The 144,179-nt window shown below is 48.2% G+C and overlaps 1 protein-coding gene across 1 annotated transcript; it reads left to right on the top strand.

Moving 5' to 3' along the window:
• Positions 1-34,222: 34,222 nt before the first annotated feature.
• DNPH1 (2'-deoxynucleoside 5'-phosphate N-hydrolase 1) lies at positions 34,223-98,573 on the top strand. Its single transcript, XM_063919838.1, has 3 exons — positions 34,223-34,427; positions 36,065-36,247; positions 98,407-98,573. The coding sequence occupies exons 1-3, from the start codon at positions 34,283-34,285 to the stop codon at positions 98,526-98,528; spliced, it is 450 nt and encodes a 149-aa protein (XP_063775908.1). The 5' UTR covers positions 34,223-34,282; the 3' UTR covers positions 98,529-98,573.
• Positions 98,574-144,179: the final 45,606 nt, after the last annotated feature.

The raw sequence follows: 144,179 nt of genomic DNA, 5'->3' as shown, positions 1-144,179 counted from the left end.
TCACCATCCTTCCAGGGGCGATCGGAATCCCGGACATGGGTTGCAGACACTACTTCTGGAGGGATTATAGTCTGCATGGGCTCCTCATAGTCCAGATATGTGGCAATAAAGGGCGGACCACCACCGGTTTTGCGAGCCGACTTCGCCTCCTTGGCCATTTTGGACTTGACATGTCGCTTTATGTCATAGTACCGTTTGCGGCACGTGTCCTCCGTCCGCTTCACCACCCCCTCACTATTTACAGCAGCAACTACTTTCGCCCACAACACCGTCTTCTTCCGTGTTGGCACCTTGGCGGACTCAGGCCCAAATAGCTGCCGCTGATACTTCATCAACTTCCGCACCAATGCCACATTTTCTGCATAACTAAACTTGACATTCCGCCCAGTCTTAGTAGTAGTGCGTGGCTGCGGAGCTGTCTGACTGTCACTATCACTGTCACTTGAGGCTGCTGCAGCAACCTCACCAACCTCCTCCACCTCACTAACCTCACTAACACTCACCTCCTCCACCTGACCGACCTCCTCCCCCTCACTAACACCCTCCACCTCACTCACCTCAGCCACCTCTGAGTCACACATAATTGTGAGACTAAACAATTAACACAGAAAAAAAATAGAAAACAAAACACTCCTCCGCTACCACTACACTAATCACACACACACACACACACACACACACACACACACACACACACACTGACAAGGGACTATAAATAAAAAAAACTTGGACAAAAATTGAGACAAGACCAAAAAATACAAGACAACAAGAATGACAAAACTACTTTCAAACACAATACAACACTCAGAACTCGCAAAAAATACTCCTCCAAACAAACACTACTCACCAAACTCCACTGCACAACCTCTCTCCTCACCACTAACTAAACCCACGAGGTGCGGACGGTTTGGGGTGTATTTATATGGTTGCGCACAGACACTCCTACCATCTGAAACACAACCAATCACGAACGGGGATGAAAACCGAAACTAAAAGTGAAAATGCGGCCGCGGGAAGAAAAAAAACCCTGCCGCGTTTAACTTAGAAAACCCCCCAGCAAAAACAACACAAACACGTACGCAAACGACAATGACGGCCGTAAATGTGCCAAAAAAAAAACCGACTGGCATCGACATCGGAAAACACGAAAACAATAAACTCGAATGCTTAGTAACTTTGCGTATACAGTTTCATAAAGTTGCATGAAAATGCACCCGATACAAGACGAGTTTAAACACTACACAAGCCGACACAAACACGAATATTAGTAAATTTTGGCCCATCTCGGCTGACCGCCCGTACACACACAGTGATGCACTAATATATTGGTATATATATCGGTCATCGTATGTACTGCAGGGCCGGTGTGATATGTCTGTGAATGACGGCGTTCACAGACATATCGTTCGTACACACTGGCCAACGGACCCGCGATATCTCCGTCGTTCAATAGAACGGCCGATAAATTGAGCTGTGAGTGCCCAGTATAAGCTTGTGAATAGAGAATTAATCTTATCAGTTTTGTCGTAAAAATGTTAGCAAAGTTAGAACAGCGCGGCGGAACACGATAGTATTTAGTTGACCTTTTCAAACATTCTATTTGAGAGCAGGGAGATACCTTGTGTTGGGCAGTCAGAGCGGAAATTTGCTATTCAAGAGACAGAATATCTTGTGTGTACTCTTATCTCTTCAAACATCCTCACTTTAAGTACTCATCAGCTCCTTCAGCCTCCAATACCACCTCTACACATGTATATCTACCCAGGCCTCTCTCTCTCTCTTTGTCCTCTCTCGTTGTCTCTGTCTTTCTGCAATCTCTTGCAGGATGTCCTAGCCCCTTCTGAAATTTAGTATGTCAAAAAATAAACTAATTGTAATCCCTCTCCTATTTCTAAATAGCACCATTCTCACCTCTGTCCTCAAGTCTTCTGCCTGGGCATCATCCTCAACTCCACCCATTTTGGCACTCCCCTCTACCAACAACATCACTGTCTCAAACTCACAAACAGTGAATCACCCCACTCAGTATTACACCTGCAACCTCATTTCTTTTCACACTCTCTCCCACCCTCTGCTTTCCTCCAGCAACCACCACCTAACCTCAGTTCTGATCACCTTCTATCACTGAAATCCAAGATTTCTCCCATGCTGCCCACTGCTCTGAAACGTACTGCTTCGCTCTATCAGACCCTCTTCCAGCAGGGCCATCACTAGCCTTGGTGACACTCAGTGCAGGTGAAAGACTCCATGCGTGCGATGTAGGCATGTGCTGCTAAAAGGCGTGTGGTTCACAGGAACAAGAAGTGGCATGGCCTCACAGCACAACCCACGTTTTCATCACTACGGGAGTCCCGGAGATGCTGGTCTGACCGCGGAGATTGTTTGTCTACAGTGCCGGCTCCTACACTGTGATGGGAGCCAGATCCAGTCAGTGAAGAGAAGCCAGCATTTTGGTGTCACCCCTCAGCGGGTGACACCCAGAAGCGGCCCGCACACCCCACATCCCCGTAGTGCCACCACTGTCTTCTAATAGCCATCTCTTCATAAAAGCCCTCCTCATAACTCATTTACTCTATCCCCCTGACCTCACACCTTCTTTGTTTCCCAGCTCACCCTCCTAGTTCCTTCCCGTTTAGACTGTATGTCCTCATGGACAAAGCTTTCTTCCCTTATCCTCCCAGCACCATCTCTGACACCAGTGTACTTCTGTTCCTCAGTGTTATATCCACCATCACCAGCCACTCTGTTCTTGTGTGTCTGCCCACTTTTTGGGCTTGCGCCATGTGGTGCCATATGGGGAAGACAACAGATATTTGTATTTAATTGAACTTAACTTTGTCTTTCTAAATGTATTTTATATGCTACATAACATATAGAATTAATTAATAACACTATCTAGACACAGACAGAGGCCCAAATGTAATAGCCTGCTGGTTGTAGGCACCGGCCGCAATTGAGTAGGATTGAGAAGGTGAACGATGAGGTACAAGAAACTATAAGCATGGGTGCTGGAAAATGGCAAACGATGCAATTGAGGATGTTATATACACTGCAGACAACAAATTCATAGAGCACAAGTGGTCATAGGAACAGTGGCTTAGGCGTTTCTAACATGGGTGCAATGTGTGCGATGCACATGGGCCCCTGGGTCCAGGGGGGTCCACACTGCACACATTGCACCCATATTTTAGTACTCACCTCTCCAGAGTCCAACGTCGGATGCTGCCGCCGTCGCGCAAAAAATCACTTCCAGTACAAATTTGGTCTCTGGGACATGTTTCTGGAGACCTGCGCATGCGCAGTAGGCTTCGGCACAATGCCGGAGCCTATGGCGCCATGGAGAGGAGGGGGCCTACCTGGAGTTTGCACGCTTGGGCCCCTCCTCTCTTAAGACGCCCCTGAACAGTGAGGTTGTTTTTAGAGGTATTTAGTGAGTATGCGGTTATGTTTATGGGCCAAAGAAGGGAGGAGATAAAGAAATGGAGCGTCAGAGAAACAGAAGGGCAGCCAGGTTTATGTACACAATATTTCAGCTGGTATCTACGGTTATGGATGGCTAAATAAACTTTTAGTACCTTTGGCTAAAATTAGGTATTGAAATTAATTTAATGTATTTGACTCTGGAACACGGAGTGGACTTCTCAGTCAGGCGCCATCTTTTTGTCGGGATGGATTGCACCTGAATGAGGAGGGCGCAGCAGTGCTGGGGGGAAGGATGGTTAGAAGGTTGGTGGAGATTTTAAACTAGGTGCCTGGGGGGAGGGTTTACCAAGAAACTATGGGTCAAGCAGTGAGAATAGTAAAGGCCCATACACACTTGCCGATAAAATGAGTGACGTCGCTCATTTTCCCCCTCCCTGAGTGACGCAGCTCATTTTATCGGCAAGTGTGTATGCCGCCAGCGATGACCGATGCGCGGCCCCGTGGGTCGCCAACGATCATCGCTGTCGGTAGGGCATGCATGCAGGATCTAGACTGTTGTCCACAACCTGTATGCAGGGCTGGTGGAGGCGTGACGTCACTGAGCGGTCATATCGCTCAGTGTGTACAGTCAGCTGCCGACCGGCCGGCCCGGGAGGGGGAAACATTAGACGACGTTGCTCACAGAGCGATATCGTCTAACATGTACGGACCCTAAGGATGGAGGTAGTGAGCTGAATGGGGGTGGAGAAGCGAGGAGGGAAAAAGCGGCTGCAAGGGTATTACCAAGGGTACTGCCAAAACACGAATTACAGATGAACATGGATCGCCGATAATGCACATAGAAAATAAAGTTCCTAGCATTAGAGTGAATACTTATCTTAATTGTATGTATGTAAACGCTAGAAGCCTTACAGGGAAAAAGGGGGAACTAGAAGTGCTTGCAGCAAACAGTATGATATTATAGGTATTACCAGTGGCGTCACAAGGCGGGTGCGGGGGGTGCGGCCCGCACCCGGGTGTGACGCCTGGAGGAGGGTGACACCAAATGTCAGCTCCTCCGCACTGACAGGAACCAGGTGCTGCAGTGAGAAAGTCTCCTACAGCACCCGGCTCCTGTCACAGAAGAGGAGCCGACAGTGGACGGAGACTGGCTCTGGGGGAAGCCCAGCATCTCCGGAGATGCTGGGCACGCCTCCACAGTGACGATTCTGGGATCCCGTGAAGCCACGCCCCCTAAGTGCAAGGCCACGCCCCCTTTTTTGTCGCAATCGCGGCAGGAGATCAGGGGCGCGCGCTGGGTGTCACCACACCCGGTGACGCCTCTGGGTATTACTGAAACTTGGTGGGATGAATCTCATGATTGGACAGCTAAACTGGAGGGTTACACACTGTTCAGGAGAGACAGACTAAATAAATTGGGTGAAGGGGTGTGTCTCTATGTAAAACCTTTTTTAAAGCCTGATATAAAAGAAGACATTTGCGATGGGACGTAAATACTATTGACACTTTATGAGTAGAAATTGCATGCGGGGGAAAGGAACTGAAAAAGATACTTATAGGGATATGCTACAAACCGCCTGATATTAATGTGTCTGATGAGGAAGTGTTACTGAAGCAAATCTAAAAAGCCGCAGGATTAGGAGACGTAATAGTGATGGGAGATTTTAACTATCCAGAGATTAATTGGACAAATAGTGCATGTGATACTGCTAGGGTTAATAGGTTTGTAAACACACTCAATGATCACTACTTACATCAACTAACTGAGGAACCATCTAGGTACAATGCAATCTTACACCTGGTACTAACAAACAATGGGGATTTGATATCAAATATTATAGTAGGGGAGCCCATGGGAAACAATGACCACAATATGGTTACATTCAACATCAGTTTTCAAAAGCAGCCCTATACAGGCCCAACTAAAACCCTAAACTTTAGCAAAGCAAACTTTGACATGATGAGAGAAGCTTTAAGTGACATTGAATGGGAAATTTATGTCAAGAATACTACAGAGAAATGGGATGTATTAAAAACGTTGCCCGATAGATATACTCGTAAATTCATTCCCATGGGCAGCAAACTTCAAACCAATGTGGCTTAACAAAAAGATTAAGGAACTAATGGCCAAAGAGAGGCGAGCATTCAAAACTCATAAATCAGACGGGAAGGCGGAGTCATTCCAGTACTATAAGGATTGTAACAAAGTATGCAAAAATTAAATCAGAGCGTTTAAAATAGAAATGGAAATGCTAATAGCAAAGGAAAGTAAATCAAACCCCCAAACGTTTTTTAAATACATCAACAGCAAAAGAGTAAAGAAAGAGAGTATAGGTCCTTTAAAAGGCAATATGGGCGTCCTGATCAAAGATAACAATGACATAGCGGAAAACTTAAACAAGTTTTTCTCATCGGTATTCACAAGAGAGGGTCCGATGGCAGGTTTAACGCATAACCTCAGAATGTTAATGACCCACAGCTTAATTCTTATTTAAGTGAGGAAGTAGTCAGAGGCCGATTAAAAAAAGTAAGATTAATAAATCATCTGGTACACTCTAAATTAGCAAGACCCCTATACTCGATTTTCATTGACTTCATTGACTTACATCAGGCATGGTCCCCAAAGACTGGCGTATAGCGGAAGTAGTGGCGATATTTAAAAAGGGAAGTAAATCTAAACTGGGTAATTATAGACCAGTAAGTACATCTATAGTGGGGAAAGTACTGGAAGGTATTTTAAGGGATAGAATACTGTTATGCACACCAGTGCCTGCAGGAATGTACTGGTGTCAGAACTGTTATGCACTCCAGTGCCTGCAGGAATGTACTGGTGTTTGAACTGTTATGCACACCAGTGCCTGCAGGAATGTACTGGTGTCTGAACGGATAGGTATGCAAAACAAATGAACTCACAGACAGACTGGGGAATATGACATTACGTACACAGAAGGTGATAGGGTAACAAAATACACACAAAGTGAACAGAGAAGCCCAGAGGCTAAGGAACTGGGTGTCTCCCTAGTATTAGTAATGCTCAGATGGGAAAAGCAAGATGTTGTGTTTTAATACGTAGAGAACCCGAAATGCTGTTGCTAAGGGCAACAGCAAAACCCTAAAGGGTTACCAACGGGTGTGGCAGTAAACTCCTTGGTCAGAGATGGAATGATAGACACAAGGAGAGTCTCCACAATCCTAATTCTCACTTGCAGTGCACAGGTTCAGCTTACTGCCACTAAACTGACACCTGACACCTTGCACAGTGAGACAGGATTTAGGCAGGCAAGTCTTAGAATACAGCCGCAAACTTGCTAAGTTCACAGAGTAGTAAAAGAACCCCAGCAAGTTAAACGACTGACTCCAGTCTTACTGCTAGGTCTGGATTGGCAGAGTGTAGTACCAAATCCCCAGGCCTATTTGCAGTAAGCAACAACAAATACAAAGCTACACAGTACTGGCTAACTTTCAGGAACTGACTAACCAACAAAGATTCAGCAGCATCTGCTTAACCTGAGAAGAGGCCTTATAAAGCAGGTGCTGTCCACGCCCCACTCAGACCTCACAGACTGTGAGCACAAAAACCAGCACCGGATCCCCTGCCGTGCACAGAGCCTGTAACCACTGCACAACAAAAGACCCGAACCGGAGTATCAGCTGCGCTCAGGTTACTCCGCTAGCACTTGTCTCCCGGTTGCCATGACTACGTGGCAGCACAGGGCAGGAGACCCTAACAAATACAGGAGTATAGGCTTTTATGAAATGGTTAGTGCGAACCTAGATCAGGGTAAAGAGGTGGCTGTAATCTTTTTAGGCTTTGCCAAAGCTTTCGATACAGTACCTCACATGAGACTCATATACAAATTAAGAGAACTTGGGCTAGGGAGCCCATTATGCACTTGGGTTAGAAATTGGTTGGATAAAAGGGAGCAGCGAGTGGTGGTAAATGGAATGTTTTTTTCGAATTGGACTGAAGTACTAAGTGGTGTGCCACAAGGGTCTGTACTTGGACCACTATTGTTTAACATTTTCATAAATGATCTAGATGTGGGTCTAGAGAGTACAGTGTAAATTTTTGCAGACGATACCAAACTGTGTAAGGTTATAAATTCCGAGTGGGATGCTAAGTCTCTAGAGAACGACTTATTTAGATTAGTAACATGGGCAGCAAAAATAGGATTTTAATTACTTACCGGTAAATCCTTCTCTCATAGTCCGTAGAGGATGCTGGGGTCCACATTAGTACCATGGGTATAAATGGGTCCCTTGGGAGCCATGGGTACTTTAAGAGTTTAATAGTGTGGGCTGGATCCTCCCTCTATGCCCCTCCTACCAGACTCAGTCTAGAAACTGTGCCCGAGGAGACGGACATACTTCAAGAGAAGGAAATACACAGATAGTGGTGAGATTCACTCCAGCTCACACATAACAACAGAAAGCCGAGCTAAGCAGCTTGAAACAATTCAGCAACGGCTGAACAACAGTACTTAACCAAATAACAATGCAGTACTCAACCAAGTAACAATGCAGTACTCAACTAAGTAACAAATGCAGGAAAACGAACCGCTGGGCGGGCGCCCAGCATCCTCTACGGACTACGAGAAAAGGATTTACCGGTAGGTAATTAAAATCCTATTTTCTCTTACGTCCTAGAGGATGCTGGGGTCCACATTAGTACCATGGGGATGTACCAAAGATCCCAGTACGGGAGGGAGAGCGCGGAGGCTCCTGCAGAACTGATTGACCAAACCTTGATGCGGCGGCCAAATTGCAATGTGGAGGTACGCATCCTTGATTTCCAGGGATGCCAGGAATTCTCCCTCTTCCAGACCTGATATCACCGCTCTTAGAGACTCCATTTTGAACTTGACCTCTTTCAGAAAGGGATTTAGCTATTTTAGGTTCAGAATGGGCCTGACCGAACCATCCGGTTTCGGTACCACGGAAAGGTTTGAATAATAACCTTTGTTTTGCATATGAGGAGGGACCGGTACAATAACCTGTGCCTCCACCAACTTTTGGACGGCTGCCTGTAGGACAGTCCTGTCTGCCAGCAAAGCTGGCAAACCTGATTTGAAGAATCGGTGAGGAGGGAGATCTTGAAATTCCAGCCTGTACCCCTGGGATACAATATCCTGCACCCAGGGATCAAGGCCGGACGACACCCAGACGTGACAGAAATGCCTGAGTCTCGCTCCCACCGGCCACACCTCCTGGGCGTGCAGTCCACCATCATGTGGAGGACTTTGGTGTACCAGAAGCAGGTTTCTGTTCCTGGGAATCGTAGCAGCAGGTTTCTTGGATTTGGGCCGACCTCCCCTAAAGAAGGTGTTAGACGGTCTGGCCTTTCTTGGCTTGGCAGCCCGAAAGGGCTGTGATGCAGTTGAAGAAAAGGGTTTCTTCGTAGCAGGTACAGCTGAGGGAAGAAAAGTTGACTTACCCGCTGTAGCCGTGGAGATCCATGCATCCAACGCTTCCCCAAAGAGAGCCTGACCTGTGTAGGGTACGGTCTCCATGCTTCTCCTTGATTCCGCGTCAGCAGACCACTGTCGCAGCCACAGTCCTCGACGAGCTGAGACAGACATGGAAGAAATTCCCGCAGCCATGGAACCCAGGTCTTTCATGGATTCCACCAGAAAACCTGCTGAATCCTGAATGTGACGCAAAAACAATTCAACATCAGATTTATCCATAGTATCCAAATCCTCAAGTAACGTGCCTGACCACTTTACTATAGCTTTGGCAATCCAAGCACTGGCAATAGTGGGACCAAGTATAGCCCCTGAAGCCATGTACATGGATTTGAGCGTATTATCAATGATCAGCCGGCTCTTTCAAGGCGGTGGATCCTGGAACAGGTAAAACCACCTTTTTTGAGAGTCTGGATACAGACGCGTCAACTATGGGTGGGTTTTCCCATTTTTTTCTATCCTCCACAGGGAAAGGAAACGCCCTCTTATAGGGATCTGGAATATTTTCTCAGGGTTTTCCCAAGCTTTTTCAAAAATAGCATTTAATTCTATTGACGCAGGGAATGTTAGCAAGGCTTTCTTATTTTCAGTGAAGTAACCTGCTCAGGTGTTGTATCAGCAATATTCAACACATCTCTAATGGCCTCTATCATCAACTGCACCCCTTTTGCAAGAGATGCTGCCCCCCTCAACACATCCCCATCACCATCCGCAGTGTCAGAATCGGTATCCGTGTCGTCTTGCATAAACTGTGCAAGAGCACATTTTTGGGAATATACAGCGGGGGGCCCTGAGGCAACAGAACTAAGCCAGACTGCCATAGAGTTCTGTAAAGCCTGAGTTGCAGATTCATTCTGTGCAACCCTAGTAGAATTCTGAGAAATCATAGATTTGATAGAGGATAACCACTCAGGCTCCCTTGCTGGTATCTGCGCTAAGACAGTGCAATCCTGATTACATGGAATGGGATCATCCTGAGAGGACATATCCTCTGCAGCATATGACACAGAGTCCCTGGACATAGCTTAATGGAGACCACAGACACCACACACACATAGGGGAGGGCAGAGTTTCATCCCCAAGAATGGCAAGAGAGACACAGAGATTGGAGCCAACCCACACACTGCGTTTTTTAGGTAAAGGGAGACCCCCAACCAGCACTGACTGTGCACCTTAATAGGTTACACAGTCTCTACACTGCCTCCACCCCCCCACCCCCCCCTTCTACAACCCCCTTGTGCCGTGAGAGATAGCTGGAATTGTTCTGGAGGGAATTGCTCGTCACTGACAGCGTTGTGCAGGCAGGAAAATGGCGCTGAACGCTGCTGGGTCCACTCTGAAGAGAAGCTCCACCCCCACAATGGCGCTGTCTTCCTGCTCTTCAGAAGATTAGACTGGCCTGAGGAAGTATGCTGGCAGCGATCCAGGGACCCTGACAGGCTGAAAGGTCAGTATAGGGGGTAGGCGCTGGCTCGGGGCGCCCCTCACAGCGCCGCTGAGCCCCGGAGCGCAATTAGTACTGCGCTCCATACCATGCTGCCGCCATCTTCACACCGGCCCCCCGCTTTTGATTACCAAAAGCAATGCAGCATTTATTGAAAGCAGGACATTCGTGGCGCTCATGTGAATGGCGACATCCCCAATACATACAGCATGTATGTTGCTGCAAGTGTAGCCAGAGGTGTTACACATCAGACTAAGCTTCTGTCTTTTTTCCTTCTCATGTAATTAATGTACGAGTTTCACACATAATCCTGTCCCTGATGAGCTCACTAACTAATGCACCATAAGCATATTGCTTTGCTAGTAGTTTCAAGTTGGCAGCATATGACTGGAAGCTCTCAGGGGGGCGCTGCATAGCAGTGTTTAAGGCATATCCATAACAACGCTTTCACTGTTAAGCATACCTCATCATACTTTTTTATTCATGTTTCTGGATCCTCCTGATCTTCAGCCTGGTCCTAAAGCATCACCGGTTCTTGCTCGTTCCTAAAGCATCACCAGTTCTAGCCCAGACCTGAAGCCTGACCGGTTCCAGGCCATTCAGAAGCCTCACCGGTTCTAGCCCAGCCCTGGAGCATCACAGGTTCTAGCCCAGCTCTGAAGCATCACCGGTTCTAGCCCAGCCCTGAAGCATCACCGGTTCTAGTCCAGCCCTGAAACATCACCGGTTCCAATTTGGTCACCAGTCACTTCTGCCCTGCTACAGTCCCAGAGTTCTCTCCTATAGCAGCATCATTAGTGTAACCAGTCAATGGGGGTCATTCCGAGTTGATCGTAGCTGTGCTAAATTTAGCACAGCTACGGTCAGGCACTCAGACATGCGGGGGGACATACAGGGCTAGTCTATCCCGCATGTCAGTGAAAATTCCCCCCTCCGGAGAACCCCGCCTGAGCACTAAACTGATGCGCGGTGTCCCCCTGCTCGGTTGGCTCTAGTGCGCATGTGTGAGATCTTGCTATTATCGCAAGATCTTACATACAGCCCGAAGCCGGCCGCCGCCGCAGCCAGGGACAACACTGTACCTGGATGTGGTGTATGGGCAGCGCCCAGGAGTGTAGCGAGGGTGGCTCCAGTGGAGCTCGAGCTCCGGGCGCCAGAAAACTTAGAGGGCGCGCTGCTGCCTGTTCCCCCACCTCCACCCGCTATTCTGCAGCCCGCTGTACAGGCAGCTGCAGAGCAGGAGGAGAAGCAAAGGGTTGCACACTGACTTGGACTCAGAGACTAGGGGGTATATTTACTAAGGTCCCGATTTTGACCGAGATGGTGTTTTTTCTTCAAAGTGTCATCTCGGGAATTTACTAAACTCAAATCACGGCAGTGATGAGGGCATTCGTATTTTTTTGGAACTCAAAGAAAAAAATTACGAATGAATACACCATCGGTCAAATACGCCTGAAATTTGGTAGAACTCGGTCATTTACTAAAAAGTGTAATTCACAAACACTGCCGTGAAAAGATACAAATCGTAAAACAGTGCTAAAATAAAACAGACCTGCTTTTTTTTACCGTGTTCTGATAGGCATGCACGGATCCATGAGATCCGTGCATGTTTATCAGTGGGAAGGGGTGGGAAAGTGTTAAATTTTTTGAAAAAAAATGCGTAGGGTCCCCCCTCCTAAGCAAAACCAGCCTCGGGCTCATTGAGCCGGTCCTGGTTGAAAAAATATGGGGGAAAAAGTGACAGGGGTTCCCCCATATTTAATCAACCAGCACCGGGCTCTGCGCCTGGTCCAGGTTCCAAAAATACGGGGGACAAAAAGCGTAGGTGAGGTTACTTTCGGTCAACCGCTGACCACAAAGTTCCCACCATTGGTTACAATGGAGTGCATAGGCGCTACATTGTATCACTGCCGTGTGCTGCCTGACAGACACTACAGGAGCACACAGCCAATCAGGAGGGTGCCACGACGTGGTGCTCCCTGATTGGCTGAAGGAACCCTCTTAGACAGAAGTCAGGGGGGGTTCCTGGCAGTCGGGGAAAGGGGTCCCATGTGAAAACATGGGGCCCCTTTCAGTGCGTGGTCGGGTGTCCGTTTTTTTATTTTGCAAAGTACGTGGATTACAAATAGAACAGAAGAGGACCAATCTACACTGGATAATGTGAGTATAATTTTTCCAACAGGTACCCCATGGATTCTACATGGAGAAGAGGACCGACCCTCGTGTGAACATAGGTAAGTATGTATGTTTGGTGGTGTGGATGTATGTAATAAACTTTTACTTTCAAGGTGTGTGCCTCCTGTTTTTATTGGGGTATTTTTTTAGTAGTAGTACTACAGGTACCAGTGGGCCCGGTTTTCCTCCGCATGCTGGTACTTGGGGTTCTCCAAGTACCAGCTTGCGGGGGAGGCTTGCTGGGACTTGTAGTACTGCTACTAAAAACAATATTCACATTTTGTCAAAAAGGCTATCAGCCCCCCATCCGCCGCCCTTGGATGGGGGGGACAGCCTCGGGCTTCACCCCTGGCCCTTGGGTGGCTGGAGGGGGGGACCCCTTGATTTAAGGGGTTCCCACTCCTCCAGGGTACCCCGGCCAGGGGTGACTAGTTGGGTATGTAATGCCAGGGCCGCAGGGACCAATATAAAAGTGTCCCCCGGCTGTGGCATTATGTATCTGGTAAGTGGAGCCCGGTGCTGGTTTCAGAAATACGGGGACCCCTACGCTTTTTGTCCCCCGTATTTTTGGAACCAGGCGCAGAGCCCGGTGCTGGTTGATTAAATATGGGGGAACCCCTGTCACTTTTTCCCCCATATTTTTTCAACCAGGACCGGCTCAATGAGCCCGAGGCTGGTTTTGCTTAGGAGGGGGGACCCCACGCATTTTTTATTTTTATTTTTAACAATGTTTAATTTTTTACGAAAGGTGCACAATGAAGCCCAGCACAGATCTCACAGATCCGGCCGAGATTCATTGTGTTAAAGTCGGCAGTGTTTTACAATTTACTCCCGTAAAACACTGCCAAAAAATATGAATGACATCGACATCGGTAAATACGAAAATGCAGAATACGACAGCTTAGTAAATTAGTCGTAATAAATTCAAAAAGTTGCAAATTTACACTTTAGATGTCATTCGTGTTTGAACTTTAACCACATTCGGAAAAATACGAATTTTAGTAAATATACCCCTAGGTAGGGAACAGGGCAGGCCAGAGGTAACAGCAGGAGACACTGACAGCCGGCACATACCAGAGTTCTGCCGCCCTTTTATATGTCTCACTGTCTGCTTGTAGCTGTGCAGCAGGGTTACGTCTGTCCTGCTACACCACTCTTTGTCCCGGCTGCTGCAGCACCTCTTTCAGCTTTATTGGCCAGGTATACTTGCGTATACCGAAAACAAATTTCTAGTATACGCAAGTATACCTGGCCAATAAAGCTGATTCTGATTCTGCTGCAGCACGTCTATCTGCCCCAGCTGCTGCATCACCTCTTTCTGCCTTGGCTGCTGCAGCACCTCTCTCTGCCCCGGCTGCTGCAGCACCTCTCTCTACATTGATGCTGGATCACCCCTCTCTGCCCCAGCTATGGCTGCAGCACCTCTTACTGCATTAGAAGCTGTAGAGTAACATGTATAAGCGGCTTTACTGTGGCATAACCTGCATAAGTGGCACCACTGTGGTGTAATGTGTATAAGCGGCTCTACTGTGGTGTAATGTGTATAAGCGGCTCTACTGTGGTGTAAAGTGTATAAATAGCTCTACTGTGGTGTAATGTGTATAAGCGGCTCTACTGTATTGTGTAACGTGTACAAGCAGTTCTACTATGTTGTGATACGTGTTGGTTCTACTGTGGTGTTATGTGAATAACGGACGCTACTGTGCAGTGTCATCTGAATTGGTATTATTCTGTGGCCGTGCCCTTTCCCCATGAAGCCACACCACTATATATATTTTTTTTTAAATCATATGAATTTTTATTTTGATAGAGAATCAAACAAGTCAGCTGAAAAGAGCGCAGTAAATATATCAACAATAAGCAGGTGGCCGGAAGGCCAGTATGAATACAGATACAAAAAGTTTCTCTAGTAAAAAGGAAAAAGCGATGGGTGTGGTAATCGTTGTGTAAAGAAACAGGAGACATATGTAGTAAGACGTTTTCGGGGGGGTAGAAAGATGTAGGAACAGAAAGAGTAGTGGGGTCGTGTGGTTCCGAGCTGTGGTGGAGGTAGTAAGTAGCGAAGTGGGCAGGAAAAGTATGTGGGAAGTGAGGATCAGAAAAGAGAGATCAAGTGATATAGAAGAAGGAAGAAAATAAAGGGGAAGGAGAAATTCTCAGAAGAGTCGGGGGTCTGAGGAGGAGAAGAGAGAGAGAAAAGAAAAAAAAAAAAGAAAAAAAGAGAGGGGTATAGGGGAAGGGGTAACAATCGTAGAACGGAGTCCATAATTAGTTTAAACCAGGGAGGGGGTGGTCATGATATCTGTACCAGGGGAGCCTGATGGAGTGGAATTTTTGTACTGTGTTTTGGCGGAGACTGGTAATATACTCCATATTTGCGACAAACCAGATTCTATCCGTAAGTGCTTGGCGGTTGGGAGCTTCGGGGTTCTTCCAATTTCGCACTATTTGATATTTGGCTGCGCAGGAGATAAAGAGGGTCAGGCTTTTCGAGTCTTTGGAAATGTAATCGGGTGGTGCGCAAAGGAGGAGGTTTGCGGGTTAAAGAGGAGCTGGCAAATCAATTAATCGGGAGAGTAGCCTGCGAACCATCGCCCAAAACTGAACAATTACCGGGCAGGTCCACCAAACATGATAAAACGTGCCTACTTGACCGCAGTTCCGCCAGCAAAGGTCGGAGGTGTCAGGATAGATCCTATGCAACCGATCTGGTACCAGATACCATCTTGTGTATATTTTGTATGAATTTTCGCGGATGGCCACGCTGATGGAGCAGTGTGAGATCGTAGTGCGGATTGTGTCCCAACCTTCCTCCCCGAGGTGACGCCCTAAATCCGCTTCCCATGCTAGCTCGTGTAGTTCGAGAGGGGGAGGTTCAGGATTGAGGGTGGCTTTGTAGAGAAGAGAGATAGTGCCCCTATCAGTAGAGTTATAAATGCAGAGTCTCTCAAAAGGTGAGGGGACCGATAGGGGGAATGGTAAATGTAGAGAAGAAAGGAAGTGGCGGATTTGTAGATATTGATAAAATAGAGAGTGGGGTAGATCGTATGCAGTTTGTAAGTCGGAGAATGATTTAATGGAGTGCGTCCCTGTGAAATGGTGGATTCTAGTAACACCTGCCAAGATCCAAGGGCGGGCCATTCCTCGAGAAAGCCCCGGGGGAAATGCTGGGTTGCTCCAGATGGTAGTCAAAGGGGAGGGGTGGGTAGACAATTTTAACTTTTTGTTCAGGATTCGCCAGTGTGTAAGTGTCAATTCTATTGTGGGTGAGATGCAGTGGTGTGGGGAGCGTTGTTTTCCAGGGAGCCAAGGCAGGTATGAGATCGATGGGACTCCTGAAAGATCACTCTCCAGGTCAACCCATCTTTTAGTATGCTTTGGGGCATGCCAGGCAACCATTTGGCTCAACCTGGTCACATCATAATAACGTTGAAGGATGGGAAGGCCCAGACCGCCGTTCCGAGAGTGTTTAGCTAAGATATCACGCCGGATTCTAGGCTTTTTATGGCTCCAAATGAATTTGCACAAGGAAGATTGGAGAGTATTAAGAGTCTGGGAGGGGATCGGAATTGGAAGCGTCTGGAACAAGTACAGAAGTTTGGGGAGGGCATTCATTTTTATAGCGTTAATGTGCCCTACCCAAGAGAGAAAGTAAGATTCCCATTGGTGGATGTCATTAAGGATTGATGTGATGAGTGGGGGATAATTAGCCCTGTAAAGAGAACTGTAGGATTTAGTGATGGAGCCCCCTAGATACCTGAGGGAGTGTCTGCGCCAGGAAAAGTTAAAATTCTTTTGTAATTGAGACTTAATTAGTTTTGGAATGTGTAAGGAGAGGGCTTCAGATTTTGTCTGGTTAATTTTGTATCCCGAGAGGTTGCCATATATGGATAGTTCTCGGAAGAGGTTCGGGAGGGAAATAGTCGGGTTCGTCAGAGTCAGAAGGATATCATCGGCGAAGAGGGAGATGGTGTATTGAATTTGGTTGACACAGACTCCAGAGATGTCAGGATTGGCCCGAATGTGGTTTGCAAGGGGTTCAATGACAAGTGCGAAGATGAGGGGGGGATAATGGGCACCCCTGGCGGGTTCCGTTCGAAATTTTGAAAGGGTCCGATAGTAGGCCGTTGGTGTGGACCGATGCTGATGGATTCTGGTATAAGGCCTTTATGGCCTGAAGAAATTTACCCTGAAGGCCAAAACGTTTTAAAGACTGCTGCATGAAGGGCCATGAGACCCTGTCGAAGGCCTTCTCTGAGTCCAGGGCAAGAGTCAGGGACGGGATCTTGAGAAGATTAATGTGGTGAATGATATCCACAGCACGCCTAGTATTGTCAAGTGCCTGTCTGGAGGGGACGAAGCCCACCTGATCGGGATGTATGAGCGAAGAAAGAATAGGATTAAGTCTATTAGCCAGTATTTTGGCAAAGATTTTCAGATCAGAGTTCAGAAGTGATATGGGCTGGTAGTTAGAAAGAAGCTGGGGATCTTTATTGGGTTTTGGAAGCACCGTAATGACAGCCGTAGTAGTGTGGGGGTGGAAGGGAGACCCATCTAGAATAAGATTAAATACTGTCGTGAGGTGAGGTAGTAGTGCGGGTTGAAAAGTCTTATAATAAGACATCGGATAGCCATCCGGACCTGGGGCCTTAGATGGTTTCTGGCTCTTGATAGCGAGGCTTATTTCTTCGGGGGTAATAGGTCCATCTAGGTCCGAAGAGGTATTTGGGTCGATACGGGGCAGATTGGAGTACGTTAATTAGTCAGAAATCGTGGGGTGAGTCGGGTCCAAAGAGGGTAAGGTGTCGGGCAAGTTATAGAGTCACTTGTAATAAGTCTGAAAAAGAGAGTTAATAGTCTTTGGGTTATATTGAAGAGAGCCATTCTCGTCTTTAATAGCCGGGATAGCAGTGCGCGCCTTCCGGGCTCTCAATCTGCTGGCCAGTAGCGAACCGGCTTTGTTGCTTTTCTCATAGAATTTTTGTTTCAGCCAGCGGAGTGAGTGCTCAGTTTTTTTGGCTAGTAAAGCGTTTAATGTAGCCCTGGTAGATGTGAGTTGTGAATATAGAGACCGTGAGGGTCGTTGTTTATGTAGCGTTTCTAAGGTGTGGACCTCAACTGTGAGGGACGATATTTTTTGCTTGCAATCACTGTTCCTGTGTGACGCATAGCTAATAATGTGCCCTCTGATGACGGCTTTATGAGCTTCCCAGATTAATGGGGTGCAAGAAGAATCAGTGATATTTAAGGAGAAATAGTCAGCGATGGCTAAATTGATTTTTTCCTGGAATTTAGGGATTTTCAGAAGTGTCTCGTTTAATCGCCAATTGGGGCAAGTTGTCGGGGTGTCAAGAATGTCAAAGGTGGCAGTGATGATGGAATGGTCTGACCAAGGGTTGGTAATAATAGAGGAGTCCGTTACGTGCTTTGAGGCCTGTGTGCCACAAAAAAAAAGATCGATTCGAGAGTAGGATTGGTGCGGGATCGAGAAGAAGGTATAGTCTCTAGCAGTTGGGTTGAGGGCCCGCCATACATCGAAGAGGCCAGATTCATGGATATGTTTGTTTAAGGAACGTGAGGACGAGTCGTGCTGGGGGCGGGACTGACCAGAAGATTTATCCAGGTCGATGTCTGGAACAGTGTTGAAGTCCCCCCCTAATATTAAATAACCTTTTCTGACTTTAGTCAGATCTGCGAAGAAAGAATTGAAAAAAGAGGGTTGCCCGGAATTGGGGGTGTAAACAGTGGCAATCGTGCATTCTAATTGTCCGAGTGTGCCCGTCAGAATGATATATCGGCCATCAGTCTCTGTATGAGACGAGTGTAGTGTGAATGGGATTTTGGAATTAATCAAAACGGCCACTCCATTGTGTTTCGATTGGCTTGAGGAGTAAAAAGCCATTGGATAGCGCTTAGTAGCCAGGGTTGGATGTGACCGGGATTTAAAGTGAGTTTCTTGAATGAATGAACACTATTCCCGCTTTAAGAGCTTGAAGAGAGCGGAACGTTTCTGGGGGGTATTGAGACCCTTGGCGTTCAGGGACGCCAAGACCAGGGGCATCTTAAAATAGGATTTTGGTACTCACCGTTAAATCCTTTTCTCCTAGTCCGTAGAGGATGCTGGGGACTCCAAAAGGACCATGGGGTATAGACGGGATCCGCAGGAGCTTGGGCACACTAAAAAGACTTAAGACTGGGTGTGAACTGGCTCCTCCCTCTATGCCCCTCCTCCAGACCTCAGTTATAGGAACTGTGCCCAGGAGAGACGGACATCACAAGGAAAGATTTTTAACTATTAACTAAGGGCTACCAACTTACCAGCCCACACCATAAACATACCGCACAACCGGAATAACGCCAAACCAGATAACAGTATGCATAAAACTCCAGCAACCAGCTGTAACAAACCAATACACAAGTCGTGTATAACTAACTTAACCAGTAAGAAAATATATATATAATGCAAGTAATAGTCCGCACTGGGACGGGCGCCCAGCATCCTCTACGGACTAGGAGAAAAGGATTTAACGGTGAGTACCAAAATCCTATTTTCTCTTACGTCCTAGAGGATGCTGGGGATTCCAAAAGGACCATGGGGATTATACCAAAGCTCCAGAACGAGCGGAATAGTGCGGACGACTCTGCAGCACCGACTGAGCAAACGCCAGGTCCTCTTCGGCCAGGGTATCGAACTTATAGAATTTAGCAAAAGTGTTCGAACCCGACAAAGTAGCCGCTCGGCAAAGCTGTAGTGCCGAAACACCTCGGGCAGCTGCCCAAGATGAGCCCACCTTTCTGGTAGAATGGGCTTTAACCGACTTCGCAACCGGTAACCCCACCGAAGAATGAGCCTGTTGGATCGTACTTCAAATCCAGCGTGCAATAGTCTGTTTTGACGCGGGATGACCAACCTTGTTGGCCGCATACAAAACAAACAACGCTTCAGTTTTCCTAGTAACAGCTGTCCTAGAAACGTAAACTTTTAACGCTCTTACAACATCCAGAGATTTTGGAATCACCACTTCTTCCGAAGCTACCGGAACCACAATAGGTTGGTTAATGTGAAATGACGAAACCACCTTTGGTAGAAATTGTTGACGAGTCCTCAATTCCGGCCTATCCGCATGAAAAATCAAGTACGGACTCGAATGAGATAAAGCTGCCAATTCCGATACTCGCCTGGCAGATGCCAGTGCCAAAAGCATAACCACCTTCCAAGTGAGAAATTTTAATTCAACCTTCCGCAAAGGCTCAAACCAGGAAGACATGAGGAACCGCAAGACGACATCAAGGTCCCATGGCGCTACAGGTGGTACAAACGGTGGATTGATATGCATTACACCCTTCACAAAAGTCTGAACCTCTGGGAGGGCAGCTAACTCTTTTTGAAAGAAAATAGACAAAGCTGAAATTTGCACTTTGATGGAACCCAATTTCAGGCCTGCATCTACACCCGCCTGTAAAAAGTGGAGAAAACGACCCAAGTGAAAATCCTCTGCAGGAGCCTTTTTAACCTCACACCAGGAAACATATTTCCTCCAGATACGGTGATAGTGTTTCGCCGTAACCTCTTTCCTAGCCTTAATGAGAGTTGGAATGAGCTCCCTGGGAATACCCTTACGAGCTAAGATCTGGCGCTCAACCTCCATGCCGTCAAACGCAGCCGCGGTAAGTCCGGAAACACGCATGGACCCTGTAACAACAGATCCTCCCTTAGAGGAAGCGGCCAAGGATCTTCCACCAGCAAGTCCTGAAGATCCGGGTACCAGGCCCTTCTTGGCCAGTCTGGAACGATGAGAATCGCCTGAACCCTTGCTCGACGAATGATCCCCAGCACCTTTGGAATGAGAGGAAGAGGAGGGAACACATACACCGACTGGAAGATCCACGGAGACACCAGGGCGTCCACCGCCGTGGCTTGTGGGTCCCTTGTCCTGGAACAATACCTCGGGAGCTTCTTGTTGAGCCGAGACGCCATCATGTCTATCGACGGAATTCCCCAGCGTCTTGTCACTTCTGCAAAAACCTCTTGGTGCAGAGCCCACTCTCCCGGATGAAGGTCGTGTCTGCTGAGGAAATCCGCTTCCCAGTTGTCCACCCCTGGTAGGAAAACATTGCCGCTCTGCTCCTTGTTCTGCCTTGCCGGTTTATATGGGCCACTGCTGTGATGTTGTCTGACTGTACCAGGACCGGTCGACCCTGAAGAAGACTTCTTGCTTGGAGCAGGCCGTTGTAAATGGCTCTTAACTCTAGAATATTTATGTGGAGACAGGCTTCCTGGACCGACCATTTTCCCTGGAAATTTCTTCATTGGGTGACTGCGCCCCAGCGCCGGAGACTTGCATCTGTTGTCAGAAGTACCCACTCCTGGATACCGAATCGTGGTCCCCCCAGGAGGTGATTCACTTGTAGCCACTACAGGAGAGAAATTCTGGCTCTGGGAGATAAACTTATGTTCCGGTGAATGTGTAGATGAGACTCGGACCATTTGCTCAGCAAGTCCCACTGAAACACGTGGGCGTGAAATCTGCCGTATGGAATGGCTTTGTACGCCGCAACCATCTTCCCCAGAATCCGAGTACAATTATGTATTGACACACTCGACGGCTTCAGAAGTTCTCTGACCATCGTCTGCCATTCCAGAGCCTTTTCTTCTGGAAGGAATACCTTCTGTACCTCCGTGTCCAGAATCATGCCCAGAAACGTAAGCCGAGTGGTCGGAATCAACTGGGATTTCGGCAAATTGAGGACCCATCCGTGTTGTCGCAGGACCGATAGAGACAACTCCACACTTTTCAGTAATCGTTCCTTGGACCTCGCCTTTATCAGGAGATCGTCCAAGTACGGGATAATTGAAACCCCTTGTCTGCGAAGAAGAACCATCATTTCCGCCATGACCTTGGTGAAAATCCTCGGAGCCGTGGAAAGCCCAAGCGGCAACGTCTGAAATTGGTAATGAGAATCCTGTATCGCAAACCTGAGGAAAGCCTGATGCGGAGGATAAATCGGGACATGTAAGTAGACATCCTTTATGTCGACTGACGCCATAAATCCCCCCCTTCTAGGCTGGAGATCACAGCTCGAAGGGATTCCATCTTGAACTTGAAAACTTTCAAGTATGGATTGAGGGATTTTAAATTTAGAATTGGTCTGACCGAACCGTCCGGTTTCGGCACAACAAAGAGGCTCGAGTAGAACCCCTCCCCCCGCTGAGACGAGGGAACGGGAATAATGACCCTCTGTAGACACAGTTTTTGAATCGCTGCTAGCACCACCTCCCTGTCCGGAAGAACTACTGGTAATGCCGAAATGAAGAACCGGTGAGGGGGCATCTCCTGAAACTCCAGTTTGTATCCCTGAGACACGATCTCTAGTACCCAAGGATCCAGGCCTGATTGAATCCAGACCTGACTGAAACTTCGTAGACGGCCCCCCACCGGTTCGGACTCGCCCAGGGAAGCCCCAGCGTCATGCGGTGGACTTGGTAGCAGCAGGTGAGGACTTTTGGTCCTGGGCGCCCGAACCTGCAGAAGGTTTCCTTCCCCTTCCTCTACCTTTTGAAGCGAGGAAGGACGAGCCTTTTCCACGCCTGTATTTATTGTGACGAAAGGACTGCATCTGCTGATGTGGTGCCTTTTTCTGTTGTGTGGGAACATAAGGAAGAAAAGAGGACTTACCCGCAGTCGCGGTCGGGACCAGGTCAGCCAAGCCGTCCCCAAACAAGACAGTACCTTTGAAGGGTAGCGCTTCCATAGCCCTCTTGGAGTCGGCATCAGCGTTCCATTGATGGATCCACAGGGCCCTCCTGGCTGACATCGACATGGCATTGGTTCTTGAACCCAAGAGACAGACGTCCCTCGTTGCATCTTTTATGTAATCTGCAGCGTCCTTAATATAACCAAGAGTTAGAAGGACATTATCTTTATCCAGAGTATCCATATCATTAGCTAAATTCTCAGCCCATTTAGCAATAGCACTACTCACCCATACCGACGCCACAGCGGGTCTGAGCAATGCACCCGAATTAGCGAAAATGGACTTCACAGACGTCTCCAGCTTGCGATCCGCCGGATCTTTGAGAGCTGCCGTGTCAGGAGACGGAAGTGCCACTTTCTTAGACAAACGAGATAAAGCTTTGTCAACAGTTGGAGATGCCTCCCATTTTTCCCTGTCATCAGAGGGGAAAGGATACGCCATGTAAATTCTCTTGGGAATCTGCCATTTCTTATCCGGCGACTCCCAAGCCTTTTCACAAAGAGTATTCATTTCATGAGAGGGGGAAATTTCACCTCAGGTTTTTTTCCCTTGAACAAGCAAATCCTAGTTTCCTGTACCGCAGGTTCATCAGAAATGTGTAAAACATCTTTTATAGCCACAATCATGTACTGAATACTCTTAACTAAACGTGGATGTAACGCTGCCTCAGTGAAATCGACGTCGGAATCAGAGTCCGTGTCGGTATCAGTATCTACCACCTGAGTAAATGGCCGCTTTTGCGACCCAGATGGGGTCTGAACCTGAGACAAAGCCTCTTCCATGGACTTTTTCCACACCTGGGTCTGTGCCTCAGACTTATCTAATCTCTTTGATAAGGAAGCTACATTCGAGTTTATCGTACTGTGCAATGCTAGCAAATCAGGTGTCGGCTGCGTCGACAGTCCCAACTCTAGCCCCGCATCCGCTCCCCCAATAACCTCCTCCGGTGAATAAGCTTCAGCCTCAGACATGCCGACACGTAGTACCGACACACCACAACACACAGAACGTCCCTGCTAGGTGACAGGCCTACAAAAAAGCCCAGATAGAGGACACAGAGGGAGTATGCCAGCTCACACCCCAGCGCCCATATATCGCAAAGAACGATATATGTACCCAGCGCTGCCTTATCCCACTATTAAGCACCACACTGCGGCCCCCTCTTAAAAAGCCCCCCCCCCCCGTTACTTGGAGAAGCGTGGAGGTCCCCGCAGCGTCTCTATCCCTCAGCCACGTGTTGCAGGGAAAATGGCGCCCGTGAGCTGCGGGACGAAGCTCCGCCCCCTTCCCGGCGCGCTTCGGCCCGCCAAATTCAAAATTGTTTAAAAATGCCGGCGGGGGTCTGTACACTGTGCCGAGGCACCCACAATCATTGTGCCGCCCTAAGAAGCTCCAGTAACATGCTGCCCCAGTTCACACCCAGTCTTAAGTCTTTTTAGTGTGCCCAAGCTCCTGCGGATCCCGTCTATACCCCATGGTCCTTTTGGAGTCCCCAGCATCCTCTAGGACGTAAGAGAAATATTGTTTAAAAGAGGCAAAGAAGAGGGAACTAGGAGAGAAAGAGATAATAATAATGAAAAAAAAAAGTGGTGGGGGGGGGCGAGAGTGAGGGCGGGACCCCGACTCAACGGAGGAAAAAGAGGGAGGGAGAAGGAGGAGATAGGTACAGAAGGGAGGTGTCAGAAAGGAAAAAAAAAAAAGAGAGAAGAAAAAAAAAAAAAGGGGGGGGGGGGGGGGGAGTCTGTGCAGGGGTTCCTTACGACCAGCGAGAAGGAACAGGCACAGGAAGTAGGATTAAAGGATCCGAAGTGGAGTAGCGTCGGGTAGCGATCGTGCTCCCTCCACGGAGGGGAAAGGGTGGAGAGGCGGGTTGAGGCGCTAGAAAGCAATAGTGTGAGCTTGTGTGGTAAGTAAAGGTAGTGGGGGAACACGTCCCTCCAGTGGTGGTCTATGTGAAATTTACAGTAGAGGCTGTGAGGCGTATGAACCAGTGTGTGAAGAACATTTAACAGGGGAGTGGTATACAGAACCAAACATTGATTGCAGTAATAGCAATACCGTGGTAATAGAAATAAAATTACTAGAAATTTTAAACTAAACATCCTGGCGCCCATACGCAATTATAAAGTATGCATTAGCAGCCGATATGTGGTAGCAAGTGCCACGTGGGCAGACCTAATAAAATAGATATAGCCGCGGGGCTTTGAGTGGTGGGGTTAGCAAGGTAGGCTGAGAAAAGTGAGGGCAAGTAATATACAGTAGGCATACGGAGCAACCAGGACGATAATAAGAATTTACTTACCGATAATTCTATTTCTCGTAGTCCGTAGTGGATGCTGGGGACTCCGTAAGGACCATGGGGAATAGCGGCTCCGCAGGAGACTGGGCACAAAAGTAAAGCTTTAGAACTACCTGGTGTGCACTGGCTCCTCCCCCTATGACCCTCCTCCAAGCCTCAGTTAGGATACTGTGCCCGGACGAGCGTACACAATAAGGAAGGATTTTGAATCCCGGGTCAGACTCATACCAGCCACACCAATCACACCGTACAACTCGTGATCTAAACCCAGTTAACAGCATGATAACAGAGGAGCCTCTAGAAAAGATGGCTCACTACAGCAATAACCCGATTTTTTGGTAACAATAACTATGTACCAGTATTGCAGACAATCCGCACTTGGGATGGGCGCCCAGCATCCACTACGGACTACGAGAAATAGAATTATCGGTTAGTAAATTCTTATTTTCTCTAACGTCCTAAGTGGATGCTGGGGACTCCGTAAGGACCATGGGGATTATACCAAAGCTCCCAAACGGGCGGGAGAGTGCGGATGACTCTGCAGCACCAAATGAGAGAACTCCAGGTCCTCCTCAGCCAGGGTATCAATTTTGTAGAATTTTACAAACGTATTTGCTCCTGACCAAGTAGCTGCTCGGCAAAGTTGTAAAGCCGAGACCCCTCGGGCAGCCGCCCAAGATGAGCCCATCTTCCTTGTGGAGTGGGCATTTACAGATTTTTGGCTGTGGCAGGCCTGCCACAGAATGTGCAAGCTGAATTGTACTACAAATCCAACGAGCAATAGTCTGCTTAGAAGCAGGAGCACCCAGCTTGTTGGGTGCATACAGGATAAAGGCGAGTCAGATCTTCTGACTCCAGCCGTCCTGGAAATATATATTTTCAGGGCCCTGACAACGTCTAGCAACTTGGAGTCCTCCAAGTCCCTAGTAGCCGCAGGCACCACAATAGGTTGGTTCAGGTGAAACGCTGAAACCACCTTAGGGAGAAACTGAGGACGAGTCCTCAATTCCGCCCTGTCCGAATGGAAAATCAGATAAGGGCTTTTACAGGATAAAGCCGCCAATTCTGACACGCGCCTGGCCCAGGCCAGGGCCAACAGCATGACCACTTTCCATGTGAGATATTTTAACTCCACAGATTTAAGTGGTTCAAACCAATGTGACTTTTTGGAACCCAAAACCTACATTGAGATCCCAAGGTGCCACTGGAGGCACAAAAGGAGGCTGTATATGCAGTACCCCTTTTACAACGTCTGAACTTCAGGGACTGAAGCTAGTTCTTTTTGGAAGAAAATTGACAGGGCCGAAATTTGAACCTTAATGGACCCCAATTTCAGGCCCATAGATACTCCTGTTTGCAGGAAATGTAGGAATCGACCCAGTTGAATTTCCTCCGTCGGGCCTTACTGGCCTCGCACCACGCAACATATTTTCGCCAAATGCGGTGATAATGTTTTGCGGTTACATCTTTCCTGGCTTTGATCAGGATAGGGATGACTTCATCCGGAATGCCTTTTTTCCTTCAGGATCCGGCGTTCAACCGCCATGCCGTCAAACGCAGTCGCGGTAAGTCTTGGAACAGACAGGGTCCTTGCTGGAGCAGGTCCCTTCTTAGAGGTAGAGGCCACGGATCCTCCGTGAGCATCTCTTGAAGTTCCGGTTACCAAGTCCTTCTTGGCCAATCCGGAGCCACGAATATAGTGCTTACTCCTCTCCATCTTATCAATCTCAGTACCTTGGGTATGAGAGGCAGATGAGGGAACACATACACTGACTGGTACACCCACGGTGTTACCAGAGCGTCTACAGCTATTGCCTGAGGGTCCCTTGACCTGGCGCAATACCTGTCGAGTTTTTCCCAACGGTTTATAATCATGTGGAAGACTTCTGGGTGAAGTCCCCACTCTCCCGGGTGGAGGTCGTGTCTGCTGAGGAAGTCTGCTTCCCAGTTGTCCACTCCCGGAATTGCTGACAGTGCTATCACATGATTTTCCGCCCAGCGAAGAATCCTTGCAGCTTCTGCCATTGCCCTCCTGCTTCTTGTGCCACCCTGTCTGTTTACGTGGGTGACTGCCGTGATGTTGTCCGACTGGATCAACACCGGCTGACCTTGAAGCAGAGGTCTTGCTAAGCTTAGAGCATTGTAAATGGCCCTTAGCTTCAGGATATTTATGTGAAGTGATGTCTCCAGGCTTGACCATAAGCCCTGGAAATTCCTTCCCTGTGTGACTGCTCCCCAGCCTCGCAGGCTGGCATCCGTGGTCACCAGGACCCAGTCCTGAATGCCGAATCTTCGGCCCTCTAGAAGATGAGCACTCTGCAACCACCACAGGAGGGACACCCTTGTTCTTGGTGACAGGGTTATCCGCTGATGCATCTGAAGATGCGACCCGGACCATTTGTCCAGCAGGTCCCACTGGAAAGTTCTTGCGTGGAATCTGCCGAATGGGATTGCTTCGTAGGAAGCCACCATTTTACCCAGAACCCTTGTGCATTGATGCACTGAGACTTGGCTCAGTTTTAGGAGGTTCCTGACTAGCTCGGATAACTCCCTGGCTTTCTCCTCCGGGAGAAACACCTTTTTCTGGACTGTGTCCAGGATCATCCCTAGGAACAGAAGACGAGTCGTCGGAACCAGCTGCGATTTTGGAATAGTGAGAATCCAATCGTGCTGCCGCAACACTACCTGAGATAGTGCTACACCGACCTCCAACTGTTCCCTGGATCTTACCCTTATCAGGGAATCGTCCAAGTAAGGGATAACTAAAATTCCCTTCCTTCGAAGGAATATCATCATTTCGGCCATTACCTTGGTAAAGACCCGGGGTGCCGTGGACCATCCATACGGCAGCGTCTGAACTGATAGTGACAGTTCTGTACCATAAACCTGAGGTACCCTTGGTGAGAAGGGTAAATTTGGACATGAAGGTAAGCATCCTTGATGTCCCGAGACATCATGTAGTCCCCTTCTTCCAGGTTCGCAATCACTGCTCTGAGTGACTCAATCTTGAATTTGAACCTCTGTATGTAAGTGTTCAAAGATTTTAGATTTAGAATCGGTCTCACCGAGCCGTCCGGTTTCGGTACCACAACCGTGTGGAATAATACCCCGTTCCCTGTTGCAGGAGGGGTACCTTGATTATCACCTGCTGGGAATACAGCTTGTGAATGGCTTCCAAAACTGTCTCCCTGTCAGAAGGAGACATCGGTAAAGCCGACTTTAGGAAACGGCGAGGGGGAGACGTCTCGAATTCCAATTTGTACCCCTGAGATATTACCTGAAGGATCCAGGGGTCTACTTGCGAGTGAGCCCACTGCGCGCTGAAATTCATTGAGACGGGCCCCCCACCGTGCCTGATTCTGCTTGTAAAGCCCCAGCGTCATACTGAGGGCTTGGCAGAGGCGGGAGAGGGTTTCTGTTCCTGGGAACTGGCTGATTTCTGCAGCCTTTTTTCCTCTCCCTCTGTCACGGGGCAGAAATGAGGAACCTTTTGCCCGCTTGTCCACGAAAAGACTGCGCCTGATAATACGGCGTCTTCTCATGTTGAGAGGCGACCTGGGGTACAAACGTGGATTTCCCAGCTGTTGCCGTGGCCACCAGGTCTGAAAGACCGACCCCAAATAACTCCTCCCCTTAATAAGGCAATACTTCCAAATGCCGTTTGAAATCCACATCACCTGACCACTGTCGTGTCCATAACCCTCTACTGGTAGAAATGGACAACGCACTTAGACTTGATGCCAGTCGGCAAATATTCCGCTGTGCATCACGCATATATAGAAATGCATCTTTTAAATGCTCTATAGGCAAAAATATACTGTCCCTATGTAGGGTATCAATATTTTCAGTCAGGGAATCCGACCACGCCAACCCAGCACTGCACATCCAGGCTGAGGCGATTGCTGGTCGCAGTATAACACCAGTATGTGTGTAAATACATTTTAGGATACCCTCCTGCTTTCTATCAGCAGGATCCTTAAGGGCGGCCATCTCAGGAGAGGGTAGAGCCCTTACAAGCGTGTGAGCGCTTTATCCACCCTAGGGGGTGTTTCCCAACACACCCTAACCTCTGGCGGGAAAGGATATAATGCCAATAACATTTTAGAAATTATCAGTTGTTATCGGGGGAAACCCACGCATCATCACACACCTCATTTAATTTCTCAGATTCAGGAAAACTACAGGTAGTTTTTCCTCACCGAACATAATACCCCTTTTTGGTGGTACTCGTATTATCAGAAATGTGTAAAACATTTTTCATTGCCTCAATCATGTAACGTGTGGCCCTACTGGAAGTCACATTTGTCTCTTCACCGTCGACACTGGAGTCAGTATCCGTGTCGGCGTCTATATCTGCCATCTGAGGTAACGGGCGCTTTATAGCCCCTGACGGCCTATGAGACGTCTGGACAGGCACAAGCTGAGTAGCCGGCTGTCTCATGTCAACCACTGTCTTTTATACAGAGCTGACACTGTCACGTAATTCCTTCCAACAGTTCATCCACTCAGGTGTCGACCCCCTAGGGGGTGACATCACTATTACAGGCAATCTGCTCCGTCTCCACATCATTTTTCTCCTCATACATGTCGACACAAACGTACCGACATACAGCACACACACAGGGAATGCTCTGATAGAGGACAGGACCCCACTAGCCCTTTGGGGAGACAGAGGGAGAGTTTGCCAGCACACACCAGAGCGCTATATATATACAGGGATAACCTTATATAAGTGTTTTTCCCCTTATAGCTGCTGTTTTATTTAATACTGCGCGTAATTAGTGCCCCCCCTCTCTTTTTTAACCCTTTCTGTAGTGTAGTGACTGCAGGGGAGAGCCAGGGAGCTTCCCTCCAACGGAGCTGTGAGGGAAAATGGCGCCAGTGTGCTGAGGAGATAGGCTCCGCCCCCTTATCGGCGGCCTTATCTCCCGTTTTTCTATGTATTCTGGTAGGGGTTAAATGCATCCATATAGCCCAGGAGCTATATGTGATGCATTTTTTGCCATCCAAGGTGTTTTTATTGCGTCTCAGGGCGCCCCCCCCCAGCGCCCTGCACCCTCAGTGACCGGAGTGTGAAGTGTGCTGAGAGCAATGGCGCACAGCTGCAGTGCTGTGCGCTACCTTGTTGAAGACAGGACGTCTTCTGCCGCCGATTTTCCGGACCTCTTCTGTCTTCTGGCTCTGTAAGGGGGCCGGCGGCGCGGCTCTGGGACCCATCCATGGCTGGGCCTGTGATCGTCCCTCTGGAGCTAATGTCCAGTAGCCTAAGAAGCCCAATCCACTCTGCACGCAGGTGAGTTCGCTTCTTCTCCCCTTAGTCCCTCGATGCAGTGAGCCTGTTGCCAGCAGGTCTCACTGAAAATAAAAAACCTAAAACTAAACTTTTCACTAAGCAGCTCAGGAGAGCCACCTAGTGTGCACCCTTCTCGTTCGGGCACAAAATCTTAACTGAGGCTTGGAGGAGGGTCATAGGGGGAGGAGCCAGTGCACACCAGGTAGTTCTAAAGCTTTACTTTTGTGCCCAGTCTCCTGCGGAGCCGCTATTCCCCATGGTCCTTACGGAGTCCCCAGCATCCACTTAGGACGTCAGAGAAAAACTGAGATAGGTAAAATAGTCAACATGGGTACTAGGGCAGTTTAACGAGAAGAGTGTTCACGTAACCGCTGGTGTAAAAGTGGTCAGGGCGGACGGGAGTCAGAATTCTGCCCGATTGGCGGGTCTGAGTCCTCCAGGTGTGACAGGAAGTCTCCTCCTTCTCTCGGGTCTTTGATGACGATCGTTTTACTGTTGTAGTCGACCAGAATTTTAAAGGGGAATCCCCAGCGGTAGCGGATCCCGCGTATGCGGAGTGCAGAGGTTAAGTCCCTGAGTTCTCTTCTTTTAAGTATGGTAGAGGGGGCCAAATCTTGAAAGAACTGCAGCTTAGAGTCTTCAAACATTATTTGTGGCTTGCCCCTGGGTCGGGAGGAGAACCAACTCTTTGTCTTTGAAGCTGAGAAAGCGCGTGATAACGTCCCTAGGGGGATCGCCATCACGAGGTCTAGGTCGGAGGGCCCTGTGAGCTCTTTCCAAGGGCAGATCCTGCGGGTTCGTACTTGGCACTAGGGAGGAGACCAGCCTCTGTAGGTATGCTTCGAGAGCTGCTGGAAGAATGGACTGGGATGTTGTGGATTCGAAGATTGTTTCTCCTCTCGCGATTTTCCAGATCCTCGTTTTTGGCACGCAGCTCCGATATATCCTGGATAAGGTGATCTATATCCCTGACAGTTTCTATGTGATCCTTTTGTAGAGCATCTTGTCTGGATTCCAATTTAGAGGTTCTGGAAGACAGGGATGAGATGTCCGATCTAATTGAGGTGACCGCTCTGTCCAATTTGGATTCCAGCGATTCTTTGAAGTCTATTATGAGCGATTGCAAGGCCCTGATATCCTGTTTGGTCGATAGAACGGATGAGGAGGACGAGTCGTCTCTATCGGATGAGGATAGGCTAGGAGAGGGAGGGCCTGAGGGTAGGGAGGGCTTGTCGCTCTTGTCGGTTTTAGTGAAATGTTGGGTAATATCTGTACCCGCACGTCTTCTGGTATTCGGGTTGGGTTTCGACATGGTTGTACCTCGGCAGATGAGTTTGAATGAGGGAGGATTAAACAAAGCACTGGAGTAGGTTAATGAAGTAAAGCTACCAAACAGCCGGAGAAAGAACCACTGGAGGGCTGAGTTATGGTCTGATCAGTTGGACATGAGGACTGGTAGCCGTCTCAAACAGTTGCGGGGTTCTTGAGCATTGCTGTGTGTGGGGATGCTCTCCGCCAGGTAGCTGGTGTGGAGCTGTAAAGCGCGCACGGCTCTAGCGGGTGTTGGAGGTCCAGATGTACGTGAGGTAGGGGTCAGGGAGCGTCAGCTGTCCGTCGCACTCACGGGAGCCTCCGATTAGCTGGAGAGGAAGCAATGGCCTCTAGGGGGCGGGTGTGCCTTGATCTGCTAGAGCTCTATTGGTATTCCCCGTGCACCACCTGGGATCAGCTATAGGGGTTGGGGAGGCAGTAGTACATGTGGGAGACTGGGGTGGAAATCAAGGCCGTGGTGCAGACGTGGATCTGGGGCCAGAGTGCAATGCCACTCCTAATCCAGAGCAGTATGTGGCAAAGGCAGGGGGATTCTGGTGTCCTTGGTCTGCCTGGGTGGTCTGATGCAGCACCACTCAGTGGTGTCTGCTGGCTGGGGTGAGCAAAGTAGATCGGGGAGCAGCAACTGGGGAGCGCTGAGGGCACCAGCTTGTTGCTGTGAAGCTTACCTCCCCTGAGCAGTCACCCTCGGTCCAGGCTGCAGGTTTCGCCAGGTCCCGTTGCGGATCGCTGTGGGCGGGAGTCGGGGCTCACTCTCAGGGTCTCCCCAGAGACAGGGCCGTTCGTCCCCGGCAGCACCACCCGAGGTGCGGCGCCGGGAGATGAGGTAGCGGAGGAGGCCTCCGGAAACAAGACGGCAGGCGCCCGTCCCGTCCCGGGAGCGGGGAGAGCCGCGGCTACCGCGAGAGACCAAAGTGGGCAGAAGCGAGCCGCTCCACTGGCGGTGAGTGCAGCGGTAGTTGGTCCGGATGTTGCTGGGTCCCGGAGGGGGTCAGGCGGGCCGGAGGGATCCAACAGAGCTTCCAGCAGGTGGGCCTGAAAATTTAGGTCCCGGGCTGTATGGGGGAGGCAGGCCGCAACCTGCAGAGAGGCCTAGTGCCTCTCCCGGCTCCGCAGTCACTGCACTCCTGGAGGTAGGGAGGGGGGGGATGGATTGTGAGGGATCGGAGCGCGGCTGGGGGATATATAAATAGTTTTATACAGGGATATAGCAGGAGCCCCTGGACAGCATGTCTTTCCACACAGGCTGCTAAACTACGGCCCCCACCACTATATTTTTTTGTTACACTGTCCCTATTGTATGCATGTGGGGTGCCCAATGGAAATTGAGCTCTAGAACCAGACCTGTCACCAATTTATTTCTATTATTTCTTTTCAAATTTAACATACACTCAATTCAGTACAGGGGAGGGGGCACCAAAAGATACCCTTGCTCCGGGCACCATGGCACCTAGCTACACCTCTGGCAGCGCCACCTGCAGTTATTGAAATCGATAGCTGCAGGTGTCGGAACGGTCATCTGACCATTGTTACGATGCCCTGCACATCGGCATGCTATAGCAGCAAGCACACAACACCACTTTCATACATGGGGAAGAAGCGGTATCAGCGCAAATAGCGTGGTGTGGCTCCCCTATTTGAATTTTGACTGTGCTGCAGCCCCACCTCTGCAACTGCCACTGGCAAGGAAGTCCAGGAACAGAGCATTCTGGGGAGAAGTGATATCAGAGCACGTTGTGTGCACTGATACCGCTTCTCCACAGTGCGGCACTGTGAACAAGGTGACATGGACACTATGCGCCCCTGTCATTATCGGTGCTGCTATCATAAGATAGCAAGCCGATGGTACAGGGCAATGGGGGTCATTCCGAGTTTAGCACAGCTACGATCAGTCACACTGACATGCGGGGGGGGACCCAGCACAGGGCTAGTCCGCCACGCATGTCAGTGCCGTCCCCCCCCCCCCCCCCCCCCCGCAGAAGTTCAAAGCAGCGGCGATGCTGCGAAGCTTTAGCGTGCTGGCCAGGAGCTACTCGTCGCTCCCCGGCCCACAGCAGCTGCGTGTGACGTCACGCAGCCGCTGCGGCACGCCCCCCCCCCAACTGTCCGGCCACTCCTGCGTTGGCCCGACCGCGCCCCCTAAACGGCGGCTTAATGCCGCCATCCAGCCCCCTCCCACCCAGCGACCGCCTCTGCCTCATAGGCGATCGCTAGGTAACGACGGCTGGCATGCACCGGCGCACTGCAGCGCGCATGCGCAGTTCCGACCCGATCACAGCGAGAAACTTCAGCGAGCGATCGGGTCGGAATGACCCCCAATGTGAGACCGTTCCGACACCTGAGTCACTCAGTGGGCCTAATTCATACATGCAATTTGGTGTCTAGCGATTTGGTGCCTACAGTTCAGCGTGTACGGCAAACTGGACAACAAACGATGTCGGACCAATTTGACGTTCCCTAGAAAGTAGTGGAACGAAGTTTGTTCTAGTATGTACAGGAGAAACAAGAAATGGATAACAACCAAACAATGTGATATATTGTTCGGTTGTTAGCAAGATTGCAGTGTGGGTATGCTCCATCTTACTTGTTCTGGGCTCGAGGGAAAGCGTCACTAAAGTTGGAACAATTGCTGTTCGGAAGAGCTTTAGGGGTCCATTCATGAAGCAGTGAAAAGTGTAGAGAAGTGAGCCAGTGGAGAAGTTGCCCATGACGACCATTCAGCTGCTACGTATAAGTTTATAGAATGCACTTTGTAAATGTTACCTCAACTCTGATTGGTTGCCATGGGCAACTTCTCCAATGGCTCACTTCTCCACTCTTTTCACTGATTCATGAATAGACCCCTCTTAGTCAGTGGGTCTAGCAGTGTGTCTGCCAGTGCCTAGTACCTAACTTTAGTCCAGGGTGCGACCCCTTTATCGTCAGAGGAGGAGGTAAAACTACCAAACGCTCAAGGATGAAATTTAAATAGGTAGCGGCAGCTACCCCGGGGCACATACCCCGCCCTCTTATTGCTCGTCACCTATAGGTTCTTTCTAATCACGTGATCACATTCAGTAGTGGCGGGCCCGGGAGACGAGACAGATCAAGATAAGATGGCGAAGCCATCGATTTATTTCTGCGGCAGCATCCGTGGCGGTCGGGAGGACAGAGCGCTGTACCAGCGGATTATTCAGGAGCTGAAGCGCTACGGACCTGTATTAACCGAGCACATAGGGCTTCCGGAGATCACCGATGCCGGTACGGATGACGTCTGCGCAGCCGTCCGCGCGGGCTCAAAGGAAATGGCCGCGACCATAACTGGAGACATATAGGTGGTTTCTTCCTGTGGTCCATGCACTTCTGAGACACTGGCTTCTAATACTGATCTTCTTAATATGTTACCTAGCTTCCCTCCAAGCACACACACCTGCATATAGTAGGGACATATATAATTTGTGGGGGATACAATAGTGACCCACCTTATTGGCACATGGGTCTGCAGCACCTTACAAAGCACATAAATCTAAACAGTGCAAGCACAACAATAAAAGTGCAGAAGTGTCACAGGATGAACTATTGCATTAACATCATGGAATACTATATATGACCATTGCTGCATATGCAGCCATAACACCCACTAAAGCAGCGCTAGCTGGGCCCAAAAGTTCATTGTCATGTTGGCCAAGGGGGAGAAATGGTATAAATGAGGGATGAGGGCCCTGCTTGTGAGGCTGTATTATATTTTCTTTTGTCTTTCAGTAATCCATTGGATACTACAAAGACCAAAATGTAAAAAATAATAATAATCCTGACTTGTCCTCCTGGTTACTTTTACATATTAAGACCAATCACAGAAGATTACGTGGAATATGTTCATTATGTTCTCACGGGATGCAGGCAGAATTCTGACGGTCAGTGCTTGGGTTAGATTTAAAATTAGGCACTAGGTGGAGGTTTAGGCTGCTGGATGGGTTGTTTAAGGTTAGGAATTGGGAGGGGTGAGTTAGGGGTCCGTTGGCATTCTAACCGTAAGTATTCTGACCATCTGTATTTCAATACCAACCCATTCTCACTAGTACAGGGAATACTATACAGTATGAGTTTTTCTTCAACGGATATATGTAGTAGCTGTGATCACAGTATTATGAGAAATATCTCTGCAGGCGACCTGTAACACCCTGCTACATTGTGGAAGCATCACTGCATTGGTTGAACCGTATCGGTTGTGTGCAGTCAGTCCTATATCTAACACCATTTAAATTCCAGAGAATTATTTCCATAAAATGACTGCAACAGAGGGATAACAAATAAATGTAGAGACAGAATTTGCCCACAACGGTAACGCATAAGCCGGTGCTGATGTTTGGGGTAGGAGTTGCCATAATTTGGAGTACATCTCAGTTTGTGGTCTGAAGGTGTGAAAACTACTTTTCTGGGACTGATGCGGAATTGGATGAACACCTGTTTGTGAATAGTATCTTGCGTGTTTATTGCGCTGCACATGCTTGGTAACTGGTCATACAAGTACAGTGATGCAGTTCTATACTTCTTACCGGAGAGAGGTGTAAAATAAATGGGCTATAACGGCATCCTTGTATTGCAAAACTCTGTGCGGGTGTGCGCCCCCATCTGTGGGATATGCAGTTGGCTACCATCTTATGTATGTCTGTTTCCAGGAGCCTATATGACACCTTGTACACGGCAGGTGCAATTGTACACTTAACATGACCTTGTATTAAATAAAGTGCAAATATGGGGGGGGGGGGGAAGCAATGTGCATGCAATGCAGGAACAGCGCCGCAAAACTTCCATCCAACTCTTCATCCAGTCCTTTTATCCGCAGGAGACGTAGGAATATGTATGAATTGTTGGTAATAAAGTCACTTTGTTTTTAGGGGAGGATGCCACAGAGGGGGGAGACAAATTCATCCACGACAGAGATGTTGAGTGGCTTCAGCGGGCAGATGTGGTAGTAGCAGAAGTGACACAACCATCCCTTGGTGTGGGATATGAAATCGGCAGGGCTGTGGCAATGAACAAGAAGATCCTCTGCCTGTTCAGACCATCCTGCGGACGAGGTGAGCAATATGGCCTCAAATACATCTTTTATGTGGTTAAAACTTGATGTAACGTCTTTTTTTTTCCATGAAGCAGCAGCCATTGAAGTGTTTTCAGTGTATGACTGCCATCTGCTGGTATTGTGCACTTACTACAGCATGGGGGGGCGGGGAAGCAATTACTGTGTACAGCAGCATTTCTCTGACGTCCTAGTGGATGCTGGGGACTCCGTAAGGACCATGGGGAATAGACGGGCTCCGCAGGAGACTGGGCACTCTAAGAAAGATTTAGTACTACTGGTGTGCACTGGCTCCTCCCTCTATGCCCCTCCTCCAGACCTCAGTTAGAATCTGTGCCCGGCCAGAGCTGGGTGCTTTTAGTGGGCTCTCCTGAGCTTGCTAATAAGAAAGTATTTTAGTTAGGTTTTTTATTTTCAGAGAGCTTCTGCTGGCAACAGACTCTCTGCTACGAGGGACTGAGGGGAGAGAAGCAAACCTACTAACTGCGGCTAGGCTGCGCTTCTTAGGCTACTGGACACCATTAGCTCCAGAGGGTTCGAACACAGGATCTTAACCTTGGTCGTCCGTTCCCGGAGCCGCGCCGCCGTCCCCCTCGCAGAGCCAGAAGACAGAAGCCGGCAGAAGCAAGAAGACATCGAAATCGGCGGCAGAAGACTCCTGTCTTCATATGAGGTAGCGCACAGCACTGCAGCTGTGCGCCATTGCTCCCACACTAACCCACACACTCCGGTCACTGTAGGGCGCAGGGGGGAGGCGCCCTGGGCAGCAATTAAGTACCTCCTGCCAAAAGCAGCATATATACAGTTGGACACTGTTATATGCATGAGCCCCCGCCATTAATTTTACACAAAATCGCGGGGCAGGGCCTTCTTCCTCAGCACTCACCAGCGCCATTTTCTCTCCACAGCTCCGCTGAGAGGAAGCTCCCCAGGCTCTCCCCTGCACGATAGAGAGGGTGAAAAAGAGAGGTGGGGCAAATAAATTTGGCGTAAAAACAATATATACAGCAGCTACTGGGTTAACACTAAGTTACTGTGTGATTCCTGGGACATATAGCGCTGGGGTGTGTACTGGCATACTCTCTCTCTGTCTCTCCAAAGGGCCTTGTGGGGGAACTGTCTTCAAATAGAGCATCACCTGTGTGTGTGGTGTGTCGGTACGTGTGTGTCGACATGTCTGAGGTAAAAGGCTCCCCTAAGGAGGAGATAGAGCAAATATGTGTGTGAGAGGGTGTCTCCGTCGACAACGCCGACACCTGTTTGGATATGTGTAAGTGCTGAGGTGAATTTATTGCACAAAAGATTAGAGAACAGACAGGAAATCTACCCATGTCTGTCCCTGTGTCACAGACCTTCAGAGTCTCACAATGCTCACTATCCAAAATAATAAACACTGATATCGACACAGAGTTTGACTCCAGTGTCGACTACGATAATGCAAAGTTACAGCCAAGATGGCTGAAAGGTATTCAATATATGATTATTGTAATAAAAGATGATTTGCATATCACTGATGACTCATTTGTCCCTGACACAAGGGTACACATGTTTAAGGGGAAGAAAGCTGAGGTAAATTTCCCTCCTCTCATGAGGAAAAAGAGCGGGAATCTCCAGACGAGACTGCAGCTTCCCACAAAAAATTCTCAGGCAGTATCCTTTGCCCACTAGGGCCAGGATGTGATGGGAATCTTCCCCTAGGGTGTCCTGTTTGCACAGAAGGTAGCACTAGCTATTCTCAGGGATCCTGCAGATAGCGTGCACATTCTAGTATACTACTCAGACCGGCGATTGTGTCGGCATGGGTTTATAGCGCTGTGGCAGCGTGGACAGGGACCTTATCAGCAGATATTGAGACCCTATATATGTGTATATATATATATATAGTATATATAGAGATATATATTTCTCTGACGTCCTAGTGGATGCTGGGGACTCCGTAAGGACCATGGGGAATAGCGGCTCCGCAGGAGACTGGGCACAGCTAAGAAAGATTTAGGACTACCTGGTGTGCACTGGCTCCTCCCTCTATGACCCTCCTCCAGACCTCAGTTAGAATCCTGTGCCAGGCTGAGCTGGATGCACACTAGGGGCTCTCCTGAGCTCCTAGAGAGAAAGTATATTTTAGGTTTTTTATTTTACAGTGAGATCTGCTGGCAACAGACTCACTGCAGCGAGGGACTAAGGGGAGAAGAAGCGAACCTACCTAACTGGTGGTAGCTTGGGCTTCTTAGGCTACTGGACACCATTAGCTCCAGAGGGATCGACCGCATGGAACCGGCCATTGATGTTCGGTCCCAGAGCCGCGCCGCCGGCCCCCTTACAGAGCCAGAAGCAAGAAGAGTCCGGAAAATCGGCGGCAGAAGATATCAGTCTTCACCAAGGTAGCGCACAGCACTGCAGCTGTGCGCCATTGCTCCTCATACACACTTCACACTCCGGTCACTGAGGGTGCAGGGCGCTGGGGGGGGGGGGGGGGGGGCGCCCTGAGCAGCAATAAAAACACCTTGGCTGGCAAATATATCACAATATATAGCCCCAGAGGCTATATATGTGATAAATACCCCTGCCAGAATCCATAAAAAAGCGGGAGAAAAGTCCCAGAAAAAGGGGCGGAGCTATCTCCCTCAGCACACTGGCGCCATTTTCTCTTCACAGTGCAGCTGGAAGACAGCTCCCCAGGCTCTCCCCTGTAGTTTTCAGGCTCAAAGGGTTAAAAAGAGAGGGGGGGCACTAAATTTAGGCGCAATATTGTTTATACAAGCAGCTATTGGGGGAAAAATCACTCAGTTATAGTGTTAATCCCTGCATTATATAGCGCTCTGGTGTGTGCTGGCATACTATCTCTCTGTCTCCCCAAAGGACTTTGTGGGGTCCTGTCCTCAGTCAGAGCATTCCCTGTGTGTGTGCTGTGTGTCGGTACGGCTGTGTCGACATGTGGGATGAGGAAGGTTACGTGGAGGTGGAGCAGAGGCCGATAAATGGGATGTCGTCCCCTGTGGGACCGACACCAGAGTGGATGGATAGGTGGAAGGTATTAACCGACAATGTCAACTCCTTACAAGGCTGGATGACGTAAAACAGCTGTGGGACAGCCGGCTTCTCAGCCCGCGCCTGCCCAGGCGTCTCAAAGGCCATCAGGGGCTCAAAAAAGCGCCCGTTACCTCAGATGTCGACACGGAGTCTGACTCCAGTGTCGACGAGGTTGAGACATATACACAATCCACTAGGAACATCCGTTACATGATCTCGGTAATGAAAAATGTGTTACGCATTTCTGACATGAACCCAATTACCACATAAAAGGGGTTTTATTTTTGGGGAGAAAAAGCAGCCAGTGTTTTGTTCCCCCATCAGATGAATGAATGAAGTGTGTAAAGTAGCGTGGGTTCCCCCAATAAGAAACTGGTAATTTCTAAAAAGTTACTGATGGCGTACCCTTTCCCGCCAGAGGATAGGTCACGTTGGGAGATATCCCTTAGGGTGGATTAGGCGCTCACACGTTTGTCAAAAAAGGTGGCACTGCCGTCTTAGGATACGGCCACCTTGAAGGAGCCTGCTGATAAAAAGCAGGAGGCTATCCTGAAGTCTGTATATACACACTCAGGTTATATACTGAGACCTGCAATTGCCTCAGCATAAATAGTGCTGCTGCAGCGTGGTCTGATACCCTGTCAGATAATATTTATACTCTAAGACAGGGATAATAGTTTGCTAACATAGAGCATATTAAAGACGTCGTCTTATATATAAAGGATGCACAGAGGGATATTTGCCGGCTGGCATCCAGAATTAATGCAATGTCCATTCTGCCAGGAGGGTATTAGAAACCCGGCAGTGGACAGGTGATGCTGCCTATAAAAGGCACATGGAGATTCTGCCTTATAAGGGTGAGGAATTGTTTGGGGATGGTCTCTGGGACCTCGTATCCACAGCAACAGCTGGGAAGAAAAAAATTTTACCTCCGGTTTCCTCACAGCCTAAGAAAGCACCGTATTTTCAGGTACAGTCCTTTTGGCTTCAGAAAAGCAAGCGGGTCAAAGGCGCTTCCTTTCTGCACAGAGACAAGGGAAGAAGGAAAAAGCTGCACCAGCAGCCAGTTCCCAGGATCAAAAATCTTCCCCCGCTTCCTCTGAGTCCACCGCAGGACGTTGGGGCTCCACAGGTGGAGACAGGTGCGGTAGGGGCGCGTCTCGGGAACTTCAGGGACCAGTGGGTTTGCCCACAGGTGGATCCCTAGGTTCTGCAAATAGTATCACAGGGATACAGGCTGGAGTTCGAGGCGACTCCCCCTCGCCGTTACCTCACATCAGCCTTGCCTGCTGCCCTCGGAGTAAGGTAGTACTGGCGGCAATTCACAAGCTGTACTTCCAGCAGGTGAAATCAAGGTACCCCTCCTTCAACAAGGCCGGGGTTACTATTCCAAAATGTTGTGGTACCGAAACCAGACGGTTCGGTGAGACCCATTCTAAAATTGAAAGCCTTAAACACTTATATACGAAGGTTCAAGTTCGAAATGGAATCGCTCAGGGCGATTATTGCAAGCCTGGAGAATTTCATAGTATCACTGGACATCAAGGATGCTTACCTGCATGTCCCTATTTACCCTCTTCACCAGGAGTACCTCAAAATTGTGGTACAGGATTGTCATTACCAATTCCAGACGTTGCCGTTGGTCTGTCCCCGGCACCGAGGTATTTACCAAGGTAATGGCCGAAATAATTATCCCGTACTTGGACGATCTCCTTATAAAGGCGAGGTCCAGGGAGCAGTTGTTCGGCGGAGTAGCACTATCTCGGGAAGTGCTACAACAGCACGGCTAGATTCTGAATATTCCAAAGTCGCAGCTGGTTCCTACGACGCGTCTACTGTTCCTGAGTATGGTTCTGGACACAGAACAGGATAAAAAGGGTTTCTCCCGGAGGAGAAGTCCAAGGAGTTGTCGTCTCTAGACAGAGACCTCCTAATACGTATACAGGTGTCGGTGCATCAATGCACGCGAGCCCTGGGAAGGATGGTAGCTTCTTAAGAAGAAATTCCATTCGCCAGGTCCCATGCAAGGATTTTCCAGTGGGATCTGTTGGACATGTGGTCCGGGTCGCATCTTCAGATGCATCGGCGGATAACCCTGTCTCCAAGGGCCAGGGTGTCGCTGTTGTGGTGGCTGCAGAGTGCTCATCTTCTAGGGGGCCGCAGATTCGGCATACAGGACTGGGTCCTGGTGACCACGGATGCCAGCCTTCGAGGCTGGGGGGCAGTCACACAGGGAAGAATCTTCCAAGGCTATGGAAAAGTCAGGAGACTTCCCTACACATAAATATTCTGGAACTAAATGCCCTAAGTCAGGCTAGATCCCTGCTTCAACACCGGCCGGTGCTGATCCAGTCAGACAACATCACGGCGGTCGCTCATGTAAACGACAGGGCGGCACAAGAAGCAGGATGGCGATGGCAGAAGCCACAAGGATTCTCCGATGGGCGGAAAATCATGTGTTAGCACTGTCAGCAGTGTCCATTCCCGGAGTGGACAACTGAGAAGCAGACTTTCTCAGAAGACACGACCTCCACCCGGGAGAGTGGGGACTTCATCCAGAAGTCTTCCAAATGATTGTACACCGTTGAGAGAGGCCACAGGTGGACATGATGGCGTCCCGCCTCAACTAAAAGTTACAAAGATATTGCGCCAGGTCAAGGACCCTCAGGCGATAGCTGTGGACGCTCTGGTAACACCGTGGGTGTACCAGTCAGTGTATGTGTTCCTTTCTCTGCCTCTCTTACCCAGGGTAATGAGAATAATAAGAAGGAGAGGAGTAAGAACTATACTCATTGTCCCGGGTTGGCCAAGAAGAGCTTGGTAACCAGAACTCCAAGAAATGATCTCAGAGGACCCATGGCCTCTGCCGCTCAGGCAGGACCTGCTGCAGCAGGGGGCCTGTCTGTTCCAAGACGTACCGCGGCTGCGTTGGACGGCATGGCGGTTGAACGCCGGATCCTGAAGGAAAAGGGAATTCCGGAGGAAGTTATCCCTACGCTATTTAAAGCTAGGAAAGAAGTGAACGCTAACCATTATCACCGCATATGGCGGAAATATGTTGCGTACTGTGAGGCCAGGAAGGCCCCAAAGGAGAAATTTCAGCTAGGTCGATTTCTGCACTTCCTACAGTCAGGGGTGACTATGGGCCTACAATTGGGTTCCATTAAGGTCCAGATTTCGGCTCTATCGATTTTCTTCCAAAATGGAACTGGCTTCACTGCCTGAAGTTCAGACTTTTGTTAAGGGAGTGCTGCATAGTCAGCCCCCGTTTGTACCTCCAGTGGCACCGTGGGATCTCAACGTGGTGTTGGATTTCCTGAGGTCGCATTGGGTTGAGCCACTTAAATCCATGGAGCTATAATACCTCACGTGGAAAGTGGTCATTCTGTGGGCCTTGGCGTCGGCCAGGCGCGTGTCAGAATTGGCGGTTTTGTCATACAAAAGCCCTTATCTGTATTTTATATGGGAAAGGCGGAATTGAGGACTCGTTCCCAATTCCTTCCTAAGGTGGTATCAGTTTTTTATGTGAACCAACCTATTGTGGTGCCTGCGGCTACTTGGGACTTGGAGGATTCCAAGTTACTGGACGTAGTCAGGGCCCTGAAAAGTATATGTTTCCAGGACAGCTGGAGTCAGGAAGACTGACTCGCTATTTATCCTGTATGCACCCAACAAGCTGGGTGCTCCTGCTTCTAAGCAGACGATTGCTTGCTGGATCTGTAGCACGATTCAACTTGAACATTCTGCGGCTGGACTGCCACACCCTAAATCTGTAAAAGCCCATTCCACGAGGAAAGTGGGCTCTTCTTGGGCGGCTGCCCGAGGGGTCTCGGCTTTACAACTTTGCCGAGCTGCTACTTGGTCAGGGGCAAACACGTTTGCAAAATTCTACAAATTTGATACCCTGGCTGAGGAGGACCTTGAGTTCTCTCATTCGGTGCTGCAGAGTCATCCGCACTCTCCCGCCCGTTTGGGAGCTTTGGTATAATCCCCATGGTCCTTACGGAGTCCCCAGCATCCACTAGGACGTCGGAGAAAATAAGATTTTACTCACCGGTAAATCTATTTCTCGTAGTCCGTAGTGGATGCTGGGCGCCCGTCCCAAGTGCGGACTGTCTGCAATACTTGTATATAGTTATCGTTAACTAAAAGGGTTATTGTTGAGCCATCTGTTGAGAGGCTCCGTTATGTTCATACTGTTAACTGGGTATCATATCACGAGTTATACGGTGTGATTGGTGTGGCTGGTATGAGTCTTAGCCGGGATTCAAAATCCTTCCTTATTGTGTCAGCTCTTCCGGGCACAGTATCCTAACTGAGGTCTGGAGGAGGGTCATAGTGGGAGGAGACAGTGAACACCAGGTAGTCCTAAATCTTTCTTAGCTGTGCCCAGTCTCCTGCGGAGCCGCTATTCCCCATGGTCCTTACGGAGTCCCCAGCATCCACTACGGACTACGAGAAATAGATTTACCGGTGAGTAAAATCTTATTATATTAAAGATGCTGTCTTAAGTGATAGACATATATATATATATATATATATATATATATATATATATATATATATATATATATATATATATATATATACACACACATAAATAAAACATGCCCAAAGAGACATGAGTATACTGGGTCCTAGAGTCAAAGCTATGTCGATTTCTGCTTGACGTGTCCTGTAGAATATACAATGGACAGATGATGCCGACTTAAGAGGCATGTGGAAGGCTGAGGATTGTGTGGAGAAGAGTTCTCGGACCTGGTCTCCACAGCTATAGCTGGTAATTCTGATATTTTGCTTTATATTCCTGCACAGCCTAGGAAAGCACGACATTATCAAATGCAGCCTTTCGAATAAAGAAACAAGAAAGTCCGAGGTGCGTCCTTTCTTGCCAGAGGCGGGGGCACAGGAAAGAAGCTGCACAACACAGCTAGTTCCCAGGAACAGAAGTCCTCCCCGGCCTCTACAAAAATCCACCGCAAGGCGGAGCTAGGCCCGGTGGGGGCACGCCTTCGTCAGTTCAGCCACAAGTGGGTTCACTCCCTGTTAGATCCCTGGGCAATAGATATTGTGTCTCAGGGATACAAGCTGGACTTTGAGAAGATGCCCCCTCACCGACGGCCCTGCCGGCTTCCCCCCACGAGAGGGAAACAGTGTTAACTGCAATTCATAAATTGTATCTTCAACAGGTGGTGGTCAAGGTTCCCCTCCTTCAACAAGGAGGGGGTTATTATTCGACCATGTTGTAGTCCCGAAACCAGACGGTTCGGTCGGACCCATATTGAATTTAAAATCCCTGAACATATACCTGAAAGGGTTCAAGTTCAAGATGGAATCGCTAAGAGCGGTTATTGCAAGCCTGAAAGGGGGAGATTTTATGGTGACTCGGGACATAAAGGATGCATACCTTCATGTCCCCATTTATCCACCTCATCAGGCGTACCTCAGAATTGCGGTACGGGATGGTCATTACCAATTTCAGACGTTGCCGTTTGGTCTCTCCACGGACTTGAGAATATTCACCAAGGTAATGGCGGAAATGATGGTGCTCCTGCGGAAGCAAAGTGTCACTATTATCACGTACTTGGACGATCTCCTCATAAAAGCGAGATCAAGAGAGCAGTTGCTGAACAGCGTATCACTTTCTCTGGAAGTGAAACGGCAACACGGCTGGATTCTATATATTCCAAAGTCGCAGTTGGTTCTTACAGCTCATCTGCCTCTCCTAGGCATGATCCTAGACACAGACCAGAAAAGGGTTTATCTCCCGATAGAGAGAGCTCAGAAGCTCGTGACACTGGTCAGGAATCTATTAAAACCAAAACAGGTGTCAGTGCATCACTGCACTCGAGTCCTGGGAAGGAGGGTGGCATCATTCGAGGCCATTCCCTTCGGCAGGTTCCATAGGAGGACCTTCCAATGGGACTTACTGGACAAGTGGTCCGGATCACATCTTCGGATGCATCGGTTAATCACCCTATCCCCCAGAGCCAGGGTGTCTCTCCTGTGGTGACTGCAGAGTGCTCACCTTCTCGAAGGTCGCAGATTCGGCATTCAGGACTGGGTCCTGGTGACTACGGATGCAAGCCTCCGAGGGTGGGGGGCAGTCACACGGAAGAAATTTCCAAGGTCTGTGGTCAAGGCAGGAGACTTGCCTTCACATCAATATCCTGGAACTAAGGGCCATATACAACGCCCTAAGTCAAGCGGAGACCCTGCTTCGCGACCAACCGGTTCTGATCCAGTCAGACCGCAGTGGCTCATGTAAACCGCCAAGGCGGCACAAGGAGCAGGGTGGCGATGGTAGAAGCCACCAGAATTCTTCGCTGGGCGGAGAATCACGTAAGCGCACTGTCAGCAGTGTTCATTCCAGGAGTGGACAACTGGGAAGCAGACTTCCTCAGCAGGCACGACCTCCACCCGGGAGAGTGGGGACTTCATCAGGAAGTCTTCACGCAGATTGCAAATCGATGGGAACTGCCACAGGTGGACATGGCGTCCCGCCTCAACAAAAAGCTAAAAAGGTATTGCGCTAGGTCAAGGGACCCTCAGGCGATAGCTGTGGACGCACTAGTAACACCGTGGGTGTTCCAGTCGGCCTATGTGTTTCCTCCTCTTCCTCTCATACCAAAGGTGCAGAGAATTGTAAGAAAAAGAGGAGTGAGAACAATACTCATTGTTCCGGATTGGCCAAGAAGGACTTGTACCCGGAACTGCAAGAAATGCTCACAGAGGACCCATGGCCTCTGCCTCTCAGACAGGACCTGTTGCAACAAGGGCCCTGTCTGTTTCAAGACTTGCTGCGGTTGACGGCATGGCGGTTGAACGCCGGATCCTAGCAGAAAAAGGCATTCCGGATGAAGTTATTCCTACGCTGATAAAGGCTAGGAAGAACGTGACAGCAAAGCATTATCACCGTATATGGCGAAAATATGTTGCTTGGTGTGAGGCCAGGAAGGCCCCTACAGAGGAATTCCAGCTGGGTCGATTCCTGCACTTCCTACAGTCAGGAGTGACTATGGGCCTAAAATTAGAGTCCATAAAGGTCCAGATTTCGGCCCTTTCCATTTTCTTTCAAAAAGAACTGGTTTCACTGCCTGAGGTTCAGACGTTTAAGGGAGTGCTGCATATTCAGCCCCCTTTTGTGCCACCGGTGGCACCTTGGGATCTTAACGTGGTGTTGGGTTTCCTGAAATCCCACTGGTTTGAGCCACTTAAGACTGTGGAGCTAAAGTATCTTACGTGGAAAGTGGTCATGCTGTTGGCCTTGGCTTCGGCTAGGCGTGTGTCAGAATTGGCGGCTTTGTCATGTAAAAGCCCCTATCTGGTTTTCCATATGGACAGGGCAGAATTGCGGACTCGTCCGCAATTTCTGCCAAAGGTGGTGTCATCTTTTCATTTGAACCAACCTATTGTGGTGCCTGCGGCTACTTGTGACTTGGAAGATTCTAAGCTGTTTGACGTAGTCCGGGCTTTGAAGATTTAGGTAACCAGAACGGCTGGAGTCAGGAAGACTGACTCGCTGTTTATCCTGTATGCATCCAACAAGCTGGGTGCTCCTGCTTCAAAGCAAACTATTGCTCGCTGGATCTGTGACACGATTCAGCAGGCTCATTCTGCGGCTGGATTGCCGCATCCAAAATCAGTGAAAGCCCATTCCACAAGGAAGGTGGGCTCTTCTTGGGCGGCTGCCCGAGGGGTCTCGGCATTACAGCTTTGCCGAGCTGCTACTTGGTCGGGTTTAAACACCTTTGCAAAATTCTACAAGTTTGATACCCTGGCTGAGGAGGACCTTGTGTTTGCCCATTCGGTGCTGCAGAGTCATCCGCACTCTCCCGCCCGTTTGGGAGCTTTGATATAATCCCCATGGTCCTTACGGAGTCCCCAGCATCCACTAGGACGTTAGAGAAAATAAGATTTTACTCACCGGTAAATCTATTTCTCGTAGTCCGTAGTGGATGCTGGGCGCCTGTCCCAAGTGCGGACTTTCTGCAATACGTGTATATAGTTATTGCTTAATAAAGGGTTATGTTATGTTGGCATCCATTGGTTGATGCTCTGTTGTTTGTTCATACTGTTAACTGGGTAAGTTTATCACAAGTTATACGGTGTGATTGGTGTGGCTGGTATGAGTCTTACCCTTGGTTCCAAAATCCTTTCCTTGTAATGTCAGCTCTTCCGGGCACAGTTTCCTTAACTGAGGTCTGGAGGAGGGGCATAGATGGAGGAGCCAGTGCACACCAGTAGTATTAAATCTTTCTTAGAGTGCCCAGTCTCCTGCGGAGCCTGTCTATTCCCCATGGTCCTTACGGAGTCCCCAGCATCCACTACGGACTACGAGAAATAGATTTACCGGTGAGTAAAATCTTATTTTTATCTGTAAATTAACCCCAACTTTATTACTATTTTGAAGGCATAATGGGGCAGATGTATTAAGCCTAGAGAAGTGATAAGTGCAAGGTGATAACACACCAGCCAATCGGCTCCAATATGTAAATTGACAGAAGCTGATTGGCTGGTGCATTATCAGCTTCCATTTATCACTTCTCCGGGCTTAATACATCTTCCCCAATGTATCAAAAGGGATTGTTTGAACTTAGCCACCGAAAAAAATTAAAGGGTATGTTTTCAGAGGGTGAGGCTTCATTCTACTAATTGTTTTAATATCCCTGATTTCGTTCTCTCATGTTTGTGAATCTTAAAAAACATAAATGATAACTTCTCCCAACCTCTTCTGGAAAAAAAAAATGAAATAAAAAATTTAGTGTGTAAAAAAAAAAAAAAAAAAAAAAAAAAATTATTACAAAAACAAACCCTGAGTACTTTTCATCTTCAATGAATTTACCTGCTGACACTGACATAATTGTAACAGGTTTGGTTCTTAACAAACTAGACAACCTGAAGTTTGGACTGTAGTTTGGTTGGACTGTAGTCTCAATATACCTTGTCAGAGCCGGAATCACCAATGTCTTAAGGTACCACCACTGTACTATGAGCCACGCAGCCTTCTGTGCTAGAAACACCCACACAACCACTACATCAAAATGCAGTATACAGTAGGGTAATTAATCAAAAGAGGCTTAGACGCTCAGACCTGGAGATTCTTGGGAGCCACATCATACTCCTTAGGTGTATTCTTTGCAAGGCCTCTGTCATTATAAGTGCACTTGGCATCCCCTTCCATCTACATGGATACAAAGACTGGTATTGGACTTTCAAGATGTGCGCAAGGCATTATTAACAGATAAAATTCCCTGAGGTGTCACCACACCTAGAACAAACATTTAAACAGACAGGAATAGGGAATTCTACATCTGTATAAGCGCCATTACAGTTAAACTAGCATACATGAAAAAATACATTATTTTACGTTCCTTGTATGTTTGATGGTTGATCCCCTTCTGTTGATAGATTTATTCCTTTTCTTTGTAAGAGATATCTCTGTCCTCAACACGTATATAAAAAGAAATTAAGAAAACAATGTGTAGTATTGTTTACACCATATATATCTAGCAAAGCACCGTATGTCTCCAAATCCAAAAGATAGAGAGGAATCGGACGTTAGTGTGTCAGCCAGACCACATGTATGGTAAAAGTTTATTTTTCACATGGGCTCCTGCTGAGCCGAAAAGTGTCGACAAAACTGGGCACTGCTGACACCTTTTTTTCTTCAACAAGATATATACTAAGGTAATCCATTGTTACCTCTTATTTGGATGTCGTTTTTAATATATATATATATATATATATATATATATATATATATATATATATATATATATATTTCTCTGACGTCCTAGTGGATGCTGGGAACTCCGTAAGGACCATGGGGAATAGCGGCTCCGCAGGAGACTGGGCACAAAAGTAAAGCTTTAGGACTACCTGGTGTGCACTGGCTCCTCCCCCTTTGACCCTCCTCCAAGCCTCAGTTAGATTTTTGTGCCCGAACGAGAAGGGTGCACACTAGGTGGCTCTCCTGAGCTGCTTAGTGAAAAGTTTAGTTTTAGGTTTTTTATTTTCAGTGAGACCTGCTGGCAACAGGCTCACTGCATCGAGGGACTAAGGGGAGAAGAAGCGAACTCACCTGCGTGCAGAGTGGATTGGGCTTCTTAGGCTACTGGACATTAGCTCCAGAGGGATCGAACACAGGCCCAGCCATGGAGTCCGGTCCCAGAGCCGCGCCGCCGGCCCCCTTACAGAGCCAGAAGCAAGAAGAGGTCCGGAAAATCGGCGGCAGAAGACATCCTGTCTTCACCAAGGTAGCGCACAGCACTGCAGCTGTGCGCCATTGCTCCTCAGCACACTTCACACTTCGGTCACTGAGGGTGCAGGGCGCTAGGGGGGGGCGCCCTGAGCAGCAATAAAAACACCTTGGCTGGCGAAAATACATCACATATAGCCCCCAGGGCTATATGGATGAATTTTAACCCCTGCCAGATTACACTGAAAAACGGGAGAAAAGGCCGCCGAGAAATGGGCGGAGCCTATCTCCTCAGCACACTGGCGCCATTTTCCCTCACAGCTCCGTTGGAGGGAAGCTCCCTGGCTCTCCCCTGCAGTCACTACACTACAGAAAGGGTTAAAAAAGAGAGGGGGGCACTAATTAGGCGCAGTATAAACAATACAGCAGCTATAAGGGGAAAAACACTTATATAAGGTTATCCCTGTATGTGTATATATATATATATATATATATATATATATATATATATATATATATATATATATATAGCGCTCTGGTGTGTGCTGGCAAACTCTTCCTCTGTCTCCCCAAAGGGCTAGTGGGGTCCTGTCCTCTATCAGAGCATTCCCTGTGTGTGTGCTGTGTGTCGGTACGTTTGTGTCGACATGTATGAGGAGGAAAATGATGTGGAGGCGGAGCAAATTGCCTGTAATAGGGATGTCACCCCCTAGGGGGTCGACACCTGAGTGGATGAACTGCTGGAAGGAATTACATGAGTGTCAGCTCTTTACAAAAGACAGTGATTGACATGAGACAGCCGGCTACTCAGCTTGTGCCTGTCCAGACGTCTCATAGGCCGTCAGGGGCTCTAAAGCGCCCGTTACCTCAGATGGCAAATACAGACGCCGCCACATTTATACTGACTCCAGTGTCGACGGTGAAGAGACAAATATGACTTCCAGTAGGGCCACACGTTACATGATTGAGGCAATGGAAAATGTTTTACACATTTCTGATAATACGAGTACCACCAATAGGGGTATTATGTTCAGTGAGGAAAAACTACCTGTATTTTTCCTGAATCTGAGAAATTAAATGAGGTGTGTGATGAAGCGTGGGTTTCCCCCGATAAAAAAACTGATAATTTCTAAAAAGTTATTGGCATATATCCTTTCTCGCCAGAGGTTAGGGTGCGTTGGGAAACACCCCCTAGGGGGGATAAAGCGCTCACACGCTTGTCAAAACAAGGGCTCTACCCTCTCCTGAGATGGCCGCCCTTAAGGATCCTGCTGATAGAAAGCAGGAGGGTATCCTAAAATGTATTTACACACATACTGGTGTTATACTGCGACCAGCAATCGCCTCAGCCTGGATGTGCAGTGCTGGGTTGGCGTGGTCGGATTCCCTGACTGAAAATATTGATACCCTAGATAGGGACAGTATATTATTGCCTGTAGAGCATTTAAAAGATGCATTTCTATATATGGGTGATGCACAGCAGGATATTTGCCGACTGGCATCAAGAGTAAGTGCGCTGTCCATTTCTGCCAGAAGAGGGTTATGGACACGACAGTGGTCAGGTGATGTGGATTCCAAATGGCATATGGAAGTATTGCCTTATAAAGCGGAGGAGTTATTTGGGGTCGGTCTTTCAGACCTGGTGGCCACGGCAACAGCTGGGAAATCCACGTTTTTACCCCAGGTCGCCTCTCAACATAAGAAGACGCCGTATTATCAGGCGCAGTCCTTTCGTTCCCATAAGGGCACGTGGGCAAAAGGTTCCTCATTTCTGCCCCGTGACAGAGGGAGAGGGAAACGGCTGCAGAAATCAGCCAGTTCCCAGGAACAGAAGCCCTCTCCCGCCTCTGCCAAGCCCTCAGCATGACGCTGGGGCTTTACAAGCAGACAGGGAGGCAGTGTTGGAAGCCATTCACAAGCTGTATTCCCAGCAGGTGATAATTAAGGTACCCCTCCTGCAACAGGGAAAGGGGTATTACTCCACACTGTTGTGGTACCGAAGCCGGACGGCTCGGTGAGACCGATTTTAAATCTAAAATCTTTGAACACTTACATACAGAGGTTCAAATTCAAGAGAAGGGGACTACATGGTGTCTCTGGACATAAAGGATGCTTACCTTCATGTCCAAATTTACCCTTCTCACCAAGGGTACCTCAGGTTTGTGGTACAGAACTGTCACTATCAGTTTCAGACGCTGCCGTTTGGATGGTCCACGGCACCCCGGGTCTTTACCAAGGTAATGGCCGAAATGATGATACTCCTTCGAAGGAAGGGAGTTTTAGTTATCCCTTACTTGGACGATCTCCTGATAAGGGTAAGATCCTGGGGTCAGTTGGAGGTCGGTGTAGCACTATCTCAGGTAGTGTTGCGACAGCACGATTGGATTCTCAATATTCCAAAATCGCAGCTGGTTCCGACGACTCGTCTTCTGTTCCTAGGGATGATTCTGGACACAGTTCAGAAAAAGGTGTTTCTCCCGGAGGAGAGAGCCAGGGAGTTATCCGAGCTAGTCAGGAACCTCCTAAAACCGAGCCAAGTCTCAGTGCATCAATGCACAAGGGTTCTGGGAAAAATGGTAGCTTCCTACGAAGCAAAGCCATTCGGCAGATTCCACGCAAGAACTTTCCAGTGGGACCTGCTGGAGAAATGGTCCGGGTCGCATCTTAAGATGCATCAGCGGATAACCCGGTCACCAAGGACAAGGGTGTCCCTCCTGTGGTGGTTGCAGAGTGCTCATCTTCTAGAGGGCCGCAGAGTCGGCATTCAGGACTGGGTCCTGGTGACCACGGATGCCAGCCTGCGAGGCTGGGGAGCAGTCACACAGGGAAAAAATTTCCAGGGCTTATGGTCAAGCCTGGAGACATCATTTCACATAAATATCCTGGAGCTAAGGGCCATTTACAATGCTCTCAGCTTAGCAAGACATCTGCTTCAAGGTCAGCCGGTGTTGATCCAGTCGGACAACATCACGGCAGTCACCCATGTAAACAGACAGGGTGGCACAAGAAGCAGTCAATGGCAGAAGCTGCAAGGATTCTTCGCTGGGCGGAAAATCATGGGATAGCACTGTCAGCAGTATTCATTCCGGGAGTGGACAACTGGGAAGCAGAATTCCTCAGCAGGCACGGCCTCCACCCGGGAGAGTGGGGACTTCACCCAGAAGTCTTCCACATGATTGTAAACCATTGGGAAAAACAAAAGGTGGACATGATGGCGTCCCGCCTAAACAAAAAATTGGACAGGTATTGCGCCAGGTCAAGGGACCCTCAGGCAATAGCTGTGGACGCTCTGGTAACACCGTGGGTGTACCAGTCAGTGTATGTGTTCTCTCCTCTTCCTCTCATACCAAAAGTACTGAGAATTATAAGACGGAGGGGAGTAAGAATGCTCACGGAGGACCCGTGGCCTCTACCTCTAAGAAGGGACCTGCTCCAGCAAGGACCCTGTCTATTCCGAGACTTACCGCGTCTGCGTTTAACGGCAGGGCGGTTGAACGCCGGATCCTGAAGGAAAAAGGCATTCCGGATGAAGTCATCCCTACCCTGATCAAGCCAGGAAAGATGTAACCGCAAAGCATTATCACCGCATTTGGCGAAAATATGTTGCGGGGTGCGAGGCCAGTAAGGCCCCGATGGAGGAATTTTCAACTAGGTCGATTCCTGCATTTCCTGTAAACAGGAGTGTCTATGTGCCTAAAATTGGGGTCCATTAAGGTTCAAATTTCGGCCCTGTCAATTTTCTTCCAGAAAGAACTAACTTCAGTTCCTGAAGTTCAGACGTTTTGTAAAAGGGGTACTGCATATACAGCCTCCTTTTGTGCCTCCAGTGGCACCTTGGGATCTCAATGTAGTTTTGGGGTTCCTAAAGTCACATTGGTTTGAACCACTTGAGTCTGTGGAGTTAAAATATCTCACATGGAAAGTGGTCATGTTGTTGGCCCTGGCCTCGGCCAGGCGCGTGTCAGAATTGGGGGCTTTATCCTGTAAAGGCCCTTGTCTGATCTTCCAGACAGGGCGGAATTGAGGACTCATCCTCAATTTCTCCCTAAGGTGTTTTCAGCGTTTCACGTGAACCAGCCTATTGTGGTACCTGCGGCTACTAGGGACTTGGAGGACTCCAAGTTGCTGGACGTAGTCAGGGCCCTGAAAATATGTTTCCAGGACGGCTGGAGTCAGAAAATCTGACTCGCTGTTTATCCTGTATGCACCCAACAAGCTGGGTGCTCCTGCTTCTAAGCAGACTATTGCTCGTTGGATTTGTAGCACAATTCAGCTTGCACATTCTGTGGCAGGCCTGCCACAGCCAAAATCTGTAAAAGCCCATTCCACACGGAAAGGGGCTCATCTTGGGCGGCTGCCCGAGGAGTCTCGGCTTTACAACTTTGCCGAGCAGCTACTTGGTCAGGGGCAAACACGTTTGCTAAATTCTAGAAATTTGATACCCTGGCTGAGGAGGACCTGGAGTTCTCTCATTCGGTGCTGCAGAGTCATCCGCACTCTCCCGCCCGTTTGGGAGCTTTGGTATAATCCCCATGGTCCTTACGGAGTTCCTAGCATCCACTAGGACGTCAGAGAAAATAAGAATTTACTTACCGATAATTCTATTTCTCATAGTCCGTAGTGGATGCTGGGCGCCCATCCCAAGTGCGGATTGTCTTCAATACTTGTACATAGTTATTGTTACAAAAATCGGGTTATTGTGGTTGTGAGCCATCTTTCCAGAGGCTCCTCTGTTATCATGCTGTTAACTGGATTCAGATCACAGGTTGTACGGTGTGATCGGTGTGGCTGGTATGAGTCTTACCCGGGATTCATAAATTCTTCCTTATTGTGTACGCTCGTCCGGGCACAGTATCCTAACTGAGGCTTGGAGGAGGGTCATAGGGGGAGGAGCCAGTGCACACCAGGTAGTCCTAAAGCTTTACTTTTGTGCCCAGTCTCCTGCGGAGCCGCTATTCCCCATGGTCCTTACGGAGTTCCCAGCATCCACTACGGACTATGAGAAATAGAATTATCGGTAAGTAGATTCTTATATTATATATATATTATTTATATATATATATATATATATATATATATATATATATATATATATATATATATATATATATATATATATTATATCTCCTATATAATAGCCCAGATCTGTGACTTTGTGCTTCATATGCTAACGCTGGGCGGAGTCAAAACACTGGGCGCAGTTAGTCAAATGAGTCACAGATCTGGGCAAATCTATAGGAGACTTGGAGCAGATGGTATGGCCATGGCACAAGCAGGAGTGCATACCTCCCAACTTTCTTCAGGCAGGAGGGACACACGCACAGTAAAAAGGGGGCATGGCCAACTGGAAAAGGGGCGTGGCTTCGCGGGTGGACCCGCGATCGCGAGCCACGCCCCTGTTTTCGTCAGTGAGGGGGCATGCCCAGCGCTCTGTGAGCTGCTGGCATGCCCCCAGCGGCGGATTATGAGTCCAGGGGGCCCAGGGCACTTGAGACAGGAACCCTATCTCATTGCTGTGCCTGCTGTGGGTTTGGGGGTGTGGCCTAATTGTGGCCCTCGTGGCCACGCCCCCTTTAAGCAAATTCCGGGATTTTCTTTTTATGGGATTTTGGCCCCTCAGCTAGGGGTAAATCCAGAGCGGGTGGTCGCTCCCCCCTACACACCCGCACAGGCAGAAGAAAGCAGGGAGGCTGCTGCCTCCCTGCAACACTACAGACCTGCCAACACGCAGCAGCGTGTGCTGACTGTAGGACAATGCTGCTGCTGCTACTGGCAGGACGGGGGAGCTTCAGAGCTGGGACAGAGCAACTCCAGCTGGGGGCCCCCCTAAAACTGTGAGGCCCGGGGTACGTACCCCCTGGGCCCACCCTTAATCATCCGTACCCCCTGATGCCCCCTCTCCCTCTGTCTCCACTAAATAGACGCTGTGTGCATGCTAAGCAGAACAGCAAGTACTGGAGCTTCCCAACTGCCCCCCCCCCCCCCCCCCCCCCCCCCCCCCGCACCGCGGGACACTGCGGCCCGCGGGTGGGACAGACCCAAAAAAATGGGACTGTCCTGCGAAAATCGGGACAGTTGGGAGGTATGGGTGTGTGTGAGGGGTATGCCATACAGACAGACGGGTACCGGCTCACTGTGTACTTGACCCCCCACATCAGCATACTCGGCAGGGTCTCTCTGACGCGGAGGAGCATCACTTTCTGGCACACTCCACGCTTCTTAGCTGCAGTTTTGTGGGGCACCTGCCGCTGTACAGGTTCCGTACTGCCTCTGCGTGCATGCTATGATCCCCTCCTCCCTCCAGCCGCAGCGTCTCCTGGGGGCTAACCAGTCACTCCCAGTCTCCCCATACCGCAGTGCCCAGCAGCCGCGCGAGGTCCGTGGTGTGTGACTGAGGGGTGGGGGTGGGGGGGGGGGGGGCGGAGGCGGACGGGCAGAGGAAGCCAAGTCTCCACCAGCAGCAGATCCAAACAGGTTAGAGTGGAACAGCAGCAGCCAGCAGCAGTGACTCCGGTAAGACATCTGTCTGTCACCACTGTTTTGTCCCTAATACCAATCTCTCCCGTGCCCTGTGTTCTGTCATGTCCCTGTCACCCCTGGCCTTGCCCTGTCACCCTTATCCTGGCCCTGTCACCCCTATCCTGGCCCTGTCAACCAAATCCTGGCCCCGTCACCCCTGTCCTGGCCCCGTCACCCCTGTCCTGGCCCCGTCACCCCTGTCCTGGCTCTGTTACTGCATACCCTCCAACTACCTTTTTTTACAGTACCCGCAGCGCCTCCAGACCCCTCCCCATTGCACCACACCTACGCACCTTCCCCTCCACCACATGCGACACTCCACCCCTCCCCCACACGCTGTGCCTCCAGACCCCCTACACCACCAGCGGCTCCCACTCCCCCACCCCTCCACCACCCACAGCACCTCCAGACCCTCTCCACCATCCACCCCCCATATATGTCTCCCCCCCACACCTGCCCCCCTCCACCCACAGCATCTGCAGACACCCTCCTCCATTCGCGGTCCCCCCCTCACCCACCCACGGCACCTCCGCACCTGCCCCTCCACCACCTGCAGCGCCTCCGGACCCCCTTCCCCATCCGCCGCACCACCCGCACCTCCCTCTCCCCCACCGCGGTGCCTCCGGACCCCCTACCCTTCCCATCCCACAGCACCTCCGGAACCCTTCACCCATCCGCAACATCCCTGCACCTGCCCCTCCCCGGTGGCACCCCTGCCCCTCCCCCACCTGCAGTGCCTCCGGACCCCTCCCCCATCTACAGCCCCCACTCTTCTGTCTCTCCCCCACCCGCAGCACCTCCCAACCCTTCCCCATCCGGGCCCCCCCGCATCTGCCCCCCCTCAACCTGCAGCATCTACAGGCACCCTCCCCCATCCGCAGTCCCCCCCCCCCCCCGCACCCGCTCATTCTGTACATCGTGCCCTGCAGGTGCTGTTCACGCCGTCGCAAGGGGCTGCGCCTCCTTCACCATCGCACGCCCTTTCATTGTGCAATATTTAACCACTAACAAAGGAATGCAGGTAATACTCCATATAATACAAATATTGAACCCCATATAGGCATGCAAGGGTTAAAGGGGCGTAGCCCCTTGCGACGGTGTGAAGAGCGCCCGTAGGGCGCGATGAAGCACCTAGTATATATGTGTATATATATATATATATGTGTGTGTGTGTATGTATATATATATATATATATATATATATATATATATATATTATCGATCCTATATAATAGCTTAGATCTGTGACTCTGTGCCTGGGTGTATAACGCTGGGCGTGGCTAGGAGGTCTCATTGGGTTAGCAGCAGGTCTATCACAACCAGTCCACAGCTCATTGGGTGGGAAACGCCCTCCCACACAGGTTACATCCAATGGGAGGATCTGCCCTTTGGCTGCTCTGTGTTCCCAGTGCAGGATTAACAATGGGACTGATGGAGCTGCAGCTCCAGGTCCACACCCCAAAATAGACCGACTGCATCTGCAGCAACATACCCTCCAACAATTTACACATAAAAATCGCTACAAATTCGAAAAGGGGGCGTGGCAACGGGTAAAGTGGCGTGGCCACGCCCCTTTTCCTATACTTTCAATGGGAGTTTGGAGAGCCAATAATCAGTAAAGACCATAAAAAAAAACGGGACTGTACCTGCCAAAAAGGTCCAGCTGGAGGGTATGCCTCTGCATCTGCAGCAAGTCTCTGCGCTGTACATAGGGGGGAAAAATAATAATATTTTACTGCAGCGTCCTATGGGGGTCATTCCGACCCGTTCGCACGCTGCACTTTTTTGCAGCCGTGCGAACGGGTCAGAACTGCGCATGCGCACGGGCGGCAATGCGCTGGCGGGTCTCTGCCTGGCGATGGCCGTCGCCGGGCAGCAGCAAGAATAACGAAGAAAGCGCTCACAGTGGCAAACGCAAGAAGATTGAAAGGAAGTGGCCGGCTGGAGGCGTCAACTGACCGTTTTCAGGGAGTGTCCGTCTGAACGCAGGCGTGCCCAGCCGTTTCCAGGGAGGGATCCTGACGTCAGCTCCGTCCTGGATGATCGCAGCGGGTGATTAAGTCCAGAGCTGTGCAGAGACTGCAAAAACTTTTATTTGTGCAGCTCTCTGCGCAAGCTTTTGCAGCCCTGCACAGCGATTCCCCCCTCCCCTGTAGGCGGCGACTACCTGATCGCAGCAGTGCTAAACGTAGCCTGCTAGCGATCAGGTCGGAATGACCCCCTATGTCCTGCTGCCAGTCTACCTGCACCCTCCGGCATCAACAATCCCCACTTCCTAGCCGCGGCGCAGGTGAAACAAAAGCTACTGTGGCCACCGGCATAGATGTGTATGAAAGCGGCGCAGCGGAAGGCTTTCATAGCCCTCCCTGCGTCGCATACTCTCTGAGCCCCAGAGCCTCCTCTGCGTGTGATGTCACAGAAGTGCCTCCCCGTCACAGCTGTGCCCAGATCCCCAGAGGCCCTGACCCCGCAACACAGCACCTCAGCTGCCGGCCTGGAAGCCCTGAGATGGCTAATGCAACAGATAGAGGCCCTCATTCCGAGTTGATCGCTCGCTAGCTACTTTTAGCAGCCGTGCAAATGCATAGTCGCCGCCTACGGAGAGTGTATTTTCCCTTTGCAAGTGTGCGAATGCCTTTGCAGCCCTGCTATGCAAAAACATTTTGTGCAAAACAAGACTAGCCCTGCAGTTACTTATCCTGTGCGATGAATCCAGCGACGAAGGTCCCGGAATTGACGTCTGATACCCGCCCTGCAAACGCTTGGACACTCCTGTGTCTTTCCAAACACACTCAGAAAATGGTCAGTTGACACCTATAAACGCCTTCTTCCTGTCAGTCTCCTTGCGATCAGCTGTGCGCATGGATTTTTCACTAATACCATTGCACAGCAACAAGGCTCTTTGTACCCGTACGACGCGCGTGCGCATTGCCTGTGCATGTGCAGATTTGCCATTTTTTTAAGTGATCGCTGCGCAGCGAACAACGGCAGCTAGCGATCAACTCGGAATGGCGCCCAGAGTGGGTGATATCGCGGTGGGTAATGTCTGGACGCTGAATCAATGTAAAAGGTGACAGTGCTGTGCAGTACAGTGGGTGTGCACTGTCACTAACACTGCACAGCACTCTCAGCTTTTACATTGATTCAGCCAGTCAGTCAGTTCTGCCAGCCAGTCACTATTGTTAGCGCCGGTGTCCCAACGTGCCGCATTACATGGAAGTAGACGCACTAAATAAACTACACAGTGATGCACGGTGGGAAAAAAAAGGTATACAGTATGTGACTACAGACACTTTTCTATGTATCACCAGATGTAACTGCCAGTTCACATTAGTCTCCCAATCTCTGGCACAGCATGCTGTCATAGTGACTGAGAACACTGCAGACAGTGTTCCTGTCGGCAACACGATGTCGACTCTGTCAGCAGTATAACTGCTTTCACAGCACAAATACATTTAGACTAAAAGCAGCGTTGAAATGCTTTCATTAGCATTTTAATGGGCTTTACATCAAGGTGGTGGGATTATGGTGCTGACAAGAACAGTTTGCTAAATTTTTGCCGGCATGAGGTAACCAACCCCCCTGACGCATTGCTCCCTTTTCTTGGGCCGGTCATGCTAGTGTATATACTGTAGCCACCTAGTTTTCATTAAGTTGGCACCACATTTATGCAGATGGCATTTTGATGGCTTTGATTAAAAATGTTTCGCTGGTCAATAAAAGGACTCTCATACTACTGAAGTTGTACTTGGGGGTCTATTTATTAAGCCTTGGATGGAGATTAAAGGAGACATGTACTAAGCAGTGATAAAAGTGGAGAAGTGAGCCAGTGGAGAAGTTGTCCATGGCAACCAATCAGCTGCTCTGTATATGTTTATAATATGCAAATTATAAATGTTACGTCAATGCTGATTGGTTGCCATGGGCAACTTCCCCACTGGCTCACTTCTCCACTTTTATCACTGCTTAGTACATGTCCCCCAAAGTACCAGCCAATTGCTTCCTAACTGCTATGCCACAGGCTGTGTTTGAAAAATGGTAGTTGGGAGCCGATTGGCTGGTACTTTATCTCCAGCGACTTTATCTCCATCCAAGGCTTAGTAAATAGACCCCTAAGCCTTGGAGAGAGATAAAGTATCAATCAGCTCCTAACTGCCTTGTTACAGACTGTGGGGCAAATGTATTAAGCCTGGAGAAGTGATAAAGCAGTGATAAGTGCAAGGTGATAACGCACCAGCCAATCAGCTCCAATATGTAAATTTACATATTGGAGCTGATTGGCTGGTGCGTTATCACCTTGCACTTATCACCGCTTTATCACTTCTCCAGGCTTAATACATCTGCCCCTGTGTTTGAAAAATGACAGTTTGGAGCTGATTGGTTGGTATTTCTCTGACGTCCTAAGTGGATGCTGGGACTCCGTAAGGACCATGGGGAATAGCGGCTCCGCAGGAGACTGGGCACAACTATAAAGAAAGCTTTAGGTCTAACTGGTGTGCACTGGCTCCTCCCACTATGACCCTCCTCCAGACTTCAGTTAGAATCTTGTGCCCGGCTGAGCTGGATGCACAATAGGGGCTCTCCTGAGCTCCTAGAAAGAAAGTATATTTTAGGTTTTTTATTTTACAGTGAGATCTGCTGGCAACAGACTCACTGCAGCGAGGGACTAAGGGGAGAAGAAGCGAACCTACTTAACTGGTGGTAGCTTGGGCTTCTTAGGCTACTGGACACCATTAGCTCCAGAGGGATCGACCGCAGGACCCGACCTTGATGTTCGGTCCCGGAGCCGCGCCACCGGCCCCCTTACAGAGCCAGAAGCAAGAAGTGTTCCGGAAAATCGTCGGCAGAAGACCTCGGTCTTCAACAAGGTAGCGCACAGCACTGCAGCTGTGCGCCATTGTTCCTCATGCACACCTCACACTCCGGTCACTGATGGGTGCAGGGCGCTGGGGGGGGGGCGCCCTGAGGGCAATATAATACACCTTGGCTGGCAAATCTACACCATATATAGTCAGGAAGGCTATATAGGTGTAAAAATACCCCTGCCAGAATTCCAGAAAAAGCGGGAGAAGTCCGCCGGGAAAGGGGCGGGGCTATCTCCCTCAGCACACTGGCGCCATTTTTCCCTCACAGCTCCGCTGGAAGGACGCTCCCTGGCTCTCCCCTGCAGTGTCAAGCTACATAAGGGTAAAAAAGAGAGGGGGGGCACTAAATTTAGGCGCAGTATATATATAATATAAGCAGCTATAAGGGAAAAAACACTCATTTATAGTGGGATCCCTGTGTTATATAGCGCTCTGGTGTGTGCTGGCATACTCTCTCTCTGTCTCCCCAAAGGGCTTTGTGGGGTCCTGTCTTCTGTCAGAGCATACCCTGTGTGTTTGCGGTGTGTCGGTACGGCTGTGTCGACATGTTTGATGAGGAGGCTTATGTGGAGGCGGAGCAAATGCCGATAAATGTGATGTCACCCCCTGCGGGGTCGACACCTGAGTGGATGGTTATGTGTAAGGAATTACGCGACAGTGTCGACTCCTTGCATAAAAGGTTTGACGACATACCAAATATGGGACAGCCGGCTTCTCAGCCTGTGCCTGCCCAGGCGTCTCAAAAGCCATCAGGGGCTTTAAAACGCCCGCTACCTCAGATGGCAGACACAGATGTCGACACGGATACTGACTCCAGTGTCGACGACGATGAGACTAATGTATCTTCCAATAGAGCCACACGTTATATGATTGAGGCAATGAAAAATGTGTTGCATATTTCTCTAACGTCCTAGTGGATGCTGGGGACTCCGTCAGGACCATGGGGAATAGCGGGCTCCGCAGGAGACAGGGCACATCTAAAAAAGCTTTTAGGTCACATGGTGCGTACTGGCTCCTCCCCCTATGACCCTCCTCCAAGCCTCAGTTAGGTTTTTGTGCCCGTCCGAGAGGGTGCAATCTAGGTGGCTCTCTTAAAGAGCTGTTTAGAAAAGTTTTTTCTCTAACGTCCTAGTGGATGCTGGGGACTCCGTCAGGACCATGGGGAATAGCGGGCTCCGCAGGAGACAGGGCACATCTAAAAAAGCTTTTAGGTCACATGGTGTGTACTGGCTCCTCCCCCTATGACCCTCCTCCAAGCCTCAGTTAGGTTTTTGTGCCCGTCCGAGAAGGGTACAATCTAGGTGGCTCTCTTAAAGAGCTGTTTAGAAAAGTTTTTTTTTAGGTTTCATTCAGTGTTTCCTGCTGGCAACAGGATCACTGCAACGAGGGACTTAGGGGAGAGATCTCCAACTCACCTGCGTGCAGGATGGATTGGGATCTTAGGCTACTGGACACTGAGCTCCAGAGGGAGTCGGAACACAGGTCAGCCTGGGGTTCGTCCCGGAGCCGCGCCGCCGATCCCCCTTACAGACGCTGAAGAAGACGGCAGAACGGAGGTCCGGAAACAGGCGGCAGAAGACTTCACAGTCTTCATGAAGGTAGCGCACAGCACTGCAGCTGTGCGCCATTGTTGTCACACGGCTCACTGACCTAGTCACGGAGGGTGCAGGGCGCTGCTGGGGGCGCCCTGGGCAGCAATATAAGTACCTTATTGGCAAAATAAATACATCACATATAGCCATTAAGGCTATATGTATGTATTTTAACCCAGGCCAGTTCTTAAAAACCGGGAGAAAAAACCCGCCGAAAAAGGGGCGGAGCTTATTCTCCTCAGCACACAGCGCCATTTTCCCTCACAGAAAGGCTGAGGGGAAGGCTCCCATGCTCTCCCCTGCACTGCACTACAGAAACAGGGTTAAAACAGAGAGGGGGGGCACTGATTTGGCGATATAAATATATATTAAATGCTATAAGGGAGGAACACTTTTATAAAGGTTGTCCCTGTATAATTATAGCATTTTGGTGTGTGCTGGCAAACTCTCCCTCTGTCTCCCCAAAGGGCTAGTGGGTCCTGTCCTCTATCAGAGCATTCCCTGTGTGTGTGCTGTATGTCGGTACGTGTGTGTCGACATGTATGAGGAAAATGTTGGTGAGGAGGCGGAGCAAATTGCCTGTAATGGTGATGTCACTCTCTAGGGAGTCGACACCGGAATGGATGGCTTACTTGTGGAAGTACGTGATCATGTCAACACGCTGCGAGCCGGTTGACGACATGAGACGACCGGCAAACAAATTAGTACCTGTCCAGGCGTCTCAGACACCGTCAGGGACTTGTAAAAACGCCCATTTACCTCAGGGACACTGACTCCAGTGTCGACGGTGAAGAAACAAACGTATTTTCCTTTAGGGCCACACGTTACATGTTAAGGGCATGAAGGAGGTGTTACATATTTCTGATACTACAAGTACCACAAATAAGGGTATTTTGTAGGGTGTGAATAAACTACTTGTAGTTTTGCCTGAATCAGATAACTTAAATGAAGTGTGTGATGATACGTGGGGTTCCTCCGATAGAAAGTTATGGGCGGTATACCCTTTCCCGCCAGAAGTAAGGGCGAGTTGGGAAACACACCTTAGGGTGGATAAGGCGCTCACACGCTTATAAAAACAAGTGGCGTTACCGTCTCCAGATACGGCCGCCCTCAAGGAGCCAGCTGATAGGAAGCTGAAAAATAGCCTAAGAAGTATATACACACATACTGGTGTTATACTACGACCAGCAATCGCCTCAGACTGGATGTGCAGCGCTGAGGGGGCTTGGTCGGATTTCCTGACTGAAAATTTTGATACCCTTGACAGGGACAAGATTTTATTGTCTATAGAGCATTTTAAGGATGCATTTCTATATATGCGTGATGCGCAGAGGGATATTTGCATTCTGGCATCAAGAGTAAATGTGATGTCCATATCTGCCAGACGAAGACACGACAGTGGTCAGGTGAGGCAGATTACAGACGGCACATGGAAGTATTGCCGTATAAAGGGGCGGTCCATCGGACCTGGTGGCCATGGCGACAGCTGAAAAATCCACCTTTTGTTCCCCGAGTCACATCTCAGCAGAAAAGGACACAGTCTTTTCAGTCTCAGTCCTTTCGTCCCCATACGGGCAGGCGGGCAAAGGCCAGTCATATCTGCCCAGGGGTAGAGGAAAGGGAAGAAGACTGCAGCAAGCAGCCCATTCCCAGGAACAGAAGCCCTTCACAGCTTCTGCCAAGTCCGCAGCATGACGCTGGGGCAGTACAAGTGGACTCAGGTGCGGTAGGGGGTCATCTCAAGAGTTTCAGCACGCAGTGAGCTCACTCGCAAGGGGACTCCTGGATCCTACATGTAGTATCCCAGGTGTACATTGGAAATTCGAGACGTCTCCTCCTCACAAGTTCCGGAAGTCTGTTTTACCAACGTCTACCTCCGACAGGGAGGCAGTATTGGAAACAATTCACAGGCTGTATTCCCAGCAGGTGATAATCAAAGTACCCCTCCTACAACAAGGGAGGGGGTATTATTCCACACTATATTGTGGTACTGAAGCCAAACGGCTCGGTGAGATCTGGAATATTTGAACACTTACATACAAGCGTTCAAATCAAGATGGAGTCACTCAGAGCAGTGATAGCGAACCAGGAAGAAGGGGACGAGATGGTGTCACTGGATATCAGGGACATTTACCTACATGTCCAAATTTGCCCTTCTCACCAAGGGTACTTCAGGTTCGTGGTACAGAACTGTCACTATCAGTTCAGACGCTGCCGTTTGGATTGTCCACGGCGCCCCGGGTCTTTACCAAGGTAATGGCCGAAATGATGATTCTTCTTAAAAGAAACTTGGACGCTTTCCTGATAAGGGCAAGGTCCAGAGAACAGTTGGAGGTCGGAGTAGCACTATCTTTAATAGTTCTACGACAGCACGAGTGGATTCTAAATATTCCAAAATCGTAGCTTTTCCGAGGACACGTCTACTGTTCCTAGGGATGATTCTGGACACAGTCCAGAAAAAGGTGTTTCTCCCAGAGGAAAAAGCCAGGGAGTTATCCGAGCTAATCGGGATCCTCCTAAAACCAGGAAAAGTGTCAGTGCATCATTGCACAAGAGTCCTGGTAAAAATGGTGGCTTATTACGAAGCAATGCCATTCGGCAGATTTCACGCAAGAACTCTTCAGTGGGATCTGCTGGACAAATGGTCCGGATCGCATCTTCAGATGCATCAGCGGATAACCCTATATCCAAGGACAAGGGTGTCTCTCCTGTGGTGATTACAGAGTGCTCATCTTCTAGAAGGCCACAGATTCAGCATTCAGGATTGGATGCTGGTAACCACGGAGGCCAGCCTGAGAGGCTGGGGAGCAGTCACACAGGGAAAAAATTTCCAGGAGAGGGAGCTAAGAGCGAAATTATAAGGCTCTAAACTTAGCAAGACCTCTGCTTCAAGTCAGCCGGTATTGATCCAGTGGGATAACATCACGGCAGTCGCCCACGTAAACAGAAAGGGCGACACAAGAAGCTGGAGGGCAGTGAAAACACTGCAAGGATTTTTCGCTAGGCGGAAAATCATATGATAGCACTGTCAGCAGTGTTCTCTCCGGGAGTGGACGACTGGGAAGCAGACTTCCTCAGCAGGCATGACCTCCACCTGGGAGAGTGGGAACTTCATAGGGAAGTTTTTCCGCATGATTGTGAGCCATTGGCAAAGACCAAAGGTGGAAATGATGGCGTCCCGCCCGAACAAAAAACGGGACAGGTATTGCGCCAGGTCATGAGACCTTCAGGCGATAGCTGTGGATGTCCTGGTAACACCGTGGGTGTAACAGTCGGTGTATGTGTTCCCTCCTCTGCTTCTCATAACCAAGGTATTGAGAATTATAAGACATAGAGGAGTATGAACTATACTCGTGACTCCGGATTGGCCAAGAGGGACTTGGTACCCGGAACTTCAAGAGATGCTCACAGAGGACTAAGGGCCTGGGGAGCTAAGAAGGGACTTGCTTCAGCAGGTACCATGTCTATTCCAAGACTTACCGCGGCTGCGTTTGACGGCATGGCGGTTGAATGCCGGATCCTGAAGGAAAAAGGCATTCCATAAGAGGTCATACCTACCCTGGTCAAAGCCAGGAAGGAGGTGATCGCACAACGTCATCACCACATGTGGTGAAAATATGTTGCGTGGGTGAGGCCAGGAAGGCCCCACGAAGAAAATTCAACTAGGTCGATTTCTACACTTCCTGAAAACAGGAGTGTTTTGAGCCTAAAATTGGGGTTCTTTAAGGTTTTAAGTTTCGGCCCTGTAGAATTTCTTCCGAAAAGAATTGACTTCAGTTCCTGAAGTCCAGATTGTCAAGGGAGTATTGCATATACACCCCTTTTTGTGCCTCTAGTGGCACCGTGGGATCTCAACATAGTGTTGGGATTCCTTAAAATCATATTGGTTTGAACCGCTCAAATCTGTGGATTTGAAATATATCACATGGAAAGTGAACATGCTGTTGACCAATATCTCACATGGACAGTGACCATGCTGTTGGTCCTGGCCTCGGCCAGGCGTTTGTCAGAATGGGCGGCTTTGTCTTGCAAAAGCCCATATTTAATTTTCCATTCGGACAGGGCAGAACTGGGACTCGTCTCCAGTTTTCTTCCTAAGGGGGTGTCAGGTTTTTCACCTGAAACAACCTATTATGGTGCCTGCGGCTTCTAGGGACTTGGAGGACTCCAAGTTACTAGACGTTGTCAGGACCCTAAAAATATATATATATATATATATATATATATATATATATATATATATATATATATATATATATATATATATATATATATATATATATATATATATATATATATATAGTTTAGGACGGCTGGAGTCAGAAAGTCTGACTTGCAGTTTATATTGTATGGCACCCAACAAGATGGGTGCTCCTGCGTCTAAACAGACGATTGCACGTTGGATCTGTAGCACAATCCAACTTGCACATTCTGTGGCAGGCGTGCCACAGCCTAAATCTGTAAAGGCCCACTCCACTAGGAAAGTGGGCGCATCTTGGGCGGCTGCCCAAGGGGTCTCGGCATTACAACTTTGCCGAGCAGCTACGTGGTCAGGGGAGAACACGTTTGTAAAATTTTACAAATTTGATACTCTGGCTAAGGAGGACCTGGAGTTCTCTCATTCGGTGCTGCAGAGTCATCCGCACTCTCCCGCCCGTTTGGGAGCTTTGGTATAATCCCCATGGTCCTGACGGAGTCCCCAGCATCCACTAGGACGTTAGAGAAAATAAGAATTTACTTACCGATAATTCTATTTCTCGTAGTCCGTAGTGGATGCTGGGCGCCCATCCCAAGTGCGGTTTGTCTGCAATGCTTGTACATAGTTATTGTTACAAAAATCAAGTTATTCTTGTTGTGAGCCATCTTTTCAGAGGCTACTTCGTTTTGTTATCATACTGTTAACTGGGTTCAGATCACAAGTGGTACGGTGTGATTGGTGTGGCTGGTATGAGTCTTACCCGGGATTCAAGATCCTTCCTTATTGTGTACGCTCGTCCGGGCACAGTACCTAACTGAGGCTTGGAGGAGGGTCATAGGGGGAGGAGCCAGTACACACCATGTGACCTAAAAGCTTTTTTAGATGTGCCCTGTCTCCTGCGGAGCCCGCTATTCCCCATGGTCCTGACGGAGTCCCCAGCATCCACTACGGACTACGAGAAATAGAATTATCGGTAAGTAAATTCTTATTTTTTTAGGTTTCAATCTCAGTGATTCCTGCTGGCAACAGGATCACTGCATCGAGGGACTTAGGGGAGAGATTTCCAACTCACCTGCGTGCAGGATGGATTGGAGTCTTAGGCTACTGGACACTTAGCTCCAGAGGGAGTCGGAACACAGGTCAGCCTGGGGTTCGTCCCGGAGCCGCGCCGCCGATCCCCCTTACAGACGCTGAAGAGACGGCAGAACGGAGGTCCGGAAAACAGGCGGCAGAAGACTCCACAGTCTTCATGAAGGTAGCGCACAGCACTGCAGCTGTGCGCCATTGTTGTCACACGGCTCACTGACTCAGTCACGGAGGGTGCAGGGCGCTGCTGGGGGCGCCCTGGGCAGCAATATAATTACCTTTAGTGGCAAAAGAAATACATCACATATACCCATTAAGGCTATATGTATGTATTTTGACCCAGGCCAGTTTCTTAAAAACCGGGAGAAAAATCCCGCCGAAAAAGGGGCGGAGCTTATTCTCCTCAGCACTCAGCGCCATTTTCCTGCTCAGCTCCGCTGGTGAGGAAGGCTCCCAGGACTCTCCCCTGCACTGCACTACAGAAACAGGGTAACAAAGAGAAGGGGGGCATAAATTGGCGATATTTATATATTAAGAGCGCATATATAGTAAACAACACCTTCTAGGGTTGTTTTTATACATTTATAGCGCTTTTGGTGTGTGCTGGCAAACTCTCCCTCTGTCTCCCCAAAGGGCTAAGGGGTCCTGTTTTCGATTAGAGCATTCCCTGTGTGGCTGCTGTGTGTCGGTACGTGTGTGTCGACATGTATGAGGACGATGTTGGTGTGGAGGCAGAGCAATTGCCGATGATGGTAATGTCACCCCCTAGGGAGTCGACACCGGAATGGATGGCTTTAGTTATGGAATTACGTGATAATGTCAGCACACTGCAAAAGTCAGTTGACGAAATAAGACGCCCGGCAAACCAGTTAGTACCGGTTCAGGCGTCTCAGACACCGTCAGGGGCTGTAAAACGTCCTTTACCTCAGTCAGTCGACACGGGTACCGACACAGATGAATCTAGTGTCGACGGTGAAGAAACAAACGTATTTTCCAATAGGGCCACACGTTATATGATCACGGCAATGAAGGAGGCGTTACAGATCTCTGATACTGCTGGTACCTCAAAAAGGGGTATTATGTGGGGGGTGAAAAAACTACCTGTATTTTTCCCAGAATCAGAGGAATTGAATGATGTGTGTGATGAAGCGTGGGTTACCCCCGATAGAAAATTGCTAATTTCAAAGAAGTTGTTGGCATTATACCCTTTCCCACCAGAGGTTAGGGCGCGCTGGGAAACACCCCCTAAGGTGGATAAGGCGCTCACACGTTTATCAAAGCAAGTGGCGTTGCCGTCTCCTGATACGGCCGCCCTCAAGGATCCAGCAGATAGGAGGCTGGAAACTACACTGAAGAGTATATACACACATACTGGTGTTATACTGCGACCGGCAATAGCCTCAGCCTGGATGTGCAGTGCTGGGGTAGTGTGGTTGGATTCTCTGACTGAAAATATTGAGACCCTGGATAGGGACAGTATTTTATTGACTCTAGAGCAATTAAAGGATGCTTTTCTTTATATGCGAGATGCTCAGAGGGATGTTTGTACTCTAGCATCAAGAGTAAGCGCGATGTCCATATCTGCCAGAAGAAGTTTATGGACGCGACAGTGGTCAGGTGATGCGGATTCCAAGAGGCATATGGAAGTATTGCCATATAAAGGAGAGGAATTGTTTGGGGTCGGTCTTTCGGACCTGGTGACCACGGCAACTGCCGGCAAATCCACCTTTTTACCTCAGACCCCTTCACAACAGAAAAAGACACCGTCTTTTCAGCCGCAGTCCTTTCGCTCCTATAAAAAGCGACCAAAAGGACAGTCTTATCTGCCGAGAGGCAGAGGAAAGGGTAAGAAAGGGCAGCACGCAGCCCCTGCCCAGGAACAGAAGCCCGCCCCGGCTTCTACAAATCCATCAGCATGACGCTGGGGCTTTACAAGCGGACCCAGGAACGGTGGGGGGTCGACTCAAGATTTTCAGCAATCAATGGGCTCACTCACAAGTGGACCCGTGGGTCCTGCAGATAATATCTCAGGGTTACATGCTGGAGTTCGAAAGGTTTCCCCCTCGCCGGTTCCTAAAGTCGGCTTTACCAACGTCTCCCTCAGAAAGGACGTCGGTTTTGGAAGCCATTCACAAGCTGTATTCTCAGCAGGTGACAGTCAAGGTACCCCTCCTACAACAGGGAAAGGGGTATTATTCCACTCTATTTGTGGTACCGAAACCGGACGGTTCGGTAAGGCCTATTCTAAATCTGAAATCCTTGAACCTGTACATACAGAAATTCAAGATGGAGTCACTCAGGGCAGTGATAGCGAATCTGGAAGAAGGAGACTTCATGGTGTCCTTGGACATAAAAGATGCTTATCTACATGTCCCGATTTTACCCCTCACACCAAGGGTATCTCAGGTTCGTGATACAAGACTGTCATTATCAGTTTCAAACGCTGCCGTTTGGTTTGTCCACGGCCCCTCGGGTCTTTACCAAGGTAATGACCGAAATGATGGTTCTTCTACGAAGAAAAGGCGTATTAATTATCCCTTACTTGGACGATCTCCTGATAAGGGCAAAGTCCAGAGAACAGCTGGAAGTCGGTGTGACGCTAACACAAGTAGTGCTTCAGCAACACGGGTGGATTCTAAATCTTCCAAAATCTCAATTGACCCCGACAACGCATCTGCTGTTCCTGGGTATGATTCTGGACACGGTTCAGAAAAAGGTATTTCTCCCGGAAGAGAAAGCAAAGGGAGTTATCCGAACTTGTCAGGAACCTCCTAAAACCAGGAACGGTGTCAGTACATCAATGCACAAGAGTCCTGGGAAAGATGGTGGCTTCGTACGAAGCGATTCCATTCGGCAGATTCCATGCACGGACATTTCAGTGGGATCTGCTGGACAAATGGTCCGGATCGCATCTGCACATGCATCAGCGGATAACACTGTCACCGAGAACAAGGTTGTCTCTCCTGTGGTGGCTGCAGACTGCCCATCTGTTAGTGGGCCGCAGATTCGGCATACAGGACTGGGTCCTGGTGACTACGGATGCCAGCCTACGAGGTTGGGGAGCAGTCACAAAGGGAAGAAACTTCCAGGGCGTGTGGTCAAACCTGGAGACGTCTCTTCACATAAATATACTGGAGCTAAGAGCGATCTACAATGCTCTAAGTCTGGCAAAACCGCTGCTTCAGGGTCAGCCGGTGTTGATCCAGTCCGACAACATCACGGCAGTCGCCCACGTAAACCGACAAGGCGGCACGAGAAGCAGGAGTGCAATGGCAGAAGCTGCAAGGATTCTGCGCTGGGCGGAGAATCATGTCATAGCACTGTCAGCAGTGTTCATCCCGGGAGTGGACAACTGGGAAGCAGATTTCCTCAGCAGACACGACCTTCACCCGGGAGAGTGGGGACTTCATCCAGAAGTTTTCCACATGATTGTGAACCGTTGGGAAAAACCAAAGGTAGACATGATGGCGTCTCGCCTCAACAAAAAATTGGACAGGTATTGCGCCAGGTCAAGAGACCCTCAGGCAATAGCTGTGGACGCTCTGGTAACACCGTGGGTGTACCAGTCAGTGTATGTGTTCCCTCCTCTGCCTCTCATACCAAAGGTACTGAGAATTATACGGAAAAGAGGAGTAAGAACGATACTGGTGGCTCCGGACTGGCCAAGGAGAACTTGGTATCCGGAACTTCAAGAGATGCTCACGGAGGATCCGTGGCCTCTACCTCTAAGAAGGGATCTGCTTCAGCAGGGACCTTGTATGTTCCAAGACTTACCGCGTCTGCGTTTGACGGCATGGCGGTTGAACGCCGGATTCTAAAAGAAAAGGGCATTCCAGAGGAAGTTATTCCTACCTTGATTAAGGCTAGAAAGGAAGTGACTGTACAACATTATCACCGCATTTGGCGAAAATATGTTGCGTGGTGTGAGGCCAAGAAGGCTCCAACGGAAGAATTTCAATTGGGTCGATTCTTACATTTCCTGCAAGCAGGATTGTCTATGGGCCTAAAATTGGGGTCCATTAAAGTTCAAATTTCGGCCTTATCAATTTTCTTCCAGAAGGAATTGGCGTCAGTGCCTGAAGTACAAACTTTTGTCAAAGGTGTACTACATATACAACCCCCAATAGTGCCTCCAGTGGCACCGTGGGATTTGAACGTGGTTCTAAATTTTCTCAAATCTCATTGGTTTGAGCCGTTAAAATCGGTAGAATTAAAATACCTTACATGGAAGGTAACCATGCTGTTGGCCCTGGCTTCTGCCAGGAGAGTTTCAGAGTTGGCAGCTTTGTCATACAAGAGCCCATATCTGATATTCCATTCGGACAGGGCAGAATTGAGGACACGTCCTCAATTTCTCCCTAAGGTGGTTTCGGCATTTCACTTAAACCAGCCTATTGTGGTGCCTGCGGCTACTAGCGACTTGGAGGACTCCAAGTTACTGGACGTTGTCAGAGCATTAAAAATATATATTTCAAGGACAGCTGGAGTCAGAAAAACTGACTTGTTGTTTACATTGTATGCACCCAACAAGATGGGTGCTCCTGCGTCTAAACAGACGATTGCACGTTGGATCTGTAGCACAATCCAACTTGCACATTCTGTGGCAGGCGTGCCACAGCCTAAATCTGTAAAGGCCCACTCCACAAGGAAGGTGGGCTCATCTTGGGCGGCTGCCCGAGGGGTCTCGGCATTACAACTTTGCCGAGCAGCTACGTGGTCAGGGGAGAACACGTTTGTAAAATTTTACAAATTTGATACTCTGGCTGCAGAGGACCTGGAGTTTTCTCATTCGGTGCTGCAGAGTCATCCGCACTCTCCCGCCCGTTTGGGAGCTTTGGTATAATCCCCATGGTCCTGACGGAGTCCCCAGCATCCACTAGGACGTTAGAGAAAATAAGAATTTACTTACTGATAATTCTATTTCTCATAGTCCGTAGTGGATGCTGGGCGCCCATCCCAAGTGCGGATTGTCTGCAATGCTTGTACATAGTTATTGTTACAAAATCGGGTTATTACTGTTGTTGTGAGCCATCTTTTCAGAGGCTACTTCGTTTTGTTATCATACTGTTAACTGGGTTCAGATCACAAGTTGTACGGTGTGATTGGTGTGGCTGGTATGAGTCTTACCCGGGATTCAAGATCCTTCCTTATTGTGTACGCTCGTCCGGGCACAGTACCTAACTGAGGCTTGGAGGAGGGTCATAGGGGGAGGAGCCAGTACGCACCATGTGACCTAAAAGCTTTTTTAGATGTGCCCAGTCTCCTGCGGAGCCCGCTATTCCCCATGGTCCTGACGGAGTCCCCAGCATCCACTACGGACTATGAGAAATAGAATTATCGGTAAGTAAATTCTTATTTTCTCTGACGTCCTAGTGGATGCTGGGAACTCCGTAAGGACCATGGGGAATAGCGGCTCCGCAGGAGACTGGGCACAAAAAGTAAAAGCTTTAGACTAGCTGGTGTGCACTGGCTCCTCCCCCTATGACCCTCCTCCAAGCCTCAGTTAGATTTTTGTGCCCGAACGAGAAGGGTGCAAGCTAGGTGGCTCTCCTGAGCTGCTTAGAAGTAAAAGTTTAAATAGGTTTTCTCTATCGTCCTAGTGGATGCTGGGGTTCCTGAAAGGACCATGGGGAATAGCGGCTCCGCAGGAGACAGGGCACAAAAAGTAAAGCTTTTCCAGATCAGGTGGTGTGCACTGGCTCCTCCCCCTATGACCCTCCTCCAGACTCCAGTTAGATTTTTGTGCCCGGCCGAGAAGGGTGCAATCTAGGTGGCTCTCCTAAAGAGCTGCTTAGAAAAAGTTTAGCTTAGGTTTTTTATTTTACAGTGAGTCCTGCTGGCAACAGGATCACTGCAACGAGGGACTGAGGGGAGAAGAAGTGAACTCACCTGCGTGCAGGATGGATTGGCTTCTTGGCTACTGGACATCAGCTCCAGAGGGACGATCACAGGTACAGCCTGGATGGTCACCGGAGCCGCGCCGCCGGCCCCCTTGCAGATGCTGAAGTCAGAAGAGGTCCAAAATCGGCGGCTGAAGACTCCTGCAGTCTTCTAAAGGTAGCGCACAGCACTGCAGCTGTGCGCCATTTTCCTCTCAGCACACTTCACACGCAGTCACTGAGGGTGCAGGGCGCTGGGGGGGGGTGCCCTGGGAGGCAAATGTAACCTATATAAAGGCTAAAAATACCTCACATATAGCCCCCAGAGGCTATATGGAGATATTTAACCCCTGCCTGGATTCACTAAATAGCGGGAGACGAGCCCGCCAAAAAAGGGGCGGGGCCTATCTCCTCAGCACACGGCGCCATTTCCTCTCACAGCTCCGCTGGTCAGGACGGCTCCCAGGTCTCTCCCCTGCACTGCACTACAGAAACAGGGTAAAACAGAGAGGGGGGGCAAATTTATGGCGATATTTTTATATATATATAAAGCAGCTATAAGGGAGCACTTATTATAAGGCTATCCCTGTTATATATATAGCGCTTTTGGTGTGTGCTGGCAAACTCTCCCTCTGTCTCCCCAAAGGGCTAGTGGGTCCTGTCTTCGTTAGGAGCATTCCCTGTGTGTCTGCTGTGTGTCGGTACGTGTGTGTCGACATGTATGAGGACGATATTGGTGTGGAGGCGGAGCAATTGCCAAATATGAGGATGTCACCCCCTAGGGAGTCGACACCAGAATGGATGCCTTTATTTATGGAACTACGGGATAGTGTCAACACGCTAAAGCAGTCGTTTGACGACATGAGACGGCCGGACAATCAATTAGTGCCTGTCCAGGCGACTCAAACACCGTCAGGGGCTGTAAAACGCCCTTTGCCTCAGTCGGTCGACACAGACCCAGACACAGGCACTGACTCCAGTGGTGACGGTGACGAATCAACCGTATTTTCCAGTAGGGCCACACGTTATATGATTTTGGCAATGAAGGAGGCGTTACATTTAGCTGATACTACAGGTACCACTAAACAGGGTATTATGTGGGGTGTGAAAAAACTACCTATAGTTTTTCCTGAATCAGAAGAATTAAATGACGTGTGTAATGAAGCGTGGGTTGCTCCTGATAAAAAGCTGATAATTTCAAAGAAATTATTGGCATTATACCCTTTCCCGCCAGAGGTTAGGGAGCGCTGGGAAACATCTCCTAGGGTGGACAAGGCGCTAACACGCTTATCTAAACAAGTGGCGTTACCCTCTCCTGAGACGGCCGCACTTAAAGATCCATCAGATAGGAGGATGGAAAATATCCAAAAAAGTATATACACACATGCAGGTGTTATACTACGACCAGCTATAGCGACTGCCTGGATGTGCAGTGCTGGGGTAGTTTGGTCAGAGTCCCTGATTGAAAATATTGATACCCTGGACAGGGACAATATTTTACTGTCGTTAGAACAAATAAAGGATGCATTTCTTTATATGCGTGATGCACAGAGGGATATCTGCACACTGGCATCACGGGTAAATGCTATGTCCATTTCGGCCAGAAGAGCTTTATGGACGCGACAGTGGACAGGCGATGCGGATTCAAAACGGCATATGGAAGTTTTGCCGTATAAAGGGGAGGAGTTATTTGGAGTCGGTCTATCAGATTTGGTGGCCACGGCTACAGCCAGGAAATCCACCTTTCTACCTCAAGTCACTCCCCAACAGAAAAAGGCACCGACTTTTCAACCGCAGCCCTTTCGTTCCTTTAAAAATAAGAGAGCAAAGGGCTATTCATATCTGCCACGAGGCAGAGGTCGAGGGAAGAGACAGCAACAGGCAGCTCCTTCCCAGGAACAGAAGCCACTCCCCGGCTTCTACAAAAGCCTCAGCATGACGCTGGGGCTTCTCAAGCGGACTCGGGGACGGTGGGTGGTCATCTCAAAAATTACAGCGCGCAGTGGGCTCACTCGCAAGTAGATCCCTGGATCCTGCAGATAATATCTCAGGGGTACAGGTTGGAATTAGAGACAGATCCACCTCGCCGTTTCCTGAAGTCTGCTTTACCAACGTCCCCCTCCGAAAGGGAGACGGTTTTGGAAGCCATTCACAAGCTGTACTCTCAGCAGGTGATAGTCAAGGTACCTCTTCTACAACAAGGGAAGGGGTATTATTCCACTCTTTTTGTGGTACCGAAGCCGGATGGCTCGGTAAGGCCTATTCTAAATCTGAAGTCCTTGAACCTGTACATAAAGAAGTTCAAGTTCAAAATGGAGTCACTCAGAGCAGTGATAGCGAACCTGGAAGAGGGGGATTTTATGGTATCCTTGGACATCAAGGATGCGTATCTCCACGTTCCAATTTACCCCTCACACCAGGGGTACCTCAGGTTCGTTGTACAAAACTGTCACTATCAGTTTCAGACGCTGCCGTTCGGATTGTCCACGGCACCTCGGGTCTTTACAAAGGTAATGGCCGAGATGATGATTCTTCTTCGAAGAAAAGGCATATTAATTATCCCATACTTGGACGATCTCCTAATAAGAGCAAGGTCCAGAGAACAGCTAGAGATGGGATTAGCACTGTCTCAAGAAGTGCTAAAACAGCACGGGTGGATTCTGAATATTCCAAAATCCCAGTTAATGCCGACAACTCGTCTGCTGTTCCTAGGGATGATTCTGGACACGGTTCAGAAAAAGGTTTTTCTCCCGGAGGAAAAAGCCAAGGAGTTATCCGAGCTTGTCAGGAACCTCCTAAAACCAGGAAAGGTGTCTGTACATCAATGCACAAGAGTCCTGGGAAAAATGGTGGCTTCTTACGAAGCAATTCCATTCGGCAGATTCCACGCAAGAATTTTCCAAAGGGATCTGTTGGACAAATGGTCAGGGTCGCATCTTCAGATGCACCTGCGGATAACCCTGTCTCCAAGGACAAGGGTGTCTCTTCTGTGGTGGTTGCAGAGTGCTCATCTATTGGAGGGCCGCAGATTCGGCATACAGGATTGGATCCTGGTGACCACGGACGCCAGCCTGAGAGGCTGGGGAGCAGTCACACAAGGAAGAAACTTCCAGGGAGTATGGACGAGCCTGGAAACGTCTCTTCACATAAACATTCTGGAACTAAGAGCAATCTACAATGCTCTAAGCCAGGCAGAACCTCTGCTTCAGGGAAAACCGGTGTTGATCCAGTCGGACAACATCACGGCAGTCGCCCATGTGAACAGACAGGGCGGCACAAGAAGCAGGAGTGCAATGGCAGAAGCTGCAAGGATTCTTCGCTGGGCAGAGAATCATGTGATAGCACTGTCAGCAGTGTTCATCCCGGGAGTGGACAACTGGGAAGCAGACTTCCTCAGCAGACACGATCTTCACCCGGGAGAGTGGGGACTTCATCCAGAAGTCTTCCACATGCTGGTAACCCGTTGGGAAAGACCAATGGTGGACATGATGGCGTCTCGCCTCAACAAAAAACTGGACAGGTATTGCACCAGGTCAAGAGATCCGCAGGCAATAGCTGTGGACGCGCTGGTAACGCCTTGGGTGTACCAGTCGGTGTATGTGTTTCCTCCTCTGCCTCTCATACCAAAAGTATTGAGAATTATACGGCAAAGAGGCGTAAGAACGATACTAGTGGTTCCGGATTGGCCAAGAAGGACTTGGTACCCGGAACTTCAAGAGATGATCACGGAAGATCCGTGGCCTCTACCTCTAAGGAGGGACTTGCTTCAGCAGGGTCCCTGTCTGTTTCAAGACTTACCGCGGCTGCGTTTGACGGCATGGCGGTTGAACGCCGGATCCTAAAGGAAAAAGGCATGCCGGAAGAAGTCATTCCTACTTTGATTAAAGCAAGGAAGGAAGTAACCGTGCAACATTATCACCGAATTTGGCGAAAATATGTTGCGTGGTGCGAAGATCGGAGTGCTCCGACGGAGGAATTTCAACTGGGTCGATTCCTACATTTCCTGCAATCAGGATTGTCTATGGGTCTCAAATTGGGATCTATTAAGGTTCAAATTTCGGCCCTGTCGATTTTCTTTCAAAAAGAATTGGCTTCAGTCCCTGAAGTCCAGACCTTTGTTAAGGGAGTGCTGCATATACAGCCTCCTGTGGTGCCTCCAGTGGCACCGTGGGATCTCAATGTGGTTTTGGACTTTCTAAAATCTCATTGGTTTGAACCACTAAAAAAGGTGGATTTGAAATATCTCACATGGAAAGTGACCATGCTTCTAGCCCTGGCTTCGGCCAGGAGAGTGTCAGAACTGGCAGCTTTATCTTACAAAAGCCCATATCTGATTTTCCATTCGGACAGGGCAGAACTGCGGACTCGTCCGCATTTTCTCCCTAAGGTGGTGTCAGCATTTCATCTGAACCAGCCTATTGTAGTGCCTGCGGCTACAAGTGACTTGGAGGACTCCAAGTTACTGGACGTTGTCAGAGCATTAAAAATATATATTGCAAGGACAGCTGGAGTCAGAAAATCTGACTCGTTGTTTATATTGTATGCACCCAACAAGATGGGTGCTCCTGCGTCTAAGCAGACGATTGCTCGTTGGATCTGTAGCACAATCCAACTTGCACATTCTGTGGCAGGCATGCCACAGCTTAAATCTGTAAAGGCCCACTCCACAAGGAAGGTGGGCTCATCTTGGGCGGCTGCCCGAGGGGTCTCGGCATTACAACTTTGCCGAGCAGCTACGTGGTCAGGGGAGAACACGTTTGTAAAATTTTACAAATTTGATACTCTGGCTAAGGAGGACCTGGAGTTCTCTCATTCGGTGCTGCAGAGTCATCCGCACTCTCCCGCCCGTTTGGGAGCTTTGGTATAATCCCCATGGTCCTTTCAGGAACCCCAGCATCCACTAGGACGATAGAGAAAATAAGATTTTACTTACCGATAAATCTATTTCTCGGAGTCCGTAGTGGATGCTGGGCGCCCATCCCAAGTGCGGATTATCTGCAATAATTGTACATAGTTATTGTTAACAAATTCGGGTTATTGTTGAAGGAAGCCATCTTTCAGAGGCTCCGCTGTTATCATACTGTTAACTGGGTTTAGATCACAAGTTGTACGGTGTGATTGGTGTGGCTGGTATGAGTCTTACCCGGGATTCAAAATCCTCCCTTATTGTGTACGCTCGTCCGGGCACAGTACCTAACTGGAGTCTGGAGGAGGGTCATAGGGGGAGGAGCCAGTGCACACCACCTGATCTGGAAAAGCTTTACTTTTTGTGCCCTGTCTCCTGCGGAGCCGCTATTCCCCATGGTCCTTTCAGGAACCCCAGCATCCACTACGGACTCCGAGAAATAGATTTATCGGTAAGTAAAATCTTATTTTTTATTTTCAGTGAGTCCTGCTGGCAACAGGCTCACTGCATCGTGGGACTAAGGGGAGAAGAAGCGAACTCACCTGACTGCAGAGTGGATTGGGCTTCTTGGCTACTGGACATTAGCTCCAGAGGGACGATCACAGGTTCAGCCTGGATGGGTCCCGGAGCCGCGCCGCCGGCCCCCTTACAGAGCCAGAAGAGCGAAGAGGTCCGGAGAAAGCGGCGGCAGAAGACGTTCCTGTCTTCAAATAAGGTAGCGCACAGCACTGCAGCTGTGCGCCATTGCTCTCAGCACACTTCACACTCCGGTCACTGAGGGTGCAGGGCGCTGGGGGGGAGCGCCCTGAGACGCAATAAAAACGATATAAAAACCTTATATGGCTAAAAAAAATGCATCACATATAGCTCCTGGGCTATATGGATGCATTTATCCCCTGCCAGTTTCCTGAAAAAAGCGGGAGAAAAGGCCGCCGTGAAGGGGGCGGAGCCTTTCTCCTCAGCACACAAGCGCCATTTTCTTTCACAGCTCCGCTGGAAGGACGGCTCCCTGACTCTCCCCTGCAGTCCTGCACTACAGAAACAGGGTAAAACAGAGAGGGGGGCACTATTGGCAGCTAATATATAAATACAGCAGCTATAACAGGGAGTAACACTTGTATAAGGTTATCCCTGTATATATATAGCGCTCTGGTGTGTGCTGGCAAACTCTCCCTCTGTCTCCCCAAAGGGCTAGTGGGGTCCTGTCCTCTATCAGAGCATTCCCTGTGTGTGTGCTGGGTGTCGGTACGATTGTGTCGACATGTATGAGGAGGAAAATGATGTGGAAGCAGAGCAATTGCCTGTGTTAGTGATGTCACCCCCTAGGGAGTCGACACCTGACTGGATGGTAGTAATTAAAGAATTACGTGACAATGTCAGCACTTTGCAAAAAACTGTTGACGACATGAGACAGCCGACAAATCAATTAGTGCCTGTTCAGGCGTCTCAGACACCGTCAGGGGCGCTAAAACGCCCGTTACCTCAGATGGTCGACACAGACCCTGACACGGATACTGAATCCAGTGTCGACGGTGACGAGACAAACGTAATGTCCAGTAGGGCCACACGTTACATGATCACGGCAATGAAGGAGGCATTGAACATTTCTGACACTACAAGTACCACAAAAAAGGGTATTATGTGGGGTGTGAAAAAACTACCAGTGGTTTTTCCTGAGTCAGATGAATTAAATGAGGTGTGTGATAAAGCGTGGGTTTCCCCCGATAAAAAACTGCTGATTTCTAATAAATTATTGGCACTATACCCTTTCCCGCCAGAGGTTAGGGCACGTTGGGAAACACCCCCTAGGGTAGATAAGGCGCTCACACGCTTATCAAAACAAGTGGCGTTACCGTCTCCTGATACGGCCGCTCTCAAGGAACCAGCTGATAGAAGGCTGGAAAATATCTTAAAAGGTATATACACACATACCGGTGTTATACTGCGACCAGCGATCGCCTCAGCCTGGATGTGCAGCGCTGGAGTGGCTTGGTCGGATTGCCTGACCGAAAATATTGATACCCTGGATAGGGACAGTATATTATTAACTATAGAGCATTTAAAGGATGCATTACTATATATGCGAGATGCACAGAGGGATATTTGCACCCTGGCATCTAGAGTAAGTGCGATGTCCATTTCTGCCAGAAGAACGTTATGGACGCGACAGTGGTCAGGTGATGCGGATTCCAAACGACATATGGAAGTATTGCCGTATAAAGGGGAGGAGTTATTTGGGGTCGGTCTATCGGACCTGGTGGCCACGGCAACGGCTGGAAAATCCACCTTTTTACCCCAGGTCACCTCTCAGCAGAAAAAGACACCGTCTTTTCAAACCCAGTCCTTTCGTCCCTATAAGGGCAAGAGGGAAAAAGGCCGCTCATTCCTGCCCCGGGGCAGAGGAAGGGGAAAAAGACTGCACCATGCAGCCTCTTCCCAAGAGCAGAAGCCCTCCCCCGCTTCTGCCAAGTCCTCAGCATGACGCTGGGGCTCTGCAAGCAGACTCGGGCACGGTGGGGGTCCGTCTCAAGAATTTCAGCGCGCAGTGGGCTCACTCGCAAGTGGACCTCTGGATCCTGCAGGTAGTATCACAGGGGTACAAATTGGAATTCGAGACGTCTCCCCCTCGCCGGTTCCTGAAGTCTGCTCTACCAACGTCTCCCTCCGACAGGGAGGCAGTATTGGAAGCTATTCACAAGCTGTATTCCCAGCAGGTGATAATCAAGGTACCCCTCCTACAACAGGGAAAGGGGTATTATTCCACGCTGTTTGTGGTACCGAAGCCGGACGGAAATCTAAAATCTTTGAACACTTACATAAAAAGGTTCAAATTCAAGATGGAGTCACTCAGAGCAGTGATAGCGAACCTGGAAGAAGGGGACTATATGGTATCTCTAGACATCAAGGATGCTTATCTCCATGTCCCAATCTACCCTTCTCACCAAGGGTACCTCAGGTTTGTGATACAAAACTGTCATTATCAGTTTCAGACGCTGCCGTTTGGATTGTCCACGGCACCACGGGTCTTTACCAAGGTAATGGCCGAAATGATGATTCTTCTTCGAAGAAAAGGCGTATTAATTATCCCTTACTTGGACGATCTCCTGATAAGGGCAAGGTCCAGGGAACAGTTAGAGGTCGGAGTAGCACTATCTCAGGTAGTGCTACGTCAGCACGGGTGGATTCTAAATATCCCAAAATCACAGCTGATTCCAACAACACGTCTACTGTTCCTAGGGATGATTCTGGACACAGTCCAGAAAAAGGTGTTTCTCCCGGAGGAGAAGGCCAGGGAGTTATCCGAGCTAGTCAGGAACCTCCTAAAACCAGGACAAGTGTCAGTGCATCAGTGCACGAGAGTCCTGGGAAAAATGGTGGCTTCTTACGAAGCGATTCCATTCGGAAGATTCCATGCAAGAACTTTTCAGTGGGATCTGCTGGACAAATGGTCCGGATCGCATCTTCAGATGCATCAGCGGATTACCCTATCTCCAAGGACAAGGGTATCTCTCCTGTGGTGGTTACAGAAGGCTCATCTTCTCGAGGGCCGCAGATTCGGCATTCAGGATTGGATGCTGGTAACCACGGAGGCCAGCCTGAGAGGCTGGGGAGCAGTCACACAGGGAAGAAATTTCCAGGGCTTGTGGTCAAGCATAGAAACGTCTCTTCACATAAATATCCTAGAGCTAAGGGCCATTTACAATGCCCTAAGTCAAGCAAGGCCTCTGCTTCAGGGTCAACCGGTATTGATCCAGTCGGACAACATCACGGCTGTCGCCCACGTAAACACAGGGCGGCACAAGAAGCAGGAGGGCAATGGCAGAAGCTGCAAGGATTCTCCGCTGGGCGGAAAATCATGTGATAGCACTGTCAGCAGTGTTCATTCCGGGGGTGGACAACTGGGAAGCAGACTTCCTCAGCAGACACGACCTCCACCCGGGGGAGTGGGGACTTCATCCAGAAGTCTTCCAAGTGATTGTAAACCGTTGGGAAAAACCAAAGGTGGACATGATGGCGTCCCGTCTCAACAAGAAACTGGACAGATATTGCGCCAGGTCAAGGGACCCTCAGGCAATAGCGGTGGACGCTCTGGTAACTCCGTGGGTGTTCCAGTCGGTATATGTGTTCCCTCCTCTTCCTCTCATACCAAAAGTACTGAGAATCATAAGAAGGAGAGGAGTAAGAACGATACTCGTGGCTCCGGATTGGCCAAGAAGAACTTGGTACCCGGAACTGCAAGAGATGCTCACGGAGGACCCGTGGCCTCTACCTCTAAGGAAGGACCTGCTCCAGCAGGGACCTTGTCTGTTCCAAGACTTACCGCGGCTGCGTTTGACGGCATGGCGGTTGAACGCCGGATCCTGAAGGAAAAAGGCATTCCAGATGAAGTCATCCCTACCCTGATCAAGGCCAGGAAGGATGTAACTGCAAAACATTATCATCGCATTTGGCGAAAATATGTTGCGTGGTGTGAGGCCAAGAAGGCCCCTACGGAGGAATTTCAACTGGGTCGTTTCCTACATTTCCTGCAAGCAGGATTGTCTATGGGCCTAAAATTAGGATCCATTAAGGTTCAAATTTCGGCCCTGTCGATCTTCTTCCAGAAAGAACTGGCTTCACTGCCTGAAGTTCAGACGTTTGTCAAAGGGGTACTGCATATACAGCCTCCTTTTGTGCCCCCAGTGGCACCTTGGGATCTCAATGTAGTTTTAGGGTTCCTAAAATCACATTGGTTTGAACCACTTGCCACAGTGGATTTGAAATATCTCACATGGAAAGTGGTAATGCTGTTGGCCCTGGCTTCAGCCAGGCGCGTATCAGAATTGGCGGCTTTATCCTATAAAAGCCCTTACCTGATATTTCATTCGGATAGGGCGGAATTGAGGACTCGTCCTCAATTTCTCCCTAAGGTGGTTTCAGCGTTTCACATGAATCAACCTATTGTGGTACCTGTGGCTACTAGGGACTTGGAGGACTCCAAGTTGCTGGACGTAGTCAGGGCCCTGAAAATATGTTTCCAGGACGGCTGGAGTCAGAAAATCTGACTCGCTGTTTATACTGTATGCACCCAACAAGATGGGTGCTCCTGCTTCTAAGCAGACGATTGCTCGTTGGATTTGTAGTACAATTCAACTTGCACATTCTGTGGCAGGCCTGCCACAGCCAAAATCTGTTAAAGCCCATTCCACAAGGAAGGTGGGCTCATCTTGGGCGGCTGCCCGAGGGGTCTCGGCTTTACAACTTTGCCGAGCAGCTACTTGGTCAGGGGTAAACACGTTTGCCAAATTCTACAAATTTGATACCCTGGCTGAGGAGGACCTGGAGTTCTCTCATTCGGTGCTGCAGAGTCATCCGCACTCTCCCGCCCGTTTGGGAGCTTTGGTATAATCCCCATGGTCCTTACGGAGTTCCCAGCATCCACTAGGACGTCAGAGAAAATAAGAATTTACTTACCGATAATTCTATTTCTCATAGTCCGTAGTGGGTGCTGGGCGCCCATCCCAAGTGCGGATTGTCTGCAATACTTGTATATAGTTATTGTTACAAACAAATCGGGTTGTTTATTGTTGGAAGCCATCTTTTCAGAGGCTCCTACGGTTATCATACTGTTAACTGGGTTCAGATCACGAGTTGTACGGTGTGATTGGTGTGGCTGGTATGAGTCTTACCCGGGATTCAAGATCCTTCCTTATTATGAACGCTCGTCCGGGCACAGTATCATAACTGAGGCTTGGAGGAGGGTCATAGGGGGAGGAGCCAGTGCACACCAGCTAGTCTAAAGCTTTTACTTTTTGTGCCCAGTCTCCTGCGGAGCCGCTATTCCCCATGGTCCTTACGGAGTTCCCAGCATCCACTACGGACTATGAGAAATAGAATTATCGGTAAGTAAATTCTTATTTTCTGATGTTACCCCGGGTACCACAAAAAAGGGTATTATGTTTGGAGAGAAAAAACTACCAGTTGTTTTTCCTCCATCTGAGGAATTAAATGAAGTGTGTGAAGAAGCGTGGGCTTCCCCCGATAAGAAACTGGTAATTTCTAAGAGGTTACTGCTGGCGTACCCTTTCCCGCCAGAGGATAGGTCACGTTGGGAAACATCCCCTAGGGTGGATAAAGCGCTCACACGCTTGTCAAAGAAGGTGGCACTACCGTCTCCGGATACGGCCGCCCTGAAGGAATCTGCTGGTAGAAAGCAGGAGGCTATCCTGAAGTCTATATATACACACACAGGTGTTATACTGAGACCAGCTATTGCTTCAGCATGGATGTGCAGTGCTGCAGCTGCGTGGTCAGATTCCCTGTCGGAAAATATTGATACCCTAGACAGGGACACTATATTGCTAACCGTAGAGCATATTAAAGACGCACTCTTATACATGAGGGATGCACAGAGGGATATTTGCCGGCTGGCATCTAAAATAAGTGCAATGTCCATTTCTGCCAGGACTCGGCAGTGGACAGGAGATGCAGATTCTAAAAGGCACATGGAAGTTTTGCCTTATAAGGGTGAGGAGTTGTTCGGGGATGGTCTCTCGGACCTCGTTTCCACAGCAACAGCTGGGAAGTCTACATTTTTACCCCATGTTTCCTCACAGCCAAAGAAAGCACCGTATTATCGGGTACAGTCCTTTCGGCCCAATAAGGGCAAGCGGGCTAAAGGCGCGTCCTTTCTGCCCAGAGGCAGAGGTAGAGGGAAAAAGCTGCAGCATACAGCCAGTTCCCAGGAGCAAAAGTCCTCCCCCGCTTCCTCTAAGTCCACAGCATGACGCTGGGGCTCCACAGGCGGAGCCAGGTACGGTGGGGGCCCGTCTCAAAAATTTCAGCGATCAGTGGGCTCGCTCACGGGTGGATCCCTGGATCTTTCAAGTAGTATCTCAGGGGTACAAGCTGGAATTCGAGACGTCTCCCCCCCGCCGTTTCCTCAAGTCTGCCTTGCCAACAAATCCCTCAGGCAGGGAGGCAGTGTTAGAGGCAATTCACAAGCTGTATTCCCAGCAGGTGATAGTAAAGGTGCCCCTACTTCAACAAGGACGGGGTTACTATTCCACAATGTTTGTGGTACCGAAACCGGACGGTTCGGTGAGACCCATTTTAAATTTGAAATCCTTGAACACATATATAAAAAAATTCAAGTTCAAGATGGAATCGCTCAGGGCGGTTATTGCAAGCCTGGACGATGGGGATTACATGGTATCACTGGACATCAAGGATGCTTACCTGCATGTCCCCATTTACCATCCTCACCAGGAGTACCTCAGATTTGTGGTACAGGATTGTCACTACCAATTCCAGACGTTGCCGTTTGGTCTATCCACGGCTCCGAGGGTATTTACCAAGGTAATGGCCGAAATGATGATACTCCTTCGAAAAAAGGGGGTTATAATTATCCCGTACTTGGACGATCTCCTGATAAAGGCGAGGTCCAGGGAGCAGTTGTTGGTCGGGGTAGCACTATCTCGGGAGGTGCTACAACAGCACGGCTGGATTCTAAATATTCCAAAGTCACAGCTGGTCCCTACGACACGTCTACTGTTCCTGGGGATGGTTCTTAAGGAGCTGTCATCTCTAGTCAGAGGCCTCCTAAAACCAAAACAGGTGTCGGTGCATCACTGCACGCGGATCCTGGGAAAGATGGTAGCTTCCTACGAAGCAATTCCATTCGGCAGGTTCCATGCAAGAACCTTTCAGTGGGACCTGTTGGACAAGTGGTCCGGATCGCATCTTCAGATGCATCGGCTGATAACCCTGTCTCCGAGGACCAGGGTGTGTCTGCTGTGGTGGCTGCAAAGTGCTCATCTTCAAGAGGGCCGCAGATTCGGCATACAGGACTGGGTCCTGGTGACCACGGATGCCAGCCTTCGGGGCTGGGGGGCAGTCACACAGGGAAGAAACTTCCAAGGACTATGGTCAAGTCAGGAGACTTCCCTACACATAAATATTCTGGAACTGAGGGCCATTTACAATGCCCTAAGTCAGGCAAAACCCCTGCTTCAAAACCAGCCGGTACTGATCCAGTCAGACAACATCACGGCAGTCGCCCATGTAAACCGACAGGGCGGCACAAGAAGCAGGACGGCGATGGCAGAAGCCACAAGGATTCTCCGATGGGCGGAAAATCACGTGTTAGCACTGTCAGCAGTGTTCATTCCGGGAGTGGACAACTGGGAAGCAGACTTCCTCAGCAGACACGACCTCCACCCGGGAGAGTGGGGACTTCATCCGGAAGTCTTCCAACTGATTGTAAACCGTTGGGAAAGGCCACAGGTGGACATGATGGCGTCCCGCCTAAACAAAAAGCTAGAAAGATATTGCGCCAGGTCGAGAGACCCTCAGGCGATAGCTGTGGACGCTCTAGTGACACCGTGGGTGTACCGGTCGGTTTATGTGTTCCCTCCTCTTCCTCTCATACCAAAGGTACTGAGGATAATAAGGAGAAGAGGAGTAAGAACTATACTCATTGTTCCGGATTGGCCAAGAAGAGCTTGGTACCCGGAACTTCAAGAAATGATCTCAGAGGGCCCATGGCCTCTGCCGCTCAGACAGGACCTGTCCGTTCCAAGACTTACCGCGGCTGCGTTTGACGGCATGGCGGTTGAACACCGGATCCTGAAGGAAAAGGGCATTCCGGAGGAAGTCATTCCTACGCTGATTAAAGCTAGGAAAGAAGTGACCGCAAACCATTATCACCGCATTTGGCGAAAATATGTTGCGTGGTGTGAGGCCAGGAAGGCCCCAACGGAGGAATTTCAGCTGGGCCGTTTTCTGCACTTCCTACAGTCAGGGGTGACTATGGGCCTAAAATTGGGTTCCATTAAGGTCCAGATTTCGGCTCTATCGATTTTCTTCCAGAGAGAACTGGCTTCACTACCTGAAGTTCAGACTTTTGTTAAGGGAGTGCTGCATATTCAGCCCCCTTTTGTGCCTCCAGTGGCACCTTGGGATCTCAACGTGGTGTTGGATTTCCTAAAGTCACATTGGTTTGAGCCACTAAAAACCATGGAATTAAAATATCTCACGTGGAAAGTGGTCATGTTGTTGGCCTTGGCTTCGGCCAGGCGTGTATCAGAATTGGCGGCTTTGTCATGTAAAAGCCCTTATCTGATTTTTCATATGGATAGGGCAGAATTGAGGACTCGTCCCCAGTTTCTCCCTAAAGTGGTATCAGCTTTTCATCTGAACCAACCTATCGTGGTGCCTGCGGCTACTAAAGACTTGGAGGCTTCCAAGTTGTTGGACGTAGTCAGGGCCCTTAAAATCTATGTTTCCAGGACAGCTGTAGTCGGAAAGACTGACTCGCTATTTATCCTGTATGCGCCCAACAAGTTGGGTGCACCTGCTTCAAAGCAGACTATTGCTCGCTGGATCTGTAGTACGATTCAGCTTGCACATTCTGCGGCTGGACTGCCGCATCCTAAATCAGTGAAAGCCCATTCCACAAGGAAGGTGGGCTCTTCTTGGGCGGCTGCCCGAGGGGTCTCGGCTTTACAACTTTGCCGAGCTGCTACTTGGTCGGGGTCGAACACATTTGCTAAATTCTACAAGTTTGACACCCTGGCTGAGGAGGACCTAGAGTTTGCCCATTCGGTGCTGCAGAGTCATCTGCACTCTCCCGCCCGTTTGGGAGCTTTGGTATAATCCCCATGGTCCTTACGGAGTCCCAGCATCCACTTAGGACGTCAGAGAAAATAAGAATTTACTCACCGGTAAATCTATTTCTCGTAGTCCGTAGTGGATGCTGGGCGCCCATCCCAAGTGCGGATTGTCTGCAATACTTGTATATAGTTATTGTTTAACTAAAGGGTTATTGTTGAGCCATCTGTTGAGAGGCTCAGTTGTTGTCATACTGTTGACTGGGTATTGTATCACGAGTTATACGGTGTGATTGGTGTGGCTGGTATGAGTCTTACCCGGGATTCAAAATCCTTCCTTATTGTGTCAGCTCTTCGGGGCACAGTATTGTAACTGAAGTCTGGAGGAGGGTCATAGTGGGAGGAACCAGTGCACACCAGTTAGACCTAAAGCTTTCTTTATAGTTGTGCCCAGTCTCCTGCGGAGCCGCTATTCCCCATGGTCCTTACGGAGTCCCAGCATCCACTACGGACTACGAGAAATAGATTTACCGGTGAGTAAAATCTTATTTTCTCTAACGTCCTAAGTGGATGCTGGGGACTCCGTAAGGACCATGGGGAATAGCGGCTCCGCAGGAGACTGGGCACAAAAGTAAAGCTTTAGAACTACCTGGTGTGCACTGGCTCCTCCCCCCATGACCCTCCTCCAAGCCTCAGTTAGATTTTTGTGCCCGAACGAGAAGGGTGCACACTAGGTGGCTCTCCTGAGCTGCTTAGTGAAAAGTTTAGTTTTAGGTTTTTTATGTTCAGCGAGACCTGCTGGCAACAGGCTCACTGCATCGAGGGACTAAGGGGAGAAGAAGCGAACTCACCTGCGTGCAGAGTGGATTGGGCTTCTTAGGCTACTGGACATTAGCTCCAGAGGGACCGATCACAGGCCCAGCCATGGATAGGTCCCAGAGCCGCGCCGCCGGCCCCCTTACAGAGCCAGAAGACAGAAGAGGTCCGGAAAATCGGCGGCAGAAGACGTCCTGTCTTCAACAAGGTAGCGCACAGCACTGCAGCTGTGCGCCATTGCTCTCAGCACACTTCACACTCCGGTCACTGAGGGTGCAGGGCGCTGGGGGGGGGGCCCTGAGACGCAATAAAAACACCTTGGATGGCAAAAAAAATGCATCACATATAGCTCCTGGGCTATATGGATGAATTTAACCTGCCAGAATACACAGAAAAACGGGAGATAGGCTCCGCCCCCTTCTCGGCGGCCTTATCTCAGCACACTGGCGCCATTTTCCCTCACAGCTCCGTTGGAGGGAAGCTCCCTGGCTCTCCCCTGCAGTCACTACACTACAGAAAGGGTTAAAAAAGAGAGGGGGGCACTAATTACGCGCAGTATTAAAAATACAGCAGCTATAAGGGGAAAAACACTTATATAAGGTTATCCCTGTATATATATATATATATAGCGCTCTGGTGTGTGCTGGCAAACTCTCCCTCTGTCTCCCCAAAGGGCTAGTGGGGTCCTGTCCTCTATCAGAGCATTCCCTGTGTGTGTGCTGTGTGTCGGTACGTTTGTGTCGACATGTATGAGGAGAAAAATGATGTGGAGACGGAGCAGATTGCCTGTAATAGTGATGTCACCCCCTAGGGGGTCGACACCTGAGTGGATGAACTGTTGGAAGGAATTACGTAACAGTGTCAGCTCTGTATAAAAGACAGTGGTTGACATGAGACAGCCGGCTACTCTGCTTGTGCCTGTCCAGACGTCTCATAGGCCGTCAGGGGCTCTAAAGCGCCCGTTACCTCAGATGGCAGATATAGACGCCGACACGGATACTGACTCCAGTGTCGACGGTGAAGAGACAAATGTGACTTCCAGTAGGGCCACACGTTACATTATTGAGGCAATGAAAAATGTTTTACACCTTTCTGATAATACGAGTACCACCAAAAAGGGGTATTATGTTCGGTGAGGAAAAACTACCTGTAGTTTTCCTGAATCTGAGAAATTAAATGAGGTGTGTGATGATGCGTGGGTTTCCCCCGATAACAACTGATAATTTCTAAAATGTTATTGGCATTATATCCTTTCCCGCCAGAGGTTAGGGTGCGTTGGGAAACACCCCCTAGGGTGGATAAAGCGCTCACACGCTTGTAAGAACAAGGGCTCTACCCTCTCCTGAGATGGCCGCCCTTAAGGATCCTGCTGATAGAAAGCAGGAGGGTATCCTAAAATGTATTTACACACATACTGGTGTTATACCGCGACCAGCAATCGCCTCAGCCTGGATGTGCAGTGCTGGGTTGGCGTGGTCGGATTCCCTGACTGAAAATATTGATACCCTAGATAGGGACAGTATATTATTGCCTATAGAGCATTTAAAAGATGCATTTCTATATATGCGTGATGCACAGCGGAATATTTGCCGACTGGCATCAAGTCTAAGTGCGTTGTCCATTTCTGCCAGTAGAGGGTTATGGACACGACAGTGGTCAGGTGATGCGGATTCCAAACGGCATTTGGAAGTATTGCCTTATTAAGGGGAGGAGTTATTTGGGGTCGGTCTTTCAGACCTGGTGGCCACGGCAACAGCTGGGAAATCCACGTTTGTACCCCAGGTCGCCTCTCAACATAAGAAGACGCCGTATTATCAGGCGCAGTCTTTTCGTAGGCAAGCGGGCAAAAGGTTCCTCATTTCTGCCCTGTGACAGAGGGAGAGGAAAAAGGCTGCAGAAATCAGCCAGTTCCCAGGAACAGAAACCCTCTCCCGCCTCTGCCAAGCCCTCAGTATGACGCTGGGGCTTTACAAGCAGAATCAGACACGGTGGGGGCCCGTCTCAATGAATTTCAGCGCGCAGTGGGCTCACTCGCAAGTAGACCCCTGGATCCTTCAGGTGATATCTCAGGGGTACAAATTGGAATTCGAGACGTCTCCCCCTCGCCGTTTCCTAAAGTCGGCTTTAACGATGTCTCCTTCTGACAGGGAGGCAGTTTTGGAAGCCATTCACAAGCTGTATTCCCAGCAGGTGATAATCAAGGTACCCCTCCTGCAACAGGGAACGGGGTATTATTCCACACTGTTGTGGTACCGAAGCCGGACGGCTCGGCGAGACCGATTCTAAATCTAAAATCTTGAACACTTACATACGGAGGTTCAAATTCAAGATTGAGTCACTCAGAGCAGTGATTGCGAACCTGGAAGAAGGGGACTACATGATGTCTCGGGACATCAAGGATGCTTACCTTCATGTCCCAATTTACCCTTCTCACCAAGGGTACCTCAGGTTTATGGTACAGAACTGTCACTATCAGTTTCAGACGCTGCCGTATGGATGGTCCACGGCACCCCGGGTCTTTACCAAGGTAATGGCCGAAATGATGACACTCCTTCGAAGGAAGGGAATTTTAGTTATCCCTTACTTGGACGATTCCCTGATAAGGGTAAGATCCAGGGAACAGTTGGAGGTCGGTGTAGCACTATCTCAGGTAGTGTTGCGGCAGCACGATTGGATTCTCAATATTCCAAAATCGCAGCTGATTCCGACGACTCGTCTTCTGTTCTTAGGGATGATCCTGGACACAGTCCAGAAAAAGGTGTTTCTCTAGGAGGAGAAAGTCAGGGAGTTATCCGAGCTAGTCGGGAACCTCCTATAACCGAGCCAAGTCTCAGTACATCAATGAAATGGTTCTGGGAAAAATGGTGGCTTCCTACGAAGCAATCCCATTCGGCAGATTCCACGCAAGAACTTTCCAGTGGGACCTGCTGGACAAATGGTCCGGGTCGCATCTTCAGATGCATCAGCGGATAACCCTGTCACCAAGCACAAGGGTGTCTCTCCTGTGGTGGTTGCAGAGTGCTCATCTTCTAGAGGGCCGCACATTCAGGACTGGGTCCTGGTGACCACGGATGCCAGCCTGCGAGGCTGGGGAGCAGTCACACAGGGAAGGAATTTCCAGAGCTTATGGTCAAGCCTGGAGACATCGCTTCACATAAATATCCTGAAGCTAAGGGCCATTTACAATGCTCTAAGCTCAGCAAGACCTCTGCTTCAAGGTCACCCGGAGTTGATCCATTCGGACAACATCACGGCAGTCACCCACGTAAACAGACAGGGTGACACAAGAAGCAGGAGGGCAATGGCAGAAGCTGGAAGGATTCTTCGCTGGGCGGAAAATCATGTGATAGCACTGTCAGCAGTATTCATTCCGGGAGTGGACAACTGGGAAGCAGACTTCCTCAGCAGACACGACCTCCACCCGGGAGAGTGGGGACTTCACCCAGAAGTCTTCCACATGTTTATAAAACTCGACAAGTATTGCGCCAGGTCAAGGGACCCTCAGGCAATAGCTGTAGACGCTCTGGTAACACAGTGGGTGTACCAGTCAGTGTATGTGTTCCCTCCTCTGCCTCTCATACCCAAGGTACTGAGAATTATAAGATGGAGAGGAGTAAGCACTATATTCGTGGCTCCGGATTGGCCAAGAAGGACTTGGTAACCGGAACTTCAAGAGATGCTCACGGAGGATCCGGGGCCTCTACCTCTAAGAAGGGACCTGCTCCAGCAAGAACCCTGTCTGTTCCAAGACTTACCGCGGCTGCGTTTGACGGCATGGCGGTTGAACGCCGGATCCTGAAGGAGAAAGGCATTCCGAATGAAGTCATTCCTATCCTGATCAAAGCCAGGAAAGATATAACCGCAAAACATTATCACCGCATTTGGCGAAAATATGTTGCGTGGTGCGAGGCCAGTAAGGCCCCGACGGAGGAATTTTCAACTAGGTCGATTCTTACATTTCCTGCAAACAGGAGTGTCTATGGGCCTGAAATGGGGGTCCATTAAGGTTCAAATTTCGGCCCTGTCAATTTTCTTCCAAAAAGAACTAGCTTCAGTCCCTGAAGTTCAGACGTTTGTGAAAGGGGTACTGTATATACAGCCTCCTTTTGTGCCTCCAGTGGCACCTTGGGATCTAAATGTAGTTTTTGGGTTCCAAAAGTCACATTGGTTTGAACCACTTAAATATGTGGAGTTAAAATATCTCACATGGAAAGTGGTCGTGCTGTTGGCCCTGGCCTGGGCCAGGTGCGTGTCAGAATTGGCGGCTTTATCCTGTAAAAGCCCTCATCTGATTTTCCATTCGGACAGGGCGGAATTGAGGACTTGTCCTCAGTTTCTCCCTAAGGTGGTTTTCAGCGTTTCACCTGAATCAACCTATTGTGGTGCCTGCGGCTACTAGGGACTTGGAGGACTCCAAGTTGCTAGACGTTGTCAGAGCCCTGGAAATATAGGTTTCCAGGACGGCTGGAGTCAGAAAATCTGACTCGTTGCTTATTCTGTATGCACCCAACAAGCTGGGTGCTCTTGCTTCTAAGCAGACTATTGCTCGTTGGATTTGTAGTACAATTCAGCTTGCACATTCTGTGGCAGGCCTGCCACAGCCAAAATCTGTAAAAGCCCATTCCACAAGGAAGGTGGGCTCATCTTGGGCGGCTGCCCGAGGGGTCTCGGCTTTACAACTTTGCCGAGCAGCTACTTGGTCAGGAGCAAATACGTTTGTAAAATTCTACAAATTTGATACCCTGGCTGAGGAGGACCTGGAGTTCTCTCATTTGGTGCTGCAGAGTCATCCGCACTCTCCCGCCCGTTTGGGAGCTTTGGTATAATCCCCATGGTCCTTACGGAGTCCCCAGCATCCACTTAGGACGTTAGAGAAAATAAGAATTTACTTACCGATAATTCTATTTCTCGTAGTCCGTAGTGGATGCTGGGCGCCCATCCCAAGTGCGGATTGTCTGCAATACTGGTACATAGTTATTGTTACCACAAAATCGGGTTATTGCTGTAGTGAGCCATCTTTTCTAGAGGCTCCTCTGTTATCATGCTGTTAACTGGGTTTAGATCACAAGTTATATGGTGTGATTGGTGTGGCTGGTATGAGTCTTACCCGGGATTCAAAATCCTTCCTTATTGTGTATGCTCGTCCGGGCACAGTATCCTAACTGAGGCTTGGAGGAGGGTCATGGGGGGAGGAGCCAGTGCACACCAGGTAGTTCTAAAGCTTTACTTTTGTGCCCAGTCTCCTGCGGAGCCGCTATTCCCCATGGTCCTTACGGAGTCCCCAGCATCCACTACGGACTACGAGAAATAGAATTATCGGTAAGTAAATTCTTATTTTTATCTCCATCCACTTTATCTCTCTCCAAGTCTTAGTAAATATACCCCTTTAGTCTTACATACTTTGGTATCTGGGTGTCATCTGGCAAGCAGACACACGGCACTAAGGAGCAAATACATCGGCATTGGGGGGGAGGGAGGAGCGAGCAACACAATAAGTCTCCTCCCTCAAGGTTTAGTTATCTGCCTTTTTGTCACAACAAACAAGGATCCCCTCGCCGAACCTCCTTACTCATTGCTGCTGTCAAAGTACAATCACATGTCCTACTTTTTCATAAAGCAGCAAATACCCTAAATTAAATGTCAGCAATACACTAGGACAAGGCTAATTCTACGTAAGCGAGTCCTCGTTGTCAAAACAAGAGCATCCTGGTCTAGTTGGGATCATATCAAAGGAGAGGGCTCAGTAACATATGATCCAGTGTTATGGCTCCCATACATTAAAGATATATTGGGGCGATGGGCTGATCTCCCGATGGCCGGGTCAGGGAATCAGGAATTTTAAACACATTTAAAAATCCTCATCCCGACCGAAAATGGTCGGGATGGGCAATTGGGCATATTTAACGTGTCATTTTCCTGATTCCCCTGACAGATTGCCGTCTGCAGGTCCCTGGATTTGGACTGCAGATAAGTGGCACCGGCAGATCAGGGAATCTCGGAATCAGGCCACTTGATGTATGGGGTCCATTAATTGTCAGATAGCTCGGCGAGTATTACGCCTCGCTCTGCACCTTACCTGGGCCCTTGTCCGCACTCTGCTGATGTCCTGAATGATGAAATCAAATCGCATCTGTCCTCAATCCCACTGCTTGAACTCAAAATGTAATTGCTGTAAATGCAGATATCAGAAGAGGCTCAAGGGGGTTGATTCAGGTGTACGCTATGTCCGCAATGTACTGTTTGAGAATGGAACCTCGTGGCCAGCCATAGCGTAAGTTATTCCTTGAACACTGTGAACGTGTATAGGAAGACTTGCGGTGTTGCAGGTACTGTATACGGTGGATCTGTGAGCATCGCAGTAATCCTTGTCGGCACCTTGCCTGTGATTGAATTGGTCTCATGAAACCATAGAACATCTAAAGCCCTCTTCAGCACCAGATCAAGGCAGTCTCCGAGCACTATTCAGTATTACTGATACTGACAGTATTATTATTACTGTTAGCGACTCGCCACTAAAATAGATTGATACAACAGATTTCGTTGACTGCCAGCGGTTGCAGATCTCCTGCCAGACCAGCGGTGGTCAGTAGCATTTGGTATGTGTGCCATGTGACTAGTATTATCTACACTACCTTTGTTAGACATGGAAAAGAGGGCAAATCATTGTAAAATCCTTATACCCTCTTCCCTGTAGCCAAAAAAGGTTTTCATTTCAGGTAGGTTGCCCACATACTCCCAATTGGATCCCAGTCTCAGTTCTTTCTCTCCTGTCTTCTGCTTGTTTTAAGGGTTAACAATACAAATCACAGCAGATGATGTAGCGAGCCTTTTCTCCTTCAGACTAAAAGGAGGCACGGATCAATGACAGGGATTTCCTAACAGCACCTAATGCAAAGAGAATCACCCAAAGGGACCAAGGGGGTCATTCCGAGTTGATCGCTCGCTAGCGGTTTTCAGCAGCCGTGCAAACGCTATGCCGGCGCCCACTGGGAGTGTATTTTAGCTTAGCAGAAGTGCAAACGGTTGTATCGCAGAGCGCCTGCAAACATTTTTTGTGTAGTTTCAGAGTAGCTCAAAACCTACTCAGCGCTTGCGATCACTTCAGACTATTCAGTTCTGGATTTGACATCACAAACCCACCCAGCGTTTGGCACAGCCACGCCTGCGTTTTTCCTGGCCCGCCTGCGTTTTTTCGAACACTCCCTGAAAACGGTCAGTTGCCACCCAGAAACGCCCACTTTATGTCAATCACACTGGGCCACCAGTGCGACTGAAATGCATCGCTAGACCCTGTGCAAAACGACATCGTTCGTTGTGCGCATTGCGCCGCATACGCAGAACTGACGTTTTTTAGCCTGATCGCTGCGAACAAATTCAGCTAGCAATCAACTCGGAATGACCCCCCAAATTCTCTTCCCTACAGAACTGTGTGTCCATACCTTCCAACATGACCATCTCCAGGAGAGAAACAACGCTCTATTTCTGGACTTTTCTCTTAATGTATGATTGCCGGCACCTGTGGTGAACAGGGTAATGGATAAGAAATGTGTTTCAGCACAGGTGCAGGCAATCTTACATTAAGAGGGAAGTGCAGAGCATTGTGTCCCTCCTGGAGAGGGTCATGTCTGCAATAATAGGGATTTATGTTTTGCTCCAGCGTTTTACCACTTATGGGTTAACACAATCTATGCCTCACAGAGGGTTAAAAAATGTTTGTACCAGGTAAAAGTGAATTTAGTACTTATCTTCTGCACACTTTTCTAATCATCACAACTCCTGCTCTGGGAAGTTCACATCATCCTGCATAGACGTCTCCAACACTATATATGGAACAGGAAAAGATAGCAAAACATCATCACCTTTCTACATCTTCAGTTCTCAAGGTCTCCCAACAGATCATACTGCATACTTGCCTACCTGACCCTCTCCATGAGGGAGAAAATGCTCTGTTCCTGGACTTTCCTGGTAATGTATGATTGCCATCGCCTGTGGTGAGCTAGTTAATGGATAAGAAAGGTGTTTCACCACAGGTGATGGCAATCATACATTACCAGGAAAGTCCAGGAACAGAGCTTTTTCTCCCTCATGGAGAGGGTCAGGTAGGCAAGTATGACATACTGTGAGGATTTCTGCAGTAAGATATTTACTGACCCAGCAGAATAGATTAACTCACCTGTGCATGATTAAAGACCTCCACATACCATGACCTGTTGCTGGGACTTGAGTGGAAAACCCCTGGGTTAATAAATTGCTTTTAAATTGCATATAAATGTAAATAAAAACAATTAGGCTTATTGTTATCCAAAACTAGTTGCCCTTTCAGTAGTAACAGTTTACTTTAGGTGCAGGGTGCTGGGCAGCGAGAAGGGCATATTTAACATTTTGGAGGACAAAATGTTAGACCTGATGTATTGCTACAGTAGTCTAATATTTTGACCTTCAAAATGTCAATTTGCCCTCCTCACCAATCAGCAGCCTGCATTTAGAGTTAGCAATACATAGGTGTTTCTGTTGGAACTTATTACATGGTCAGGCACCCTTCTTTATAGCAACTACAGAGAAGGCTGCCGGAGAAGAGCTAATAAGGGGGGTCATTCAGAGTTGATCGCTCGCTAGCAACTTTTTGCTGCGCTGCGATCAGATAGTCGCCGCCTATGGGGGGGTGTATTTTCGCTTTGCAAGTGTGCGAACGCGTGTGCAGCCGAGCGGTACAAAAAAGTTTTTTTGCAGTTTCTGAGTAGCTCTGGACTTACTCAGCCGCCACGATCACTTCAGTCTTTTTGATCCCGGAATTGACATCAGACACCCGCCCTGCAAACGCTTGGACACTCCTGCGTTTTTCCAACCACTCCCTGAAAACGGTCAGTTGACACCCATAAATGCCCCCTTTCTGTCAATCACCTTGCGATCGGCTGTGCGAATGGATTCTTCGTTAAATCCATCGCCCAGCACCGATCCTCTTTGTACCCGTACGACGCGCCTGTGCATTGAGGTGCATGCGCAGTTTTGCAGAGTGTTAACCTGATCGCAGCGCTGCAAAAAGTTGCTAGCGAGCGAGCAACTCGGAATGACCCCAAAGTTGCATGTGAATGGGTGGAAAGACGATTCCATTTCCTTTAATTTGTAGGATGACACTTATTTTACTTAGGGTGCTGTTCTGTACAGTGTTCAGCAGTTAGATGTCCGGCCTGTCCATAATTGCATAGTGTATGTTGTGTAGATTGCACTACGCATACCCAGAAAACGATTGCACACAAATACAAGAATGTCTGGTCAAATTTGGCTCTGAACACATTTACACTTCCGTCTGTACACAAATACACTATTGCCAATTTGTATCAGCCCATTATCCCTGCTGGAGAGAGACCTCAGCAGTTTGTGTCAGTAGCATAGTATGTATGTGGTTAGAGGTCTGAGGGTATATACTGTATAAGGATTGTTATAGCGAAGCTGTGTGACACTCTCTCTTTCCTTCCAGTCCTCTCTGCGATGATTCGAGGAGCACAGAATGGACGCTCCATGCTGGTCAGAGACTACGAGCCGCAGGAAGTGAATGTCATTCTGTCAGAGTACTTCACAGTCACCTTCCCCTCATTGTGACATGGCACATACACATGTAATAAAGGTTTTATAGGCCCCTCAAAAGTGTTTTGTTTTTCTTTTGGGATGGTACATACGCAGAACTTCATTAAGGTGTCAAACTGTTCCTTAATGCATGTGTTTCAGAAGTGTGGAGGCAGCAAATACATCTTTCTGGTGACTGTACAGGACTTAGTGACTTCATTTTATTGTGGGGAATTGCTCACATCCAATTAGTTGTTGGTCACAGTGACAAAGGTAGGCACTTGGAAAATCAAAGTGCAGCGTGCGCCACTCTAAGCTGAGTCACTTGTGTTCCCAGCAACTAACTGCAATTCTTACAGTGCATCCAGAAAGTATTCACAGCGCTTCACTTTTTCCACATTTTGTTATGTTACAGCCTTATTCCAAACTGGAATAAATACATTTTCCCTTAAAATTCTACACACAATACCCCATAATGACAACGTGAAAAACTAAGAATTCATGTGTACTTAAGTATTCACAGCCTTTGTGTAGGGGGACACATAGCGGCCAAGCGGGTCCCGTTCAATGGGACCCGCTTGACCGCAAGGAGACTGTACATGGGCGCCTATGCAGGCGCCCACACATATGCGGCAGTCCCACCGCCACCGGGTCCAACCGCAGCATGCTGCGGTTGGGCAGGACAATGGGATTTCAATGAGAACACATACATTTCAATGCATGTGTTCACACAGTGCGGTGTGTGTCACTTGCCGCATCCTGTTCTGCGGGATCCCGCAGAACAGGATCCGTGTGCACACAGAACCCCCTCCCGGCCAAGCAGGTCCCGTTCAGCAGGACCCGATTGGCCGCTATGTGGGGCCCAGACCTTTGCCATGAAGCTCAAAATTGAGCTCAGGTGCATCCTGTTTCCACTGATCATCCCTGAGATGTTCCTACAGCTTAATTGAAGTCCACCTGTGGTAAATTCAGTTGACTGGACATGATTTGGAAAGGCACACACCTGTCTATGTAAGGTCCCACACTTGACAGTGCATGTCTGAGCACAAACCAAGCATGAAGTCTCTGAGAGAGGATTGTCTCGAGGCACAAATCTGGGGAATGGTACAGAAAAATATCTGCTGCTTTGAAGATCCCAATGAGCACAGTGGCCTCCATCATCCGTAAATGGAAGTTCAGAACCACCAGGACTCTTCCTAGAGCTGGCCAGCCGTCTATACTGAGTGATTGGGGGGAGAAGGGCCCTAGTCAGGGAGATGACCAAGAACCTGATGGTCACTCTGTCAGAGCTACAGCATTCCTCTGTGAAGAGATGAGAACCTTCCAGAAGGACAGCAATCCATCAATTAGGCCTGTATTGTAGAGTGGCCAGACGGAAGCCACTCCTTAGTAAAAAAGCACATGTCAGCCCGCCTGGAGTTTACCAAAAGGCACCTGAAGGACTCTCTGACCATGAGAAACAAAATTCTCTGGTCTGATGAGACAAAGATTGTACTCTGGCGTGAATGCCAGGCGTAATGTTTGGAGGAAAACCAGGCACTGCTCCTCACCAGGCCAATACCATCCCTACAGTGAAGCGTGGTGGCAGCATCTTGCTGTGGGGATGTTTTTCAGCGGCAGGAACTGGGAGATTAGTCAGGAGAGAGGGAAAGATGAACGCAGCAATGTACAAAGACATCCTGGATGAAAACCTGCTCCAGAGCTTCATAACCTCAGACTGGGGCAACGGTTCATCTTTCAGCAGTACAACGACCCTAAGCACACAGCCAAGCCAAGATATCAAAGGAGTGGCTTCAGGACAACTCTGAATGACCCTGAGTGGCCCAGACTTGAATCTGATTGAACATCTCTGGAGAGATCTGAAAATGGCTGTGCACCGACGCTTCCCATCCAATCTGTTGGAGCTTGAGAGGCGCTGCAAAGAGGAATGGGTGAAACTGGCCATAGATAGGTGTGCCAAGCTTGTGGCATCATATTCAAAAATACTTGAGGCTGTAATTGCTGCCAAAGGTGCAAGTATTGAGCAAAGGCTGTGAATACTTATGTACATGTGCTTTCTTAGTTTTATTTTTAATAAATTAGCAAAAATCTCAAAAACACTTTTTTCAAGTTCTCATTATGGGGGTATTGTGTGTAGAATTTTGAGGGAAACATGAATTTATTCCAGTTTGGAATAAGACTAACATAACAATGTGGAAAAAGTGAAGCGCTGTGAATACTTTCCGGATGCACTGTATATATTCACTTGTGAGCTGTGGATCTCGCCTGGTACACCCTCTCAACTTTTTTTTTTTTCTCTGACATCCTAGTGGATGCTGGGAACTCCGTAAGGACCATGGGGAATAGACGGGCTCCGCAGGAGACTGGGCACTCTAAAAGAAAGATTAGGTACTATCTGGTGTGCACTGGCTCCTCCCTCTATGCCCCTCCTCCAGACCTCAGTTAGATTTCTGTGCCCGGCCGAGCTGGATGCACACTAGGGGCTCTCCTGAGCTCCTAGAAAGAAAGTATATGTTAGGTTTTTTATTTTACAGTGAGACCTGCTGGCAACAGGCTCACTGCAACGAGGGACTAAGGGGAGAAGAAGCGAACCTACCTGCTTGCAGCTAGCTTGGGCTTCTTAGGCTACTGGACACCATTAGCTCCAGAGGGATCGACCGCAGGACCCGTCCTTGGTGTTCGTTCCCGGAGCCGCGCCGCCGTCCCCCTTACAGAGCCAGAAGCATGAAGATGGTCCGGAAAATCGGCGGCAGAAGACTTCAGTCTTCACCAAGGTAGCGCACAGCACTGCAGCTGTGCGCCATTGCTCCTCATACACACTTCACACTCCGGTCACTGAGGGTGCAGGGCGCTGGGGGGGGGGGGCGCCCTGAGCAGCAATAAAAACACCTTGGCTGGCAAAATAATCACAATATATAGCCCCAGAGGCTATATATGTGATAAATACCCCTGCCAGAATCCATAAAAAAGCGGGAGAAAAGTCCGCGAAAAAGGGGCGGAGCTATCTCCCTCGGCACACTGGCGCCATTTTCTCTTCACAGTGTAGCTGGAAGACAGCTCCCCAGGCTCTCCCCTGTAGTTTTCAGGCTCAAAGGGTTAAAAAGAGAGGGGGGGCACTAAATTTAGGCGCAATATTGTTTATACAAGCAGCTATTGGGGAAAATTCACTCAGTGATAGTGTTTATCCCTACATTATATAGCGCTCTGGTGTGTACTGGCATACTCTCTCTCTGTCTCCCCAAAGGGCTGTGTGGGGTCCTGTCCTCAGTCAGAGCATTCCCTGTGTGTGTGTGGTGTGTCGGTACGGCTGTGTCGACATGTTTGATGAGGAGGCTTATGTGGAGGCGGAGCAGATGCCGATAAATGGGATGTCGCCCCCTGTGGGCCGACACCAGAGTGGATGGATAGGTGGAAGGTATTAACCGACCGTGTCAACTCCTTACATAAAAGGCTGGAGGACGTAACGGCTATGGGACAGCCGGCTTCTCAGCCCGCGCCTGCCCAGGCGTCTCAAAGGCCATCAGGGGCTCAAAAACGCCCGCTCCCTCAGATGGCAGACACAGATGTCGACACGGAGTCTGACTCCAGTGTCGACGAGGTTGAGACATATACACAATCCACTAGGAACATCCGTTACATGATCCCGGCAATAAAAAATGTGTTACACATTTCTGACATTAACCCAAGTACCACTAAAAAAGGGTTTTATGTTTGGGGAGAAAAAACAGGCAGTGTTTTGTTCCCCCATCAAATGAGTGAATGAAGTGTGAAAAAGCGTGGGTTCCCCCGATAAGAAACTGGTAATTTCTAAAAAGTTACTGATGGCGTACCTTTTCCCGCCAGAGGATAAGTTACGCTGGGAGATATCCCCTAGGGTGGATAAGGCGCTCACACGTTTGTCAAAAAAGGTGGCACTGCCGTCTTAGGATACGGCCACTTTGAAGGTACCTGCTGATAAAAAGCAGGAGGCTATCCTGAAGTCTGTATTTACACACTCAGGTACTAGACTGAGACCTGCAGATAGTGCTGCTGCAGCGTGGTCTGTAACCCTGTCAAACAGGGATACTATTTTGCGAACATAAGACGTCGTCTTATATATGAGGGATGCACAGAGGGATATTTTGCCGGCTGGCATCCAGAATTAATGCAATGTCCATTCTGTCAGGAGGGTATTAGAGACCCGACACTGGACAGGTGATGCTGACTTTAAAAGGCACATAGAGCCTTATAAGGGTGAGGAATTGTTTGGGGATGGTCTCTGGGACCTCGTATCCACAGCAACAGCTGGGAAGAAAAAATTTTACCTCAGGTTTCCTCACAGCCTAAGAAAGCACTGTATTATCAGGTACAGTCCTTTCGGCTTCAGAAAAGCAAGCGGGTCAAAGGCGCTTCCTTTCTGCACAGAGACGAGGGAAGAGGGAAAAAGCTGCACCAGTCAGCCAATTCCCAGAATCAAAATTCTTCCCCCGCTTCCTCTGAGAGGGTGTACCAGTCGGTTTATGTATTCCCTCCTCTGCCTCTCATACCAAAGGTACTGAGAATAATAAGAAAACGAGGAGTAAGAACGATACTCGTGGTTCCGGATGGGCCAAGAAGAGCTTGGTACCCAGAACTTCAAGAAATAATATCAGAGGACCCATGGCCTCTACCGCTCAGACAGGATCTGCTACAGCAGGGGCCCTGTCTGTTCTAAGACTTACCGCGGCTGCGTTGGACGGCATGGCGGTTGAATTCCGGATCCTAAAGCAAAAGGGCATTCCGGAGGAAGTCATTCCTACGCTGATAAAAGCCAGGAAAGAAGTAACCGCAAACCATTATCACCGTATTTGGCGAAAATATGTTGCGTGGTGAGAGGCCAGGAAGGCCCCAACAGAGGAATTTCAGCTGGGTCGTTTTCTGCACTTCCTACAGTCAGGAGTGACTATGGGCCCAAATTTGGGTTCCATTAAGGTCCAGATTTCGGCTCTGTCGATTTTCTTCCAGAAAGAACTGGCTTCACTGCCTGGAGTTCAGACATTTGTAAAGGGAGTGCTACATATTCAGCCCCTTTTTTGTGCCTTCTGTGGCACCTTGGGATCTCAACGTGGTGTTGAGTTTCTTAAATTCACATTGGTTTGAGCCACTTAAAACTGTGGATTTGAAATATCTCACGTGGAAAGTGGTCATGTTATTGGCCTTGGCTTCGGCCAGGCGTGTGTCAGAATTGGCGGCTTTGTTATGTAAAAGCCCTTATCTGATTTTCCATATGGATAGGGCAGAATTGAGGACTCGTCCCCAGTTTCTCCCTAAGGTGGTATCAGCTTTTCACTTGAACCAAACTATTGTAGTGCCTGCGGCTACTAGGGACTTGGAAGATTCCAAGTTACTGGACGTAACCAGGGCCTTAAAAATGTATATTTCCAGGACGGCTGGAGTCAGGAAAACTGACTCGTTTTTTATCCTGTAGGCACCCAACAAAATAGGTGCTCCTGCTTCTAAGCAGACTATTGCTCGCTGAAATTGTAGCACAATTCAGCTGGAGAATTCTGCGGCTGGATTGCCGCATCCTAAATCAGTAACAGCCCATTCCACGAGGAAAGTGGGCTCATCTTGGGCGGCTGCCCGAGGGGTCTCGGCTTTACAACTTTGCCGAGCTGCAACTTGGTCAGGGGCAAACACGTTTGCTAAATTCTACAAATTTGATACCCTGGCTGAGGAGGACCTTGAGTTCTCTCATTCGGTGCTGCAGAGTCATCCGCACTCTCCCGCCCGTTTGGGAGCTTTGGTATAATCCCCATGGTCCTTACGGAGTTCCCAGCATCCACTAGGACGTCAGAGAAAATAAGATTTTACTCACCGGTAAATCTATTTCTCGTAGTCCGTAGTGGATGCTGGGCGCCCATCCCAAGTGCGGATTGTCTGCAATACTTGTATATAGTTATTGCCTAACTAAAGGGTTATTGTTGAGCCATCTGTTGAGAGGCTCAGTTATATTTCATACTGTTAACTGGGTATAGTATCACGAGTTATACGGTGTGATTGGTGTGGCTGGTATGAGTCTTACCCGGGATTCAAAATCCTTCCTTATTGTGTCAGCTCTTCCGGGCACAGTATCCTAACTGAGGTCTGGAGGAGGGGCATAGAGGGAGGAGCCAGTGCACACCAGATAGTACCTAATCTTTCTTTTAGACTGCCCAGTCTCCTGCGGAGCCCGTCTATTCCCCATGGTCCTTACGGAGTTCCCAGCATCCACTACGGACTACGAGAAATAGATTTACCGGTGAGTAAAATCTTATTTTTAATTCAATAATTTTTTATTGATTTTGCAGACATACAAACAAAACATTAAACATTAACATCGTCATCGTATGCCAAACTGGTACAGAGTTTAGTGTCCGGGTATTGTAAGCATAATCAGACGGTAACAACCTAAAGAAAATAAACAGAACAAGTTGCAAACCACTACAAAATATGCAAAGGAGTGATGTGATTTCTTAATATCAAGTTACATAATAGTACTATAAAGGCTGACCAGTTGTCAGCGCAGTGCAGGAACACGGTACATTGGTTGAGAGGGGAGGATAGCCACCTATCCCATACCTTATAAAAAATTTCCAGGGCTTTCTTAGAGATATAAACAAACTTTTCATGAAATACCACGAGCTCACTAACGGGATCCATTTATTAATATCAGGGCCCGACGACGCCAGCCAGGTGCGTGCTATCAGCACTTTGGCCAAAGCGCATAGGTTAAGGATGTATTTCCTAGAGTGTGCATCCAATATCTCCTCATCAATGACTCCAAGGGGGCACACGTCGGAGGGGACTCCTGTAGAAGTTATCCGAACCACCGCTTGCCAAAAGGCCTGTACCACCTGACAAGTCCACAATAAATGTCAGAAAGTACCATCTAAGGAGGCGCATTTTGGGCACCTAGAGTCACCCCGTCCTCCCATATTAGCGAGACGGGCGGGGGTAATGTATACACGGTGGAGTATAAATAAATGTATTTGCTGAAAACGAGCCGACGTGGTAGCTGCACGTGAGGCCCCCAAGGCCTCTTCCCAAATGTCCAAAGAAACAGGTTCCAAATCAACTTCCCATTTAGACTTAAGGTGAGGGAGACTGCCAGAGTGATGGGCACCGAGCAGGGCAGAATAGAGAGCAGAGACAGCCCCAGAGCCGACAGTATTAGTTAAGAGCAGGTGAACAGGAGACGGCTGAAGGAGAGGTGGAACTGCACTAAACTGGGATGCGAAGCTGGAGGTACCTATAATAATGTGACATGGGTATATCAAACTCAATTTGTAGTTGTCCAAAAGATTTAAGTGCACCCGAGGAGTACAAATGAGTAAGGGAACTAATGCCCCAGCGACCCCAAACCGAACCCGTTTGTAATGAGGAGAAAATAGGATTTTAATACCTACCGGTAAATCCTTTTCTCTTAGTCTGTAGAGGATGCTGGGGACGCTTCAAGAACCAAGGGGTATAGACGGGATCCGCAGGAGACATGGGCACTTTTAGACTTTGAATGGGTGTGAACTGGCTCCTCCCTCTATGCCCCTCCTCCAGACTCCAGTTATAGGAACTGTGCCCAGGGAGACGGATATTTCTTTTTCATCCACTAGGGGTCACTGGAGTACTCTTGGGATATGGACGGCTTAGCAGAAACAAAGGCACTGAATATTTAAATTTAGAACTCTCCACCCCTCCATATCCCAGAGTACCTCAGTGTACGACCTCAGTGTTTTTTCCGTGCTCACAGCAATAACAAGGCTTGTGGGAACTTCCCACACTTGGTGGAAGATTTTATTAATTTTTCATTTTTACTTTTTACACTTAGCACATCCCTTCCCAGTTTCTGGAAAAACATGGGTCCGGGATAGTGCCGCTGCACGGGCAGCGCATGGCGTGTCGGTCCTCACAAAGAGCACCCTCACAGCCACAGGCAGCCCACTGTCTCCTGCAACAGCTGGACGGAGCTTACAGATAGAAGCCCCGTCGCAGCCATGACCTGAGGAGCTGGACGGAGCTTACAGATAGAAGCCCCGTCGCAGCCATGACCGGAAAGCGTCGCAGACCGCCCTACAAAAGGTATGCTGGGGAAACGGGGCGGTCAGCGCAGGCTGCCGCCCCGCTGTGTGGGGTCCGTGGGTAAAGCCGACCGCTCACTGCCGTGATAGCCGCTCCGTCCAGCGCTCCGTCTGCCGCTCCGACCGCCCGCCCGCCCCAGGCGCTCCGTCCTCCCGCCAGGCCGTCAGTGGTACACCGCTCAGAGAGGGAGACCCGCCGCAGCTTGCCTAGCGACGCCGCGCTCCGGCCAGCCGACCTCAGCTGCTCTGAACTATGTGTCCCTCGCCTCCCTGCAATGAGCTTCCCGGCTCCCCGCTGAGACACAGCGCTACAGGGAGTACAGGGAAGGGGGGGGGGGGAGCCTGGCTGATTACAGCGTGGCTGCAGCTGCCAGAAGGTATTAATGCTGCAAGGGGAAAAACACGGTATAATAGGCTGTTGAGCCTATATATATGTTAACAGGCTGCCATATCTATAGAAGATATTAATATTAACAGGCTGCCATATCTATAGAAGATATTAATATTAACAGGCTGCCATATCTATAGAAGATATTAATACAAAATTAACTGCAGGCAGAGCTTATATTAAAGGTGACCTGCCTGTGATTGTATTGTAACCTGCATGTGATTATCAGTGTATACTAGACTGTGATTATCAGTGTGTACTAGACTGTGATTATCACTGTATAATAATCTATGAGCCTATATTAACTGCAGCAGGTATTGTAACCTGTCCTGTGAGTATCAGTGTAAGCACATGGGGGCCATTTTAATCATGTTTCTTCCAGTGGTAATTCCAGAACATTCCTGCCCTACATCTCTACGCCACCGGAGGCGCAGGGGTGTTAGTGGGAATTTTGGTTCAGGTTTCACATAGGCTGCCCATGTGAACTGTATTTCGCCCATAAATATATATATATATATTACGCACCTTAAGTAAAGATTTTACTGAGTCGTGCAAGTGTCTGTTCTTTGGCTATTGTGGTGTCTGTCTGTATAAGGGGTAAGGCTCCAACACAGACTAAATATAAGGTTTACTACAAGGTCTGTACATAAATCTACCACAGATTCAGTTGTTTTGTAGGTTTCCACTCCGGAAGCCGGGTCAGTCCCAGATCCTATGTTAAGCATTGGCAATTCAAATTGACTCCGCTCGACAGGAGCGGTATGATCGGAGTCTCGGAAGTTACTCCGCCAGCTCTAACGGAGGAGTCTCAGCCTTTCCAAAGGTCCAACTTCCCTGTTAATTTAACTGGTCTTCTAATTTAATGCAGTCTGACAATTCTATGTCAAACCTCACAGCGATAACTACGAGTGAGAAGGGCACAGGTAGTGCGGGTTTTGACAACCATACATTGCTAATGACCAGTGAGTCAATGTCTCAATGTTTACAGAGACTAAGGAGACTCTAACATCTAATCCGTCGAATTTAATAAACGACAGATCTTCAATGAGTTTCTTATTTAGAATATCTGACTAAGATTTACTCTATTTACCCGTTTCCACATCTAAATGGGAGAATCCGCCATTGGTGCATTCGTCTGTGTCAAACATTATAAAGACCCAAGATACATTTGGGTCACTAGGCGCTCTATGTATGGAAACAATGACGATCACGTTAGACTTATCGTTAATGAGAAGCTGCAGAGTATCTCTGTAAAGCTTCTGCTGACGCCTGTTACCTCGATTCTCGCTTTTCATCGTCGCTAGTTTCAGCACGACAAGGCCAGAAGTTGTTTGGTCCTAAATTTGATATTCAGGCCAAGGCGGGGGGGGGGGGGGGTAAAATGTCTAGCCATTGCCTCCTCCGGTATCAAAACGGAAATACTTTGGTCCGGCCTTTAAAGCCTTTAGACTTCAGTCTTTTCAAGGCTGGGGTACAAAAACAGTCACGACTTGTAACGCCAGGGCGCTAAAGTCAACAAGCCAGTGGCTTGACGGCCTCTTAGGCCATATCGAATTTCCAATTGTGGAAGCGCGCCTTTACACGTTACATTTGCCGGGTTTCCAGACATCCACTCATGGATGTATCCGCCATTTAAAGGTTAAAAGACAAGACTGCCTCTGTCGGACGAAATTAGGCGTTTTGGCAGGTTGCCATTCAGTCTCTGCTGGTTTCAGCTGTTTTTATTTCCAGGCCTGGTACACCACCAGAGTCAGGGTTATTTATTTCCCTCTGTTTGGGGTACCGAAGCCGGAGGGCTCCGTCGCAGTCTCAATCAGCAAGTCACTTACTACAGTTTGAAAATGGATTTTCTGCGGTTAGTATTTGCATATTTGCAGCCACAAGATTGCATGATTGCGCTTGATCTTCAGGATGCATATTTACCCATTCCGGTTTGGTCACCACATCACAGGTTCTTGCGTTTTGCAATACGCCACAACCATTAACCGTTTCAGGTTCTACCGTTTGGCCTCTTGTCAGCGCCTCGGGTATTCACCAAAGTGATGTTGGTGATGATAGACTATCGTTACATACTTCGACGATCTGCTCATAAGAGCTCTGTCTCAACAGAGGTTCCTCTTACTTGCGCTGCTAACGTACACCACGGTTGCAGTGTCAAGTTCAAAAACAATCGCATTTAATTCCGTCTGAACGACTTCAATTCCTAGGTATGATTACAGATACGGTAAATCAAAGATTTACCTACTACACCAGAAAGAACAGATTATACCATCTGGTACAATTAGTGCAAAAGCCACGCACACTAGCGCTACATTGGTGTATTAGCCTATTAGGAACAATGATGTGTTTTCGAAGCGCTTCAGTTCGGCGGGTTTCACTCGCGTTTCCCACAGGGGGGCGAGGGTGTCTCTACTCTGGGCGAGAGTCTCAGAGGTTGAGGAGTTGTAGTTTAAAAAGGTCAGCGACAGGGGTTCTAAAACGGATCACGACAGATTGCTGTCTATAAATGTCCTGGAACTCCGTGCAATTTACAATGCACTACATGCTTCGCTTTCAGTCTGTCCAAGTGCAGTCAGACAACGCAACGGGAGTTGCATACACAACAACCAGGGAGGACCGAGAAGCCGCATGGCAATGCGGGAGGTAGCTCGAATCCTCAATTGCCCAGAATACCACAAGGTGATATTGTCGACTGGGTTTATTCCGGGAGTGGACATCTGTTAGACAGATGATCTCAGCCGTCGGGATTTTCATCCAGGAGACTGGGCATTAAATCCAGAGGTGTTTCACATGTGGGTCCACAGGTGGGGTTACCCTCAGGTGGACATGATGGCATCTCGCCACAATTACAAACGCTCAGTATGTGTACAGAACAACAGATCCCAAGGGCAGTGGCGGTGGAGGCTCTCACATTCGCGTGGTCGTACAGCCTCGTGTATCTGGGTCCACCGTTTTCCGCTGCTCTCTCCGTTGATAAAACGGATCATAAGACAGTTCGTCACAGTCATACTAGTGATATCTCATGGGTTTCGGAGAGCTTGCTTCTCGAATCTCCAAGGAATACTCGCACACGATCCTTGGCCGCTCATACTACGTCCAACCTGTTATAACAGGGACCGTTATTTTACCCCTATTTACCTATTTACCGCGGCTGCGGTTGACGGGGTGGTTGTTGAGACCGCCCTCTTAAGAAAAGAGAGAGGGCATTACAGTATCGGTTATACCAACCATGTTACGAGCTAGGAAGCCGGTTACGGCAGCTCATTATTACAGAATTTGGCGTGCCTATATAGGTTGGTGTGAAGCTCGGAAGTTTCCGACATCATCTTTCAAGTTACCCATATTCTGTTATTTTACAGACGGGGTGGGATGGAGAACTGCGTTTATCTACACTGAGGGTGCAAGTATCTGTGTTGTCAATTTATTTTCAAAGACGATTGGCTCTATTGCCGTCGGTACACACCTTTCTACAGGGTGTCCTCAGAGTGCAGCCTCCATTTATCCCACCTACAGCGCCATGCGACTTGAAGCTGGGTTCAGATTTCTTACAGTCTTCATATTTTGAACCCTTACAACAAGTGGGGATTAAGTTTCTCACTTGGAAAACGTTTTTTCTTCTAGCCTTAGCTTCGGCAAGGCGTTTTTCAAATTTGGGTGCCTTGTATTGCAAGCCACCGTATTTGGGTTTCCCGATGACAGAGCGGAACTTCGGACGAATTCCGATTTCTTACCAAAGCTAGTGTCATTTTTTCACATCAATAAACCAATAGTGGTTCCTGTGTTGACAGCACATTCTAGAATTCTGAATGTGGTACGCGCATTACGCGTTTATATGTCCCGAACGTCTACAGTTCGTAATACGGATACGTTGTTTGTTCTCTATGATGCTGCCAAGTGGGGTTAGCCAGCTTCTCAGCAGACATTATCCAGATGGATAAAACTGACTACACGTCAGGCTTACCTTAAGGCTAAGTTACAGTCGCCTACGTCAGTAATAGCTCATCCCACAGGTTCTGTGGGAACGTCATGACCAGCTGGTCGTGGAGCTTCTACGACGCGGCTACATGGTCTTCAGTGCACACGTTTGTGCGCGTTTACAAGTTTGAAACGGTTGCGGCATCAGCATCTAGCTTTGGCCGCCTACTGTTACAGGTGTCAAACAGCTCTCCCGCCCACGAGGGAAGCTTTGGTAAGTCCCAAGAGCACTCCAGTGACCCCTAGTGGATGAAAAAGAAAATAGGATTTTGGTACTTACCAGGTAAATCCTTTTCTTTGAATCCATAGGGGGCACTGGACGCCCACCCAGAGCAGTTTTACCTGGGTTGTATTAAGCTCAGAGGAGCTTATGGTAACACATTTTCACCGATTGGTTCAAATTATAAAGGTTTATCGGTTATGGTGTCAACTGTTTAGTTGTCAGTAACGTTATGTGTCAACTTTGTTGTTGTCCGTTATGTTATAGGAATTCTCCATTGTCAACCTCTCTATAGTTCCTGTTCGGCTCCGTAAAAAACACTGAGGTCGTACACTGAGGTACTCTGGGATATGGAGGGGTGGAGAGTTCTAAATTTAAATATTCAATGCCTTTGTTTCTGCTAAGCCGTCCATATCCCAAGAGTACTCCAGTGCCCCCTATGGATTCAAAGAAAAGGATTTACCTGGTAAGTACTAAAATCCTATTTTCGAGGAAAAGGATTTATTGTTAAACTAAGGGTGAGATACATACCAGCTCACACCACCAAACACGCCGTACAACCTGGCATTTAACAGAATTCCAGTCAACGGCATGAACAAAAATCAGCAACAGGCTGGCCATAACCAAAGCACAACCTTTGTGTAACACAAGCAACTATTAACAAGTACTGCAGATAGGGTCCGCACTGGGACGGGCGCCCAGCATCCTCTACGGACTAAGAGAAAAGGATTTACCGGTAGGTATTAAAATCCTATTTTCTCATACGTCCTAGAGGATGCTGGGGACGCTTCAAGAACCATGGGGTTTATACCAAAGCTCCAGAACGGGCGGGAGAGTGCGGATGACTCTGCAGCACCGATTGACCAAACATGAGGTCCTCCTCAGCCAGGGTATCAAACTTGTAGAACTTAGCAAAAGTGTTAGAACCCGACCAAGTAGCCGCTCGGCAAAGCTGTAACGCCGAGACCCCTAGGGCAGCTGCCCAAGATGAGCCCACCTTTCTCTTAGAATGGGCCTTCACCGATTTCGGCAACGGCAATCCCGCCGTAGAATGAGCATGCTGAATAGTATTACAGATCCAGCGTGCAATAGTCTGCTTGGAAGCAGGAGCCCCAATCTTGTTGGGAGCATACAGGACAAACAGCCTCCGTTTTCCTAATCTGAGCCGTTCTGGCGACATAAATTTTCAAAGCTCTGACCACATCGAGAGACTTCGATTCCGCCAAGGCTTCAGTAGCCACTGGCACCACAATAGGTTGGTTCATGTGAAACGATGAAACCACTTTTGGTAGAAATTGTTGACGAGTTCTCAACTCCGCTCTATCTACATGGAAGATCAAATAGGGGCTCTTGTGAGACAAAGCCGCTAATTCAGACACCCGCCTTGCGGATGCCAAGGCCAAAAGCATGACCACTTTCCAAGTGAGGAATTTGCGATCAACCTTATGTAAAGGTTCAAACCAATGAGATTGCAGGAACTGCAACACCACGTTAAGATCCCATGGTGCCACTGGGGGCACAAAGGGAGGTTGGATGTGTAGCACTCCTTTCTCTGGCTGGGTCCACAGGATAACATTGGGATATTGTCGAGCGACAGCGAAAATGGCACCAACACGGTCACGAGCTTTCTGGCCTCCCAGGATGCATTGGGGCCTCCACTATATAGTCCCGCCCACTGATTCAGCCAGATCAGTTTTTTGCTTGGTGCGGCAGGAAGCCGCATGGTCATAGGGCTGCTGTGAGAGCAGCCTCAAGCTTTTATTATTTTATTTTTATAGACTTACTATATTGTTTTTTTGAGCGACTTATCTTAACAGCGTCCTAAACGCATTCTAAAAAGAGTCGCTCCAACAACTCCCCACCGGGTCGCAACAACGCTTACCTTCGGGTATCAGTGCTGTCTCGACGGGCGTCTGTGTCGTATGTTCTAGCAGGTCCAGCAGACGTTACCAGGCTGTGGCCGGAGCATGGGGAGACGGTGAGTCTATGGACTTCCTCTTACTAGAGGGGTCAGGACACAGCTACACTGATTTTGGTGGAGACTACAAACAGTGTGTTGATGCGCCGAACATCTAGAGTGCGACAGCGCTACGCTCCGGGGATCATAGGCGCCAGGACTAGGTAGAGGCCGCGATCCTGGGAGTTTAAGTCAACAGGGGGATTCAGACGCTCTCCTGGCCGTCCCTCCTCCGAGTTCATGGCCAGTTCCCGCGTGTTTCTCGTTTCATGAACTAAATGACCTCACTTCCGGCTCAGACGCTACCACGAGGGTACTCGGTCGCAACTTAGACGCTGCAGTTGTGTACACTGGAGATAAACCCGCCCAGACCGAGTCGCAGGCCTTAGCGTCTGCATACACGTGGAAGTCGCTCAGCGTCCGTGTCCGTTGGTGAGCGTCCGTGTCAGTTATCAGTTATCAAGAGCGGCAGTGTACATCAGTAGTGTCTGAATCCACTCAGCGTCTTACGAGCGTATTTGCTTGGATATGGAAGTGTGGTGAGTCTCCCTGTATCCCGCTCTACGGAGGCAGGGTATACAGTACTAAAAATTCTCTCTACTTCTTAGTATGCATTGTTAATTTTTAGTACCTATTGCATATGAGACCTGTATATTACTGTGTTTTCTGCATGTTATGTTGAAAAAAGAACCAGTTTAAAACAGAAGTACAATTTTCCTACTTATGTATAAAGTTGTTATGGAGGTTGTATTCTCATATGGCAATGTCTAATGCTTTAACATGTGACTGACTGCTAGAATGTGTGCTGACTTTTCTGTGTAATGTCAGTCCTGTTCTGATCCTCAAATCAGGTGCACTGTGGTCAGATTGATCTCACCTCTATATACTGACATATAGGGTGATTTTCAGTCACAAATTGTGTAGTCAATAACAGGTTAATACCATGTCTGTGAGCGGCAAAAGTGATGAGGAGAATTTGTCAAGCACTCCTACAGCCCTAACATGCTTATCTTGTAAGTCAGGGGTAATTGATATGAATCAATTGGTCACTTATGAGGGTTTGTGTGCAAACTTTTGCTTTTCAGCAAAGTAAAAAACAGGAGTTGGTTCAGCCACCAACAGATACACCATGGAATATGTTCGCAAAGACTCTATCTTCAATAGCGGACAGGTTAACTCCGGTAGCACCACCTCAAGGGTTAGGTTACACTATGAACCCATACATGCAGCTCCCTTCCTATGGTTTGGTTCCAGTAGCCTCTACAAGCAACCAGGGGACAGGTAAGACTAAGACAGATACGTCTGTGTGGCAGACTACACAGGATGATACATCGGATGATGATACAATAGATTCAACTCCGTATGATGATCAGTCGTAGAGCTTTAGTTCAGAAGATGTAGCTGAACTTATTAATGCTGTGAAGGCTGTTCTCTCATTGGAAGAGCCAGCCAAGACAGTGTTAAAAGCTAAAGCACCTGTATTTCTCTAACGTCCTAGTGGATGCTGGGGACTCCGTCAGGACCATGGGGAATAGCGGGCTCCGCAGGAGACAGGGCACATCTAAAAAAGCTTTTAGGTCACATGGTGTGTACTGGCTCCTCCCCCTATGACCCTCCTCCAAGCCTCAGTTAGGTTTTTGTGCCCGTCCGAGAAGGGTGCAATCTAGGTGGCTCTCTTAAAGAGCTGTTTAGAAAAGTTTTTTTTTAGGTTTCATTCAGTGATTCCTGCTGGCAACAGGATCACTGCAACGAGGGACTTAGGGGAGAGATCTCCAACTCACCTGCGTGCAGGATGGATTGGGATCTTAGGCTACTGGACACTGAGCTCCAGAGGGAGTCGGAACACAGGTCAGCCTGGGGTTCGTCCCGGAGCCGCGCCGCCGATCCCCCTTACAGACGCTGAAGAAGACGGCAGAACGGAGGTCCGGAAACAGGCGGCAGAAGACTTCACAGTCTTCATGAAGGTAGCGCACAGCACTGCAGCTGTGCGCCATTGTTGTCACACGGCTCACTGACCTAGTCACGGAGGGTGCAGGGCGCTGCTGGGGGCGCCCTGGGCAGCAATATAAGTACCTTATTGGCAAAATAAATACATCACATATAGCCATTAAGGCTATATGTATGTATTTTAACCCAGGCCAGTTCTTAAAAACCGGGAGAAAAAACCCGCCGAAAAGGGGGCGGAGCTTATTCTCCTCAGCACACAGCGCCATTTTCCCTCACAGAAAGGCTGAGGGGAAGGCTCCCATGCTCTCCCCTGCACTGCACTACAGAAACAGGGTTAAAACAGAGAGGGGGGGCACTGATTTGGCGATATAAATATATATTAAATGCTATAAGGGAGGAACACTTTTATAAAGGTTGTCCCTGTATAATTATAGCATTTTGGTGTGTGCTGGCAAACTCTCCCTCTGTCTCCCCAAAGGGCTAGTGGGTCCTGTCCTCTATCAGAGCATTCCCTGTGTGGGTGCTGTATGTCGGTACGTGTGTGTCGACATGTATGAGGAAAGTGTTGGTGAGGAGGCGGAGCAAATTGCCTGTAATGGTGATGTCACTCTCTAGGGAGTCGACACCGGAATGGATGGCTTACTTGTGGAAGTACGTGATCATGTCAACACGCTGCGAGCCGGTTGACGACATGAGACGACCGGCAAACAAATTAGTACCTGTCCAGGCGTCTCAGACACCGTCAGGGGCTTGTAAAAACGCCCATTTACCTCACGGACACTGACTCCAGTGTCGACGGTGAAGAAACAAACGTATTTTCCTTTAGGGCCACACGTTACATGTTAAGGGCATGAAGGAGGTGTTACATATTTCTGATACTACAAGTACCACAAATAAGGGTATTTTGTAGGGTGTGAATAAACTACTTGTAGTTTTGCCTGAATCAGATAAATTAAATGAAGTGTGTGATGATACGTGGGGTTCCTCCGATAGAAAGTTATGGGCGGTATACCCTTTCCCGCCAGAAGTAAGGGCGAGTTGGGAAACACACCTTAGGGTGGATAAGGCGCTCACACGCTTATAAAACAAGTGGCGTTACCGTCTCCAGATACGGCCGCCCTCAAGGAGCCAGCTGATAGGAAGCTGAAAAATAACCTAAGAAGTATATACACACATACTGGTGTTATACTACGACCAGCAATCGCCTCAGACTGGATGTGCAGCGCTGAGGGGGCTTGGTCGGATTTCCTGACTGAAAATTTTGATACCCTTGACAGGGACAAGATTTTATTGTCGATAGAGCATTTTAAGGATGCATTTCTATATATGCGTGATGCGCAGAGGGATATTTGCATTCTGGCATCAAGAGGAAATGTGATGTCCATATCTGCCAGACGAAGACACGACAGTGGTCAGGTGAGGCAGATTCCAGACGGCACATGGAAGTATTGCCGTATAAAGGGGTGGTCCATCGGACCTGGTGGCCATGGCAACAGCTGAAAAATCCACCTTTTGTTCCCCGAGTCACATCTCAGCAGAAAAGGACACAGTCTTTTCAGTCTCAGTCCTTTCGTCCCCATACGGGCAGGCGGGCAAAGGCCAGTCATATCTGCCCAGGGGTAGAGGAACGGGAAGAAGACTGCAGCAAGCAGCCCATTCCCAGGAACAGAAGCCCTTCACAGCTTCTGCCAAGTCCGCAGCATGACGCTGGGGCAGTACAAGCGGACTCAGGTGCGGTAGGGGGTCATCTCAAGAGTTTCAGCACGCAGTGGGCTCACTCGCAAGGGGACTCCTGGATCCTACATGTAGTATCCCAGGTGTACATTGGAAATTCGAGACGTCTCCTCCTCACAAGTTCCGGAAGTCTGTTTTACCAACGTCTACCTCCGACAGGGAGGCAGTATTGGAAACAATTCACAGGCTGTATTCCCAGCAGGTGATAATCAAAGTACCCATCCTACAACAAGGGAGGGGGTATTATTCCACACTATATTGTGGTACTGAAGCCAAACGGCTCGGTGAGATCTGAAATATTTGAACACTTACATACAAGCGTTCAAATCAAGATGGAGTCACTCAGAGCAGTGATAGCGAACCAGGAAGAAGGGGACGAGATGGTGTCACTGGATATCAGGGACATTTACCTACATGTCCAAATTTGCCCTTCTCACCAAGGGTACTTCAGGTTCGTGGTACAGAACTGTCACTATCAGTTCAGACGCTGCCGTTTGGATTGTCCACGGCGCCCCGGGTCTTTACCAAGGTAATGGCCGAAATGATGATTCTTCTTAAAAGAAACTTGGACGCTTTCCTGATAAGGGCAAGGTCCAGAGAACAGTTGGAGGTCGGAGTAGCACTATCTTTAATAGTTCTACGACAGCACGAGTGGATTCTAAATATTCCAAAATCGTAGCTTTTCCGAGGACACGTCTACTGTTCCTAGGGATGATTCTGGACACAGTCCAGAAAAAGGTGTTTCTCCCAGAGGAGAAAGCCAGGGAGTTATCCGAGCTAATCGGGATCCTCCTAAAACCAGGAAAAGTGTCAGTGCATCATTGCACAAGAGTCCTGGTAAAAATGGTGGCTTATTACGAAGCAATTCCATTCGGCAGATTTCACGCAAGAACTCTTCAGTGGGATCTGCTGGACAAATGGTCCGGATCGCATCTTCAGATGCATCAGCGGATAACCCTATATCCAAGGACAAGGGTGTCTCTCCTGTGGTGATTACAGAGTGCTCATCTTCTAGAGGGCCTCAGATTCAGCATTCAGGAGTGGATGCTGGTGACCACGGAGGCCAGCCTGAGAGGCTGGGGAGCAGTCACACAGGGAAAAAATTTCCAGGAAAGTGTGATCAAGTCTGGAGAATTCTCTCCACATAGATGGAGCTAAGAGCAAAATTATAAGGCTCTAAACTTAGCAAGACCTCTGCTTCAAGGTCAGCCGGTATTGATCCAGTGGGATAACATCACGGCAGTCGCCCACGTAAACAGAAAGGGCGACACAAGAAGCTGGAGGGCAGTGAAAAAACTGCAAGGATTTTTCGCTAGGCGGAAAATCATGTGATAGCACTGTCAGCAGTGTTCTCTCCGGGAGTGGACGACTGGGAAGCAGACTTCCTCAGCAGGCATGACCTCCACCTGGGAGAGTGGGAACTTCATAGGGAAGTTTTTCCGCATGATTGTGAGCCATTGGCAAAGACCAAAGGTGGAAATGATGGCGTCCCGCCCGAACAAAAAACGGGACAGGTATTGCGCCAGGTCATGAGACCTTCAGGCGATAGCTGTGGATGTCCTAGTAACACCGTGGGTGTAACAGTCGGTGTATGTGTTCCCTCCTCTGCTTCTCATAACCAAGGTATTGAGAATTATAAGACATAGAGGAGTATGAACTATACTCGTGACTCCGGATTGGCCAAGAGGGACTTGGTACCCGGAACTTCAAGAGATGCTCACAGAGGACTAAGGGCCTGGGGAGCTAAGAAGGGACTTGCTTCAGCAGGTACCATGTCTATTCCAAGACTTACCGCGGCTGCGTTTGACGGCATGGCGGTTGAATGCCGGATCCTGAAGGAAAAAGGCATTCCATAAGAGGTCATACCTACCCTGGTCAAAGCCAGGAAGGAGGTGACCGCACAACGTCATCACCACATGTGGTGAAAATATGTTGCGTGGGTGAGGCCAGGAAGGCCCCACGAAGAAAATTCAACTAGGTCGAATTCTACACTTCCTGAAAACAGGAGTGTTTTGAGCCTAAAATTGGGGTTCTTTAAGGTTTTAAGTTTCGGCCCTGTAGAATTTCTTCCGAAAAGAATTGACTTCAGTTCCTGAAGTCCAGATTGTCAAGGGAGTATTGCATATACACCCCTTTTTGTGCCTCTAGTGGCACCGTGGGATCTCAACATAGTGTTGGGATATCTTAAAATCATATTGGTTTGAACCGCTCAAATCTGTGGATTTGAAATATATCACATGGAAAGTGAACATGCTGTTGACCAATATCTCACATGGACAGTGACCATGCTGTTGGTCCTGGCCTCGGCCAGGCGATTGTCAGAATGGGCGGCTTTGTCTTACAAAAGCCCATATTTAAATTTCCATTCAGACAGGGCAGAACTGGGACTCGTCTCCAGTTTTCTTCCTAAGGGGGTGTCAGGTTTTTCACCTGAAACAACCTATTATGGTGCCTGCGGCTTCTAGGGACTTGGAAGACTCCAGGTTAATAGACGTTGTCAGGACCCTAAAAATATATATATATATATATATATATATATATATATATATATAGTTTAGGACGGCTGGAGTCAGAAAGTCTGACTTGCTGTTTATATTGTATGCACCCAACAAGATGGGTGCTCCTGCGTCTAAACAGACGATTGCACGTTGGATCTGTAGCACAATCCAACTTGCACATTCTGTGGCAGGCGTGCCACAGCCTAAATCTGTAAAGGCCCACTCCACTAGGAAAGTGGGCGCATCTTGGGCGGCTGCCCGAGGGGTCTCGGCATTACAACTTTGCCGAGCAGCTACGTGGTCAGGGGAGAACACGTTTGTAAAATTTTACAAATTTGATACTCTGGCTAAGGAGGACCTGGAGTTCTCTCATTCGGTGCTGCAGAGTCATCCGCACTCTCCCGCCCGTTTGGGAGCTTTGGTATAATCCCCATGGTCCTGACGGAGTCCCCAGCATCCACTAGGACGTTAGAGAAAATAAGAATTTACTTACCGATAATTCTATTTCTCGTAGTCCGTAGTGGATGCTGGGCGCCCATCCCAAGTGCGGATTGTCTGCAATGCTTGTACATAGTTATTGTTACAAAAATCGGGTTATTCTTGTTGTGAGCCATCTTTTCAGAGGCTACTTCGTTTTGTTATCATACTGTTAACTGGGTTCAGATCACAAGTGGTACGGTGTGATTGGTGTGGCTGGTATGAGTCTTACCCGGGATTCAAGATCCTTCCTTATTGTGTACGCTCGTCCGGGCACAGTACCTAACTGAGGCTTGGAGGAGGGTCATAGGGGGAGGAGCCAGTACACACCATGTGACCTAAAAGCTTTTTTAGATGTGCCCTGTCTCCTGCGGAGCCCGCTATTCCCCATGGTCCTGACGGAGTCCCCAGCATCCACTACGGACTACGAGAAATAGAATTATCGGTAAGTAAATTCTTATTTTAAACGAACAAAATCAGTGAAAGCTGAATTTCCAGCGTCAGATGAGCTGACTGAAATGATGGAAGAGTCTTGGGCAGCGCCCAGTAAAAAGTATAAGATTCCTAAGAGATGGGATTCTTATTATCCATTTCCTGCTGTGGATTGTTCGAAAAGAGAAGTTCCTCCAAAAGTAGATGCACATGTTCTGCGACTCGTGCATAAATCTGCTTTACCACTGTCATCTACCTCATTGAATGATGTCACAGATAGAAGGGTAGATAGCCTTTTGAAAAATATTTTCTCTTACATCCTAGAGGATGCTGGGGACTCCGTAAGGACCATAGGGATAGACAGGCTCGGCAGGAGACATGGGCACTTTAAGAAAGACTTTAGGTATGGGTGTGCACTGGCTCCTCCCTCTATGCCCCTCCTCCAGACCTCAGTTTACTACTGTGCCCAAAGGAGACTGGGTGCATTACAGGGAGCTCTCCTGAGTTTCCTGAAAGAAAGTATTTTGTTAGGTTTTTTATTTTCAGGGACCACTGCTGGCAACAGACTCCCTGCATCGTGGGACTGAGGAGAGAGAAGCAGACCTACTTCTGTGAGTTTCAAGGATTTGCTTCTTAGGCTACTGGACACCATTAGCTCCAGAGGGATCGGTACGCAGGTCTCACCCTCGCCGTCCGTCCCAGAGCCGCGCCGCCATCCTCCTCGCAGAGCCGGAAGATAGAAGCCGGTTGAGTATGAGAAGCAAGAAGACTTCAGAGGCGGCAGAAGACTTCAGATCTTCACTGAGGTAACGCACAGCAGTAAAACTGTGCGCCATTGCTCCCACACAGCACACAAAGACAGACACTGTAAGGGTGCAGGGCACGGCGGGGGGGGGGGGGGGGGGGGGAGGCGCCCTGGGCAGCAATAGACCTAATTTCTCTCTCTCTCTCTCTCTCTCTCTTCTTCCTCAGCACTCACCAGCGCCATTTTCTCCACAGCACAGCGCTGAGAGGAAGCTCCCCAGACTCTCCCCTGCTTATCCACGGTGAAAGAGGGTTTTACAAAAGGGGGGGAAGGGGGGGGGGCACATATTGGCGCAATATACAGATTACAGCGCTATCTAGGTAAACATATTGTGTTTTTTCCTGGGTCATATAGCGCTGGGTGTGTGCTGGCATACTCTCTCTCTGTCTCTCTAAAGGACCTTGTGGGGGAACTGTCTTCAGATAAGAGGATTCCCTGAGTGTGTGGTGTGTTGGTGCGCGTGTGTCGACATGTCTGAGGTAGAAGGCTTTCAAGGGGAGGAGGAGGAGAAAATGAATGTGGTGTCTCCGTCGACTACGCCGACACCTGACTGGATGGATATGTGGAATGTTTTAAGTGCTAATGTAAATTTCTCTAACATCCTAGTGGATGCTGGGGACTCCGTAAGCACCATGGGGAATAGACGGGCTCTGCAAGAGACGGGGCACTTTAAGAAAGAATTTGGATTCTGGTGTGTTCTGGCTCCTCCCTCTATGTCCCTCCTCCAGACCTCAGTTTGAATCTGTGCCCGGACGAGCTGGGTGCTACTTAGTGAGCTCTCCTGAGCTTGCTATAAGAAAGTATTTTGTTAGGTTTTTTATTTTCAGAGAGATCTGCTGGCAACAGACTCTCTGCTACGTGGGACTGAGGGGAGAGAAGCAGCCCTACTCACTGAAGATAGGTCCTGCTTCTTAGGCTACTGGACACCATTACCTCCAGAGTGATCGTACACAGGATCGCACCCTTGGTCGTCCGATCCCGGAGCCGCGCCGCCGTCCCCCTCGCAGAGCCGGAAGACAGAAGCTGGTGACAGAAGCAAGAAGACTTCGAAATCGACGGCAGAAGACTCCAGTCTTCATATGAGGTAGCGCACAGCACTGCAGCTGTGCGCCATTGCTCCCACACTAAACCCACATACTCCGGTCACTGTAGGGGGCAGGGCGCAGGGGGGGGGGGGCAATTAGAGACCTCTTTGGCAAAAGTTTGCATAATATACAGTTGGGCACTGTATATATGTATGAGCCCCCGCCAAAATTGTACATGAAAGCGGGACAGAAGCCCGCCGTCGAGGGGGCGGGGCTACTTCCTCAGCACTTACCAGCGCCATGTTTTTTCTCCACAGCACCGCTGAGAGGAAGCTCCCCAGTCTCTCCCCTGCAGTTACACGGTAGAAGAGGGTAAAAAGAGAGGGGGGGCACATAATTAGGCGCAAAAATCAATATAAACAGCAGCTACTGGGTTAACATTAAGTTACTGTGTTATTCTTGGGTTAATAGCGCTGGGGTGTGTGCTGGCATACTCTCTCTCTGTCTCTCCAAAGGGCCTTATGGAGGAATTGTCTTCAGATGAGCATTCCCTGAGTGGGTGGTGTGTCGGTACGTGTGTGTCGACATGTCTGAGGTAAAAGGCTCCCCTAAGGAGGAGATGGAGCAAATATGTGTGTGAGAAGGTGTCTCCGTCGACAACGCCGACACCTGTTTGGATATGTGTAATTAAGTGCTAAGGTGAATTTATTGCACAAAAGATTAGAGAACAGACAGGGAATCTACCCATATCTGTCCCTATGTCGCAGAGACCTTTAGAGTCTCTCAATGCTCACTATCCAAAATAATAGACACTGATATCGACACGGAGTTTGACTCCAGTGTCGACTACGATAATGCAAAGTTACAGCCAAAATGGCAGAAAAGTATTCAATATATGATTATTGTAATAAAAGATTATTTGCATATCACTGATGACTCATCTGTCCCTGACACAAGGGTACACATGTTTAAGGGGAAGAAAGCTGAGGTAAATTTCCCTCCTCTCATGATGACAAAGAGCGGGAATCTCCAGACAAGAGACTGCAGTTTCCCACAAAGAATTCTCAGGCAGTATCCTTTCCCCACTAGGGCCAGGATATGATGGGAATCTTCCCCTAGGGTGTCACGTTTGCCCAAAAGGTAGCCCTGACGTAACAGCTATTCTCAGGGATCCTGCAGCTAGCGTGCACATTCTGGTACACTACTCAGACCGGCGATTGTGTCGGCATGGGTTTATAGCGCTGTGGCAGCGTGGACAGGTACCTTATCAGCAGAGATTGAGACCCTAGTATGCATATATATATATATATATATATATATATATATATTAAAGATGTTGTCTTAAGAGATATGTATATATAAAACATGCCCAAAGAGACATGAGTATACTGGGTCCTAGAGTCAAAGCTATGTCGATTTCTGCTTGACGTGTCCTGTAGAATATGCAATGGACAGATGATGCCGACTTAAGAGGCATATGGAAGGCTGAGGATTGTGTGGAGAAGGGTTCTCGGACCTGGTCTCCACAGCTATAGCTGGTAATTCTGATATTTTGCCTTATATTCCTGCACAGCCTAGGAAAGCACGACATTATTAAATGCAGCCTTTCGAAAAAAGAGACAGGAAAGTCCGAGGTGCGTCCTTTCTTGCCAGAGGCGGGGGTAGAGGAAAGAAGCTGCACAACACAGCTAGTTCCCAGGAACAGAAGTCCTCCCCGGCCTCTACAAAAATCCACCACATGTCGCTGGGGCTCCACAGGCGGAGCTAGGCCCGGTGGGGGCACGCCTTCGTAAGTTCAGCCACAAGTGGGTTCACTCCCTGTTAGATCCCTACGCAATAGATAGTGTGTCTCAGGGATACAAGCTGGACTTTGAGAAGATGCCCCCTCACCGACGGCCCTGCCGGCTTCCCCCCACGAGAGGGAAACAGTGTTAACTGCAATTCACAAACTATATCTTCAACAGGTGGTGGTCAAGGTTCCCCTCCTTCAACAAGGAGGGGGGTATTATTCGACCATGTTGTAGTCCCGAAACCAGACGGTTCGGTCAGACCCATATTGAATTTAAAATCCCTGAACATATACCTGAAAAGGTTCAAGTTCAAGATGGAATCGCTAAGAGCGGTCATTGCAAGCCTGAAAGGGGGAGAGTTTATGGTGACTCGGGACATAACGGATGCATACCTTCATGTCTCCATTTATCCACCTCATCAGGCGTACCTCAGAATTGCGGTACGGGATTGTCATTACCAATTTCAGACGTTGCCGTTTGGTCTCTCCACGGCCTTGAGAATATTCACCAAGGTAATGGCGGAAATGATGGTGCTCCTGCGGAAGCAAGGTGTCACTATTATCACGTACTTGGACGATCTCCTCATAAAAGCAAATCAAGAGAGCAGTTGCTGAACAGCGTATCACTTTCTCTGGAAGTGTAACGGCAACACGGCTGGATTCTATATATTCCAAAGTCGCAGTTGGTTCTTACAGCTCATCTGCCTCTCCTAGGCATGATCCTAGACACAGACCAGAAAAGGGTTTATCTCCTGATAGAGAGAGCTCAGGAGCTCGTGACACTGGTCAGGAATCTATTAAAACCAAAACAGGTGCCAGTGCATCACTGCACTCGAGTCCTGGGAAGGAGGGTGGCATCATACGAGGCCATTCCCTTCGGCAGGTTCCATGCGAGGACCTTCCAATGGGACTTACTGGACAAGTGGTCCTGATCACATCTTCAGATGCATCGGTTAATCACCCTATCCCCCAGGGCCAGGGTGTCTCTCCTGTGGTGGCTGCAGAGTGCTCACCTTCTCGAAGGTCGCAGATTCGGCATTCAGGACTGGGTCCTGGTGACCACAGATGTAAGCCTCCGAAGGTGGGGGGCAGTCACACAGGGAAGAAATTTCCAAGGGCTGTGGTCAAGGCAGGAGACTTACCTTCACATCAATATCCTGGAACTAAGGGCCATATACAACGCCCTAAGTCAAGCGGAGACCCTGCTTCGCGACCAACCGGTTCTGATTCAGTCAGACAATATCACCGCAGTGGCTCATGTAACCGCCAAGGCGGCACAAGGAGCAGGGTGGCGATGGTAGAAGCCACCAGAATTCTTCGCTGGGCGGAGAATCACGTAAGCGCACTGTCAGCAGTGTTCATTCCGGGAGTGGACAACTGGGAAGCAGACTTCCTCAGCAGGCACGACCTCCACCCGGGAGAGTGGGGACTTCATCAAGAAGTCTTCATGCAGATTGCAAGTCGGTGGGAACTGCCACAGGTGGACATGATGGCATCTCGCCTCAACAAAAAGCTGCAGAGATATTGCGCCAGGTCAAGAGACCCTCAGGCGATAGCTGTGGACGCACTGGTGACACCGTGGGTGTTCCCGTTGGTCTATGTATTTCCTCCTCTTCCTCTCATAGCCAAGGTGCTGAGAATCATAAGAAAAGAGGAGTGAGAACAATACTCTTTGTTCCGGATTGGCCAAGAAGGACTTGGTTTCCATATCTGCAAGAAATGCTCACAGAGGACCCGTGGCCTCTGCCTCTAAGACAGGACTTGTGCAACAGGGGCCCTGTCTGTTCCAAGACTTACCGCGGCTGCGTTTGACGGCATGGCGGTTGAACGCCGGATCCTAGCAGAAAAAGGCATTCCGGATGAGGTCATTCCTACGCTGATAGAGGCTAGGAAGGATGTGACGGCTCAACATTATCACCGTATATGGCGAAAATATGTTGCTTGGTGTGAGGCCAGGAATGCCCCTACGGAGGAATTCCAGCTGGGCCGTTTCATTCACTTCCTACAGTCGGGAGTGACTTTGGGCCTGAAATTGGGTTCCATTAAGGTCCAGATTTCGGCTCTATCCATTTTCTTTCAAAAAGAACTGGCTTCTCTTCCTGAAGTCCAGACTTTTGTAAAGGGAGTGCTGCATATTCAGCCCCCTTTTGTGCCTCCAGTGGCACCTGGGGATCTTAACGTGGTGTTGAGTTTCCTGAAGTCACACTGGTTTGAGCCACTCAAAACCGTGGAGTTAAAATTTCTCACGTGGAAGGTGGTCATGCTATTAGCCTTGGCGTCAGCTAGGCGTGTGTCAGAATTAGCGGCTTTGTCACATAAAAGCCCTATCTGGTTTTCCACATGGACAGGGCAGAATTGCGGACTCGTCCACAATTTCTGCCAAAGGTGGTGTCATCCTTTCATATGAACCAACCTATTGTGGTGCCTGTGGCTACTCGTGATCTGGAGGATTCCGAGTTACTAGATGTGGTCAGGGCTTTGAAGGTTTATGTAGCCAGAACGGCTAGAGTCAGGAAAACTGAGTCGCTGTTTATCCTGTATGCATCCAACAAGCTGGGTGCTCCTGCTTCAAAGCAAACTATTGCTCGCTGGATCTGTAACACGATTCAGCAGGCTCATTCTGCGGCTGGATTGCCGCTTCCAAAATCAGTAAAAGCCCACTCCACAAGGAAGGTGGGCTCTTCTTGGGCGGCTGCCCGAGGGGTCTCGGCATTACAGCTTTGCCGAGCAGCTACTTGGTCAGGTTCGAACACTTTTGCAAAGTTTTACAAGTTTGATACCCTGGCTGAGGAGGACCTTGTGTTTGCTCATTCGGTGCTGCAGAGTCATCCGCACTCTTCCGCCCGTTTGGGAGCTTTGGTATAATCCCCATGGTCCTTACGGAGTCCCCAGCATCCACTAGGACGTTAGAGAAAATAAGATTTTACTTACCGGTAAATCTATTTCTCGTAGTCCGTATGTCAGGAATCTGCATTCTCCATCTCATCACTACTGTGGAACTACAGGTTCCAGCAGTTCAGTTCAGTTCCAGTTTTCAGTCTACTGCAGCCTGGAGTACACAGTGCTTCAGCTAACTCACAGCTGATCTGAACACCCAATCCAGCGGGGTGTGTTCTCAAAGATGCAACATCCAATCATCACAGACCAAGGGGTATAAACTCCAGTTCCTGGCTCAGTCTTATCGCCTTGGACAACACGTCACATCCTGTGAACAGGCGGCTCCTGTATGGATGGTGTTATTATACAACTTTCCTGCATGAACGACCGGCTTGCCTGGTCTGGGGCAGGGGCCTTTTGGGGTCTTCCCCTTGCGGGGAGCCCCTGGCTTTGAGTGGTGATCGCACACCGGTGCACACTTCTGCATTAGTACCTTGGGTACATCTTCCCTGATTGGAAATGTCTGGCGTAAAGAATACTATTCGTTTGGAGTTGGAAAAGGATTCATCGCAGAATGATCTGAAATTTGTCTTCCATGAGATACTGGAGAAGCTAGGGAAAGTGACTCTGAGTGACCTTTATTGTATTCAAGACTTCCCTAAACAAGGTATTTATGATGTGACATTTCATTCAAATGGCTTCTGCCTCAATGTGTATGAGGTTTTGAGGGGCAAGGAACATGAGCCTGCAATGAGGTTGGTGAGAATGAAACCTCTTTTTGCCCTTGAAGAAATTTCAATTACTGTTCATGTTTATAACCCATACACAGAGGTGAGCTTGTTAAAAGCCTTCCTACTGCAATCCTGTTCTAATGTGCGGGGTGGAGTAAAACAAAAAAATGCCCTGGGAATTTTCAATGGCAAAATACGGTTCTGGGTGAGACTAAAACCTGACCCAGATAATGTGGGTGGTACTAAGCATCCCCCTGCTAGTTTCTGCATTGGTGGTAATAGGGGAGTCTTGTACTATTTTGGACAGCCAAGCTTCTGCAGACTGTGCTTTATGTATGGACACACTAAGGAGGAATGTTCCACAGGCAAAGTTTGTAGGAATTGCAAGCAAAAAGATCATGAGGCTGGCAATTGCCCAATGGCAAAAAGCTGTGATATCTGTGGAGAGGTAGGACACAGTGTCCGAAACTGTCCTGCTGCTAAAGTCAGTATGCGAAGGCAAATGTTTAAAGAGCTTGATGCTGAGATGAGAGCAAAAAACTTTGCAGATCGTGGGGTTAATATACAACAGTCTGTGCCTGGTGGGAATTCCACTAGTGAAGAGCAGGCTAAGTCTGGACCCAGTGCTGATAACGAGGAACAGCTTGTTCGGTCTGATGAGCCTGCATGTGTGGCTGCAGATGAGGGACAGCAAGAGGAGTTTGCTGATGTAATGGAGGATGTGGTGGAAGCATCAAGTGACTGTGTGGAGAGTCCAGCTCTTAGTCTGGTAATAGATGACTGTCAGAGTCCTGTACCATCGGTGGACTCTACTAGAGTGGAGGAGTTCAGCAGTGGGCCTGAGGGGTCTGGCTCAGTAGCTAGGAAAGCTGAACAACAGGTGCGCAGAGCTAAGAAGCCACGGATGGAGAATACAACAGGACATAATACTGAAGGTATAGAAGATGTGTCCTCTGCTGAGGAGGATGGCGATAGATCACAAGAGGCATCGGCTTATTTTTTAGATGGGGGAAATGTTATCCCAAATGTAAAGAAGTGTGCCTCTTACAAGGGGCTGCAAGGTATAGGGTGAGGAGGACTGCAAAGCTGTTGAGGAAGAACTGCTTTAGATCTCAGCTAAAGAGATGGTGGTCAAAAATAGCTATTTTTTGTGCTGTACCTTGGGCTGCTTAATTAGTTCCCTGATGTTTTTTAGGGTGAACTTTTGTTTACGTGCTGTGATGCTAACAGTGCATAGTGGATGTCTAATGTTTTTGTTTTACAAAGTTTATTATTATTATTTTTGTTGTCTGTTTTATTTTGTTTCAAATGTTTAATTTAAAAATATTCTCGCTGAATGTGAGATTAATCACAAGTAAAGCCAGAAGATCGGCAGTATTAGAATATGTGGCAGCAAGAAATGCTGATATTATTTGTTTGCAGGAATGTGGATTGTCTCATATACCGAAAAAAGAGGAATGGGGCTATGGGGAGGCTATATGGTCTGGTTCTAGCTGTAACAGGAATGCAGGGGTGGGTATTTTGTTTAAAAATAAAGAAATTAATATAGAAAGTTATTTGGTGATAGAAGAGGGGAGAGCTATCTCTGTAAGTGCTAAATATAGAGGCTGGAGATTTAGGGTGTTTTGTGTTTATGCTCCAGCAGAGAAGAAAGAGAGGAAATGTTTTTTTGAAAAATTAAAGTTTTTTTTGTCTGGAAGAATTCCTACATTGCTTGTAGGTGATATGAATTGTATTCTAGAGAAGGAAGGTAGGAGTGGGAGAGGGGAGGTAGTTGTTGATATTACTGGGAAAATCCTGAAGGATATTATTCTGGATTTTGGTTTTGTTGATATTGCAGAGACAAGTATGGGTAAGCCTGTCCCAAATACCTTTTTTTGCGGACAGAGGAGGGGTAATGTCTCGTATAGACTATTTGCTATGTTCTAAAGATGTGATGTTTGGAGAGTTTGTACAGGAGAAAGTGCCTTTTACAGATCATGTTTCTTTATGTTGCAATGTTTGTTGTGAGTCTAGTACAATATATGGGAAAGGATTGTGGAGACTAAATGTTAAGCTTTTAGAAGATGAGGTGTTATTCAAAGATTTCTGTAAGAAATATAGTTTCTGGCAAAGTAGGAAAAATGAGTTTGTCAATATATTGGAATGGTGGGACTGGGTTAAGGAAAGGGTTAAGAAGTTCTATCAGAGAGCAGGATATAGAAAAGCTGTGAGAGAGAGGAATAAGTATCAGCTGTGGAATAGCAGGCTTAGTTTTCTTTATAAATTAAGAGAGGAAGGTGTGGATGTGAATGATGATATTATTAAAGCAAGATCTGAGGTTAGTAAATGTTTGAATAATAGAGGTAAAGAAATTATTTTTAGGTCTAGGGTGGAGGTATTAGAGGAAAATGAAAGATGTACAAGGTTTTTTTTCAAAAAAAGCTTGAAAAATAAGCATGTGATAAAGTATGTGTTCGATAAAGATGGAGAGGAAGTGAGTGGTGAAAGAATGATGGATGTGATTACAGAATTTTATGAAAAGTTGTATGATAGGAAGGAAGTAGATAGTGATATGGAAGAAGAAGTATTGTGTGGTTTGTCTGAGAGTGTGTATGAGGGAAATTTGCCGGTTTTGATGGATAAGGTAACAGGTGATGAAGTGAAAAGAGCTGTGGATAGTGCTAAAAGGAATAAAACTCCAGGTATGGATGGGTTGCCGATTGAGTTTTATAGTTGTTTTTGGGATGTCATAGGGAAGGATGTGTGTGATTTGTGTGCTTTTATGTTTGGAAATGCAAGATTATGTGATAGTATGAAAGAAGGTATTGTGGTGTTAGTGCATAAAAAAGGTGATAGGGGTTTGTTAGAAAATTGGAGACCTATTACGCTTTTAAATTCAGATTATAAAATTCTGGCAAAAATATTGGCAAATAGGATGCGGGATGTGGTGGATCAGGTGGTGGGTGATGATCAAGTGTGTGGTGTGCCTGGTAGAAGGATAACAGATAATCTGATTTTGCTGAGAGATGTGTTGGGTGACTGCAGAGAAAGGAAGAGAGTATGTATGTTATTAGCTTTAGATTTTGAAAAAGCGTATGACCGCGTGTCTCACAATTTTATGTTTAAAGTATTGGTACGTATGAGGTTCCCGGTGGAATTTGTAAGATGTGTGAGAGGGTTATATGATTCTGTTGTGAGTAAGTTTTTGGTGAATGGGAATATAAGTAAGAATGTAGTGATTAGGTCAGGAGTACGACAAGGATGTCCATTGTCGGCTATTTTGTTTATTTGTGTTATTGAACCATTATTACAGATGATTAGGAGAGATAAAGTTGTAGGGGGGGTGTTGGTACCAGGTAGTGGAGGTAGGATGGTGAAAGTATTGGGGTATATGGATGATGTTGCGGTTGTGAGTAAGAGTGTTGCAGAATTGAGAAGAGTTAAATTACTGGTTAGTTTCTTTTGCAGTGCTTCTGCATTTAAAGTTAATTGGTGTAAAACAAAATTGAAGTGCTTTGGGGATGAAAGTTGCAGTGTGGAAGGGATTATGAGCGTGAGTGAAGGGATTAAAATATTAGGTGTGGTGTTTGAGGATGATTTGAAAGGGAGTGTGAGTTGGGAAGAATGTAGTAAGAGGGTACAGAAGGTGGATTTTTGGAAGATGAGACAGATGACAGTGTTTGGGAAAGTGTTGGTGATTAAAAGTGTGGTGTTACCTATTTTATTGTTTCTGGCATGTGTTTTTCCTCCGTCTGTGCTGGAGATCAAGAAAATAAACAGAGTTCTTTTCATGTTTGTTTGGGGTGGGAAGATGGAACGTTTGAAACGTGAAGTGTTGATAAAGGCAAGAGAGAAGGGTGGGTTGGATTTCCCTGATATTGAAATCTTTTTGTATGTTAATTATATTCGTGTTATAGTAGAGTTAATGGGGAAGGGGAGTAAAACTGCCTGTATGGTGAGATATATGGCTGGGTGGACTTGGTATGGTTTAGGGTGGATCAAAAGGGACCTGAAGGTACCTGTGGCGTTTAGCAGTCCGTGGTGGTACAATGTAATTGAAGTTTTCATTAAAAAGAAAGATCTTTTGAATATTTCTTTAAGTGGGTTTAAAGACAGAAAGAAGGTTATGAAAGTTATAAAAGACAGAGAGATAGTTTGTAATATCAATTATATGCGCTCAAGTGAAGCTGTGATTATATGGAAGAGGCTATGTTCGTATGGCATGTCAAATACACAAAAGGAGATTGTATGGTTGTGTATGCATGAGGGGTTGCCAGTGAGAGTGTTTATGAAAAAAAGAGACTTGGTAGCTTCAGATGTCTGTCCGAGAGACAATTGTTATAATACTGAAACAGTGATGCATGTAATGTGGAATTGTGGTTTTGCAAATGATGTATGGAAGTGTTTGGGTGGCTTGTGTAGAGAGATTACTGGTGTTAGGTATATTGGATGGAAGGTGGCATTATTTGGTATGGGAGCATGTGATAGAGGAAAAGAGAGACTTTTGTGGTTGATCATGAGCTGTGTGATGGAAGTTTTGTGGAATGCAAGGAATCTGTGTGTGTTTAGGAGTGAGTGCTGGTCTGTGAATGAGTGTGTTAGAATGGTATTGGGTAAGTTATATGTCTATTATCTGAGAGATAGGAAAGGAAGAAAAGAGCTTGATGCTGAGGGAGTTTGGAAAGTTAAGAAATGGAGGCATGTGGTTAGATATGTTAACGAAGATTGATAGCCTAATATTGTGGGTATGTTAAGTTGTATATTGTTTTTTGATTATGAACAGGTGTTTTTTTTAATAATAATAATTGTTGTTTTTCAAAAAAATTCATGCTGATGATTTGTTTACTGTCTAAATCTGTATTGTAGATGACTATGTTTACTAACCTAAATGGTTTAATAAAAAAAAAAAAAAAAAAAAAAGGCTCCTGTATGGATGGTGATATTATACAACTTTCCTGCCTGAACGACCGGCTTGCCTGGTCTGGGGCAGGGGCCTTTTGGGGTCTTCCCCTTGCGGGGAGCCCCTGGCTTTGAGTGGTGATCGCACACCGGTGCACACTTCTGCCTTAGTACCTTGGGTACATCTTCCCTGATTGGAAATGTCTGGCGTAAAGAATACTATTCGTTTGGAGTTGGAAAAGGATTCATCGCAGAATGATCTGAAATTTGTCTTCCATGAGATACTGGAGAAGCTAGGGAAAGTGACTCTGAGTGACCTTTATTGTATTCAAGACTTCCCTAAACAAGGTATTTATGACGTGACATTTCATTCAAATGGCTTCTGCCTCAATGTGTATGAGGTTTTGAGGGGCAAGGAACATGAGCCTGCAATGAGGTTGGTGAGAATGAAACCTCTTTTTGCCCTTGAAGAAATTGCAATTACTGTTCATGTTTATAACCCATACACAGAGGTGAGTTTGTTAAAAGCCTTCCTACTGCAATCCTGTTCTAATGTGCGGGGTGGAGTAAAACAAAAAAATGCCCTGGGAATTTTCAATGGCAAAATACGGTTCTGGGTGAGACTAAAACCTGACCCAGATAATGTGGGTGGTACTAAGCATCCCCCTGCTAGTTTCTGCATTGGTGGTAATAGGGGTTTCTTGTACTATTTTGGACAGCCAAGCTTCTGCAGACTGTGCTTTATGTATGGACACACTAAGGAGGAATGTTCCACAGGCAAAGTTTGTAGGAATTGCAAGCAAAAAGATCATGAGGCTGGCAATTGCCCAATGGCAAAAAGCTGTGATATCTGTGGAGAGGTAGGACACAGTGTCCGAAACTGTCCTGCTGCTAAAGTCAGTATGCGAAGGCAAATGTTTAAAGAGCTTGATGCTGAGATGAGAGCAAAAAACTTTGCAGATCGTGGGGTTAATATACAACAGTCTGTGCCTGGTGGGAATTCCACTAGTGAAGAGCAGGCTAGGTCTGGACCCAGTGCTGATAACGAGCAACAGCTTGTTCGGTCTAATGAGCCTGCATGTGTGGCTGCAGATGAGGGACAGCAAGAGGAGTTTGCTGATGTAATGGAGGATGTGGTGGAAGCATCAAGTGACTGTGTGGAGAGTCCAGCTCTTAGTCTGGTAATAGATGACTGTCAGAGTCCTGTACCATCGGTGGACTCTACTAGAGTGGAGGAGTTCAGCAGTGGGCCTGAGGAGTCTGGCTCAGTGGCTAGGAAAGCTGAACGACAGGTGCGCAGAGCTAAGAAGCCACGGATGGAGAATACAACAGGACATAATACTGAAGGTATAGAAGATGTGTCCTCTGCTGAGGAGGATGGCGATAGATCACAAGAGGCATCGGCTTATTTTTTAGATGGGGGAAATGTTATCCCAAATGTAAAGAAGTGTGCCTCTTACAAGGGGCCGCAAGGTATAGGGTGAGGAGGACTGCAAAGCTGTTGAGGAAGAACTGCTTTAGATCTCGGCTAAAGAGATGGTGGTCAAAAATAGCTATTTTTTGTGCTGTACCTTGGGCTGCTTAATTAGTTCCCTGCTGTTTTTTAGGGTGAACTTTTGTTTACGTGCTGTGATGCTAACAGTGCATAGTGGATGTCTAATGTTTTTGTTTTACAAAGTTTATTATTATTATTTTTGTTGTCTGTTTTATTTTGTTTCAAATGTTTAATTTAAAAATATTCTCGCTGAATGTGAGATTAATCACAAGTAAAGCCAGAAGATCGGCAGTATTAGAATATGTGGCAGCAAGAAATGCTGATATTATTTGTTTGCAGGAATGTGGATTGTCTCATATACCGAAAAAAGAGGAATGGGGCTATGGGGAGGCTATATGGTCTGGTTCTAGCTGTAACAGGAATGCAGGGGTGGGTATTTTGTTTAAAAATAAAGAAATTAATATAGAAAGTTATTTGGTGATAGAAGAGGGGAGAGCTATCTCTGTAAGTGCTAAATATAGAGGCTGGAGATTTAGGGTGTTTCGTGTTTATGCTCCAGCAGAGAAGAAAGAGAGGAAATGTTTTTTTGAAAAATTAAAGTTTTTTTTGTCTGGAAGAATTCCTACATTGCTTGTAGGTGATATGAATTGTATTCTAGAGAAGGAAGGTAGGAGTGGGAGAGGGGAGGTAGTTGTTGATATTACTGGGAAAATCCTGAAGGATATTATTCTGGATTTTGGTTTTGTTGATATTGCAGAGACAAGTATGGGTAAGCCTGTCCCAAATACCTTTTTTTGCGGACAGAGGAGGGGTAATGTCTCGTATAGACTATTTGCTATGTTCTAAAGATGTGATGTTTGGAGAGTTTGTACAGGAGAAAGTGCCTTTTACAGATCATGTTTCTTTATGTTGCAATGTTTGTTGTGAGTCTAGTACAATATATGGGAAAGGATTGTGGAGACTAAATGTTAAGCTTTTAGAAGATGAGGTGTTATTCAAAGATTTCTGTAAGAAATATAGTTTCTGGCAAAGTAGGAAAAATGAGTTTGTCAATATATTGGAATGGTGGGACTGGGTTAAGGAAAGGGTTAAGAAGTTCTATCAGAGAGCAGGATATAGAAAAGCTGTGAGAGAGAGGAATAAGTATCAGCTGTGGAATAGCAGGCTTAGTTTTCTTTATAAATTAAGAGAGGAAGGTGTGGATGTGAATGATGATATTATTAAAGCAAGATCTGAGGTTAGTAAATGTTTGAATAATAGAGGTAAAGAAATTATTTTTAGGTCTAGGGTGGAGGTATTAGAGGAAAATGAAAGATGTACAAGGTTTTTTTTTCAAAAAAGCTTGAAAAATAAGCATGTGATAAAGTATGTGTTCGATAAAGATGGAGAGGAAGTGAGTGGTGAAAGAATGATGGATGTGATTACAGAATTTTATGAAAAGTTGTATGATAGGAAGGAAGTAGATAGTGATATGGAAGAAGAAGTATTGTGTGGTTTGTCTGAGAGTGTGTATGAGGGAAATTTGCCGGTTTTGATGGATAAGGTAACAGGTGATGAAGTGAAAAGAGCTGTGGATAGTGCTAAAAGGAATAAAACTCCAGGTATGGATGGGTTGCCGATTGAGTTTTATAGTTGTTTTTGGGATGTCATAGGGAAGGATGTGTGTGATTTGTGTGCTTTTATGTTTGGAAATGCAAGATTATGTGATAGTATGAAAGAAGGTATTGTGGTGTTAGTGCATAAAAAAGGTGATAGGGGTTTGTTAGAAAATTGGAGACCTATTACGCTTTTAAATTCAGATTATAAAATTCTGGCAAAAATATTGGCAAATAGGATGCGGGATGTGGTGGATCAGGTGGTGGGTGATGATCAAGTGTGTGGTGTGCCTGGTAGAAGGATAACAGATAATCTGATTTTGCTGAGAGATGTGTTGGGTGACTGCAGAGAAAGGAAGAGAGTATGTATGTTATTAGCTTTAGATTTTGAAAAAGCGTATGACCGCGTGTCTCACAATTTTATGTTTAAAGTATTGGTACGTATGAGGTTCCCGGTGGAATTTGTAAGATGTGTGAGAGGGTTATATGATTCTGTTGTGAGTAAGTTTTTGGTGAATGGGAATATAAGTAAGAATGTAGTGATTAGGTCAGGAGTACGACAAGGATGTCCATTGTCAGCTATTTTGTTTATTTGTGTTATTGAACCATTATTACAGATGATTAGGAGAGATAAAGTTGTAGGGGGGGTGTTGGTACCAGGTAGTGGAGGTAGGATGGTGAAAGTATTGGGGTATATGGATGATGTTGCGGTTGTGAGTAAGAGTGTTGCAGAATTGAGAAGAGTTAAATTACTGGTTAGTTTCTTTTGCAGTGCTTCTGCATTTAAAGTTAATTGGTGTAAAACAAAATTGAAGTGCTTTGGGGATGAAAGTTGCAGTGTGGAAGGGATTATGAGCGTGAGTGAAGGGATTAAAATATTAGGTGTGGTGTTTGAGGATGATTTGAAAGGGAGTGTGAGTTGGGAAGAATGTAGTAAGAGGGTACAGAAGAAGGTGGATTTTTGGAAGATGAGACAGATGACAGTGTTTGGGAAAGTGTTGGTGATTAAAAGTGTGGTGTTACCTATTTTATTGTTTCTGGCATGTGTTTTTCCTCCGTCTGTGCTGGAGATCAAGAAAATAAACAGAGTTCTTTTCATGTTTGTTTGGGGTGGGAAGATGGAACGTTTGAAACGTGAAGTGTTGATAAAGGCAAGAGAGAAGGGTGGGTTGGATTTCCCTGATATTGAAATCTTTTTGTATGTTAATTATATTCGTGTTATAGTAGAGTTAATGGGGAAGGGGAGTAAAACTGCCTGTATGGTGAGATATATGGCTGGGTGGACTTGGTATGGTTTAGGGTGGATCAAAAGGGACCTGAAGGTACCTGTGGCGTTTAGCAGTCCGTGGTGGTACAATGTAATTGAAGTTTTCATTAAAAAGAAAGATCTTTTGAATATTTCTTTAAGTGGGTTTAAAGACAGAAAGAAGGTTATGAAAGTTATAAAAGACAGAGAGATAGTTTGTAATATCAATTATATGCGCTCAAGTGAAGCTGTGATTATATGGAAGAGGCTATGTTCGTATGGCATGTCAAATACACAAAAGGAGATTGTATGGTTGTGTATGCATGAGGGGTTGCCAGTGAGAGTGTTTATGAAAAAAAGAGACTTGGTAGCTTCAGATGTCTGTCCGAGAGACAATTGTTATAATACTGAAACAGTGATGCATGTAATGTGGAATTGTGGTTTTGCAAATGATGTATGGAAGTGTTTGGGTGGCTTGTGTAGAGAGATTACTGGTGTTAGGTATATTGGATGGAAGGTGGCATTATTTGGTATGGGAGCATGTGATAGAGGAAAAGAGAGACTTTTGTGGTTGATCATGAGCTGTGTGATGGAAGTTTTGTGGAATGCAAGGAATCTGTGTGTTTAGGAGTGAGTGCTGGTCTGTGAATGAGTGTGTTAGAATGGTATTGGGTAAGTTATATGTCTATTATCTGAGAGATAGGAAAGGAAGAAAAGAGCTTGATGCTGAGGGAGTTTGGAAAGTTAAGAAATGGAGGCATGTGGTTAGATATGTTAACGAAGATTGATAGCCTAATATTGTGGGTATGTTAAGTTGTATATTGTTTTTTGATTATGAACAGGTGTTTTTTTTAATAATAATAATTGTTGTTTTTCAAAAAAATTCATGCTGATGATTTGTTTACTGTCTAAATCTGTATTGTAGATGACTATGTTTACTAACCTAAATGGTTTAATAAAAAAAAAAAAAAAAAAAAAAGGCTCCTGTATGGATGGTGATATTATACAACTTTCCTGCCTGAACGACCGGCTTGCCTGGTCTGGGGCAGGGGCCTTTTGGGGTCTTCCCCTTGCGGGGAGCCCCTGGCTTTGAGTGGTGATCGCACACCGGTGCACACTTCTGCCTTAGTACCTTGGGTACATCTTCCCTGATTGGAAATGTCTGGCGTAAAGAATACTATTCGTTTGGAGTTGGAAAAGGATTCATCGCAGAATGATCTGAAATTTGTCTTCCATGAGATACTGGAGAAGCTAGGGAAAGTGACTCTGAGTGACCTTTATTGTATTCAAGACTTCCCTAAACAAGGTATTTATGACGTGACATTTCATTCAAATGGCTTCTGCCTCAATGTGTATGAGGTTTTGAGGGGCAAGGAACATGAGCCTGCAATGAGGTTGGTGAGAATGAAACCTCTTTTTGCCCTTGAAGAAATTGCAATTACTGTTCATGTTTATAACCCATACACAGAGGTGAGTTTGTTAAAAGCCTTCCTACTGCAATCCTGTTCTAATGTGCGGGGTGGAGTAAAACAAAAAAATGCCCTGGGAATTTTCAATGGCAAAATACGGTTCTGGGTGAGACTAAAACCTGACCCAGATAATGTGGGTGGTACTAAGCATCCCCCTGCTAGTTTCTGCATTGGTGGTAATAGGGGTTTCTTGTACTATTTTGGACAGCCAAGCTTCTGCAGACTGTGCTTTATGTATGGACACACTAAGGAGGAATGTTCCACAGGCAAAGTTTGTAGGAATTGCAAGCAAAAAGATCATGAGGCTGGCAATTGCCCAATGGCAAAAAGCTGTGATATCTGTGGAGAGGTAGGACACAGTGTCCGAAACTGTCCTGCTGCTAAAGTCAGTATGCGAAGGCAAATGTTTAAAGAGCTTGATGCTGAGATGAGAGCAAAAAACTTTGCAGATCGTGGGGTTAATATACAACAGTCTGTGCCTGGTGGGAATTCCACTAGTGAAGAGCAGGCTAGGTCTGGACCCAGTGCTGATAACGAGCAACAGCTTGTTCGGTCTAATGAGCCTGCATGTGTGGCTGCAGATGAGGGACAGCAAGAGGAGTTTGCTGATGTAATGGAGGATGTGGTGGAAGCATCAAGTGACTGTGTGGAGAGTCCAGCTCTTAGTCTGGTAATAGATGACTGTCAGAGTCCTGTACCATCGGTGGACTCTACTAGAGTGGAGGAGTTCAGCAGTGGGCCTGAGGAGTCTGGCTCAGTGGCTAGGAAAGCTGAACGACAGGTGCGCAGAGCTAAGAAGCCACGGATGGAGAATACAACAGGACATAATACTGAAGGTATAGAAGATGTGTCCTCTGCTGAGGAGGATGGCGATAGATCACAAGAGGCATCGGCTTATTTTTTAGATGGGGGAAATGTTATCCCAAATGTAAAGAAGTGTGCCTCTTACAAGGGGCCGCAAGGTATAGGGTGAGGAGGACTGCAAAGCTGTTGAGGAAGAACTGCTTTAGATCTCGGCTAAAGAGATGGTGGTCAAAAATAGCTATTTTTTGTGCTGTACCTTGGGCTGCTTAATTAGTTCCCTGATGTTTTTTAGGGTGAACTTTTGTTTACGTGCTGTGATGCTAACAGTGCATAGTGGATGTCTAATGTTTTTGTTTTACAAAGTTTATTATTATTATTTTTGTTGTCTGTTTTATTTTGTTTCAAATGTTTAATTTAAAAATATTCTCGCTGAATGTGAGATTAATCACAAGTAAAGCCAGAAGATCGGCAGTATTAGAATATGTGGCAGCAAGAAATGCTGATATTATTTGTTTGCAGGAATGTGGATTGTCTCATATACCGAAAAAAGAGGAATGGGGCTATGGGGAGGCTATATGGTCTGGTTCTAGCTGTAACAGGAATGCAGGGGTGGGTATTTTGTTTAAAAATAAAGAAATTAATATAGAAAGTTATTTGGTGATAGAAGAGGGGAGAGCTATCTCTGTAAGTGCTAAATATAGAGGCTGGAGATTTAGGGTGTTTTGTGTTTATGCTCCAGCAGAGAAGAAAGAGAGGAAATGTTTTTTTGAAAAATTAAAGTTTTTTTTGTCTGGAAGAATTCCTACATTGCTTGTAGGTGATATGAATTGTATTCTAGAGAAGGAAGGTAGGAGTGGGAGAGGGGAGGTAGTTGTTGATATTACTGGGAAAATCCTGAAGGATATTATTCTGGATTTTGGTTTTGTTGATATTGCAGAGACAAGTATGGGTAAGCCTGTCCCAAATACCTTTTTTGCGGACAGAGGAGGGGTAATGTCTCGTATAGACTATTTACTTTGTTCTAAAGATGTGATGTTTGGAGAGTTTGTACAGGAGAAAGTGCCTTTTACAGATCATGATTCTTTATGTTGCAATGTTTGTTGTGAGTCTAGTACAATATATGGGAAAGGATTGTGGAGACTAAATGTTAAGCTTTTAGAAGATGAGGTGTTATTCAAAGATTTCTGTAAGAAATATAGTTTCTGGCAAAGTAGGAAAAATTAGTTTGTCAATATATTGGAATGGTGGGACTGGGTTAAGGAAAGGGTTAAGAAGTTCTATCAGAGAGCAGGATATAGGAAAGCTGTGAGAGAGAGGAATAAGTATCAGCTGTGGAATAGCAGGCTTAGTTTTCTTTATAAATTAAGAGAGGAAGGTGTGGATGTGAATGATGATTGTCATGACTAAGGTTTTGTGAACCCGGTGTTAGTGAAGTCTGTGCGGGCGACTGGAGGATTATATGAATACTACCACTGACCTGGTTTGGGACTGTTGTGGACTCTGGGTTTCTTCCGGTGACTGGGAAGAGGAACCGCAGCAGAGATGGCCGAATCTAGGTTCTCCTCATGCAGGATTAGGTCGGCAGACAGGAGGCATGCTGAAGGTCTCCTGAAAGACAGAACTGGAAAGGCACTGATGAATCAGTGAAGAATACCAGGTATAATTGTGCTAAAGGGCACGGGGTGCTTGGAGACACTGAGGTGCTTGCGGACACTGAGGTGCTTGCGGACACTGAGGTGCTTGCGGACACTGAGGTGCTTGCGGACACTGAGGTGCTTGCGGACACTGAGGTGCGTGGAGGCACTGAGGTGCGTGGAGGCACTGGGGTGCGTAGAGACACTGGGGTGCGTAGGGGTGCTGAGGCACGGAGGTGCTGGAAGCACGTAGATGCTGAGGTACTGAGGCACGGAGGTGCGGAGGCACGGAGGTACTGATGCACGGAGGTGCTGGAAGCACGGAGGTACTGAGGCACGGAGATGCTGAGGCACTGAGGTGCTGAGGCACGGAGATGCTGAGTCACGGAGATACTGAGGTGCTGAGGCACGGAGATGCTGAGTCACGGAGATACTGAGGTGCTGGAAGCACGGAGGTGCTGAGGCACGGAGGTACTGAGGCACAGAGATGCTGGAAGCACGGAGATGCTGAGGCACGAGGTACTGAGCCCTGGAGATCCCAACTACAACAGTAGTAAAACTGAAACACGACAGCTGTGGTTTTCAGTGGAGAACACGGAATTCAGTACTGTGCCTTTAAGACGAAACATTGCAGCTGTACCTTTACATTGAGGCTCAGGGAAATGGTGAAATCAAATGGCAACACACAAATAAACCAAACGGTAACAAGGGAACAGAGTTTCCACAGGAACTTAGGTACAAAGGTTACCTTTAGGGAGCTCAGCTTAAGACCCACACAAAGCTGTATGTGACACAAGGAACTGGCCCAGATTCCAACTCAGCCTCCTGATTTATACTTCCTGGTCCTTGATGATTGGTGGGCAGGATTAGGTGATGTCACTGTCATGTGACTACTCTAGCCAAGGCTGTGATGTAGAATGAGGCCTAGCAGGCCAAGAGAACACTGAAGCCTGGACTTATGCAAAACACAGGATGCTTGCTTTTAGATTACTGAATTCAGCCTCACACAGGAGATCACCACAGGTGGAGCTGATTACCTATTACCTCTCAGGCAGAGAACTCAGGAAAACTGACAAGCTGTTTAACTCCGTGAGTGAAAAGACACAGGATCCAGGACAGATGGCAGGGGTAAGTCACCAAATATAAAACCTACAGTCAGGATTGTGACAGTATCCCCCTCTTCAAGGGTGGACTCCGGACACCCATCTTGAATCTTAGAGGAACTTGAGAAATTCATACAGAAGAATTTAGGACCTTCGTTGATGCAGATTCCAAAGGTTTAGGACTAAATTCTTTAACTACAGCGTTACTGAAAGTCTGTAAGTCATGGAACACAGGATCATTACTCTCAAAGAGCATGTTGGCCCACTCCAAAGCTCTTCCTCTGAATGCCAGGAACAGATATCGAGTAACGTTGGAAAGAGTTACTGCACCTGAAGGATCAGACTCCATCCGAGAGAGAAATTGTTCAACCAGAGCGGCATATTGCAATAAATCTCCATCAAAGTAAATAGGTGGAAAACCATCAGACGAAAGCTTAGAGGATGAAACTGAAGAAAGCTTTGGCTGGACGAGTAGGACTGGATTGGATCCGAGGATACTTGGATTGGCTGGAGCCAAAGGAGACGGACCAGGCTGGTCCTGGAGTATTGCTGGACCGGCTGGAACCGGGACGGACTGACCAGGCAGGGCCTGGAGTATTGCTGGACCGGCTGGAACCGGGACGGGCTGAGCCCTTTCTTCACGGGGCTGGGCTGAGGCAAGAGCCCCCTCTTCACGGGGCTGGGCTGAGGCAAGAGCCCCCTCTTCACGGGGCTGGGCTGAGGCAAGAGCCCCCTCTTCACGGGGCTGGGCTGAGGCAAGAGCCCCCTCTTCACGGGGCTGGGCTGAGGCAAGAGCCCCCTCTTCACGGGGCTGGGCTGAGGCAAGAGCCCCCACTTCACGGGGCTGGGCAGCACTCTGTAGAATCTCTGGCTGGGCAGCACTCTGTAGACTCTCTGGCTGGGCAGCACTCTGTAGACTCTCTGGCTGGGCAGCACTCTGTAGACTCTCTGGCTGGGCAGCACTCTGTAGACTCTCTGGCTGGGCAGCACTCTGTAGACTCTCTGGCTGGGCAGCACTCTGTAGACTCTCTGGCTGGGCAGCACTCTGTAGACTCTCTGGCTGGGCAGCACTCTGTAGACTCTCTGGGGCTGGACGCTCTGAAGACGCCCCTCCTGGGGCTGGACGCTCTGAAGACGCCCCTCCTGGGGCTGTGGACACGGACTCCTCTGTGACTGTAAATGGCTTGAACATTCTTCTCTGGACACCCAACTTGGGATAAGGTCTTTTAACCACCGGACCCCAGTCATAAATTTGAGTCTCTCTCAGAAGAGTAGCCTTCTTGATACCCCCGTCAGCAGCAGAAGGATCGGATACTGTGGATGACTTGTAGACATGAGCACTATGATACTGAGATTTGTCACTATTACCTGGCTTGCGAAGAATGCAGTCTTTAACAAAATGACCAGAATTTCCACAGTAAAGACAGAGATGTAGCTCCTTACGCCGCTGACGTTCAGCTTCAGAGAGCTTGGGCCGTGGATAGCTCTGATGAAAAACTTTCCCTTGCGCAGAGGAAGAGACTCTATTAACTGGATGGGACAAAACAGGATCAACAACGTTGGTAGTATTCCGGAGGAGATCAGGCATCACAGAGAGAATACTAGGCAAAAGTTCTTGTAACTGTAGTAACATCTGGTAGAAAATCTGCAGTTGGTCAGGAGTCTTAGAGCAGAAGGTCATAAAATCTCTGGAGGACGAATTCCGCTGCAGACACTGTGCCAATCGATGCTGAGTCGACTCCAGACCTTCCAAGCGTCCTGCAATATTGCTTAGGAGGTCATGCGTCAGACAAACACTTTCGGCCGGGTCCATGTGGCCAGTTCCTACTGTCATGACTAAGGTTTTGTGAACCCGGTGTTAGTGAAGTCTGTGCGGGCGACTGGAGGATTATATGAATACTACCACTGACCTGGTTTGGGACTGTTGTGGACTCTGGGTTTCTTCCGGTGACTGGGAAGAGGAACCGCAGCAGAGATGGCCGAATCTAGGTTCTCCTCATGCAGGATTAGGTCGGCAGACAGGAGGCATGCTGAAGGTCTCCTGAAAGACAGAACTGGAAAGGCACTGATGAATCAGTGAAGAATACCAGGTATAATTGTGCTAAAGGGCACGGGGTGCTTGGAGACACTGAGGTGCTTGCGGACACTGAGGTGCTTGCGGACACTGAGGTGCTTGCGGACACTGAGGTGCTTGCGGACACTGAGGTGCTTGGAGGCACTGAGGTGCGTAGAGACACTGGGGTGCGTAGAGACACTGGGGTGCATAGGGGTGCTGAGGCACGGAGGTGCTGGAAGCACGTAGATGCTGAGGCACGGAGGTACTGAGGTGCGGAGGCACGGAGGTACTGATGCACGGAGGTGCTGGAAGCACGGAGGTACTGAGGCACGGAGATGCTGAGGCACTGAGGTGCTGAGGCACGGAGATGCTGAGTCACGGAGATACTGAGGTACTGAGGTGCTGAGGCACGGAGATGCTGAGTCACGGAGATACTGAGGTGCTGGAAGCACGGAGGTGCTGAGGCACGGAGGTACT

This window comes from Pseudophryne corroboree, chromosome 4 (genome assembly GCF_028390025.1).
Source record: "Pseudophryne corroboree isolate aPseCor3 chromosome 4, aPseCor3.hap2, whole genome shotgun sequence".
NCBI lineage: Eukaryota > Metazoa > Chordata > Amphibia > Anura > Myobatrachidae > Pseudophryne > Pseudophryne corroboree.
Note: the sequence above shows the minus strand (reverse complement) of the source record. Positions and strands in the feature narration are given on the sequence as shown.

Coding starts and splice junctions, on each gene's coding strand:
- DNPH1 (XM_063919838.1), top strand. CDS start 34,283: ATGGCGAAGCCATCGATTTATTTCTGCGGCAGCATCCGTGGCGGTCGG. Junction 34,428..36,064: donor TCCGGAGATCACCGATGCCG/GTACGGATGACG, acceptor CTTTGTTTTTAG/GGGAGGATGCCACAGAGGGG. Junction 36,248..98,406: donor CAGACCATCCTGCGGACGAG/GTGAGCAATATG, acceptor CTTTCCTTCCAG/TCCTCTCTGCGATGATTCGA.